This window comes from Coregonus clupeaformis, chromosome 36, assembly GCF_020615455.1.
Source record: "Coregonus clupeaformis isolate EN_2021a chromosome 36, ASM2061545v1, whole genome shotgun sequence".
Lineage (NCBI taxonomy): Eukaryota > Metazoa > Chordata > Actinopteri > Salmoniformes > Salmonidae > Coregonus > Coregonus clupeaformis.
The window spans coordinates 4,479-148,657 of NC_059227.1; the positions used below are offsets into that span (position 1 = coordinate 4,479).

At 40.1% G+C, this 144,179-nt stretch overlaps 1 protein-coding gene across 1 annotated transcript; it reads left to right on the plus strand.

Annotated features, from left to right (window-relative positions):
* Positions 1 to 38,407: 38,407 nt before the first annotated feature.
* Positions 38,408 to 111,488, plus strand: LOC121552102 (piggyBac transposable element-derived protein 4-like). Its single transcript, XM_045211166.1, has 3 exons — positions 38,408 to 38,755; positions 38,923 to 39,809; positions 111,483 to 111,488. Exons 1-3 carry the CDS (start codon positions 38,428 to 38,430, stop codon positions 111,486 to 111,488), a joined length of 1,221 nt encoding a protein of 406 aa, XP_045067101.1. The 5' UTR covers positions 38,408 to 38,427.
* Positions 111,489 to 144,179: the final 32,691 nt, after the last annotated feature.

Here is a 144,179-nt window from a genome sequence, read left to right on the forward strand (position 1 = left end):
TAAGCTGAGTTCCATGAACATTGTCCAAAATCATGTTTTAGGCCAAATCCACAATGCGACCAGTTCAGCATATGACAGGAGACACTGTTTGAGTGTAACAAACGTGAAACATTTTTTGTAGCCATTTCGCATGAAAACAGGGTCCAAAATCATGGGTTTTCGTTCAGCACTGGAAGGACAGGCGCGCTCTACAATAGGCAAGGGTTTTCAAGTCTGCAAGTACGTTTTAAGCTGAGTTCCATGAACATTGTCCAAAATCATGTTTTAGGCCAAATCCACAATGCGACCAGTTCAGCATATGACAGAGACACTGTTTGAGTGTAACAAACGTGAAACAATTATTTTAGCCATTTCGCATGAAAACAGGGTCCAAAATCATGGGTTTTCATTCAGCACTGGAAGTACAGGCGCGCTGTACAATAGGCAATGGTTTTCACGTCTGCAAGTACGTTTTAAGCTGAGTTCCATGAGCATTGTCCAAAATCATGTTTTAGGCCAAATCCACAATGCGACCAGTTCAGCATATGACAGGAGACACTGTTTGAGTGTAACAAACGTGAATCAATTCTTTTAGCCATTTCGCATGAAAACAGGGTCCAAAATCATGGGTTTTTGTTCAGCACTGGAAGTACAGGCGCGATCTACAATATGCAAGGGATTTCAAGTCTGCATGTACGTTTTAAGCTGAGTTCCATGAACATTGTCCAAAATCATGTTTTAACCCAAATCCAAAATGCGACCAGTTCAGCATATGACAGGAGACACTGTTTGAGTGTAACAAACGTGAAACATTTTTTGTAGCCATTTCGCATGAAAACAGGGTCCAAAATCATGGGTTTTCGTTCAGCACTGGATGTACAGGCGCACTCTACAATAGGCAAGGGTTTTCAAGTCTGCAAGTACGTTTTAAGCTGAGTTCCATGAACATTGTCCAAAATCATGTTTTAACCCAAATCCACAATGCGACCAGTTCAGCATATGACAGGAGACACTGTTTGAGTGTAACAAACGTGAATCAATTCTTTTAGCCATTTCGCATGAAAACAGGGTCCAAAATCATGGGTTTTCGTTCAGCACTGGAAGGACAGGCGCGCTCTACAATAGGCAAGGGTTTTCAAGTCTGCAAGTACGTTTTAAGCTGAGTTCCATGAACATTGTCCATAATCATGTTTTAGGCCAAATCCACAATGCGACCAGTTCAGCATATGACAGGAGACACTGTTTGAGTGTAACAAACGTGAAACATTTTTTGTAGCCATTTCGCATGAAAACAGGGTCCAAAATCATGGGTTTTCGTTCAGCACTGGAAGTACAGGCGCGCTCTACAATAGGCAAGGGTTTTCAAGTCTGCAAGTACGTTTTAAGCTGAGTTCCATGAACATTGTCCAAAATCATGTTTTAACCCAAATCCATAATGCGACCAGTTCAGCATATGACAGGAGACACTGTTTGAGTGTAACAAACGTGAATAAATTCTTTTAGCCATTTCGCATGAAAACAGGGTCCAAAATCATGGGTTTTCGTTCAGCACTGGAAGGACAGGCGCGCTCTACAATAGGCAAGGGTTTTCAAGTCTGCAAGTACGTTTTAAGCTGAGTTCCATGAACATTGTCCAAAATCATGTTTTAGGCCAAATCCACAATGCGACCAGTTCAGCATATGACAGGAGACACTGTTTGAGTGTAACAAACGTGAAAAAAAATTTGTAGCCATTTCGCATGAAAACAGGGTCCAAAATCATGGTTTTTCGTTCAGCACTGGAAGTACAGGCGCGCTCTACAATAGGCAAGGGTTTTCAAGTCTGCAAGTACGTTTTAAGCTGAGTTCCATGAACATTGTCCAAAATCATGTTTTAACCCAAATCCACAATGCGACCAGTTCAGCATATGACAGGAGACACTGTTTGAGTGTAACAAACGTGAATCAATTCTTTTAGCCATTTCGCATGAAAACAGGGTCCAAAATCATGGGTTTTCGTTCAGCACTGGAAGAACAGGCTCGCTGTACAATAGGCAATGGTTTTCAAGTCTGCAAGTATGTTTTAAGCTGAGTTCCATGAGCATTGTCCAAAATCATGTTTTAGGCCAAATCCACAATGCGACCAGTTCAGCATATGACAGGAGACACTGTTTGAGTGTAACAAACGTGAAACATTTCTTTTAGCCATTTCGCATGAAAACATGGTCCATAATCATGGGTTTTCGTTCAGCACTGGAAGGACAGGCGCGCTCTACAATAGGCAAGGGTTTTCAAGTCTGCAAGTACGTTTTAAGCTGAGTTCCATGAACATTGTCCAAAATCATGTTTTAGGCCAAATCCACAATGCGACCAGTTCAGCATATGACAGGAGACACTGTTTGAGTGTAATAAACGTGAAACATTTCTTTTAGCCATTTCGTATGAAAACAGGGTCCAAAATCATGGGTTTTCGTTCAGCACTGGAATGACAGGCGCGCTCTACAATAGGCAAGGGTTTTCAAGTCTGCAAGTACGTTTTAAGCTGAGTTCCATGAACATTGTCCAAAATCATGTTTTAGGCCAAATCCACAATGCGACCAGTTCAGCATATGACAGGAGACACTGTTTGAGTGTAACAAACGTGAAACATTTCTGTTAGCCATTTCGCATGAAAACAGGGTACAAAATCAGGGGTTTTCCTTCTGCACTGGAAGGACAGGCGCGCTGTACAATAGGCAATGGTTTTCAAGTCTGCAAGTACGTTTTAAGCTGAGTTCCATGAACATTGTCCAAAATCATGTTTAGGCCAAATCCGCAATGCGACCAGTTCAGCATATGACAGGAGACACTGTTTGAGTGTTACAAACGTGAAACAATTCTTTTAGCCATTTCGCATAAAAACAGGGTCCAAAATCATGGGGTTTTTTCAGCACTGTAAGTACAGGCGCGCGCTACAATAGGCAAGGGTTTCAAGTCTGCAAGTACGTTTAATTTTTTTTTAATGTGATTTTTTTAAAAGCTTTTTTCAATTAATATTGTCTAAAATCATGTTTTAGGCAAAATCCACAATGCAACTAGTTCGGCATATGAAGGGATACAAAGTTCTTTATAACAAACGAGAAAAATATTTATTGTACATTTTGCATGAAAAGGGTCTAAAATATTTTTTTTAACGTTCAGCACTAGAATGACATATGTCATATACAACATACAATGGTTTTCAAATGTGATTTTAAAAAAATCTTTTTTCAATGAATATTTTCTAAAATCATGTTTTAGGCAAAATCCACAATGCAACTAGTTCGGCATATGAAGGGATACAAAGTTCTATATAACAAACAAGAAAAATATTTATTATACATTTTGCATGAAAAGGGTCTAAAATATTTTTTGAAGGACATATGTAGAATTGAACATACAAGGGTTTTCAAATGTAATTTAAAAAAAATGTTTTCCATTAACATTTTCTAAAATCATGTTTTAGGCAAAATCCACAATGCAACTAGTTCGGCATATGAAGGGATACAAAGTTCTTTATAACAAAAGAGAAAAATATTTATTATACATTTTGCATGAAAAGGGTCTAAAATATTTTTTTAACGTTCAGCACTAGAAGGACATGTGTAGAATACAACATACAAGAGTTTTCAAATGTGATTTTTTTAGATGCTTTTTTCAATGAATATTTTCTAAAATCATGTTTTAGGCAAAATCCACAATGCAACTAGTTCGGCATATGAAGGGATACAACGTTTTTTGATAAAAAACGAGAAAAATATTTTTTATACATTTTGCATGAAAAGGGTCTAAAATATTTTTTTAACGTTCAGCACTAGAAGGACATATGTAGAATACAACATACAAGGGTTTTCAAATGTGATTTAAAAAAAAAATGTTTTCCATTATCATTTTCTAAAATCATGTTTTAGGCAAAATCCACAATGCAACTAGTTCGGCATATGAAGGGATACAAAGTTCTTTATAACAAAAGAGAAAAATATTTTTTATACATTTTGCATGAAAAGGGTCTAAAATATTTTTTCAAATGTGATTTTTTAAAAAGCTTTTTTCAATGAATATTGTCTAAAATCATGTTTTAGGCAAAATCCACAATGCAACTAGTTCGGCATTAGAAGGGATACAAAGTTCTTTATAACAAACAAGAAAAATATTTTTTATACATTTTGCATGAAAAGGGTCTAAAATATATTTTTTTAATGTGATTTTTTTAAAAGCTTTTTTCAATGAATATTGTCTAAAATCATGTTTTAGGCAAAATCCACAATGCAACTAGTTCGGCATATGAAGGGATACAAAGTTTTTTTTATAAAAAATGAGAAAAATATTTTTTATACATTTTTCATGAAAAGGATCTAAAATATTTTTTTAACATTCAGCACTAGAAGGACATATGTCATATACAACATACAATGGTTTTCAAATGTGATTTTTTTTAAAGCTTTTTTCAATGAATATTTTCTAAAATCATGTTTTAGGCAAAATCCACAATGCAACTAGTTCGGCATATGAAGGGATACAAAGTTCTTTATAACAAACAATATTTTTTTTTTTATACATTTTGCATGAAAAGGGTCTAAAATATTTTTTTTACTTTCAGCACTAGAAGGACATATGTAGAATACAACATACAAGAGTTTTCAAATGTGATTAAAAAAAAACTTTTTTCAATGAATATTGTCTAAAATCATGTTTTAGGCTAAATCCACAATGCAACTAGTTCGGCATATGAAGGGATACAAAGTTTTTATATAAAAAATGAGAAAAATATTTTTTATACATTTTTCATGAAAAGGGTCTAAAATATTTTTTTAACTTTCAGCACTAGAAGGACATATGTAAAATACAACATTCAAGAGTTTTCAAATGTGATTAAAAAACAACTTTTTTCAATGAATATTGTCTAAAATCATGTTTTAGGCTAAATCCACAATGCAACTAGTTCGGCATATGAAGGGATACAAAGTTTTTTTATAAAAAATGAGAAAAATATTTTTTATACATTTTTCATGAAAAGGGTCTAAAATATTTTTTTTACTTTCAGCACTAGAAGGACATATGTAGAATACAACATACAAGAGTTTTCAAATGTGATTAAAAAAAAAGCTTTTTTCAATGAATATTTTCTAAAATCATGTTTTAGGCAAAATCCACAATGCAACTAGTTCGGCATATGAAGGGATACAAAGTTCTATATAACAAACAAGAAAAATATTTATTATACATTTTGCATGAAAAGGGTCTAAAATATTTTTTGAACGTTCAGCACTAGAAGGACATATGTAGAATTCAACATAAAAGGGTTTTCAAATGTGATTTAAAAAAAATGTTTTCCATTAACATTTTCTAAAATCATGTTTTAGGCAAAATCCACAATGCAACTAGTTCAGCATATGAAGGGATACAAAGTTCTTTATAACAAACAAGAAAAAAATGTTTTATACATTTTGCATGAAAAGGGTCTTTAAAATATTTTTTTAACTTTCAGCACTAGAAGGACATATGTAGAATACAACATACAAGAGTTTTCAAATGTGATTAAAAAACAACTTTTTTCAATGAATATTGTCTAAAATCATGTTTTAGGCAAAAATCCACAATGCAACTAGTTCGGCATATGAAGGGATACAACGTTTTTTTGATAAAAAACGAGAAAAATATTTTTATACATTTTGCATGAAAAGGGTCTAAAATATTTTTTTAACGTTCAGCACTAGAAGGACATATGTAGAATACAACATACAAGGGTTTTCAAATGTGATTAAAAAAAAAAATGTTTCCATTAACATTTTCTAAAATCATGTTTTAGGCAAAATCCACAATGCAACTAGTTCGGCATATGAAGGGATACAAAGTTCTTTATAACAAAAGAGAAAAATATTTTTTATACATTTTGCATGAAAAGGGTCTAAAATATTTTTTGAACGTTCAGCACTAGAAGGACATATGTAGAATTCAACATACAAGGGTTTTCAAATGTGATTTAAAAAAAAATGTTTTCCATTAACATTTTCTAAAATCATGTTTTAGGCAAAATCCACAATGCAACTAGTTCAGCATATGAAGGGATACAAAGTTCTTTATAACAAACAAGAAAAAAATGTTTTATACATTTTGCATGAAAAGGGTCTTTAAAATATTTTTTTAACTTTCAGCACTAGAAGGACATATGTAGAATACAACATACAAGAGTTTTCAAATGTGATTAAAAACCAACTTTTTTCAATGAATATTGTCTAAAATCATGTTTTAGGCTAAATCCACAATGCAACTAGTTCGGCATATGAAGGGATACAAAGTTCTTTATAACAAACAAGAAAAATATTTTTTATACATTTTGCATGAAAAGGGTCTAAAATATTTTTTTAACGTTCAGCACTAGAAGGACATATGTAGAATTCAACATACAAGGGTTTTCAAATGTGATTTAAAAAAAAATGTTTTCCATTAACATTTTCTAAAATCATGTTATGGGCAAAATCCACAATGCAACTAGTTCAGCATATGAAGGGATACAAAGTTCTTTATAACAAACAAGAAAAAAATGTTTTATACATTTTGCATGAAAAGGGTCTTTAAAATATTTTTTTAACTTTCAGCACTAGAAGGACATATGTAGAATACAACATACAAGAGTTTTCAAATGTGATTAAAAAACAACTTTTTTCAATGAATATTGTCTAAAATCATGTTTTAGGCAAAATCCACAATGCAACTAGTTCGGCATATGAAGGGGATACAACGTTTTTTGATAAAAACAAGAAAAATATTTTTATACATTTTGCATGAAAAGGGTCTAAAATATTTTTTTAACGTTCAGCACTAGAAGGACATATGTAGAATACAACATACAAGGGTTTTCAAATGTGATTAAAAAAAAAATGTTTCCATTAACATTTTCTAAAATCATGTTTTAGGCAAAATCCACAATGCAACTAGTTCGGCATATGAAGGGATACAAAGTTCTTTTATAACAAAAGAGAAAAATATTTTTTATACATTTTGCATGAAAAGGGTCTAAAATATTTTTGAACGTTCAGCACTAGAAGGACATATGTAGAATTCAACATACAAGGGTTTTCAAATGTGATTTAAAAAAATGTTTTCCATTAACATTTTCCAAAATCATGTTTTAGGCAAAATCCACAATGCAACTAGTTCAGCATATGAAGGGATACAAAGTTCTTTATAACAAACAAGAAACAAATGTTTTATACATTTTGCATGAAAAGGGTCTTTAAAATATTTTTTTAACTTTCAGCACTAGAAGGACATATGTAGAATACAACATACAAGAGTTTTCAAATGTGATTAAAAACCAACTTTTTTCAATGAATATTGTCTAAAATCATGTTTTAGGCTAAATCCACAATGCAACTAGTTCGGCATATGAAGGGATACAAAGTTCTTTATAACAAACAAGAAAAATATTTTTTATACATTTTGCATGAAAAAGGGTCTAAAATATTTTTTTAACGTTCAGCACTAGAAGGACATATGTAGAATACAACATACAAGAGTTTTCAAATGTGATTTTTTTAAAAAGCTTTTTTCAATGAATCTTTTCTAAAATCATGTTTTAGGCAAAATCCACAATGCAACTAGTTCGGCATATGAAGGGATACAACGTTTTTTGATAAAAAACGAGAAAAATATTTTTTATACATTTTGCATGAAAAGGGTCTAAAATATTTTTTTAACGTTCAGCACTAGAAGGACATATGTAGAATACAACATACAAGGGTTTTCAAATGTGATTTAAAAAAAAAATGTTTTCCATTATCATTTTCTAAAATCATGTTTTAGGCAAAATCCACAATGCAACTAGTTCGGCATATGAAGGGATACAACGTTTTTTGATAAAAAACGAGAAAAATATTTTTAATACATTTTGCATGAAAAGGGTCTAAAATATTTTTTTAACGTTCAGCACTAGAAGGACATATGTAGAATACAACATACAAGGGTTTTCAAATGTGATTTAAAAAAAAAACGTTTCCATTAACATTTTCTAAAATCATGTTTTAGGCAAAATCCACAATGCAACTAGTTCGGCATATGAAGTTATACAAAGTTCTTTATAACAAACGAGAAAAATATTTTTTATACATTTTGTGTGAAAAGGGTCTAAAATATTTTTTTTACGTTCAGCATTAGAAGGACATATGTAGAATTCAACATACAAGGGTTTTCAAATGTCATTTTAAAAAAAGGTTTTTCCATTAACATTTTCTAAAATCATGTTTTAGGCAAAATCCACAATGCAACTAGTTCGGCACATGAAGGGATACAAAGTTCTTTATCACAAACAAGAAACATCTTTTTATACATTTTGCATGAAAAGGGTCTAAAATATTTTTTTGAATGTGATTTTTTTAAAAGCTTTTTTCAATGAATATTGTCTAAAATCATGTTTTAGGCAAAATCCACAATGCAACTAGTTCGGCAAATGAAGGGATACAAAGTTCTTTATAACAAACGAGAAATTTTTTTTTTATACATTTTGCATGAAAAGGGTCTAAAATATTTTTTTAAATGTGATTTTTTTTAAAGCTTTTTTCAATGAATATTTTCTAAAATCATGTTTTAGGCAAAATCCACAATGCAACTAGTTCGGCATATGAAGGGATACAACGTTTTTTGATAAAAAACGAGAAAAATATTTATTATACATTTTGCATGAAAAGGGTCTAAAATATTTTTTGAAGGACATATGTAGAATTGAACATACAAGGGTTTTCAAATGTAATTTAAAAAAAATTTTTTTTCCATTAACATTTTCTAAAATCATGTTTTAGGCAAAATCCACAATGCAACTAGTTCGGCATATGAAGGGATACAAAGTTCTTTATAACAAAAGAGAAAAATATTTATTATACATTTTGCATGAAAAGGGTCTAAAATATTTTTTTAACGTTCAGCACTAGAAGGACATATGTAGAATACAACATACAAGGGTTTTCAAATGTGATTTAAAAAAAAATGTTTTCCATTAACATTTTCTAAAATCATGTTTTAGGCAAAATCCACAATGCAACTAGTTCAGCATATGAAGGGATACAAAGTTCTTTATAACAAACAAGAAAAAAATGTTTTATACATTTTGCATGAAAAGGGTCTTTAAAATATTTTTTTAACTTTCAGCACTAGAAGGACATATGTAGAATACAACATACAAGAGTTTTCAAATGTGATTAAAAACCAACTTTTTTCAATGAATATTGTCTAAAATCATGTTTTAGGCAAAATCCACAATGCAACTAGTTCGGCATATGAAGGGATACAACGTTTTTTGATAAAAAACGAGAAAAATATTTTTTATACATTTTGCATGAAAAGGGTCTAAAATATTTTTTGAACGTTCAGCACTAGAAGGACATATGTAGAATTCAACATACAAGGGTTTTCAAATGTGATTTAAAAAAAAATGTTTTCCATTAACATTTTCTAAAATCATGTTTTAGGCAAAATCCACAATGCAACTAGTTCAGCATATGAAGGGATACAAAGTTCTTTATAACAAACAAGAAAAAAATGTTTTATACATTTTGCATGAAAAGGGTCTTTAAAATATTTTTTTAACTTTCAGCACTAGAAGGACATATGTAGAATACAACATACAAGAGTTTTCAAATGTGATTAAAAAACAACTTTTTTCAATGAATATTGTCTAAAATCATGTTTTAGGCAAAATCCACAATGCAACTAGTTCGGCATATGAAGGGATACAACGTTTTTTTGATAAAAAACGAGAAAATATTTTTTTATACATTTTGCATGAAAAGGGTCTAAAATATTTTTTAACGTTCAGCACTAGAAGGACATATGTAGAATACAACATACAAGGGTTTTCAAATGTGATTAAAAAAAAATGTTTCCATTAACATTTTCTAAAATCATGTTTTAGGCAAAATCCACAATGCAACTAGTTCGGCATATGAAGGGATACAAAGTTCTTTATAACAAAAGAGAAAAATATTTATTATACATTTTGCATGAAAAGGGTCTAAAATATTTTTTTAACGTTCAGCACAAGAAGGACATGTGTAGAATACAACATACAAGAGTTTTCAAATGTGATTTAAAAAAAATGTTTTCTATTAACATTTTCTAAAATCATGTTTTAGGCAAAATCCACAATGCAACTAGTTCAGCATATGAAGGGATACAAAGTTCTTTATAACAAACAAGAAAAAATGTTTTTATACATTTTGCATGAAAAGGGTCTTTAAAATATTTTTTTAACTTTCAGCACTAGAAGGACATATGTAGAATACAACATACAAGAGTTTTCAAATGTGATTAAAAACCAACTTTTTCAATGAATATTGTCTAAAATCATGTTTTAGGCTAAATCCACAATGCAACTAGTTCGGCATATGAAGGGATACAAAGTTCTTTATAACAAACAAGAAAAATATTTTTATACATTTTGCATGAAAAGGGTCTAAAATATTTTTTTAACGTTCAGCACTAGAAGGACATATGTAGAATACAACATACAAGAGTTTTCAAATGTGATTTTTTTAAAGCTTTTTTCAATGAATCTTTTCTAAAATCATGTTTTAGGCAAAATCCACAATGCAACTAGTTCGGCATATGAAGGGATACAACGTTTTTTGATAAAAAACGAGAAAAATATTTTTATACATTTTGCATGAAAAGGGTCTAAAATATTTTTTGAACGTTCAGCACTAGAAGGACATATGTAGAATTCAACATACAAGGGTTTTCAAATGTGATTTAAAAAAAAATGTTTTCCATTAACATTTTCTAAAATCATGTTTTAGGCAAAATCCACAATGCAACTAGTTCAGCATATGAAGGGATACAAAGTTCTTTATAACAAACAAGAAAAAAATGTTTTATACATTTTGCATGAAAAGGGTCTTTAAAATATTTTTTTAACTTTCAGCACTAGAAGGACATATGTAGAATACAACATACAAGAGTTTTCAAATGTGATTAAAAAACAACTTTTTTCAATGAATATTGTCTAAAATCATGTTTTAGGCAAAATCCACAATGCAACTAGTTCGGCATATGAAGGGATACAACGTTTTTTGATAAAAAACGAGAAAAATATTTTTTATACATTTTGCATGAAAAGGGTCTAAAATATTTTTTTAACGTTCAGCACTAGAAGGACATATGTAGAATACAACATACAAGGGTTTTCAAATGTGATTAAAAAAAAAAATGTTTCCATTAACATTTTCTAAAATCATGTTTTAGGCAAAATCCACAATGCAACTAGTTCGGCATATGAAGGGATACAAAGTTCTTTATAACAAAAGAGAAAAATATTTTTTATACATTTTGCATGAAAAGGGTCTAAAATATTTTTTTGAACGTTCAGCACTAGAAGGACATATGTAGAATTCAACATACAAGGGTTTTCAAATGTGATTTAAAAAAAAATGTTTTCCATTAACATTTTCTAAAATCATGTTTTAGGCAAAATCCACAATGCAACTAGTTCAGCATATGAAGGGATACAAAGTTCTTTATAACAAACAAGAAAAAAATGTTTTATACATTTTGCATGAAAAGGGTCTTTAAAATATTTTTTTAACTTTCAGCACTAGAAGGACATATGTAGAATACAACATACAAGAGTTTTCAAATGTGATTAAAAACCAACTTTTTTCAATGAATATTGTCTAAAATCATGTTTTAGGCAAAATCCACAATGCAACTAGTTCGGCATATGAAGGGATACAACGTTTTTTGATAAAAAACGAGAAAAATATTTTTATACATTTTGCATGAAAAGGGTCTAAAATATTTTTGAACGTTCAGCACTAGAAGGACATATGTAGAATTCAACATACAAGGGTTTTCAAATGTGATTTAAAAAAAAATGTTTTCCATTAAAATTTTCTAAAATCATGTTTTAGGCAAAATCCACAATGCAACTAGTTCAGCATATGAAGGGATACAAAGTTCTTTATAACAAACAAGAAAAAAATGTTTTATACATTTTGCATGAAAAGGGTCTTTAAAATATTTTTTTAACTTTCAGCACTAGAAGGACATATGTAGAATACAACATACAAGAGTTTTCAAATGTGATTAAAAAACAACTTTTTTCAATGAATATTGTCTAAAATCATGTTTTAGGCAAAATCCACAATGCAACTAGTTCGGCATATGAAGGGATACAACGTTTTTTGATAAAAAACGAGAAAAATATTTTTTATACATTTTGCATGAAAAGGGTCTAAAATATTTTTTTAACGTTCAGCACTAGAAGGACATATGTAGAATACAACATACAAGGGTTTTCAAATGTGATTAAAAAAAAAATGTTTCCATTAACATTTTCTAAAATCATGTTTTAGGCAAAATCCACAATGCAACTAGTTCGGGCATATGAAGGGATACAAAGTTCTTTATAACAAAAGAGAAAAATATTTTTTATACATTTTGCATGAAAAGGGTCTAAAATATTTTTTGAACGTTCAGCACTAGAAGGACATATGTAGAATTCAACATACAAGGGTTTTCAAATGTGATTTAAAAAAAAATGTTTTCCATTAACATTTTCTAAAATCATGTTTTAGGCAAAATCCACAATGCAACTAGTTCAGCATATGAAGGGATACAAAGTTCTTTATAACAAACAAGAAACAAATGTTTTATACATTTTGCATGAAAAGGGTCTTTAAAATATTTTTTTAACTTTCAGCACTAGAAGGACATATGTAGAATACAACATACAAGAGTTTTCAAATGTGATTAAAAACCAACTTTTTTCAATGAATATTGTCTAAAATCATGTTTTAGGCTAAATCCACAATGCAACTAGTTCGGCATATGAAGGGATACAAAGTTCTTTATAACAAACAAGAAAAATATTTTTTATACATTTTGCATGAAAAGGGTCTAAAATATTTTTTTAACGTTCAGCACTAGAAGGACATATGTAGAATACAACATACAAGAGTTTTCAAATGTGATTTTTTTAAAAGCTTTTTTCAATGAATCTTTTCTAAAATCATGTTTTAGGCAAAATCCACAATGCAACTAGTTCGGCATATGAAGGGATACAACGTTTTTTGATAAAAAACGAGAAAAATATTTTTTATACATTTTGCATGAAAAGGGTCTAAAATATTTTTTTAACGTTCAGCACTAGAAGGACATATGTAGAATACAACATACAAGGGTTTTCAAATGTGATTTAAAAAAAAATGTTTTCCATTATCATTTTCTAAAATCATGTTTTAGGCAAAATCCACAATGCAACTAGTTCGGCATATGAAGGGATACAACGTTTTTTGATAAAAAACGAGAAAAATATTTTTAATACATTTTGCATGAAAAGGGTCTAAAATATTTTTTAACGTTCAGCACTAGAAGGACATATGTAGAATACAACATACAAGGGTTTTCAAATGTGATTTAAAAAAAAAACGTTTCCATTAACATTTTCTAAAATCATGTTTTAGGCAAAATCCACAATGCAACTAGTTCGGCATATGAAGTTATACAAAGTTCTTTATAACAAACGAGAAAAATATTTTTTATACATTTTGTGTGAAAAGGGTCTAAAATATTTTTTTACGTTCAGCATTAGAAGGACATATGTAGAATTCAACATACAAGGGTTTTCAAATGTCATTTTAAAAAAAAAGGTTTTTTCCATTAACATTTTCTAAAATCATGTTTTAGGCAAAATCCACAATGCAACTAGTTCGGCACATGAAGGGATACAAAGTTCTTTATCACAAACAAGAAACATCTTTTTTATACATTTTGCATGAAAAGGGTCTAAAATATTTTTTTTGAATGTGATTTTTTTAAAAGCTTTTTTCAATGAATATTGTCTAAAATCATGTTTTAGGCAAAATCCACAATGCAACTAGTTCGGCAAATGAAGGGATACAAAGTTCTTTATAACAAACGAGAATTTCTTTTTTTATACATTTTGCATGAAAAGGGTCTAAAATATTTTTTTTAAATGTGATTTTTTTTAAAGCTTTTTTCAATGAATATTTTCTAAAATCATGTTTTAGGCAAAATCCACAATGCAACTAGTTCGGCATATGAAGGGATACAAAGTTCTTTATAACAAACAAGAAAAATATTTATTATACATTTTTGCATGAAAAGGGTCTAAAATATTTTTTTAACTTTCAGCACTAGAAGGACATATGTAGAATACAACATACAAGAGTTTTCAAATGTGATTAAAAAAAAACTTTTTTCCATGAATATTGTCTAAAATCATGTTTTAGGCAAAATCCACAATGCAACTAGTTCGGCATATGAAGGGATACAACGTTTTTTGATAAAAAACGAGAAAAATATTTTTTATACATTTTGCATGAAAAGGGTCTAAAATATTTTTTTAACGTTCAGCACTAGAAGGACATATGTAGAATACAACATACAAGGGTTTTCAAATGTGATTTAAAAAAAAAATTTTCCATTAACATTTTCTAAAATCATGTTTTAGGCAAAATCCACAATGCAACTAGTTCGGCATATGAAGGGATACAAAGTTCTTTATAACAAAAGAGAAAAATATTTATTATACATTTTGCATGAAAAGGGTCTAAAATATTTTTTGAACGTTCAGCACTAGAAGGACATATGTAGAATTCAACATACAAGGGTTTTCAAATGTGATTTAAAAAAAAATGTTTTCCATTAACATTTTCTAAAATCATGTTTTAGGCAAAATCCACAATGCAACTAGTTCAGCATATGAAGGGATACAAAGTTCTTTATAACAAACAAGAAAAAAATGTTTTATACATTTTGCATGAAAAGGGTCTTTAAAATATTTTTTTAACTTTCAGCACTAGAAGGACATATGTAGAATACAACATACAAGAGTTTTCAAATGTGATTAAAAACCAACTTTTTTCAATGAATATTGTCTAAAATCATGTTTTAGGCAAAATCCACAATGCAACTAGTTCGGCATATGAAGGGATACAACGTTTTTTGATAAAAAACGAGAAAAATATTTTTTATACATTTTGCATGAAAAGGGTCTAAAATATTTTTTGAACGTTCAGCACTAGAAGGACATATGTAGAATTCAACATACAAGGGTTTTCAAATGTGATTTAAAAAAATGTTTCCCATTAACATTTTCTAAAATCATGTTTTAGGCAAAATCCACAATGCAACTAGTTCAGCATATGAAGGGATACAAAGTTCTTTATAACAAACAAGAAAAAATTGTTTTATACATTTTGCATGAAAAGGGTCTTTAAAATATTTTTTAACTTTCAGCACTAGAAGGACATATGTAGAATACAACATACAAGAGTTTTCAAATGTGATTTAAAAAACAACTTTTTTCAATGAATATTGTCTAAAATCATGTTTTAGGCAAAATCCACAATGCAACTAGTTCGGCATATGAAGGGATACAACGCTTTTTTGATAAAAAACGAGAAAAATATTTTTTATACATTTTGCATGAAAAGGGTCTAAAATATTTTTTTAACGTTCAGCACTAGAAGGACATATGTAGAATACAACATACAAGGGTTTTCAAATGTGATTTAAAAAAAAATGTTTTTTTCCATTAACATTTTCTAAAATCATGTTTTAGGCAAAATCCACAATGCAACTAGTTCGGCATATGAAGGGATACAAAGTTCTTTATAACAAACGAGAAAAATATTTTTTATACATTTTGCATGAAAAGTGTCTAAAATATTTTTTGAACGTTCAGCACTAGAAGGACATATGTAGAATTCAACATACAAGGGTTTTCAAATGTGATTTAAAAAAAAATGTTTTCTATTAACATTTTCTAAAATCATGTTTTAGGCAAAATCCACAATGCAACTAGTTCAGCATATGAAGGGATACAAAGTTCTTTATAACAAACAAGAAAAAATGTTTTTATACATTTTGGATGAAAAGGGTCTAAAATATTTTTAACTTTCAGCACTAGAAGGACATATGTAGAATACAACATACAAGAGTTTTCAAATGTGATTAAAAACCAACTTTTTCAATGAATATTGTCTAAAATCATGTTTTAGGCTAAATCCACAATGCAACTAGTTCGGCATATGAAGGGATACAAAGTTCTTTATAACAAACAAGAAAAATATTTTTTATACATTTTGCATGAAAAGTGTCTAAAATATTTTTTTAACGTTCAGCACTAGAAGGACATATGTAGAATACAACATACAAGAATTTTCAAATGTGATTTTTTAAAAAGCTTTTTTTAATGAATGTTTTCTAAAATCATGTTTTAGGAAAAATCCACAATGCAACTAGTTCGGCATATGAAGGGATACAACGTTTTTTAAATAAAAAACGAGAAAAATATTTTTTATACATTTTGCATGAAAAGGGTCTAAAATAATTTTTTAACGTTCAGCACTAGAAGGACATATGTAGAATACAACATACAAGGGTTTTCAAATGTGATTTAAAAAAAAACCGTTTCCATTAACATTTTCTAAAATCATGTTTTAGGCAAAATCCACAATGCAACTAGTTCGGCATATGAAGTTATACAAAGTTCTTTATAACAAACGAGAAAAATATTTTTTATACATTTTGTGTGAAAAGGGTCTAAAATATTTTTTTTACGTTCAGCATTAGAAGGACATATGTAGAATTCAACATACAAGGGTTTTCAAATGTCATTTAAAAAAAAAGGTTTTTTCCATTAACATTTTCTAAAATCATGTTTTAGGCAAAATCCACAATGCAACTAGTTCGGCACATGAAGGGATACAAAGTTCTTTATCACAAACAAGAAACATCTTTTTTATACATTTTGCATGAAAAGGGTCTAAAATATTTTTTTTGAATGTGATTTTTTTAAAAGCTTTTTTCAATGAATATTGTCTAAAATCATGTTTTAGGCAAAATCCACAATGCAACTAGTTCGGCAAATGAAGGGATACAAAGTTCTTTATAACAAACGAGAATTTTTTTTTTTATACATTTTGCATGAAAAGGGTCTAAAATATTTTTTTAAATGTGATTTTTTTTAAAGCTTTTTTCAATGAATATTTTCTAAAATCATGTTTTAGGCAAAATCCACAATGCAACTAGTTCGGCATATGAAGGGATACAAAGTTCTTTATAACAAACAAGAAAAATATTTATTATACATTTTTGCATGAAAAGGGTCTAAAATATTTTTTTAACTTTCAGCACTAGAAGGACATATGTAGAATACAACATACAAGAGTTTTCAAATGTGATTAAAAAAAAACTTTTTTCCATGAATATTGTCTAAAATCATGTTTTAGGCAAAATCCACAATGCAACTAGTTCGGCATATGAAGGGATACAACGTTTTTTGATAAAAAACGAGAAAAATATTTTTTATACATTTTGCATGAAAAGGGTCTAAAATATTTTTTTAACGTTCAGCACTAGAAGGACATATGTAGAATACAACATACAAGGGTTTTCAAATGTGATTTAAAAAAAAATGTTTTCCATTAACATTTTCTAAAATCATGTTTTAGGCAAAATCCACAATGCAACTAGTTCAGCATATGAAGGGATACAAAGTTCTTTATAACAAAAGAGAAAAATATTTTTTATACATTTTGCATGAAAAGGGTCTAAAATATTTTTTTTACGTTCAGCACTAGAAGGACATATGTAGAATACAACATAGAAGAGTTTTCAAATGTGATTTTTTAAAAAGCTTTTTTAAATGAATATTTTCTAAAATCATGTTTTAGGCAAAATAAACAATGCAACTAGTTCGGCATATGAAGGGATACAAAGTTCTTTATAACAAACAAGAAACATATTTTTTATACATTTTGCATGAAAAGGGTCTAAAATATTTTTTGAACGTTCAGCACTAGAAGGACATATGTAGAATTCAACATACAAGGGTTTTCAAATGTGATTTAAAAAAAATGTTTTCCATTAACATTTTCTAAAATCATGTTTTAGGCAAAATCCACAATGCAACTAGTTCAGCATATGAAGGGATACAAAGTTCTTTATAACAAACAAGAAAAAAATGTTTTATACATTTTGCATGAAAAGGGTCTTTAAAATATTTTTAACTTTCAGCACTAGAAGGACATATGTAGAATACAACATACAAGAGTTTTCAAATGTGATTAAAAACCAACTTTTTTCAATGAATATTGTCTAAAATCATGTTTTAGGCTAAATCCACAATGCAACTAGTTCGGCATATGAAGGGATACAAAGTTCTTTATAACAAACAAGAAAAATATTTTTTATACATTTTGCATGAAAAGGATCTAAAATATTTTTTTAACGTTCAGCACTAGAAGGACATATGTAGAATACAACATAGAAGAGTTTTCAAATATGATTTTTTAAAAAGCTTTTTTAAATGAATATTTTCTAAAATCATGTTTTAGGCAAAATAAACAATGCAACTAGTTCGGCATATGAAGGGATACAAAGTTCTTTATAACAAACAAGAAACATATTTTTTATACATTTTGCATGAAAAGGGTCTAAAATATTTTTTGAACGTTCAGCACTAGAAGGACATATGTAGAATTCAACATACAAGGGTTTTCAAATGTGATTTTAAAAAAAATGTTTTCCATTAACATTTTCTAAAATCATGTTTTAGGCAAAATCCACAATGCAACTAGTTCAGCATATGAAGGGATACAAAGTTCTTTATAACAAACAAGAAAAAAATGTTTTATACATTTTGCATGAAAAGGGTCTTTAAAATATTTTTTTTAACTTTCAGCACTAGAAGGACATATGTAGAATACAACATACAAGAGTTTTCAAATGTGATTAAAAACCAACTTTTTTCAATGAATATTGTCTAAAATCATGTTTTAGGCAAAATCCACAATGCAACTAGTTCGGCATATGAAGGGATACAAAGTTCTTTATAACAAAAGAGAAAAATATTTATTATACATTTTGCATGAAAAGGGTCTAAAATATTTTTTTAACGTTCAGCACTAGAAGGACATGTGTAGAATACAACATACAAGAGTTTTCAAATGTGATTTTTTTAAAAGCTTTTTTCAATGAATCTTTTCTAAAATCATGTTTTAGGCAAAATCCACAATGCAACTAGTTCGGCATATGAAGGGATACAAAGTTCTTTATAACAAAAGAGAAAAATATTTTTTATACATTTTGCATGAAAAGGGTCTAAAATATTTTTTGAACGTTCAGCACTAGAAGGACATATGTAGAATTCAACATTAAAGGGTTTTCAAATGTGATTTTAATAAAAATGTTTTCCATTAACATTTTCTAAAATCATGTTTTAGGCAAAATCCACAATGCAACTAGTTCAGCATATGAAGGGATACAAAGTTCTTTATAACAAACAAGAAAAAAATGTTTTATACATTTTGCATGAAAAGGGTCTTTAAAATATTTTTTTAACTTTCAGCACTAGAAGGACATATGTAGAATACAACATACAAGAGTTTTCAAATGTGATTAAAAACCAACTTTTTTCAATGAATATTGTCTAAAATCATGTTTTAGGCTAAATCCACAATGCAACTAGTTCGGCATATGAAGGGATACAAAGTTCTTTATAACAAACAAGAAAAATATTTTTATACATTTTGCATGAAAAGGGTCTAAAATATTTTTTTAACGTTCAGCACTAGAAGGACATATGTAGAATACAACATACAAGAGTTTTCAAATGTGATTTTTTTAAAAAGCTTTTTTCAATGAATCTTTTCTAAAATCATGTTTTAGGCAAAATCCACAATGCAACTAGTTCGGCATATGAAGGGATACAACGTTTTTTTGATAAAAAACGAGAAAAATATTTTTTATACATTTTGCATGAAAAGGGTCTAAAATATTTTTTTAACGTTCAGCACTAGAAGGACATATGTAGAATACAACATACAAGGGTTTTCAAATGTGATTTAAAAAAAAAATGTTTTCCATTATCATTTTCTAAAATCATGTTTTAGGCAAAATCCACAATGCAACTAGTTCGGCATATGAAGGGATACAAAGTTCTTTATAACAAAAGAGGAAAATATTTTTTATACATTTTGCATGAAAAGGGTCTAAAATATTTTTTCAAATGTGATTTTTTTAAAAGCTTTTTTCAATGAATATTGTCTAAAATCATGTTTTAGGCAAAATCCACAATGCAACTAGTTCGGCATTAGAAGGGATACAAAGTTCTTTATAACAAACAAGAAAAATATTTTTTATACATTTTGCATGAAAAGGGTCTAAAATATATTTTTTTAATGTGATTTTTTTAAAAGCTTTTTTCAATGAATATTGTCTAAAATCATGTTTTAGGCTAAATCCACAATGCAACTAGTTCGGCATATGAAGGGATACAAAGTTTTTTTTATAAAAAATGAGAAAAATATTTTTTATACATTTTTCATGAAAAGGATCTAAAATATTTTTTTAACTTTCAGCACTAGAAGGACATATGTCATATACAACATACAATGGTTTTCAAATGTGATTTTTTTAAAAGCTTTTTTCAATGAATATTTTCTAAAATCATGTTTTAGGCAAAATCCACAATGCAACTAGTTCGGCATATGAAGGGATACAAAGTTCTTTATAACAAACAATATTTTTTTTTTTATACATTTTGCATGAAAAGGGTCTAAAATATTTTTTTAACTTTCAGCACTAGAAGGACATATGTAGAATACAACATACAAGAGTTTTCAAATGTGATTAAAAAACAACTTTTTTCAATGAATATTGTCTAAAATCATGTTTTAGGCAAAATCCACAATGCAACTAGTTCGGCATATGAAGGGATACAACGTTTTTTGATAAAAAACGAGAAAAATATTTTTAATACATTTTGCATGAAAAGGGTCTAAAATATTTTTTTAACGTTCAGCACTAGAAGGACATATGTAGAATACAACATACAAGGGTTTTCAAATGTGATTTAAAAAAAAAACGTTTCCATTAACATTTTCTAAAATCATGTTTTAGGCAAAATCCACAATGCAACTAGTTCGGCATATGAAGTTATACAAAGTTCTTTATAACAAACGAGAAAAATATTTTTTATACATTTTGTGTGAAAAGGGTCTAAAATATTTTTTTTACGTTCAGCATTAGAAGGACATATGTAGAATTCAACATACAAGGGTTTTCAAATGTCATTTTAAAAAAAAAGGTTTTTTCCATTAACATTTTCTAAAATCATGTTTTAGGCAAAATCCACAATGCAACTAGTTCGGCACATGAAGGGATACAAAGTTCTTTATCACAAACAAGAAACATCTTTTTTATACATTTTGCATGAAAAGGGTCTAAAATATTTTTTTTGAATGTGATTTTTTTAAAAGCTTTTTTCAATGAATATTGTCTAAAATCATGTTTTAGGCAAAATCCACAATGCAACTAGTTCGGCATATGAAGGGATACAAAGTTCTTTATAACAAACGAGAATTTTTTTTTTATACATTTTGCATGAAAAGGGTCAAATATATTTTTTTCTAATGTAATTTTTTTAAAAGCTTTTTTCCATGAATATTTTCTAAAATCATGTTTTAGGCAAAATCCACAATGCAACTAGTTCGGCATATGAAGGGATACAAAGTTCTTTATAACAAACAAGAAAAATATTTATTATACATTTTTGCATGAAAAGGGTCTAAAATATTTTTTTAACTTTCAGCACTAGAAGGACATATGTAGAATACAACATACAAGAGTTTTCAAATGTGATTAAAAAAAAACTTTTTTCCATGAATATTGTCTAAAATCATGTTTTAGGCAAAATCCACAATGCAACTAGTTCGGCATATGAAGGGATACAACGTTTTTTGATAAAAAACGAGAAAAATATTTTTTATACATTTTGCATGAAAAGGGTCTAAAATATTTTTTTAACGTTCAGCACTAGAAGGACATATGTAGAATACAACATACAAGGGTTTTCAAATGTGATTTAAAAAAAAATGTTTTCCATTAACATTTTCTAAAATCATGTTTTAGGCAAAATCCACAATGCAACTAGTTCAGCATATGAAGGGATACAAAGTTCTTTATAACAAAAGAGAAAAATATTTTTTATACATTTTGCATGAAAAGGGTCTAAAATATTTTTTTTACGTTCAGCACTAGAAGGACATATGTAGAATACAACATAGAAGAGTTTTCAAATGTGATTTTTTAAAAAGCTTTTTTAAATGAATATTTTCTAAAATCATGTTTTAGGCAAAATAAACAATGCAACTAGTTCGGCATATGAAGGGATACAAAGTTCTTTATAACAAACAAGAAACATATTTTTTATACATTTTGCATGAAAAGGGTCTAAAATATTTTTTTTTAATGTGATTTTTTAAAAAACTTTTTTCAATGAATATTGTCTAAAATCATGTTTTAGGCAAAATCCACAATGCAACTGGTTCGGCATATGAAGGGATACAATTTTTTTTATAAAAAACGTGAAACATATTTTTTATACATTTTGCATAAAAAGGGTCTAAATTATTTTTTTACGTCCAGCACTAGAAGGACATATGTAGAATACAACATACAATGGTTTTCAAATGTGATTTTTTAAAAAGCTTATTTCAATGAATATTTTCTAAAATCATGTTTTAGGCAAAATCCACAATGCAACTAGTTCGGCATATGAAGGGATACAAAGTTCTCTATAACAAACGAGAAAAATATTTTTTATACATTTTGCATGAAAAGGGTCTAAAATATTTTTTGAACGTTCAGCATTAGAAGGACATATGTAGAATTCAACATACAAGGGTTTTCAAATGTGATTTAAAAAAAAAAGGTTTTTTCCATTAACATTTTCTAAAATCATGTTTTAGGCAAAATCCACAATGCAACTAGTTCGGCATATGAAGGGATACAAAGTTCTTTATAACAAACAAGAACAATATTTTTTATACATTTTGCATGAAAAGTGTCTAAAATATTTTTTTCAAATGTGATTTTTTAAAAAGCTTTTTTCAATGAATATTGTCTAACATCATGTTTTAGGCAAAATCCACAATGCAACTAGTTCGGCATATGAAGGGATACAAAGTTCTTTATAACAAACAAGAAAAATATTTTTATACATTTTGCATGAAAAGTGTCTAAAATATTTTTTTCAAATGTGATTTTTTAAAAGCTTTTTTCAATGAATATTGTCTAACATCATGTTTTAGGCAAAATCCACAATGCAACTAGTTCGGCATATGAAGTGATACAAAGTTCTTTATAACAAACAAGAAAAATATTTTTTATACATTTTGCATGAAAAGTGTCTAAAATATTTTTTTCAAATGTGATTTTTTAAAATGCTTTTTTCAATGAATATTGTCTAACATCATGTTTTAGGCAAAATCCACAATGCAACTAGTTCGGCATATGAAGGGATACAAAGTTTTTTTTATAACAAAAGAGAAAAATATTTTTTATACATTTTGCATGAAAAGATGTCTAAAATATTTTTTCAAATGTTATTTTTTTAAAAGCTTTTTTCAATGAATATTGTCTAAAATCATGTTTTAGGCGAAATCCACAATGCAACTAGCTCGGCATATGAAGGGATACAAAGTTCTATATAACAAACAAGAAAAATATTTTTATACATTTTGCATGAAAAGGGTCAAAAATATTTTTTTAACGTTCAGCACTAGAAGGACATATGTAGAATAAAACATAGAAGAGTTTTCAAATGTGATTATTTAAAAAGCTTTTTTCAATGAATATTTTCTAAAATCATGTTTTAGGCAAAATCCACAATGCAACTAGTTCGGCATATGAAGTTATACAAAGTTCTTTATAACAAACGAGAAAATATTTTTTATACATTTTGTGTGAAAAGGGTCTAAAATATTTTTTTTACGTTCAGCATTAGAAGGACATATGTAGAATTCAACATACAAGGGTTTTCAAATGTCATTTAAAAAAAAAAGGTTTTTTCCATTAACATTTTCTAAAATCATGTTTTAGGCAAAATCCACAATGCAACTAGTTCGGCATATGAAGGGATACAAAGTTCTTTATAACAAACAAGAAAAATATTTTTTATACATTTTGCATGAAAAGTGTCTAAAATATTTTTTTCAAATGTGATTTTTTAAAAAGCTTTTTTCAATGAATATTGTCTAACATCATGTTTTAGGCAAAATCCACAATGCAACTAGTTCGGCATATGAAGGGATACAAAGTTCTTTATAACAAACAAGAAAAATATTTTTTATACATTTTGCATGAAAAGTGTCTAAAATATTTTTTTCAAATGTGATTTTTTAAAAAGCTTTTTTCAATGAATATTTTCTAAAATCATGTTTTAGGCAAAATAAACAATGCAACTAGTTCGGCATATGAAGGGATACAAAGTTCTCTATAACAAATGAGAAAAATATTTTTTATACATTTTGCATGAAAAGGGTCTAAAATATTTTTTGAACGTTCAGCACTAGAAGGACATATGTAGAATTCAACATACAAGGGTTTTCAAATGTGATTTAAAAAAAAATGTTTTCCATTAACATTTTCTAAAATCATGTTTTAGGCAAAATCCACAATGCAACTGGTTCGGCATATGAAGGGATACAATTTTTTTTATAAAAAACGTGAAACATATTTTTTATACATTTTGCATAAAAAGGGTCTAAATAATTTTTTTACGTTCAGCACTAGAAGGACATATGTAGAATACAACATACAATGGTTTTCAAATGTGATTTTTTAAAAAGCTTATTTCAATGAATATTTTCTAAAATCATGTTTTAGGCAAAATCCACAATGCAACTAGTTCGGCATATGAAGGGATACAAAGTTCTTTATAACAAACAAGAAAAATATTTTTATACATTTTGCATGAAAAGGGTCTAAAATATTTTTTTAACGTTCAGCACTAGAAGGACATATGTAGAATAAAACATAGAAGAGTTTTCAAATGTGATTATTTAAAAAGCTTTTTTCAATGAATATTTTCTAAAATCATGTTTTAGGCAAAATCCACAATGCAACTAGTTCGGCATATGAAGTTATACAAAGTTCTTTATAACAAACGAGAAAAATATTTTTTATACATTTTGTGTGAAAAGGGTCTAAAATATTTTTTTTACGTTCAGCATTAGAAGGACATATGTAGAATTCAACATACAAGGGTTTTCAAATGTGATTTAAAAAAAAAAGTTTTTTTCCATTAACATTTTCTAAAATCATGTTTTAGGCAAAATCCACAATGCAACTAGTTCGGCATATGAAGGGATACAAAGTTCTTTATAACAAACAAGAAAAATATTTTTTATACATTTTGCATGAAAAGTGTCTAAAATATTTTTTTTCAAATGTGATTTTTTCAAAAGCTTTTTTCAATGAATATTGTCTAACATCATGTTTTAGGCAAAATCCACAATGCAACTAGTTCGGCATATGAAGGGATACAAAGTTCTTTATAACAAACAAGAAAAATATTTTTTATACATTTTGCATGAAAAGTGTCTAAAATATTTTTTTAAAATTTGATTTTTTAAAAAGCTTTTTTCAATGAATATTGTCTAACATCATGTTTTAGGCAAAATCCACAATGCAACTAGTTCGGCATATGAAGGGATACAATGTTTTTTTTATAACAAAAGAGAAAAATATTTTTTTATACATTTTGCATGAAAAGGGTCAAAAATATTTTTTCAAATGTTATTTTTTTTAAAGCTTTTTTCAATGAATATTGTCTAAAATCATGTTTTAGGCAAAATCCACAATGCAACTGGTTCGGCATATGAAGGGATACAATTTTTTTTAATAAAAAACGTGAAACATATTTTTTATACATTTTGCATAAAAAGGGTCTAAATAATTTTTTTACGTTCAGCACTAGAAGGACATATGTAGAATACAACATACAATGGTTTTCAAATGTGATTTTTTAAAAAGCTTATTTCAATGAATATTTTCTAAAATCATGTTTTAGGCAAATCCACAATGCAACTAGTTCGGCATATGAAGGGATACAAAGTTCTCTATAACAAACGAGAAAAATATTTTTATACATTTTGCATGAAAAGGGTCTAAAAATATTTTTGAACGTTCAGCACTAGAAGGACATATGTAGAATTCAACATACAAGGGTTTTCAAATGTGATTTAAAAAAATGTTTTCCATTAACATTTTCTAAAATCATGTTTTAGGCAAAATCCACAATGCAACTGGTTCGGCATATGAAGGGATACAAAGTTCTTTATAACAAACAAGAAAAATATTTTTATACATTTTGCATGAAAAGGGTCAAAAATATTTTTTTTACGTTCAGCACTAGAAGGACATATGTAGAATAAAACATAGAAGAGTTTTCAAATGTGATTATTTAAAAGCTTTTTTTCAATGAATATTTTCTAAAATCATGTTTTAGGCAAAATCCACAATGCAACTAGTTCGGCATATGAAGTTATACAAAGTTCTTTATAACAAACGAGAAAAATATTTTTTATACATTTTGTGTGAAAAGGGTCTAAAATATTTTTTTTATGTTCAGCATTAGAAGGACATATGTAGAATTCAACATACAAGGGTTTTCAAATGTCATTTAAAAAAAAAAGGTTTTTTCCATTAACATTTTCTAAAATCATGTTTTAGGCAAAATCCACAATGCAACTAGTTCGGCATATGAAGGGATACAAAGTTCTTTATAACAAACAAGAAAAATATTTTTTATACATTTTGCATGAAAAGTGTCTAAAATTTTTTTTTAAAATGTGATTTTTTAAAAAGCTTTTTTCAATGAATAATGTCTAACATCATGTTTTAGGCAAAATCCACAATGCAACTAGTTCGGCATATGAAGGGATACAAAGTTCTTTATAACAAACAAGAAAAATATTTTTTATACATTTTGCATGAAAAGTGTCTAAAATATTTTTTTCAAATGTGATTTTTTAAAAAGCTTTTTTCAATGAATATTTTCTAAAATCATGTTTTAGGCAAAATAAACAATGCAACTAGTTCGGCATATGAAGGGATACAAAGTTCTCTATAACAAATGAGAAAAATATTTTTTATACATTTTGCATGAAAAGGGTCTAAAATATTTTTTGAACGTTCAGCACTAGAAGGACATATGTAGAATTCAACATACAAGGGTTTTCAAATGTGATTTTAAAAAAAATGTTTTCCATTAACATTTTCTAAAATCATGTTTTAGGCAAAATCCACAATGCAACTGGTTCGGCATATGAAGGGATACAATTTTTTTTATAAAAACGTGAAACATTTTTTTTATACATTTTGCATAAAAAGGGTCTAAATAATTTTTTTACGTTCAGCACTAGAAGGACATATGTAGAATACAACATACAATGGTTTTCAAATGTGATTTTTTAAAAAAGCTTATTTCAATGAATATTTTCTAAAATCATGTTTTAGGCAAAATCCACAATGCAACTAGTTCGGCATATGAAGGGATACAAAGTTCTCTATAACAAACGAAAAATATTTTTTATACATTTTGCATGAAAAGGGTCTAAAATATTTTTTGAACGTTCAGCACTAGAAGGACATATGTAGAATTCAACATACAAGGGTTTTCAAATGTGATTTAAAAAAAAATGTTTTCCATTAACATTTTCTAAAATCATGTTTTAGGCAAAATCCACAATGCAACTGGTTCGGCATATGAAGGGATACAAAGTTCTTTATAACAAACAAGAAAAATATTTTTATACATTTTGCATGAAAAGGGTCAAAAATATTTTTTTAACGTTCAGCACTAGAAGGACATATGTAGAATAAAACATAGAAGAGTTTTCAAATGTGATTATTTAAAAAGCTTTTTTCAATGAATATTTTCTAAAATCATGTTTTAGGCAAAATCCACAATGCAACTAGTTCGGCATATGAAGTTATACAAAGTTCTTTATAACAAACGAGAAAAATATTTATTATACATTTTGCATGAAAAGGGTCTAAAATATTTTTTGAAGGACATATGTAGAATTGAACATACAAGGGTTTTCAAATGTAATTTAAAAAAAAAATGTTTTTTTCCATTAACATTTTCTAAAATCATGTTTTAGGCAAAATCCACAATGCAACTAGTTCGGCATATGAAGGGATACAAAGTTCTTTATAACAAAAGAGAAAAATATTTATTATACATTTTGCATGAAAAGGGTCTAAAATATTTTTTTCAAATGTGATTTTTTAAAAAGCTTTTTTCAATGAATATTGTCTAACATCATGTTTTAGGCAAAATCCACAATGCAACTAGTTCGGCATATGAAGGGATACAATGTTTTTTTTATAACAAAAGAGAAAAATATTTTTTATACATTTTGCATGAAAAGGGTCAAAAATATTTTTTCAAATGTTATTTTTTTAAAAGCTTTTTTCAATGAATATTGTCTAAAATCATGTTTTAGGCAAAATCCACAATGCAACTAGTTCGGCATATGAAGGGATACAATTTTTTTTTATAAAAAACGTGAAACATATTTTTTATACATTTTGCATAAAAAGGGTCTAAATTATTTTTTTACGTTCAGCACTAGAAGGACATATGTAGAATACAACATACAATGGTTTTCAAATGTGATTTTTTAAAAAGCTTATTTCAATGAATATTTTCTAAAATCATGTTTTAGGCAAAATCCACAATGCAACTAGTTCGGCATATGAAGGGATACAAAGTTCTCTATAACAAACGAGAAAAATATTTTTTATACATTTTGCATGAAAAGGGTCTAAAATATTTTTTGAACGTTCAGCACTAGAAGGACATATGTAGAATTCAACATACAAGGGTTTTCAAATGTGATTTAAAAAAAAATGTTTTCCATTAACATTTTCTAAAATCATGTTTTAGGCAAAATCCACAATGCAACTGGTTCGGCATATGAAGGGATACAAAGTTCTTTATAACAAACAAGAAAAATATTTTTATACATTTTGCATGAAAAGGGTCAAAAATATTTTTTTAACGTTCAGCACTAGAAGGACATATGTAGAATAAAACATAGAATAGTTTTCAAATGTTATTATTTAAAAGCTTTTTTCAATGAATATTTTCTAAAATCATGTTTTAGGCAAAATCCACAATGCAACTAGTTCGGCATATGAAGTTATACAAAGTTCTTTATAACAAACGAGAAAAATATTTTTTATACATTTTGTGTGAAAAGGGTCTAAAATATTTTTTTTACGTTCAGCATTAGAAGGACATATGTAGAATTCAACATACAAGGGTTTTCAAATGTCATTTAAAAAAAAAGGTTTTTTCCATTAACATTTTCTAAAATCATGTTTTAGGCAAAATCCACAATGCAACTAGTTCGGCATATGAAGGGATACAAAGTTCTTTATAACAAACAAGAAAAATATTTTTATACATTTTGCATGAAAAGTGTCTAAAATATTTTTTCAAATCTGATTTTTTAAAAAGCTTTTTTCAATGAATATTGTCTAACATCATGTTTTAGGCAAAATCCACAATGCAACTAGTTCGGCACATGAAGGGATACAAAGTTCTTTATAACAAACAAGAAAAATATTTTTTATACATTTTGCATGAAAAGTGTCTAAAATATTTTTTTCAAATGTGATTTTTTTTAAAGCTTTTTTCAATGAATATTGTCTAACATCATGTTTTAGGCAAAATCCACAATGCAACTAGCTCGGCATTAGAAGGGATACAAAGTTCTTTATCACAAACAAGAAACATCTTTTTTATACATTTTGCATGAAAAGGGTCTAAAATATTTTTTTTTAATGTGATTTTTTTAAAAGCTTTTTTCAATTCATATTGTCTAAAATCATGTTTTAGGCAAAATCCACAATGCAACTAGTTCGGCAAATGAAGGGATACAAAGTTCTTTATAACAAACAAGAAAAATATTTTTATACATTTTGCATGAAAAGTGTCTAAAATATTTTTTTCAAATGTGATTTTTTAAAAAGCTTTTTTCAATGAATATTGTCTAACATCATGTTTTAGGCAAAATCCACAATGCAACTAGTTCGGCATATGAAGGGATACAATGTTTTTTTATAACAAAAGAGAAAAATATTTTTTATACATTTTGCATGAAAAGGGTCAAAATATTTTTTCAAATGTTATTTTTTTAAAAGCTTTTTTCAATGAATATTGTCTAAAATCATGTTTTAGGCAAAATCCACAATGCAACTAGTTCGGCATATGAAGGGATACAATTTTTTTAATAAAAACGTGAAACATATTTTTTATACATTTTGCATAAAAAGGGTCTAAATTATTTTTTTACGTTCAGCACTAGAAGGACATATGTAGAATACAACATACAATGGTTTTCAAATGTGATTTTTAAAAAGCTTATTTCAATGAATATTTTCTAAAATCATGTTTTAGGCAAAATCCACAATGCAACTAGTTCGGCATATGAAGGGATACAAAGTTCTCTATAACAAACGAGAAAAATATTTTTTATACATTTTGCATGAAAAGGGTCTAAAATATTTTTTGAACGTTCAGCACTAGAAGGACATATGTAGAATTCAACATACAAGGGTTTTCAAATGTGATTTAAAAAAAAAAGTTTTTTCCATTAACATTTTCTAAAATCATGTTTTAGGCAAAATCCACAATGCAACTAGTTCGGCATATGAAGGGATACAAAGTTCTTTATAACAAACAAGAAAAATATTTTTTATACATTTTGCATGAAAAGTGTCTAAAATATTTTTTTTCTAATGTGATTTTTTAAAAAGCTTTTTTCAATGAATATTGTCTAACATCATGTTTTAGGCAAAATCCACAATGCAACTAGTTCGGCAAATGAAGGGATACAAAGTTCTTTATAACAAACAAGAAAAATATTTTTATACATTTTGCATGAAAAGTGTCTAAAATATTTTTTTCAAATGTGATTTTTTAAAAAGCTTTTTTCAATGAATATTGTCTAACATCATGTTTTAGGCAAAATCCACAATGCAACTAGTTCGGCATATGAAGGGATACAATGTTTTTTTTATAACAAAAGAGAAAAATATTTTTTATACATTTTGCATGAAAAGGGTCAAAAATATTTTTTCAAATGTTATTTTTTTAAAGCTTTTTTCAATGAATATTGTCTAAAATCATGTTTTAGGCAAAATCCACAATGCAACTAGTTCGGCATATGAAGGGATACAATTTTTTTAATAAAAACGTGAAACATATTTTTTTTACATTTTGCATAAAAAGGGTCTAAATTATTTTTTTACGTTCAGCACTAGAAGGACATATGTAGAATACAACATACAATGGTTTTCAAATGTGATTTTTTAAAAAGCTTATTTCAATGAATATTTTCTAAAATCATGTTTTAGGCAAAATCCACAATGCAACTAGTTCGGCATATGAAGGGATACAAAGTTCTCTATAACAAACGAGAAAAATATTTTTTATACATTTTGCATGAAAAGGGTCTAAAATATTTTTTGAACGTTCAGCACTAGAAGGACATATGTAGAATTCAACATACAAGGGTTTTCAAATGTGATTTTAAAAAAAATGTTTTCCATTAACATTTTCTAAAATCATGTTTTAGGCAAAATCCACAATGCAACTGGTTCGGCATATGAAGGGATACAAAGTTCTTTATAACAAACAAGAAAAATATTTTTATACATTTTGCATGAAAAGGGTCAAAAATATTTTTTTAACGTTCAGCACTAGAAGGACATATGTAGAATAAAACATAGAATAGTTTTCAAATGTTATTATTTAAAAAGCTTTTTTCAATGAATATTTTCTAAAATCATGTTTTAGGCAAAATCCACAATGCAACTAGTTCGGCATATGAAGTTATACAAAGTTCTTTATAACAAACGAGAAAAATATTTTTTATACATTTTGTGTGAAAAGGGTCTAAAATATTTTTTTTACGTTCAGCATTAGAAGGACATATGTAGAATTCAACATACAAGGGTTTTCAAATGTCATTTAAAAAAAAAGGTTTTTTCCATTAACATTTTCTAAAATCATGTTTTAGGCAAAATCCACAATGCAACTAGTTCGGCATATGAAGGGATACAAAGTTCTTTATAACAAACAAGAAAAATATTTTTTATACATTTTGCATGAAAAGTGTCTAAAATATTTTTTTCAAATCTGATTTTTTAAAAAGCTTTTTTCAATGAATATTGTCTAACATCATGTTTTAGGCAAAATCCACAATGCAACTAGTTCGGCACATGAAGGGATACAAAGTTCTTTATAACAAACAAGAAAAATATTTTTTATACATTTTGCATGAAAAGTGTCTAAAATATTTTTTTCAAATGTGATTTTTTTTAAAGCTTTTTTCAATGAATATTGTCTAACATCATGTTTTAGGCAAAATCCACAATGCAACTAGCTCGGCATTAGAAGGGATACAAAGTTCTTTATCACAAACAAGAAACATCTTTTTTATACATTTTGCATGAAAAGGGTCTAAAATAAAAAAATTTTATGTGATTTTTTTAAAAGCTTTTTTCAATTCATATTGTCTAAAATCATGTTTTAGGCAAAATCCACAATGCAACTAGTTCGGCAAATGAAGGGATACAAAGTTCTTTATAACAAACGAGAAAAATATTTTTTATACATTTTGCATGAAAAGGGTCTAAAATATATTTTTTAAATGTGATTTTTTAAAAAGCTTTTTTCAATGAATATAGTCTAAAATCATGTTTTAGGCAAAATCCACAATGCAACTGGTTCGGCATATGAAGGGATACAATTTTTTTTATAAAAAACGTGAAACATATTTTTTATACATTTTGCATAAAAAGGGTCTAAATAATTTTTTTACGTTCAGCACTAGAAGGACATATGTAGAATACAACATACAATGGTTTTCAAATGTGATTTTTTAAAAAGCTTATTTCAATGAATATTTTCTAAAATCATGTTTTAGGCAAAATCCACAATGCAACTAGTTCGGCATATGAAGGGATACAAAGTTCTCTATAACAAACGAGAAAAATATTTTTTATACATTTTGCATGAAAAGTGTCTAAAATATTTTTTTCAAATGTGATTTTTTAAAAAGCTTTTTTCAATGAATATTGTCTAACATCATGTTTTAGGCAAAATCCACAATGCAACTAGTTCGGCATATGAAGGGATACAATGTTTTTTTTATAACAAAAGAGAAAAATATTTTTTATACATTTTGCATGAAAAGGGTCAAAAATATTTTTTCAAATGTTATTTTTTTAAAAGCTTTTTTCAATGAATATTGTCTAAAATCATGTTTTAGGCAAAATCCACAATGCAACTAGTTCGGCATATGAAGGGATACAATTTTTTTTAATAAAAAACGTGAAACATATTTTTTATACATTTTGCATAAAAAGGGTCTAAATTATTTTTTTACGTTCAGCACTAGAAGGACATATGTAGAATACAACATACAATGGTTTTCAAATGTGATTTTTTAAAAAGCTTATTTCAATGAATATTTTCTAAAATCATGTTTTAGGCAAAATCCACAATGCAACTAGTTCGGCATATGAAGGGATACAAAGTTCTCTATAACAAACGAAAAAATATTTTTATACATTTTGCATGAAAAGGGTCTAAAATATTTTTGAACGTTCAGCACTAGAAGGACATATGTAGAATTCAACATACAAGGGTTTTTCAAATGTGATTTTAAAAAAATGTTTTCCATTAACATTTTCTAAAATCATGTTTTAGGCAAAATCCACAATGCAACTGGTTCGGCATATGAAGGGATACAAAGTTCTTTATAACAAACAAGAAAAATATTTTTATACATTTTGCATGAAAAGGGTCAAAAATATTTTTTTAACGTTCAGCACTAGAAGGACATATGTAGAATAAAACATAGAATAGTTTTCAAATGTTATTATTTAAAAAGCTTTTTTCAATGAATATTTTCTAAAATCATGTTTTAGGCAAAATCCACAATGCAACTAGTTCGGCATATGAAGTTATACAAAGTTCTTTATAACAAACGAGAAAAATATTTATTATACATTTTGCATGAAAAGGGTCTAAAATATTTTTTGAAGGACATATGTAGAATTGAACATACAAGGGTTTTCAAATGTAATTTTTAAAAAAAATGTTTTTTTCCATTAACATTTTCTAAAATCATGTTTTAGGCAAAATCCACAATGCAACTAGTTCGGCATATGAAGGGATACAAAGTTCTTTATAACAAAAGAGAAAAATATTTATTATACATTTTGCATGAAAAGGGTCTAAAATATTTTTTTCAAATCTGATTTTTTAAAAAGCTTTTTTCAATGAATATTGTCTAACATCATGTTTTAGGCAAAATCCACAATGCAACTAGTTCGGCACATGAAGGGATACAAAGTTCTTTATAACAAACAAGAAAAATATTTTTTATACATTTTGCATGAAAAGTGTCTAAAATATTTTTTCAAATGTGATTTTTTTAAAAGCTTTTTTCAATGAATATTGTCTAACATCATGTTTTAGGCAAAATCCACAATGCAACTAGCTCGGCATTAGAAGGGATACAAAGTTCTTTATCACAAACAAGAAACATCTTTTTTATACATTTTGCATGAAAAGGGTCTAAAATAAAAAAATTTATGTGATTTTTTTAAAAGCTTTTTTCAATTCATATTGTCTAAAATCATGTTTTAGGCAAAATCCACAATGCAACTAGTTCGGCAAATGAAGGGATACAAAGTTCTTTATAACAAACGAGAAAAATATTTTTTATACATTTTGCATGAAAAGGGTCTAAAATATATTTTTTAAATGTGATTTTTTAAAAAGCTTTTTTCAATGAATATAGTCTAAAATCATGTTTTAGGCAAAATCCACAATGCAACTGGTTCGGCATATGAAGGGATACAATTTTTTTTTATAAAAAAACGTGAAACATATTTTTTATACATTTTGCATAAAAAGGGTCTAAATAATTTTTTTACGTTCAGCACTAGAAGGACATATGTAGAATACAACATACAATGGTTTTCAAATGTGATTTTTTAAAAAGCTTATTTCAATGAATATTTTCTAAAATCATGTTTTAGGCAAAATCCACAATGCAACTAGTTCGGCATATGAAGGGATACAAAGTTCTCTATAACAAACGAGAAAAATATTTTTTATACATTTTGCATGAAAAGGGTCTAAAATATTTTTGAACGTTCAGCACTAGAAGGACATATGTAGAATTCAACATACAAGGGTTTTCAAATGTGATTTAAAAAAAAATGTTTTCCATTAACATTTTCTAAAATCATGTTTTAGGCAAAATCCACAATGCAACTGGTTCGGCATATGAAGGGATACAAAGTTCTTTATAACAAACAAGAAAAATATTTTTTATACATTTTGCATGAAAAGGGTCTAAAATATTTTTTGAACGTTCAGCACTAGAAGGACATATGTAGAATAAAACATAGAAGAGTTTTCAAATGTGATTATTTAAAAAGCTTTTATCAATGAATATTGTCTAACATCATGTTTTAGGCAAAATCCACAATGCAACTAGTTCGGCATATGAAGGGATACAAAGTTTTTTTTATGAAAAACGAGATTTTTTTTTTTTTATATATTTTGCATGAAAAGGGTCTAAAATATTTTTTTTAAATGTGATTTTTTTAAAAGCTTTTTTCAATGAATATTGTCTAAAATCATGTTTTAGGCAAAATCCACAATGCAACTAGTTCGGCATATGAAGGGATACAAAGTTTTTTTTATAAAAAACGAGATTTTTTTTTTTTATACATTTTGCATGAAAAGGGTCTAAAATATTTTTTTCAAATGTGATTGTTTTAACCCTCCCGTTGTCCTGTCCGGGTCAAAAAGACCCAGGCTACGTGTTAGAGTGAGTGGCTGTATATCCCGTCCCGCTGTCCTGTCCGGGTCAAAAAGACCCAGGCTACGTGTCAGTGCCTTCGTGTTAGAGTGAGTGGCTGTATATCCCGTCCCGCTGTCCTTTCTTGTCCGGGGTCAAAAAGACCCAGGCTACGTGTTAGAGCCTAGGTGTTAGAGCGAGTTGCTCTATGTCTCCACCTGCTGTCCTGGCTGGGGTCAAAACGACCCAGGCTACGTGTTAGAGTGTTAGAGCGAGTGTGTGCTGTGAACGGGACCCTTGCAAATCAAATCAAATCAACTTTTATTGGTCACATTGTAGGTCCAGACATTACAGTGAAATGTTTACTTTCTAAAGAATCTGGTGATTTCCTTGTAATATTGTAGGTGTGTGTCACTACTCGAGGACAATGCTGGAAACCCAAGATGTCCATTTCCTCAACAAGTGAATACATGTCATCTGGTCTTCGGCTTGCTGACAATTGTACATCTCCGCACGTGTTTCATTCTGACAGTCTGTCAACTTGTATACTTGCGGTACAATATTTTGGGTTTTCGTGAAATCACAAGGTATGCGTAGACTCGAACGGATCCCCATCATGGCGTGTTGTTTGGGGGTAACAGAAAAGCCTTGAAATATCCAGGCGACTTTCTTCATCAGAAGTGTCTGTTCCTCATCTGAGAGATCTGTCATGTGGACATCGCTACACACGGAAGAGATATCGCATGGCATTTGCCGATATGTCCGATATGTCAACAAATGGTCTCGGACGTGGCTGTGACGAACGTCCATGTCCCACATGTCGTAGTACAAAGCACAAGTACAAGACTCGCTGTCGTCGAAACCGGTCAACATTGCACAGGGACACCATCCCACAGCTTCACGGTGTATCTTCTGCAAATGGTCCCGGTGTGTCACCATGATGTGTGACACTGCACCGTGGTAAAACCACAAGAGCAGAGCCTGTCCTACGACCCGAACAAGCCACAGCTCATACCTCAACAGACTATATTTGGGTTTGACAAATAGTCTTACCTCCAGTTTGTTGTTGGGCATGACCGAGAGGCTTTTCACCGTGTACCCGAGAAGTATGGGTATGTTCTTCACTACTCAATTGAACGCAAAATAGATGTCGTTGAAGTTGATGGTGCTCAGATTCAGTCGAGTCGACCCTCCGATGCCCAGACCGATCACGGTGCCGACGACGGTGGTGGTATTGTCGGTAGTAGTTACGTGACTGGAGTCCGACGTGTGTATGTCAAACACTGCAGTGATGCAGCAAGAATCGCCCTTGACGTTTTCTGTGTTCTGGAAAGTCGACATAGCTTCGATCGATGTGGTTTGTCTGTGAGACACGAACCTGTTATATTGTGGATTCAATGACCACTCCCATAAAAATAATTAATTATATTATATTCATTTATTTTTTGGTTAATGTTTTGTCAAATTATATCTTTGTGATTAGTATTAAAACATGACATTTTGTAATAGTAGTTGTTATTTGTTGTAAACATAGATCATGGTTTCATGGCTACATACAAGCAATCGTGGTGTCTACGTAGACAGACATCAAGTTATTAGATTCAAAAACCTATTCTGTGCTGCCCATGTTCTATTCCTTCGACACACATCGTCGCTATTCTGACATGTCGGCAATCATGAGTTTGCATTTCACGCCATTCCTTGAGTGCGATACAGCTAGTCCAGAAAGTGTCTCTGTGGATTTGGGAGAAAATAACCCTCCCGTTGTCCTGTCCGGGTCAAAAAATAAATAAAGACCCAGGCTACGTGTCAGAGTGAGTGGCTGTATAACCCCTAGCATTGTCCAGTCCAGTCCTGTCCTGGCTGGGGTCAAAACGACCCAGGCTACGTGTTAGAGCAAGTGGCTGTATAACCCCTAGCGTTGTCCTGTCCGGGTCAAAAAGACCCAGGCTACGTGTCAGAGCCTAGGTGTTAGAGCTAGTGGCTGTATATCCCCTCCCGCTGTCCTGACCGGGTCAAAAAGACCCAGGCTACGTGTCAGAGCCTAGGTGTTAGAGCTAGTGGCTGTATATCCCCTCCCGCTGTCCTGACCGGGTCAAAAAGACCCAGGCTACGTGTTAGAGCCTAGGTGTTAGAGGTAGTGGCTGTATATCCCCTCCTGCTGTCCTGACCGGGTCAAAAAGACCCAGGCTACACGTTAGAGGCATAAGCTCTGAGCCAGAGGTACTAGGTAAGCCGTAAACAAACACCAACACCAAGAACAAGTACTACTACTACTACTACTACTACTACTACTACTACTACTACTACTACTACTACTACTACTACTACTACTACTACTACTACTACTACTACTACTACTACTACTACTACTACTAATATTGCCTCCATGGCATGTCCGGACACGTGCCGAAGAGAGAGGTCTTGGGGACTTCCCCAGCCTGGGTGCCGAAGCTATTATGAGTGCTGTGCGATTCACGGCCAAACAGGTCCTAGAACAGATATTTTCCAATGACTCTGACTGCGACGAGGAAGCGGACGAGGAAGCGTCCGAAGAAGAAGACGGGGAGGAATACAACCCAGAGGATGAGGAGACCACAGAGGACGACGACGACGACGAAAATACGGAGCCCGAGGCGACGGGGACGGCGACGGCGATGACGACCACCGCCACTACGCCGCCGACGACGGCCACGAAGACCACGAAGACCGCGACCGCGGCGGCGGCGGCCGCTGGAAAGCGATGGACTCCACAGACCTGCGAGCCTACGTAGGGCTGCTCATCCTAGCCGGCGTGTACAGGTCCCGAGGCGAAGCGGCCTCTAGTCTCTGGGACGCCGAGAGCGGAAGGACCATTTTCCGCGCAACCATGCCGCTCAAAGTCTTTCACGCTTACTCGAGACTCCTTCGCTTCGACGACCGCCAGACCAGAGCCGAGAGACGCGCAGCAGGCGGCGGTGACAAACTTGCGGCCGTGAGAGAGGTCTGGGACAAGTGGGTCGAGAGGCTGCCGCTCCTCTACAACCCCGGGCCCGACGTGACGGTGGACGAGCAACTGGTCCATTTCAGAGGTGTGCCGGGGCCAACAACACCGTACAAGAGCACAACAACAACACTGAACACAACACGCTAAAGCTAATCTCCTCTCTCTCTCTCTCTCTCTCTCTCTCTCTCTCTCTCTCTCTCTCTCTCTCTCTCTCTCTCTCTCTCTCTCTCTCTCTCTCTCTCTCGCCTCCAGGCCGATGTCCTTTCCGCCAGTATATCCCAAGCAAGCCGGCCAAATACGGCATCAAGACCTGGGTGGCCTGCGACTCCAAATCCAGCTACGCCTGGAAGATGCAGGTCTACACCGGCAAGGCCACATGCGGAGGCCCCGAGAAGAACCAGGGGATGAGGGTCGTGCTCGATTTGACGCAGGGACTCAGGGGTCACAACGTCACCTGCGACAATTTCTTCACCTCATACGAGCTCGCGCGCCAGCTCCTGACCAGGAACGTCACCCTGGTCGGCACAGTCAGAAAGAACAAGCCAGAGCTCCCGCAGGCGCTGCTCGCCTCAAAGGACAGGCTCCTCTTCTCCTCCAAGTTCGCCTTCACGCCCACCACCGCTCTAGTGTCCTACCTGCCAAAGAAAAACAAGAACGTCTTACTCCTGAGCACGCTGCACACCGAGGCTCACGTTAGCCGTCGCCAGGACAAGAAGCCGGCCATCGTCCTAGACTACAACAGCAACAAGGGAGGTGTGGACAACCTAGACAAGGTGATTGGAACCTACAGCTGCAGGAGGATGACCGCGCGCTGGCCCCTGGTCATCTTCCACAACATCCTTGACGTGTCCTCTTACAACGCTTTTGTCATATGGCGAGAGCTCAACCCCACTTGGATGCCTGGTAAGCGAAACAAGAGGAGGGTGTTCCTCGAGCAGCTGGGAAAGGCACTAGTGACTCCGTTCATACAAAGAAGGGCCTGTCTCCCTCGCACCGAAGCCTCTGCGGCGCTCGTCAAAGCTGTTCAGAGGGCTACGTATCGTGATCAGCCCCGGCGGGATCACGCCCCCGCAGCACCGGACCACGCACCGGCCCAAGTACCCAACCCCGCAAAACCCAGTAAGAGGAAGAGGTGTCAGGTCTGCCCCACAAAGAAGGACTGTAAAACACACACGGTGTGCACCAGGTGTAACAAATACATCTGCAAAGGCTGTTCGCACGCATACTGTCCCACATGTTCCAATTGGGCCTTTAGTGAGAGGGGGACAGTTCGACCCGGAGGGCACGGCGTGTGTACAGAATACCAGGACAACGGGAGGGTTAAAAGCTACGTATTGCACCTTTTAGTTGCCTGAAGTCTAGCTTCAATGTTTGTGTGTGTATATACAACCATCTGGCATCATCCACTTCCTTTGGACTATAGTAGCACAGTAAAATGCTTTTCAAAGGAGGGGAAAAATAAACGAGTGATAATATAGGACGAATAGTAACAAGAATTGTGTTCAGAAAAATAATTGACACTATTAGTTGTGTGTAATAGCCTTGCATGCGGTCAAGAAAAAAAAATGCATGCCAACTGACTTTGAAAGTCCAATGTTGCAGTGCTGCTGAGAGACTCATGCAGAGGCCAAAACTTTACAGTGGAGCAGGAGGACATCTTGTGGTTCAACTCGGGTACTGCCCATGTGTGCGCACATCATGGGGAGTCCCTTTTAGTATTAGCTCTTTAGCCCAGCGTTTCCCAAACGCGGTCCTGGGGTCCCCAAGGGGTGCGCGTTTTGCCCTAGCACTCCACAGCTGATTCTAATACTCCCAGCTTGATGATGAGTTGATTATTTGAAACAGCTGTGTAGTTCTAGGGCAAAAACTCCCAAAACGTGGCCCGAGTTTGGGAAACCCTGCTTTAGGCTAATACTAGCCTATTAGGATGACTTGGTTCTATCGCTTTAATGCCAACCGCTGAACTCTGGTTTTCACTAATTACTTGTCCCAGGTGACCATTATGAATCTAATAGCAAAACAAATGTTTCTAAATTGCTCTTTGAATGTAACATGCCACAGTCTGTCAATTACACTGTAGAAATTACATTTCCATCTTTCTTATCCCCTGTGTCGTCATTGAAGACATGTCACAATCATTGACGGAAAAAGTCCATGTATTCCTCAGATAATTACAACATAAATGTCCTGTAATTGTTCCATGTATACACGCACCTCTACATTACCCACCATGTATGTTGTTCACTAACACGACTAAAAGCTACGTATTGCACCTTTTAGTTGCCTGAAGTCTAGCTTCAATGTTTGTGTGTGTATATACAACCATCTGGCATTATCCACTTCCTTTGGACTATAGTAGCACAGTAAAATGCTTTACAAAGGAGGGGGAAAAGAAACGAGTGATAATATAGTACGAATAGTAACAAGAATTGTGTTCAGAAAAATAATTGACACTATTAGTTGTGTGTAATAGCCTTGCATGCAGTCAAGAAAAAACATTGCATGCCAACTGACTTTGAAAGTCCAATGTTACAGTGCTGCTGAGAGACTCATGCAGAGGCCAAAACTTTACAGTGGAGCACGGAGGACATCTTGTGGTTCAACTCGGGTACTGCCCATGTGTGAACACATCATGGGGAGTCCCTTTTAGTATTAGCTCTTTAGCCCAGCGTTTCCCAAACGCGGTCCTGGGATCCCCAAGGGGTGCGCGTTTTGCCATAGCACTCCACAGCTGATTCTAATACTCCCAGCTTGATGATGAGTTGATTATTTGAATCAGCTGTGTAGTGCTAGGGCAAAAACTCCCAAAACGTGGCCCGAGTTTGGGAAACCCTGCTTTAGGCTAATACTAGCCTATTAGGATGACTTGGTTCTATCGCTTTAATGCCAACCGCTGAACTCTGGTTTTCACTAATTACTTGTCCCAGGTGACCATTATGAATCTAATTGCAAAACAAATGTTTCTAAATTGCTCTTTGAATGTAATATGCTAAAGTCTGTCAATTACACTGTGGAAATCACATTTCCATCTTTCTTATCCCCTGTGTCGTCATTGAAGGCATGTCACAATCATTGATGGAAAAAGTCCATGTATTCCTCAGATAATTACAACATAGATGTCCTGTAATTGTTCCATGTATACACGCACCTCTACATTACCCACCATGTATGTTGTTCACTAACACGACTAAAAGCTACGTATTGCACCTTTTAGTTGCCTGAAGTCTAGCTTCAATGTTTGTGTGTGTATATACAACCATCTGGCATTATCCACTTCCTTTGGACTATAGTAGCACAGTAAAATGCTTTACAAAGGAGGGGAAAAATAAACGAGTGATAATATAGGACGAATAGTAACAAGAATTGTGTTCAGAAAAATAATTGACACTATTAGTTGTGTGTAATAGCCTTGCATGCGGTCAAGAAAAAAAAAATGCATGCCAACTGACTTTGAAAGTCCAATGTTGCAGTGCTGCTGAGAGACTCATGCAGAGGCCAAAACTTTACAGTGGAGCACGGAGGACATCTTGTGGTTCAACTCGGGTACTGCCCATGTGTGAACACATCATGGGGAGTCCCTTTTAGTATTAGCTCTTTAGCCCACCGTTTCCCAAACGCGGTCCTGGGATCCCCAAGGGGTGCGCGTTTTGCCCTAGCACTCCACAGCTGATTCTAATACTCCCAGCTTGATGATGAGTTGATTATTTGAAACAGCTGTGTAGTGCTAGGGCAAAAACTCCCAAAACGTGACCCGAGTTTGGGAAACCCTGCTTTAGGCTAATACTAGCCTATTAGGATGACTTGGTTCTATCGCTTTAATGCCAACCGCTGAACTCTGGTTTTCACTAATTACTTGTCCCAGGTGACCATTATGAATCTAATTGCAAAACAAATGTTTCTAAATTGCTCTTTGAATGTAATATGCTAAAGTCTGTCAATTACACTGTGGAAATCACATTTCCATCTTTCTTATCCCCTGTGTCGTCATTGAAGACATGTCACAATCATTGACGGAAAAAGTCCATGTATTTCTCAGATAATTACAACATAGATGTCCTGTAATTGTTCCATGTATACACGCACCTCTACATTACCCACCATGTATGTTGTTCACTAACACATTTAAAAGCTACGTATTGCACCTTTTAGTTGCCTGAAGTCTAGCTTCAATGTTTGTGTGTGTATATACAACCATCTGGCATCATCCACTTCCTTTGGACTATAGTAGCACAGTAAAAATGCTTTACAAAGGAGGGGGAAAAAGAAACGAGTGATAATATAGGCCGAATAGTAAGAAGAATTTTGTTCAGAAAAATAATTGACACTATTAGTTGTGTGTAATAGCCTTGCATGCAGTCAAGAAAAAACATTGCATGCCAACTGACTTTGAAAGTCCCATGTTGCAGTGCTGCTGAGAGACTCATGCAGAGGCCAAAACTTTACAGTGGAGCACGGAGGACATCTTGAGGTTCAACTCGGGTACTGCCCATGTGTGAACACATCATGGGGAGTCCCTTTTAGTATTAGCTCTTTAGCCCACCGTTTCCCAAACGCGGTCCTGGGATCCCCAAGGGGTGCGCGTTTTGCCCTAGCACTCCACAGCTGATTCTAATACTCCCAGCTTGATGATGAGTTGATTATTTGAAACAGCTGTGTAGTGCTAGGGCAAAAACTCCCAAAACGTGACCCGAGTTTGGGAAACCCTGCTTTAGGCTAATACTAGCCTATTAGGATGACTTGGTTCTATCGCTTTAATGCCAACCGCTGAACTCTGGTTTTCACTAATTACTTGTCCCAGGTGACCATTATGAATCTAATTGCAAAACAAATGTTTCTAAATTGCTATTTGAATGTAACATGCTACAGTCTGTCAATTACACTGTGGAAATCACATTTCCATCTTTCTTATCCCCTGTGTCGTCATTGAAGACATGTCACAATCATTGACGGAAAAAGTCCATGTATTTCTCAGATAATTACAACATAGATGTCCTGTAATTGTTCCATGTATACACGCACCTCTACATTACCCACCATGTATGTTGTTCACTAACACATTTAAAAGCTACGTATTGCACCTTTTAGTTGCCTGAAGTCTAGCTTCAATGTTTGTGTGTGTATATACAACCATCTGGCATCATCCACTTCCTTTGGACTATAGTAGCACAGTAAAATGCTTTACAAAGGAGGGGAAAAATAAACGAGTGATAATATAGGACGAATAGTAACAAGAATTGTGTTCAGAAAAATAATTGACACTATTAGTTGTGTGTAATAGCCTTGCATGTAGTCAAGAAAAAACATTGCATGCCAACTGACTTTGAAAGTCCAATGTTGCAGTGCTGCTGAGAGACTCATGCAGAGGCCAAAACTTTACAGTGGAGCACGGAGGACATCTTGAGGTTCAACTCGGGTACTGCCCATGTGTGAACACATCATGGGGAGTCCCTTTTAGTATTAGCTCTTTAGCCCAGCGTTTCCCAAACGCGGTCCTGGGGTCCCCAAGTGGTGCGCGTTTTGCCCTAGCACTCCACAGCTGATTCTAATACTCCCAGCTTGATGATGAGTTGATTATTTAAAACAGCTGTGTAGTGCTAGGGCAAAAACTCCCAAAACGTGGCCCGAGTTTGGGAAACCCTTCTTTAGGCTAATACTAGCCTATTAGGATGACTTGGTTCTATCGCTTTAATGCCAACCGCTGAACTCTGGTTTTCACTAATTACTTGTCCCAGGTGACCATTATGAATCTAATTGCAAAACAAATGTTTCTAAATTGCTATTTGAATGTAACATGCTACAGTCTGTCAATTACACTGTGGAAATCACATTTCCATCTTTCTTATCCCCTGTGTCGTCATTGAAGACATGTCACAATCATTGACGGAAAAAGTCCATGTATTCCTCAGATAATTACAACATAGATGTCCTGTAATTGTTCCATGTATACACGCACCTCTACATTACCCACCATGTATGTTGTTCACTAACACATTTAAAAGCTACGTATTGCACCTTTTAGTTGCCTGAAGTCTAGCTTCAATGTTTGTGTGTGTTTATACAACCATCTGGCATCATCCACTTCCTTTGGACTATAGTAGCACAGTAAAATGCTTTACAAAGGAGGGGAAAAATAAACGAGTGATAATATAGGACGAATAGTAACAAGAATTGTGTTCAGAAAAATAATTGACACTATTAGTTGTGTGTAATAGCCTTGCATGTAGTCAAGAAAAAACATTGCATGCCAACTGACTTTGAAAGTCCAATGTTGCAGTGCTGCTGAAAGACTCATGCAGAGGCCAAAACTTTACAGTGGAGCACGGAGGACATCTTGTGGTTCAACTCGGGTACTGCCCATGTGTGAACACATCATGGGGAGTCCCTTTTAGTATTAGCTCTTTAGCCCAGCGTTTCCCAAACGCGGTCCTGGGGTCCCCAAGTGGTGCGCGTTTTGCCCTAGCACTCCACAGCTGATTCTAATACTCCCAGCTTGATGATGAGTTGATTATTTGAATCAGCTGTGTAGTGCTAGGGCAAAAACTCCCAAAACGTGGCCCGAGTTTGGGAAACCCTTCTTTAGGCTAATACTAGCCTATTAGGATGACTTGGTTCTATCGCTTTAATGCCAACCGCTGAACTCTGGTTTTCACTAATTACTTGTCCCAGGTGACCATTATGAATCTAATTGCAAAACAAATGTTTCTAAATTGCTCTTTGAATGTAACATGCTACTGTCTGTCAATTACACTGTGGAAATCACATTTCCATCTTTCTTATCCCCTGTGTCGTCATTGAAGACATGTCACAATCATTGACGGAAAAAGTCCATGTATTCCTCAGATAATTACAACATAGATGTCCTGTAATTGTTCCATCAATACACGCACCTCTACATTACCCACCATGTATGTTGTTCACTAACACATTTAAAAGCTACGTATTGCACCTTTTAGTTGCCTGAAGTCTAGCTTCAATGTTTGTGTGTGTATATACAACCATCTGGCATTATCCACTTCCTTTGGACTATAGTAGCACAGTAAAATGCTTTACAAAGGAGGGGAAAAAGAAACGAGTGATAATATAGTACGAATAGTAACAAGAATTGTGTTCAGAAAAATAATTGACACTATTAGTTGTGTGTAATAGCCTTGCATGCAGTCAAGAAAAAACATTGCATGCCAACTGACTTTGAAAGTCCAATGTTGCAGTGCTGCTGAGAGACTCATGCAGAGGCCAAAACTTTACAGTGGAGCAGGAGGACATCTTCTGGTTCAACTCGGGTACTGCCCATGTGTGCGCACATCATGGGGAGTCCCTTTTAGTATTAGCTCTTTAGCCCAGCGTTTCCCAAACGCGGTCCTGGGGTCCCCAAGTGGTGCGCGTTTTGCCCTAGCACTCCACAGCTGATTCTAATACTCCCAGCTTGATGATGAGTTGATTATTTAAAACAGCTGTGTAGTGCTAGGGCAAAAACTCCCAAAACGTGGCCCGAGTTTGGGAAACCCTTCTTTAGGCTAATACTAGCCTATTAGGATGACTTGGTTCTATCGCTTTAATGCCAACCGCTGAACTCTGGTTTTCACTAATTACTTGTCCCAGGTGACCATTATGAATCTAATAGCAAAACAAATGTTTCTAAATTGCTCTTTGAATGTAACATGCTACAGTCTGTCAATTACACTGTGGAAATCACATTTCCATCTTATCCCCTGTGTCGTCATTGAAGACATGTCACAATCATTGATGGAAAAAGTCCATGTATTCCTCAGATAATTACAACATAGATGTCCTGTAATTGTTCCATGTATACACGCACCTCTACATTACCCACCATGTATGTTGTTCACTAAAACGTCTAAAAGCTACGTATTGCACCTTTTAGTTGCCTGAAGTCTAGCTTCAATGTTTGTGTGTGTATATACAACCATCTGGCATCATCCACTTCCTTTGGACTATAGTAGCTGTTACGATTTCGGCCGAGGCTGCTCCTCCTCCTTGTTCGGGCAGGCTTCGGCGGTCGTCGTCTCCGGAGTACTAGCTGCCACCGTTCGTTGTTTCTGTGTTTGTTTGGTTTGGTCTGTTTTGGTACACCTGTTTCTCATTTTGTCTTGATTATGTGTCCTTTAAGTTCTCGTTGTTTCTGTCTTGTGGTTGTGTGTAGTTGTTCCTTGTCAGCTGGTGCTTCCAGTCAGTTAGTGCTCTATTTTGTATTAGATAGAGAGTCCGCACTTGTTGTGCGTGTTCGCTGTGTTTTGCATGTATACGCTGTGTGCGTTATTTTTCTCGTGCCTCCGGCTCTGGTTGTAGCCGTTCATTTTGTGGACTTTACTAAAGTATTTTTGGACTAGCATCTGTGTCCTGCATCTGATTCCTACACCACACCTACGCCCGCTCAGATAGAACTACACACCACCCATGGAATCAGCAGGAGCAGCAGCAGCGACCGAGTCTTGGGAGGAGCGCGTCCAAGGACAGGACGAGCGGATAGCCCAAATCACCAACGCTCTGCAGGGAGTAATGAATACCCTGCATCGCCTGGAGACCAGTTGGGCACCCACGCCTCCTCCCACATTACCACCAGCACCGGTCAGTCCCTTTGTCCACGCTCCGGAACCCAGTGGGATTCGGCTCTCGCTCCCGAGGGCGTATGATGGTACCGCTGCCGGGTGTCAAGGTTTCCTCCTACAAGTTGAACTCTACCTCGCCACCTATGCGGAGTTCACGTCGGAGAACGTCTATTCTACCTCCGACAGGGGAGGAGGAGCGCCCAGGAGTTTGCACTGGAGTTCCGGACTCTAGCGGCAGACGCAGGGTGGAATGAGCGGGCCCTCATAGACCACTTCCGCTGCAGCCTAAGGGAGGACGTCCGTCGTGAGTTGGCCTGCAGGGACACCACCCTTACGTTTGACCAGTTGGTGGACATGGCCATTCGCCTAGACACCCTGCTGGCTACCCGCAGACGTCCTGAGTGGGGGTCGTCCATTCCACCCTCCAGCACCTCCGAGCCTAGTCCTATGGAGCTCGGGGTGCTGGCGCTAGAGAGGAGAGGAGAAGGAGCCCGAAAGGGACCACCCCCTGTACCAACTGTGGCCGTGGAGGACACACTGCGGCTAGGTGCTGGGGGGGTCTCCTAGGGGACGAGACGGCAGGCCACACACTGGGGAGTCCTTCCAGGTGAGTAGGCGCCCTACTTACCCAGAGCTCTCTGTTGTGCACCTAACCATACCTGTTTGTTTCCCACAGGTTGCACCTCGTTCCCAGCATAAGGCGCTAGTAGATTCAGGCGCATTCGGGAATTTTATAGATCGGAGATGTTGTGTAGAGTTAGGGATTCCCCTCCTTCCTGTCAACAATCCTTTTCCTGTTCATGCTCTAGATAGCCGTCCGTTGGGATCGGGGTTGATTAGGGAGGTCACAGCTCCACTTAGGATGGGGACGCAGGAGGGTCATGAGGAGACTATTCAGCTATATCTTATTGACTCTCCTGCGTATCCGGTGGTGCTGGGGCTTCCCTGGTTGATTACCCATAATCCCTCTATTTCGTGGCAACAGAGGGCTCTTAAGGAGTGGTCTGCCCAGTGTGTAGGGCGATGTCTGGGCGTTTCCGTAGGGGCGACCTCGGTGGAGAGTCCAAACCAAGTGCCCGCATTGCACATTTCCCCCGAGTATGAGGATTTAGCACTTGTGTTTAGTAAGGCGAAGGCGACGCAATTGCCACCACATAGACAGGGGGATTGTGCGATAGACCTCCAGGTAGGAGCTGCGCTTCCGCGGAGCCATGTGTATCCTTTGTCTCAAGAGGAGAAGAGAGCTATGGAGACTTACATAGCCAAGTCTCTGAGTCAGGGATACATACGGTCCTCCACTTCCCCTGCGTCCTCGAGTTTCTTTTTTGTGAAGAAAAAGGATGGAGGTTTTCGCCCGTGTATTGATTACCGCAGTCTCAATCAGATTACTGTGAAATACAGTTATCCACTCCCTCTGATTGCGACTATGACGGAGTCTTTACACGGGGCGCGGTTCTTCACAAAATTGGACCTCAGGAGCGCATACAACTTGGTGCGTATTAGGGAGGGAGACGAATGGAAGACAGCATTTAGTACCACCTCGGGTCATTACGAGTATCTCGTCATGCCATACGGGTTAATGAATGCTCCTTCAGTCTTCCAATCCTTCGTAGATGAGATCTTCCGGGATATGCAGGGGCAAGGGAGTGTGGTCGTGTACATTGACGACATTCTGGTGTATTCTTCTACCCGAGCCGAGCATGTAGCCCTGGTGCGCCGAGTGTTGAGGAGATTGTTGGAGCATGACCTATATGTCAAGGCAGAGAAATGTCTGTTTTTCCAGGAGTCTGTCTCCTTTTTGGGTTATCAGTTGTCTGCGTCAGGGGTGAAGATGGAGGTTGACCGTGTGTCGGCCGTGCGTAATTGGCAAACTCCAACCACTGTTAAAGAGGTGCAGCGGTTCTTGGGCTTTGCGAATTACTACAGGAGGTTTATCCGGGGTTTTGGACAGGTGGCAGCTCCCATAACGTCTCTTCTAAAGGGAGGTCCGGTGCGCTTGCAGTGGTCTGCTGAGGCTGATTGGGCTTTTGGGAGACTGAAGGACCTGTTTACCTCGGCGCCGGTGCTAGCGAATCCGGATCCCGCGCTACCATTCCAGGTCGAGGTAGACGCATCTGAAGCCGGTATCGGGGCCGTGCTCTCGCAACGGTCTGGCACGCCACCGAAACTCCGTCCCTGTGCTTTTTACTCTAAAAAGCTCAGTCCAGCGGAGCGAAATTATGACGTGGGGGACAGGGAGCTGCTAGCCGTGGTACAGGCCCTAAAGGTGTGGAGGCATTGGCTTGAGGGGGCTCAACACCCTTTCCTCATTTTGACTGACCACCGAAACCTGGAGTACATCCGGGCAGCTAGGAGACTGAACCCTCGCCAGGCTAGGTGGAACATGTTTCTGGCCCGGTTCGTTTTTAAGATCACGTACATCCCTGGGTCCCAGAACGGTAAGGCAGATGCCCTGTCCCGGTGGTATGACACGGAGGAGAGGTCCGTTGAGTCCACGCCCCTACTACCGCCGTCTTGCCTGGTGGCACCGGTGGTGTGGGAGGTCGATTCCGAAATCGAGCGGGCGTTGCGTACCGATCCTAGCCCTCCACAGTGTCCTGTGGGTCGGACGTACGTTCCGCTCGAGGTTCGGGATCGACTTATATATTGGGCTCACACGTCACCCTCCTCTGGACATCCAGGTATTGGCCGGACAGTGCACTGCCTTAGCACTAAATACTGGTGGCCAACGTTAGCCAGGGATGTGAGGGTTTATGTTTCCTCCTGCTCGGTGTGTGCCCAGTGTAAGGCACCCAGACACCTGCCCCGGGGTAAGCTACAACCCCTGCCCGTTCCACAACGACCCTGGTCTCACCTCTCGGTGGATTTTGTTACTGACCTTCCCCCCTCCCAGGGAAATACCACCATCCTGGTCTTTGTGGATCGGTTCTCGAAGGCCTGTCGTCTCCTTCCCATGCCGGGTCTCCCCACTGCCCTACACCGCTGAGGCACTATTCACTCACGTCTTCCGGCATTACGGGGTACCCGAGGATATAGTGTCTGATCGAGGCCCCCAGTTTACCTCTCGAGTCTGGAGAGCGTTAATGGAGCGCTTGGGGGTCTCGTGAGCCTTACCTCGGGGTACCACCCAGAGAGCAATGGGCAGGTTGAACGGGTAAACCAGGATGTGGGTAGGTTTCTGAGGTCGTATTGCCAGGGCCGGCCGGAGGAGTGGGCGAGGTATGTTCCCTGGGCCGAAATGGCCCAGAACTCCCTTCGCCACTCCTCCACCAGACTAACTCCTTTCCAATGTGTATTAGGGTACCAACCGGCTCTGGCACCTTGGCATCAGAGCCAAATGGAGGCCCCTGCGGTGGATGAGTGGGTGCGGCGCTCGGAGGAGACGTGGAACGCTGCTCACGTACATCTGCAGAGGGCCATCCGTCGACACAAGGCGAGCGCCGATCTCCACCGCAGTGAGGGACCGGTGTACGCACCGGGAGATCGAGTCTGGCTCTCGACCAGAAACCTGCCCCTCCGCCTGCCCTGCCAGAAGCTGGGTCGGCAGTTTGTGGGGCCTTTTAAAGTCCTGAGGAGGTTGAACGAGGTGTGTTACAGATTACAACTACCTATTGATTATAAGAATATTAACCCCTCGTTCCATGTGTCTCTCCTCAGGCCAATGGTAGCTGGTCCACTCCAGGACTGTGAGATAGCAGAGACTCCTCCGCCCCCGCTGGACATCGAGGGGGCTCCGGCTTACACAGTTCGGTCCATCCTGGATTCGAGATGTCGGATGGGGGGTCTCCAATATCTCGTGGAGTGGGAGGGGTACGGTCCGGAGGAGCGGTGCTGGGTGCTGAGGAGAGATATCTTAGACCCGTCCCTTCTGACTGAGTTCCATCGTGGTCATCCCACGCGCCCTGCTCCGCGTCCTCCTGGTCGTCCCCGAGGCCGGGGTCAGCGCACGGCTGGAGCTGCGCGTCAAGGGAGGGGGGGGTACTGTCACGGTTTCGGCCGAGGCTGCTCCTCCTCCTTGTTCGGGCAGGCTTCGGCGGTCGTCGTCTCCGGAGTACTAGCTGCCACCGTTCGTTGTTTCTGTGTTTGTTTGGTCTGTTTTGGTACACCTGTTTCTCATTTTGTCTTGATTATGTGTCCTTTAAGTTCTCGTTGTTTCTGTCTTGTGGTTGTGTGTAGTTGTTCCTTGTCAGCTGGTGCTTCCAGTCAGTTAGTGCTCTATTTTGTATTGGATAGAGAGTCCGCACTTGTTGTGCGTGTTCGCTGTGTTTTGCACTTATTACGCAGTGTGCGTTATTTTTCTCGTGCCTCCGGCTCTGGTTGTAGCCGTTCATTTTGTGGACTTTACTAAAGTATTTTTGGACTAGCATCTGTGTCCTGCATCTGATTCCTACACCACACCTACGCCCGCTCTGATAGTAGCACAGTAAAATGCTTTACAAATGAGGGGAAAAAGAAACGAGTAATAATATAGGCCGAATAGTAACAAGAATTGTGTTCAGAGGAATAATTGACACTATTAGTTGTGTGTAATAGCCTTGCATGCAGTCAAGAAAAAACCTTGCATGCCAACTGACTTTGAAAGTCCCATGTTGCAGTGCTGCTGAGAGACTCATGCAGAGGCCAAAACTTTACAGTGGAGCACGGAGGACATCATGTGGTTCAACTCGGGTACTGCCCATGTGTGCGCACATCATGGGGAGTCCTTTTTAGTATTAGCTCTGTAGCCAGGTTTCCCAAATGCGGTCCTGGGGTCCCCAAGGGGTGCGCGTTTTGCCCTAGCACTCCACAGCTGATTCTAATACTCCCAGCTTGATGATGAGTTGATTATTTGAAACAGCTGTGTAGTGCTAGGGCCAAAACTCCCAAAACGTGGCCCGAGTTTGGGAAACCCTGCTTTAGGCTAATACTAGCCTATTAGGATGACTTGGTTCTATCGCTTTAATGCCAACCGCTGAACTCTGGTTTTCACTAATTACTTGTCCCAGGTGACCATTATGAATCTAATAGCAAAACAAATGTTTCTAAATTGCTCTTTGAATGTAACATGCTACAGTCTGTCAATTACACTGTGGAAATCACATTTCCATCTTTCTTATCCCCAGTGTCGTCATTGAAGACATGTCACAATCATTGACGGAAAAAGTCCATGTATTCCTCAGATAATTACAACATAGATGTCCTGTAATTGGTCCATGTATACACGCACCTCTACATTACCCACCATGTATGTTGTTCACTAACACGTCTAAAAGCTACGTATTGCACCTTTTAGTTGCCTGAAGTCTAGCTTCAATGTTTGTGTGTGTGTATACAACCATCTGGCATCATCCACTTCCTTTGGACTATAGTAGCACAGTAAAATGCTTTACAAAGGAGGGGGAAAAGAAACGAGTGATAATATAGGCCGAATAGTAACAAGAATTGTGTTCAGATGAATAATTGACACTATTAGTTGTGTGTAATAGCCTTGCATGCAGTCAAGAAAAAACCTTGCATGCCAACTGACTTTGAAAGTCCCATGTTGCAGTGCTGCTGAGAGACTCATGTAGAGGCCAAATCTTTACAGTGGAGCACGGAGGACATCTTGTGGTTCAACTCGGGTACTGCCCATGTGTGCACATAATGGGGAGTCCCTTTTAGTATTAGCTCTTTAGCCCAGCGTTTCCCAAACGCGGTCCTGGGGTCTCCAAGGGGTGCGCGTTTTGCCCTAGCACTCCACAGTCTATTCTAATACTCCCAGCTTGATGATGAGTTGATTATTTGAATCAGCTGTGTAGTGCTAGGGCAAAAACTCCCCAAACGTGGCCTGAGTTTGGGAAACCCTGCTTTAGGCTAATACTAGCCTATTAGGATGACTTGGTTCTATCGCTTTAATGCCAACCGCTGAACTCTGGTTTTCACTAATTACTTGTCCCAGGTGACCATTATGAATCTAATAGCAAAACAAATGTTTCTAGATTAGTCTTTGAATGTAACATGCTACAGTCTGTCAATTACACTGTGGAAATCACATTTCCATCTTTCTTATCCCCTGTGTCGTCATTGAAGACATGTCACAATCATTGGCAGAAAAAGTCCATGTATTCCTCAGATAATTACAACATAGATGTCCTGTAATTGTTCCATGTATACACGCACCTCTACATTACCCACCATGTATGTTGTTCACTAACACGTCTAAAAGCTACGTATTGCACCTTTTAGTTGCCCGAAGTCTAGCTTCAATGTTTGTGTGTGTATATACAACCATCTGGCATCATCCACTTCCTTTGGACTATAGTAGCACAGTAAAATGCTTTACAAAGGAGGGGGAAAAGAAACGAGTGATAATATAGGCCGAATAGTAACAAGAATTGTGTTCAGATGAATAATTGACACTATTAGTTGTGTGTAATAGCCTTGCATGCAGTCAAGAAAAAACCTTGCATGCCAACTGACTTTGAAAGTCCCATGTTGCAGTGCTGCTGAGAGACTCATGCAGAGGCCAAAACTTTACAGTGGAGCACGGAGGACATCATGTGGTTCAACTCGGGTACTGCCCATGTGTGCGCACATCATGGGGAGTCCCTTTTAGTATTAGCTCTGTAGCCCAGGTTTCCCAAATGCGGTCCTGGGGTCCCCAAGGGGTGCGCGTTTTGCCCTAGCACTCCACAGCTGATTCTGATACTCCCAGCTTGATGATGAGTTGATTATTTGAAACAGCTGTGTAGTGCTAGGGCCAAAACTCCCAAAACGTGGCCCGAGTTTGGGAAACCCTGCTTTAGGCTAATACTAGCCTATTAGCATGACTTGGTTCTATCGCTTTAATGCCAACCGCTGAACTCTGGTTTTCACTAATTACTTGTCCCAGGTGACCATTATGAATCTAATAGCAAAACAAATGTTTCTAAATAGTTCTTTGAATGTAACATGCTACAGTCTGTCAATAACACTGTGGAAATTACATTTTCATCTTTCTTATCCCCTGTGTCGTCATTGAAGACATGTCACAATCATTGACGGAAAAAGTCCATGTATTCCTCAGATAATTACAACATAGATGTCCTGTAATTGTTCCATGTATACACGCACCTCTACATTACCCACCATATATGTTGTTCACTAACACGTCTAAAAGCTACGTATTGCACCTTTTAGTTGCCTGAAGTCTAGCTTCAATGTTTGTGTGTGTATATACAACCATCTGGCATCATCCACTTCCTTTGGACTATAGTAGCACAGTAAAATGCTTTACAAAGGAGGGGAAAAAGAAACGAGTGATAATATAGGCCGAATAGTAACAAGAATTGTGTTCAGATGAATAATTGACACTATTAGTTGTGTGTAATAGCCTTGCATGCAGTCATGAAAAAACATTGCATGCCAACTGACTTTGAAAGTCCCATGTTGCAGTGCTGCTGAGAGACTCATGCAGAGGCCAAAACTTTACAGTGGAGCACGGAGGACATCATGTGGTTCAACTCGGGTACTGCCCATGTGTGCGCACATCATGGGGAGTCCCTTTTAGTATTAGCTCTGTAGCCCAGGTTTCCCAAATGCGGTCCTGGGGTCCCCAAGGGGTGCGCGTTTTGCCCTAGCACTCCACAGCTGATTCTGATACTCCCAGCTTGATGATGAGTTGATTATTTGAAACAGCTGTGTAGTGCTAGGGCCAAAACTCCCAAAACGTGGCCCGAGTTTGGGAAACCCTGCTTTAGGCTAATACTAGCCTATTAGCATGACTTGGTTCTATCGCTTTAATGCCAACCGCTGAACTCTGGTTTTCACTAATTACTTGTCCCAGGTGACCATTATGAATCTAATAGCAAAACAAATGTTTCTAAATAGTTCTTTGAATGTAACATGCTACAGTCTGTCAATAACACTGTGGAAATTACATTTTCATCTTTCTTATCCCCTGTGTCGTCATTGAAGACATGTCACAATCATTGACGGAAAAAGTCCATGTATTCCTCAGATAATTACAACATAGATGTCCTGTAATTGTTCCATGTATACACGCACCTCTACATTACCCACCATATATGTTGTTCACTAACACGTCTAAAAGCTACGTATTGCACCTTTTAGTTGCCTGAAGTCTAGCTTCAATGTTTGTGTGTGTATATACAACCATCTGGCATCATCCACTTCCTTTGGACTATAGTAGCACAGTAAAATGCTTTACAAAGGAGGGGAAAAAGAAACGAGTGATAATATAGGCCGAATAGTAACAAGAATTGTGTTCAGATGAATAATTGACACTATTAGTTGTGTGTAATAGCCTTGCATGCAGTCAAGAAAAAACATTGCATGCCAACTGACTTTGAAAGTCCCATGTTGCAGTGCTGCTGACAGACTCATGCAGAGGCCAAAACTTTACAGTGGAGCACATCTTGAGGTTCAACTCGGGTACTGCCCATGTGTGCGCACATATTGGGGAGTCCCTTTTAGTATTAGCTCTTTAGACCAGCGTTTCCCAAACGCGGTCCTGGGGTCCCCAAGAATGCACGTTTTGCCCTAGCACTCCACAGCTGATTCTAATACTCCCAGCTTGATGATGAGTTGATTATTTGAATCAGCTGTGTAGTGCTCGGGCAAAAACTCCCAAAACGTGGCCGGAGTTTGGGAAAACCTGCTTTAGGCTAATACTAGCCTATTAGGATGACTTGCTTCTATCGCTTTAATGCCAACCGCTGAACTCTGGATTTCACTAATTACTTGTCCCAGGTGACCATTATGAATCTAATAGCAAAACAAATGTTTCTAAATTGTTCTTTGAATGTAACATGCTACAGTCTGTCAATAACACTGTGGAAATTACATTTCCATCTTTTTTATCCCCTGTGTCGTCATTGAAGACATGTCACAATCATTGACGGAAAAAGTCCATGTATTCCTCATATAATTACAACATAGATGTCCTGTAATTGTTCCATGTATACACGCACCTCTACATTACCCACCATATATGTTGTTCACTAACACGTCTAAAAGCTACGTATTGCACCTTTTAGTTGCCAAAAGTCTAGCTTCAATGTTTGTGTGTGTGTATACAACCATCTGGCATCATCCACTTCCTTTGGACTATAGTAGCACAGTAAAATGCTTTACAAAGGAGGGGAAAAAGAAACGAGTGATATTATAGGCTGAATAGTAACAAGAATTGTGTTCAGATGAATAATTGACACTATTAGTTGTGTGTAATAGCCTTGCATGCAGTCAAGAAAAAACATTGCATGCCAACTGACTTTGAAAGTCCCATGTTGCAGTGCTGCTGAGAGACTCATGCAGAGGCCAAAACGTTACAGTGGAGCACGGAGGACATCTTGTGGTTCAACTCGGGTACTGCCCATGTGTGCGCACATCATGGGGAGTCCCTTTTAGTATTAGCTTTGTAGCCCAGGTTTCCCAAATGCGGTCCTGGGGTCCCCAAGGGGTGCGCGTTTTGCCCTAGCACTCCACAGCTGATTCTAATACTCCCAGCTTGATGATGAGTTGATTATTTTAATCAGCTGTGTAGTGCTAGGGCAAAAACTCCCAAAACGTGGCCCGAGTTTGGGAAACCCTGCTTTAGGCTAATACTAGTCTATTAGGATGACTTGGTTCTATCGCTTTAATGCCAACCGCTGAACTCTGGTTTTCACTAATTACTTGTCCCAGGTGACCATTATGAATCTAATAGCAAAACAAATGTTTCTAAATTGCTCTTTGAATGTAACATGCTAAATTCTGTCAATTACACTGTGGAAATCACATTTCCATCTTTCTTATCCCCTGTGTCGTCATTGAAGACATGTCACAATCATTGACGGAAAAAGTCCATGTATTCCTCAGATAATTACAACATAGATGTCCTGTAATTGTTCCATGTATACACGCACCTCTACATTACCCACCATGTATGTTGTTCACTAACACATCTAAAAGCTACTGTGATGTCACGAGAGGCTGTGTCCTGGAGGGACGTTACATCCCCCTGAGGTGGCTGCAAACCCAGACAGCTATGGCTCCATCTGCTGGTATGGTCGGGAACTCCAACCCTCTATGGCCAATCTTCCCACGCAGCTGAAACCAATCAGGAGCTGATGAGCTGAAGGTTTGTTGAAGGGAAGAGACACGGTCTCCAACCTGGGCTCTCTGGAGGACAAGAGTGCTGCACGTCCACTTCCATGAGGAATATAAGGATTTGGAGATACTTACCTTTGGGAAATACTCACCTTTGGATATATGCACCTGTGGAAATACGTGTGGGACATTTGGAAGGACGTTTTGCTGGGTTGGCCACTAGCTGCAACGTGGAATACAGTAAGACTGGGGAAAAGTTATTTGAGCGAGGGAGAGTTATGATTTTGGATGTGGAAGAGACATCCCTGAACTGTTAACCCTTAAAGAGCCACCAGAGAACAGAATTGTGTTTACTTTCGTTAGTTTCCCAAGACCTTTAATAAAATCCTTGTTTTGGTTGAACCTGGTCTCCTTGCACTACTTGAGCAATCCCGCTGAAAGCTGTGTAGCCTCTCGTGACATCACAGATGGTGGAGAATACAGGCACGCTCAAGCGTTAATAGTGCATGTCAGAGGAGGATACCGAAGGTTTGATCACCCAGTTTTCCAAGTTGGCCGTAGGCTCCCCCGCCGACTGAAATGGAGGACATATTGAAAGCCCTTGTTGCTGGCCAGCAAGCCCAGATGCAAGCAAACGTGGCTCTCTTGGAGGAGCAAAAGAAAGCCAACCTTCTGAAGGCAGAGGAATTGCAGTTGCAGAGACAGAGGGTGGTCCAAAATACCCGCCCAATAAAGGCAAGTGACTTTATATCTAAGATGGGAGCTACCGATGACATTGAGGCATACCTGCATGCATTTGAGGCCACGGCCACTAGGGAAGCCTGGCCCAAGCAACAGTGGGTGGGTCTGTTAGCCCCCCTTTCTAACCGGGGAATCGCTGAATGCTGTCCGGGACCTGGGCCCTGACCAGGTTACTGACTATGATGCCCTGAAGTCTGAGATCCTCAGCAGATATGGACTCACAAAGTTTGGTATGGCCCAGCGCTTTCACAGCTGGACCTTCCAACCAGACCAACCTCCTCGGGCGCAGATGCATGAACTTGTCCGAATCGCAAGGAAATGGCTGGATCCGCAGAGGAATACAGCAGCGGCGGTGGTGGAGGCCGTTGTGGTGGATCGTTACCTCGCGCCCTGCCTTATGAGGCAAAAACGGTTCATCAGTCAACAGGCCTTGACCACGGCTGATCTGACCGTGGAAGCTGTGGAAAAGTACCAGGCCACAGCGGAGATGCTGAATGCTTCCCGAAAAGACCCCAGGAGTGCGGCCCCACCACAAATGGGAAGAACCCGTCCAAAGGACCCCAAGGTCTTGAACCCAGCCACGTCAGGACTTATCCCGGCTCCAGGGGGAGCCAGAAACCAGGCGGGTCCAAGAAGAGTACACCAGGATGGGGAACCTCGACAGTGTTACCGGTGTGGGGAGAGGGGACATATCTCCTGGCAGTGTGGGAAACCAGCCGATGAACCTATGCCCACTGCGGAGTCCTCCAGCTCAGCACCCACACATCGGTTTGCCTCGCTCTTGGGAGTCGTAGATGGCGGCCCAGATCGACCCCCCACCTGCCCGGTAACTGTGAATCACCATGATGTGGAGGCCTTACTGGATTCTGGTAGCCGGGCCACCCTGGTGCGTAAGGATTTGGTGGGCCCAACGTGTCTGACCCCGGGGAAAGTCCTCCCAGTTTCCTGTGTCCATGGGGACACCAGAGAATACCCCATTACTGAACTTACAATGACCAGCACACGGGGAACCATACACACGACGGCGGGGGTGGTTGATTCCCTCCCCGTCCCTGTCCTAATTGGACGAGACTGCCCAGCCTTTTACCCACTCTGGAGAGAGTCTCAGGAGAGGATAACCCGAGTACCTCGGAAACGGAGAGGCAAGACTCATCCTGGGAAGGCTCCGGTGCAATCCTCCGAGTTACTCACTCCCGCCCCGGGCTCTGATAGGGATGGCAGGTGCCCAGACCGACACAGAGACGGAGCTACAGAATCTGGACAAAGAACTGTCTGGTCTGAAGGGGACCGCTGAGAGGTATCGTTTGTTAAAGCAACAGTTAGACATGAAGACAGAAGAGTTAGATATCCTCCAGGCTAAACTCCAACAGAGCTCCTTCCATAAGCAACAGGAGGAGCTGGAGAGGCTGCGCAGGACCATCGAGGAGTGTGAGGAGACCCTGCGCAGTAGTAAGGAGGTCCAGAAGAAGGCAGAGGAGAAGTACAAGGTGTTGGAGAACAAGATGAAGAATGCGGAGGCAGAGAGAGAGAAGGAACTGAAAGCTGCTCAACAGAAGCTAAACTCTGCTAAAACCAAGGCTGATGCGTTCAGTAAGAAACTCAAGGAGAGACAACAGGAGGCTGAGTCCCTGGTCCTAGAGTTGGAGGAGTTGAAGAGAGAGCAGTCTGGCAAGCACCACGGCAATGCGGACGCCCTCTCCCGGCGTGATGCCTTCTTCGCTGCCTTTACCCCGACGAGGACGTCGGTCCCGAGGAGGGGGATGTGTGATGTCACGAGAGGCTGTGTCCTGGAGGGACGTTACATCCCCCTGAGGTGGCTGCAAACCCAGACAGCTATGGCTCCATCTGCTGGTATGGTCGGGAACTCCAACCCTCTATGGCCAATCTTCCCACGCAGCTGAAACCAATCAGGAGCTGATGAGCTGAAGGTTTGTTGAAGGGAAGAGACACGGTCTCCAACCTGGGCTCTCTGGAGGACAAGAGTGCTGCACGTCCACTTCCATGAGGAATATAAGGATTTGGAGATACTTACCTTTGGGAAATACTCACCTTTGGATATATGCACCTGTGGAAATACGTGTGGGACATTTGGAAGGACGTTTTGCTGGGTTGGCCACTAGCTGCAACGTGGAATACAGTAAGACTGGGGAAAAGTTATTTGAGCGAGGGAGAGTTATGATTTTGGATGTGGAAGAGACATCCCTGAACTGTTAACCCTTAAAGAGCCACCAGAGAACAGAATTGTGTTTACTTTCGTTAGTTTCCCAAGACCTTTAATAAAATCCTTGTTTTGGTTGAACCTGGTCTCCTTGCACTACTTGAGCAATCCCGCTGAAAGCTGTGTAGCCTCTCGTGACATCACACTACGTATTGCACCTTTTAGTTGCCAAAAGTCTAGCTTCAATGTTTTTGTGTGTATATACAACCATCTGGCATCATCCACTTCCTTTGGACTATAGTAGCACAGCAAAATGCTTTACAAAGGAGGGGAAAAAGAAACGAGTGATAATATAGGCCGAATAGTAACAAGAATTGTGTTCAGATGAGTAATTGACACTATTAGTTGTGTGTAATAGCCTTGCATGCAGTCAAGAAAAAACCTTGCATGCCAACTGACTTTGAAAGTCCAATGTTGCAGTGCTGCTGAGAGACTCATGCAGAGGCCAAATCTTTACAGTGGAGCACGGAGGACATCTTGTGGTTCAACTCAGTTACTACCCATGTGTGCGCACATCAAGGGGAGTCCCGTTTAGTATTAGCTCTTTAGCCCAGCGTTTCCCAAACGCGGTCCTGGGGTCTCCAAGGGGTGCGCGTTTTGCCCTAGCACTCCACAGCTGATTCTAATACTCCCAGCTTGATGATGAGTTGATTATTTGAATCAGCTGTGTAGTGCTCGGGCAAAAACTCCCAAAACGTGGCCCGAGTTTGGGAAACCCTGCTTTAGGCTAATACTAGCCTATTAGGATGACTTGGTTCTATCGCTTTAATGCCAACCGCTGAACTCTGGTTTTCACTAATTACTTGTCCCAGGTGACCATTATGAATCTAATAGCAAAACAAATGTTTCTAAATTGTTCTTTGAATGTAACATGCTACAGTCTGTCAATTACACTGTGGAAATTACATTTCCATCTTTCTTATCCCCTGTGTCGTCATTGAAGACATGTCACAATCATTGACGGAAAAAGTCCATGTATTCCTCAGATAATTACAACATAGATGTCCTGTAATTGGTCCATGTATACACGCACCTCTACATTACCCACCATGTATGTTGTTCACTAACACGTCTAAAAGCTACGTATTGCACCTTTTAGTTGCCTGAAGTCTAGCTTCAATGTTTGTGTGTGTATATACAACCATCTGGCATCATCCACTTCCTTTGGACTATAGTAGCACAGTAAAATGCTTTACAAAGGAGGGGAAAAAGAAACGAGTGATAATATAGGCCGAATAGTAACAAGAATTGTGTTCAGATGAATAATTGACACTATTAGTTGTGTGTAATAGCCTTGCATGCAGTCAAGAAAAAACATTGCATGCCAACTGACTTTGAAAGTCCCATGTTGCAGTGCTGCTGAGAGACTCATGCAGAGGCCAAAACTTTACAGTGGAGCACATCTTGAGGTTCAACTCGGGTACTGCCCCATGTGTGCGCACATCATGGGGAGTACCTTTTAGTATTAGCTCTTTAGCCCAGCGTTTCCCAAACGCGGTCCTGGGGTCCCCAAGGGGTGCACGTTTTGCCCTAGCACTCCACAGCTGATTCTAATACTCCCAGCTTGATGATGAGTTGATTATTTGAATCAGCTGTGTAGTGCTAGGGCAAAAACTCCCAAAACGTGGCCCGAGTTTGGGAAACCCTGCTTTAGGCTAATACTAGCCTATTAGGATGACTTGGTTCTATCGCTTTAATGCCAACCGCTGAACTCTGGTTTTCACTAATTACTTGTCCCAGGTGACCATTATGAATCTAATAGCAAAACAAATGTTTCTAAATTGTTCTTTGAATGTAACATGCTACAGTCTGTCAATTACACTGTGGAAATTACATTTCCATCTTTCTTATCCCCTGTGTCGTCATTGAAGACATGTCACAATCATTGACGGAAAAAGTCCATGTATTCCTCAGATAATTACAACATAGATGTCCTGTAATTGGTCCATGTATACACGCACCTCTACATTACCCACCATGTATGTTGTTCACTAACACGTCTAAAAGCTACGTATTGCACCTTTTAGTTGCCTGAAGTCTAGCTTCAATGTTTGTGTGTGTATATACAACCATCTGGCATCATCCACTTCCTTTGGACTATAGTAGCACAGCAAAATGCTTTACAAAGGAGGGGAAAAAGAAACGAGTGATAATATAGGCCGAATAGTAACAAGAATTGTGTTCAGATGAGTAATTGACACTATTAGTTGTGTGTAATAGCCTTGCATGCAGTCAAGAAAAAACATTGCATGCCAACTGACTTTGAAAGTCCCATGTTGCAGTGCTGCTGAGAGACTCATGCAGAGGCCAAAACTTTACAGTGGAGCACGGAGGACATCTTGTGGTTCAACTCGGGTACTACCCATGTGTGCGCACATCATGGGGAGTCCCTTTTAGTATTAGCTCTTTAGCCCAGCGTTTCCTAAACGCGGTCCTGGGGTCCCCAAGGGGTGCACGTTTTGCCCTAGCACTCCACAGCTGATTCTAATACTCCCAGCTTGATGATGAGTTGATTATTTTAATCAGCTGTGTAGTGCTAGGGCAAAAACTCCCAAAACGTGGCCCGAGTTTGGGAAACCCTGCTTTAGGCTAATACTAGCCTATTAGGATGACTTGGTTCTATCGCTTTAATGCCAACCGCTGAACTCTGGTTTTCACTAATTACTTGTCCCAGGTGACCATTATGAATCTAATAGCAAAACAAATGTTTCTAAATTGCTCTTTGAATGTAACATGCTACAGTCTGTCAATTACACTGTGGAAATCACATTTCCATCTTTCTTATCTCCTGTGTCGTCATTGAAGACATGTCACAATCATTGACGGAAAAAGTCCATGTATTCCTCAGATAATTACAAGATAGATTTCCTGTAATTGTTCCATGTATACACGCACCTCTACATTACCCACCATGTATGTTGTTCACTAACACGTCTAAAAGCTACGTATTGCACCTTTTACTTGCCAAAAGTCTAGCTTCAATGTTTGTGTGTGTATATACAACCATCTGGCATCATCCACTTCCTTTGGACTATAGTAGCACAGTAAAATGCTTTACAAAGGAGGGGAAAAAGAAACGAGTGATAATATAGGCCGAATTGTAACAAGAATTGTGTTCAGATGAATAATTGACACTATTAGTTTTGTGTAAAATCCTTGCATGCAGTCAAGAAAAAACATTGCATGCCAACTGACTTTGAAAGTCCCATGTTGCAGTGCTGCTGAGAGACTCATGTAGAGGCCAAAACTTTACAGTGGAGCACGGAGGACATCTTGTGGTTCAACTCGGGTACTGCCCATGTGTGCGCACATCATGGGGAGTCCCTTTTAGTATTAGCTCTGTAGCCCAGGTTTCCCAAACGCGGTACTGGGGTCCCCAAGGGGTGCGCGTTTTGCCCTAGTACTCCACAGCTGATTCTAATACTCCCAGCTTGATGATGAGTTGATTATTTTAATCAGCTGTGTAGTGCTAGGGCAAAAACTCCCAAAACGTGGCCCGAGTTTGGGAAACCCTGCTTTAGGCTAATACTAGTTTATTAGGATGACTTGGTTCTATCGCTTTAATGCCATCCGCTGAACTCTGGTTTTCACTAATTACTTGTCCCAGGTGACCATTATGAATCTAATAGCAAAACAAATGTTTCTAAATTGCTCTTTGAATGTAACATTCTAAATTCTGTCAATTACACTGTGGAAATCACATTTCCATCTTTCTTATCTCCTGTGTCGTCATTGAAGACATGTCACAATCATTGACGGAAAAAGTCCATGTATTCCTCAGATAATTACAACATAGATGTCCTGTAATTGTTCCATGTATACACGCACCTCTACATTACCCACCATGTATGTTGTTCACTAACACGTCTAAAAGCTACGTATTGCACCTTTTACTTGCCAAAAGTCTAGCTTCAATGTTTGTGTGTGTATATACAACCATCTGGCATCATCCACTTCCTTTGGACTATAGTAGCACAGTAAAATGCTTTACAAAGGAGGGGAAAAAGAAACGAGTGATAATATAGGCCGAATTGTAACAAGAATTGTGTTCAGATGAATAATTGACACTATTAGTTTTTTGTAAAATCCTTGCATGCAGTCAAGAAAAAACATTGCATGCCAACCGTGGTCCTCTGTAGCTCAGCTGGTAGAGCACGGCGCTTGTAACGCCAAGGTAGTGGGTTTGATCCCCGGGACCACCCATACACAAAAAATGTATGCACGCATGACTGTAAGTCGCTTTGGATAAAAGCGTCTGCTAAATGGCATATTATTATTTAACTGACTTTGAAAGTCCCATGTTGCAGTGCTGCTGAGAGACTCATGCAGAGGCCAAAACTTTACAGTGGAGCACGGAGGACATCTTGTGGTTCAACTCGGGTACTACCCATGTGTGCGCACATCATGGGGAGTCCCTTTTAGTATTAGCTTTTTAGCCCAGCGTTTCCCAAACGCGGTCCTGGGGTCCCCAAGGGGTGCGCGTTTTGCCCTAGCACTCCACAGCTGATTCTAATACTCCCAGCTTGATGATGAGTTGATTATTTGAATCAGCTGTGTAGTGCTCGGGCAAAAACTCCCAAAACGTGGCCCGAGTTTGGGAAAACCTGCTTTAGGCTAAAACTAGCCTATTAGGATGACTTGGTTCTATCGCTTTAATGCCAACTGCTGAACTCTGGTTTTCACTCATTACTTGTGCCAGGTGACCATTATGAATCTAATAGCAAAACAAATGTTTCTAAATTGCTCTTTGAATGTAACATGCTACAGTCTGTCAATTACACTGTGGAAATCACATTTCCATCTTTCTTATCTCCTGTGTCGTCATTGAAGACATGTCACAATCATTGACGGAAAAAGTCCATGTATTCCTCAGATAATTACAAGATAGATTTCCTGTAATTGTTCCATGTATACACGCACCTCTACATTACCCACCATGTATGTTGTTCACTAACACGTCTAAAAGCTACGTATTGCACCTTTTACTTGCCAAAAGTCTAGCTTCAATGTTTGTGTGTGTATATACAACCATCTGGCATCATCCACTTCCTTTGGACTATAGTAGCACAGTAAAATGCTTTACAAAGGAGGGGAAAAATAAACGAGTGATAATATAGGCCGAATAGTAACAAGAATTGTGTTCAGATGAATAATTGACACTATTAGTTTTGTGTAAAATCCTTGCATGCAGTCAAGAAAAAACATTGCATGCCAACTGACTTTGAAAGTCCCATGTTGCAGTGCTGCTGAGAGACTCATGCAGAGGCCAAAACTTTACAGTGGAGCACGGAGGACATCTTGTGGTTCAACTCGGGTACTACCCATGTGTGCGCACATCATGGGGAGTCCCTTTTAGTATTAGCTCTTTAGCCCAGCGTTTCCTAAACGCGGTCCTGGGGTCCCCAAGGGGTGCACGTTTTGCCCTAGCACTCCACAGCTGATTCTAATACTCCCAGCTTGATGATGAGTTGATTATTTGAATCAGCTGTGTAGTGCTAGGGCAAAAACTCCCAAAACGTGGCCCGAGTTTGGGAAACCCTGCTTTAGGCTAAAACTAGCCTATTAGGATGACTTGGTTCTATCGCTTTAATGCCAACTGCTGAACTCTGGTTTTCACTAATTACTTGTCCCAGGTGACCATTATGAATCTAATAGCAAAACAAATGTTTCTAAATTGCTCTTTGAATGTAACATGCTACTGTCTGTCAATTACACTGTGGAAATCACATTTCCATCTTTCTTATCCCCTGTGTCGTCATTGAAGACATGTCACAATCATTGACGGAAAAAGTCCATGTATTCCTCAGATAATTACAACATAGATGTCCTGTAATTGTTCCATGTATACACGCACCTCTACATTACCCACCATGTATGTTGTTCACTAACATGTCTAAAAGCTACGTATTGCACCTTTTAGTTGCCTGAAGTCTAGGTTCAATGTTTGTGTGTGTATATACAACCATCTGGCATCATCCACTTCCTTTGGACTATAGTAGCACAGTAAAATGCTTTACAAAGGAGGGGAAAAAGAAACGAGTGATATTATAGGCTGAATAGTAACAAGAATTGTGTTCAGATGAATAATTGACACTATTAGTTTTGTGTAATAGCCTTGCATGCAGTCAAGAAAAAACATTGCATGCCAACTGACTTTGAAAGTCCCATGTTGCAGTGCTGCTGAGAGACTCATGCAGAGGCCAAAACTTTACAGTGGAGCACGGAGGACATCTTGTGGTTCAACTCGGGTACTGCCCATGTGTGCGCACATCATGGGGAGTCCCTTTTAGTATTAGCTCTGTAGCCCAGGTTTCCCAAACGCGGTACTGGGGTCACCAAGGGGTGCGCGTTTTGCCCTAGTACTCCACAGCTGATTCTAATACTCCCAGCTTGATGATGAGTTGATTATTTGAATCAGCTGTGTAGTGCTAGGGCAAAAACTCCCAAAACGTGGCCCGAGTTTGGGAAACCCTGCTTTAGGCTAATACTAGTTTATTAGGATGACTTGGTTCTATCGCTTTAATGCCAACCGCTGAACTCTGGTTTTCACTAATTACTTGTCCCAGGTGACCATTATGAATCTAATAGCAAAACAAATGTTTCTAAATTGCTCTTTGAATGTAACATTCTAAATTCTGTCAATTACACTGTGGAAATCACATTTCCATCTTTCTTATCTCCTGTGTCGTCATTGAAGACATGTCACAATCATTGACGGAAAAAGTCCATGTATTCCTCAGATAATTACAAGATAGATGTCCTGTAATTGTTCCATGTATACACGCACCTCTACATTACCCACCATGTATGTTGTTCACTAACACGTCTAAAAGCTACGTATTGCACCTTTTAGTTGCCAAAAGTCTAGCTTCAATGTTTGTGTGTGTATATACAACCATCTGGCATCATCCACTTCCTTTGGACTATAGTAGCACAGTAAAATGCTTTACAAAGGAGGGGAAAAAGAAACGAGTGATAATATAGGCCGAATTGTAACAATAATTGTGTTCAGATGAATAATTGACACTATTAGTTTTGTGTAAAATCCTTGCATGCAGTCAAGAAAAAAAATTGCATGCCAACCGTGGTCCTCTGTAGCTCAGCTGGTAGAGCACGGCGCTTGTAACGCCAAGGTAGTGGGTTTGATCCCCGGGACCACCCATACACAAAAAATGTATGCACGCATGACTGTAAGTCGCTTTGGATAAAAGCGTCTGCTAAATGGCATATTATTATTTAACTGACTTTGAAAGTCCCATGTTGCAGTGCTGCTGAGAGACTCATGCAGAGGCCAAAACTTTACAGTGGAGCACGGAGGACATCTTGTGGTTCAACTCGGGTACTACCCATGTGTGCGCACATCATGGGGGAGTCCCTTTAGTATTAGCTTTTAGCCCAGCGTTTCCCAAACGCGGTCCTGGGGTCCCCAAGGGTGCGCGTTTTGCCCTAGCACTCCACAGCTGATTCTAATACTCCCAGCTTGATGATGAGTTGATTATTTGAATCAGCTGTGTAGTGCTCGGGCAAAAACTCCCAAAACGTGGCCCGAGTTTGGGAAAACCTGCTTTAGGCTAAAACTAGCCTATTAGGATGACTTGGTTCTATCGCTTTAATGCCAACTGCTGAACTCTGGTTTTCACTCATTACTTGTCCCAGGTGACCATTATGAATCTAATAGCAAAACAAATGTTTCTAAATTGCTCTTTGAATGTAACATGCTACAGTCTGTCAATTACACTGTGGAAATCACATTTCCATCTTTCTTATCCCCTGTGTCGTCATTGAAGACATGTCACAATCATTGACGGAAAAAGTCCATGTATTCCTCATATAATTACAACATAGATGTCCTGTAATTGTTCCATGTATACACGCACCTCTACATTACCCACCATGTATGTTGTTCACTAACACGTCTAAAAGCTACGTATTGCACCTTTTAGTTGCCTGAAGTCTAGCTTCAATGTTTGTGTGTATATACAACCATCTGGCATCATCCACTTCCTTTGGACTATAGTAGCACAGTACAATGCTTTACAAAGGAAGGGGAAAAGAAACGAGTGATAATATAGGCTGAATAGTAACAAGAATTGTGTTCAGATGAATAATTGACACTATTAGTTGTGTGTAATAGCCTTGCATGCAGTCAAGAAAAAACATTGCTTGCCACCTGACTTTGAAAGTCCCATGTTGCAGTGCTGCTGAGAGACTCATGCAGAGGCCAAAACGTTACAATGGAGCACGGAGGACATCTTGTGGTTCAACTCGGGTACTGCCCATGTGTGCGCACATCATGGGGAGTCCCTTTTAGTATTAGCTCTTTAGCCCAGCGTTTCCTAAACGCGGTCCTGGGGTCCCCAAGGGGTGCACGTTTTGCCCTAGCACTCCACAGCTGATTCTAATACTCCCAGCTTGATGATGAGTTGATTATTTGAATCAGCTGTGTAGTGCTAGGGCAAAAACTCCCAAAACGTGGCCCGAGTTTGGGAAACCCTGCTTTAGGCTAATACTAGTTTATTAGGATGACTTGGTTCTATCGCTTTAATGCCAACCGCTGAACTCTGGTTTTCACTAATTACTTGTCCCAGGTGACCATTATGAATCTAATAGCAAAACAAATGTTTCTAAATTGCTCTTTGAATGTAACATTCTAAATTCTGTCAATTACACTGTGGATATCACATTTCCATCTTTCTTATCTCCTGTGTCGTCATTGAAGACATGTCACAATCATTGACGGAAAAAGTCCATGTATTCCTCATATAATTACAACATAGATGTCCTGTAATTGTTCCATGTATACACGCACCTCTACATTACCCACCATGTATGTTGTTCACTAACACGTCTAAAAGCTACGTATTGCACCTTTTAGTTGCCTGAAGTCTAGCTTCAATGTTTGTGTGTATATACAACCATCTGGCATCATCCACTTCCTTTGGACTATAGTAGCACAGTACAATGCTTTACAAAGGAAGGGGAAAAGAAACGAGTGATAATATAGGCCGAATAGTAACAAGAATTGTGTTCAGATGAATAATTGACACTATTAGTTGTGTGTAATAGCCTTGCATGCAGTCAAGAAAAAACATTGCATGCCAACTGACTTTGAAAGTCCCATGTTGCAGTGCTGCTGAGAGACTCATGCAGAGGCCAAAACTTTACAGTGGAGCACGGAGGACATCTTGTGGTTCAACTCGGGTGCTACCCATGTGTGCGCACATCATGGGGAGTCCCTTTTAGTATTAGCTCTTTAGCCCAGCGTTTCCTAAACGCGGTCCTGGGGTCCCCAAGGGGTGCACGTTTTGCCCTAGCACTCCACAGCTGATTCTAATACTCCCAGCTTGATGATGAGTTGATTATTTGAATCAGCTGTGTAGTGCTAGGGCAAAAACTCCCAAAACGTGGCCCGAGTTTGGGAAACCCTGCTTTAGGCTAAAACTAGCCTATTAGGATGACTTGGTTCTATCGCTTTAATGCCAACTGCTGAACTCTGGTTTTCACTAATTACTTGTCCCAGGTGACCATTATGAATCTAATAGCAAAACAAATGTTTCTAAATTGCTCTTTGAATGTAACATGCTACTGTCTGTCAATTACACTGTGGAAATCACATTTCCATCTTTCTTATCCCCTGTGTCGTCATTGAAGACATGTCACAATCATTGACGGAAAAAGTCCATGTATTCCTCAGATAATTACAACATAGATGTCCTGTAATTGTTCCATGTATACACGCACCTCTACATTACCCACCATGTATGTTGTTCACTAACATGTCTAAAAGCTACGTATTGCACCTTTTAGTTGCCTGAAGTCTAGGTTCAATGTTTGTGTGTGTATATACAACCATCTGGCATCATCCACTTCCTTTGGACTATAGTAGCACAGTAAAATGCTTTACAAAGGAGGGGAAAAAGAAACGAGTGATATTATAGGCTGAATAGTAACAAGAATTGTGTTCAGATGAATAATTGACACTATTAGTTTTGTGTAATAGCCTTGCATGCAGTCAAGAAAAAACATTGCATGCCAACTGACTTTGAAAGTCCCATGTTGCAGTGCTGCTGAGAGACTCATGCAGAGGCCAAAACTTTACAGTGGAGCACGGAGGACATCTTGTGGTTCAACTCGGGTACTGCCCATGTGTGCGCACATCATGGGGGAGTCCCTTTTAGTATTAGCTCTGTAGCCCAGGTTTCCCAAACGCGGTACTGGGGTCCCCAAGGGGTGCGCGTTTTGCCCTAGTACTCCACAGCTGATTCTAATACTCCCAGCTTGATGATGAGTTGATTATTTTAATCAGCTGTGTAGTGCTAGGGGCAAAAACTCCCAAAACGTGGCCCGAGTTTGGGAAACCCTGCTTTAGGCTAATACTAGTTTATTAGGATGACTTGGTTCTATCGCTTTAATGCCAACCGCTGAACTCTGGTTTTCACTAATTACTTGTCCCAGGTGACCATTATGAATCTAATAGCAAAACAAATGTTTCTAAATTGCTCTTTGAATGTAACATTCTAAATTCTGTCAATTACACTGTGGATATCACATTTCCATCTTTCTTATCTCCTGTGTCGTCATTGAAGACATGTCACAATCATTGACGGAAAAAGTCCATGTATTCCTCAGATAATTACAAGATAGATGTCCTGTAATTGTTCCATGTATACACGCACCTCTACATTACCCACCATGTATGTTGTTCACTAACACGTCTAAAAGCTACGTATTGCACCTTTTAGTTGCCAAAAGTCTAGCTTCAATGTTTGTGTGTGTATATACAACCATCTGGCATCATCCACTTCCTTTGGACTATAGTAGCACAGTAAAATGCTTTACAAAGGAGGGGAAAAAGAAACGAGTGATAATATAGGCCGAATTGTAACAATAATTGTGTTCAGATGAATAATTGACACTATTAGTTTTGTGTAAAATCCTTGCATGCAGTCAAGAAAAAACATTGCATGCCAACCGTGGTCCTCTGTAGCTCAGCTGGTAGAGCACGGCGCTTGTAACGCCAAGGTAGTGGGTTTGATCCCCGGGACCACCCATACACAAAAAATGTATGCACGCATGACTGTAAGTCGCTTTGGATAAAAGCGTCTGCTAAATGGCATATTATTATTTAACTGACTTTGAAAGTCCCATGTTGCAGTGCTGCTGAGAGACTCATGCAGAGGCCAAAACTTTACAGTGGAGCACGGAGGACATCTTGTGGTTCAACTCGGGTACTACCCATGTGTGCGCACATCATGGGGAGTCCCTTTTAGTATTAGCTTTTTAGCCCAGCGTTTCCCAAACGCGGTCCTGGGGTCCCCAAGGGGTGCGCGTTTTGCCCTAGCACTCCACAGCTGATTCTAATACTCCCAGCTTGATGATGAGTTGATTATTTGAATCAGCTGTGTAGTGCTCGGGCAAAAACTCCCAAAACGTGGCCCGAGTTTGGGAAAACCTGCTTTAGGCTAAAACTAGCCTATTAGGATGACTTGGTTCTATCGCTTTAATGCCAACTGCTGAACTCTGGTTTTCACTCATTACTTGTCCCAGGTGACCATTATGAATCTAATAGCAAAACAAATGTTTCTAAATTGCTCTTTGAATGTAACATGCTACAGTCTGTCAATTACACTGTGGAAATCACATTTCCATCTTTCTTATCCCCTGTGTCGTCATTGAAGACATGTCACAATCATTGACGGAAAAAGTCCATGTATTCCTCATATAATTACAACATAGATGTCCTGTAATTGTTCCATGTATACACGCACCTCTACATTACCCACCATGTATGTTGTTCACCAGAGGTGTGGACTCGAGTCATGTGACTTGGACTCGAGTCAGACTCGAGTCATGAATTTGATGACTTCAGACTCGACTCGACAAAATGTACAAAGACTTGCAACTCGACTTGGACTTTAACATCAATGACTCGTGACTTGACTTGGACTTGCGCCTTATGACTCGAGAAGACTTGCTACGAGGACTTGTAATGACTTGCAAAGGCTTGCTAAGAGGACTTGAAATGACTCGAAACTAAAATGTAGGACTTTGGACTCGACTTGAGACTTGATGGCTTTGACTTTTGACTCGACTTGGGACTTGCCTCATCTTTGACTCGACTTGACTCGGGACTCGAGGGCAAAGACTTGAGACTTACTTGTGACTTGCATAACAATGACTTTGTCCCACCTCTGTTGTTCACTAACACGTCTAAAAGCTACGTATTGCACCTTTTAGTTGCCTGAAGTCTAGCTTCAATGTTTGTGTGTATATACAACCATCTGGCATCATCCACTTCCTTTGGACTATAGTAGCACAGTACAATGCTTTACAAAGGAAGGGGGAAAAGAAACGAGTGATAATATAGGCTGAATAGTAACAAGAATTGTGTTCAGATGAATAATTGACACTATTAGTTGTGTGTAATAGCCTTGCATGCAGTCAAGAAAAAACATTGCTTGCCACCTGACTTTGAAAGTCCCATGTTGCAGTGCTGCTGAGAGACTCATGCAGAGGCCAAAACGTTACAATGGAGCACGGAGGACATCTTGTGGTTCAACTCGGGTACTGCCCATGTGTGCGCACATCATGGGGGGAGTCCCTTTTAGTATTAGCTCTTTAGCCCAGCGTTTCCCAAATGCGGTCCTGGGGTCCCCCAAAGGGGTGCGCATTTTGCCCCTAGCACTCCACAGCTGATTCTAATACTCCCAGCTTGATGATGAGTTGATTATTTTAATCAGCTGTGTAGTGCTAGGGCAAAAACTCCCAAAACGTGGCCCGAGTTTGGGAAACCCTGCTTTAGGCTAATACTAGCCTATTAGGATGACTTGGTTCTATCGCTTTAATGCCAACCGCTGAACTCTGGTTTTCACTAATTACTTGTCCCAGGTGACCATTATGAATCTAATAGCAAAATAAATGTTTCTAAATTGCTCTTTGAATGTAACATGCTAAATTCTGTCAATTACACTGTGGAAATCACATTTCCATCTTTCTTATCCCCTGTGTCGTCATTGAAGACATGTCACAATCATTGACGGAAAAAGTCCATGTATTCCTCAGATAATTACAACATCGATGTCCTGTAATTGTTCCATGTATACACGCACCTCTACATTATCCACCATGTATGTTGTTCACTAACACGTCTAAAAGCTATGTATTGCGCCTTTTAGTTGCCTGAAGTCTAGCTTCAATGTTTGTGTGTGTATATACAACCATCTGGCATCATCCACTTCCTTTGGACTATAGTAGCACAGTAAAATGCTTTACAAAGGAGGGGGAAAAGAAACGAGTGATAATATAGGCCGAATAGTAACAAGAATTGTGTTCAGATGAATAATTGACACTATTAGTTGTGTGTAATAGCCTTGCATGCAGTCAAGAAAAACATTGCATGCCAACTGACTTTGAAAGTCCCATGTTGCAGTGCTGCTGAGAGACTCATGCAGAGGCCAAAACTTTACAGTGGAGCACATTTTGAGGTTCAACTCGGGTACTGCCCCATGTGTGCGCACATCATGGGGAGTACCTTTTAGTATTAGCTCTTTAGCCCAGCGTTTCCCAAACGCGGTCCTGGGAGTCCCCCAAGGGGTGCACGTTTTGCCCTAGCACTCCACAGCTGATTCTAATACTCCCAGCTTGATGATGAGTTGATTATTTGAATCAGCTGTGTAGTGCTAGGGCAAAAACTCCCAAAACGTGGCCCGAGTTTGGGAAACCCTGCTTTAGGCTAAAACTAGCCTATTAGGATGACTTGGTTCTATCGCTTTAATGCCAACTGCTGAACTCTGGTTTTCACTAATTACTTGTCCCAGGTGACCATTATGAATCTAATAGCAAAACAAATGTTTCTAAATTGCTCTTTGAATGTAACATGCTACAGTCTGTCAATTACACTGTGGAAATCACATTTCCATCTTTCTTATCCCCTGTGTCGTCATTGAAGACATGTCACAATCATTGACGGAAAAAGTCCATGTATTCCTCAGATAATTACAACATAGATGTCCTGTAATTGTTCCATGTATACACGCACCTCTACATTACCCACCATGTATGTTGTTCACTAACATGTCTAAAAGCTACGTATTGCACCTTTTAGTTGCCTGAAGTCTAGGTTCAATGTTTGTGTGTATATACAACCATCTGGCATCATCCACTTCCTTTGGACTATAGTAGCACAGTAAAATGCTTTACAAAGGAGGGGAAAAAGAAACGAGTGATAATATAGGCCGAATTGTAACAATAATTGTGTTCAGATGAATAATTGACACTATTAGTTGTGTGTAATAGCCTTGCATGCAGTCAAGAAAAAACATTGCATGCCACCTGACTTTGAAAGTCCCATGTTGCAGTGCTGCTGAGAGACTCATGCAGAGGCCAAAACTTTACAGAGGAGCACATCTTGAGGTTCAACTCGGGTACTGCCCCATGTGTGCGCACATCATGGGGAGTACCTTTTAGTATTAGCTCTTTAGCCCAGCGTTTCCCAAACGCGGTCCTGGGGTCCCCAAGGGGTGCACGTTTTGCCCTAGCACTCCACAGCTGATTCTAATACTCCCAGCTTGATGATGAGTTGATTATTTGAATCAGCTGTGTAGTGCTAGGGCAAAACTCCCAAAACGTGGCCCGAGTTTGGGAAACCCTGCTTTAGGCTAAAACTAGCCTATTAGGATGACTTGGTTCTATCGCTTTAATGCCAACTGCTGAACTCTGGTTTTCACTAATTACTTGTCCCAGGTGACCATTATGAATCTAATAGCAAAACAAATGTTTCTAAATTGCTCTTTGAATGTAACATGCTACAGTCTGTCAATTACACTGTGGAAATCACATTTCCATCTTTCTTATCCCCTGTGTCGTCATTGAAGACATGTCACAATCATTGACGGAAAAAGTCCATGTATTCCTCAGATAATTACAACATAGATGTCCTGTAATTGTTCCATGTATACACGCACCTCTACATTACCCACCATGTATGTTGTTCACTAACATGTCTAAAAGCTACGTATTGCACCTTTTAGTTGCCTGAAGTCTAGGTTCAATGTTTGTGTGTGTATATACAACCATCTGGCATCATCCACTTCCTTTGGACTATAGTAGCACAGTAAAATGCTTTACAAAGGAGGGGAAAAAGAAACGAGTGATAATATAGGCCGAATTGTAACAATAATTGTGTTCAGATGAATAATTGACACTATTAGTTGTGTGTAATAGCCTTGCATGCAGTCAAGAAAAAACATTGCATGCCACCTGACTTTGAAAGTCCCATGTTGCAGTGCTGCTGAGAGACTCATGCAGAGGCCAAAACGTTACAATGGAGCACGGAGGACATCTTGTGGTTCAACTCGGGTACTGCCCATGTGTGCGCACATCATGGGGAGTCCCTTTTAGTATTAGCTCTTTAGCCCAGCGTTTCCCAAATGCGGTCCTGGGGTCCCCAAGGGGTGCGCATTTTGCCCTAGCACTCCACAGCTGATTCTAATACTCCCAGCTTGATGATGAGTTGATTATTTTAATCAGCTGTGTAGTGCTAGGGCAAAAACTCCCAAAACGTGGCCCGAGTTTGGGAAACCCTGCTTTAGGCTAATACTAGCCTATTAGGATGACTTGGTTCTATCGCTTTAATGCCAACCGCTGAACTCTGGTTTTCACTAATTACTTGTCCCAGGTGACCATTATGAATCTAATAGCAAAATAAATGTTTCTAAATTGCTCTTTGAATGTAACATGCTAAATTCTGTCAATTACACTGTGGAAATCACATTTCCATCTTTCTTATCCCCTGTGTCGTCATTGAAGACATGTCACAATCATTGACGGAAAAAGTCCATGTATTCCTCAGATAATTACAACATAGATGTCCTGTAATTGTTCCATGTATACACGCACCTCTACATTATCCACCATGTATGTTGTTCACTAACACGTCTAAAAGCTATGTATTGCGCCTTTTAGTTGCCTGAAGTCTAGCTTCAATGTTTGTGTGTGTATATACAACCATCTGGCATCATCCACTTCCTTTGGACTATAGTAGCACAGTAAAATGCTTTACAAAGGAGGGGGAAAAGAAACAGTGATAATATAGGCCGAATAGTAACAAGAATTGTGTTCAGATGAATAATTGACACTATTAGTTGTGTGTAATAGCCTTGCATGCAGTCAAGAAAAAACATTGCATGCCAACTGACTTTGAAAGTCCCATGTTGCAGTGCTGCTGAGAGACTCATGCAGAGGCCAAAACTTTACAGTGGAGCACATCTTGAGGTTCAACTTCGGGTACTGCCCCATGTGTGCACATCATGGGGAGTACCTTTTAGTATTAGCTCTTTAGCCCAGCGTTTCCCAAACGCGGTCCTGGGGTCCCCAAGGGGTGCACGTTTTGCCCTAGCACTCCACAGCTGATTCTAATACTCCCAGCTTGATGATGAGTTGATTATTTGAATCAGCTGTGTAGTGCTAGGGCAAAAACTCCCAAAACGTGGCCCGAGTTTGGGAAACCCTGCTTTAGGCTAAAACTAGCCTATTAGGATGACTTGGTTCTATCGCTTTAATGCCAACTGCTGAACTCTGGTTTTCACTAATTACTTGTCCCAGGTGACCATTATGAATCTAATAGCAAAACAAATGTTTCTAAATTGCTCTTTGAATGTAACATGCTACAGTCTGTCAATTACACTGTGGAAATCACATTTCCATCTTTCTTATCCCCTGTGTCGTCATTGAAGACATGTCACAATCATTGACGGAAAAAGTCCATGTATTCCTCAGATAATTACAACATAGATGTCCTGTAATTGTTCCATGTATACACGCACCTCTACATTACCCACCATGTATGTTGTTCACTAACATGTCTAAAAGCTACGTATTGCACCTTTTAGTTGCCTGAAGTCTAGGTTCAATGTTTGTGTGTGTATATACAACCATCTGGCATCATCCACTTCCTTTGGACTATAGTAGCACAGTAAAATGCTTTACAAAGGAGGGGAAAAAGCGAGTGATAATATAGGCCGAATTGTAACAATAATTGTGTTCAGATGAATAATTGACACTATTAGTTGTGTGTAATAGCCTTGCATGCAGTCAAGAAAAAACATTGCATGCCAACTGACTTTGAAAGTCCCATGTTGCAGTGCTGCTGAGAGACTCATGCAGAGGCCAAAACGTTACAATGGAGCACGGAGGACATCTTGTGGTTCAACTCGGGTACTGCCCATGTGTGCGCACATCATGGGGAGTCCCTTTTAGTATTAGCTCTTTAGCCCAGCGTTTCCCAAATGCGGTCCTGGGGTCCCCAAGGGGTGCGCATTTTGCCCTAGCACTCCACAGCTGATTCTAATACTCCCAGCTTGATGATGAGTTGATTATTTTAATCAGCTGTGTAGTGCTAGGGCAAAAACTCCCAAAACGTGGCCCGAGTTTGGGAAACCCTGCTTTAGGCTAATACTAGCCTATTAGGATGACTTGGTTCTATCGCTTTAATGCCAACCGCTGAACTCTGGTTTTCACTAATTACTTGTCCCAGGTGACCATTATGAATCTAATAGCAAAATAAATGTTTCTAAATTGCTCTTTGAATGTAACATGCTAAATTCTGTCAATTACACTGTGGAAATCACATTTCCATCTTTCTTATCCCCTGTGTCGTCATTGAAGACATGTCACAATCATTGACGGAAAAAGTCCATGTATTCCTCAGATAATTACAACATAGATGTCCTGTAATTGTTCCATGTATACACGCACCTCTACATTATCCACCATGTATGTTGTTCACTAACACGTCTAAAAGCTATGTATTGCGCCTTTTAGTTGCCTGAAGTCTAGCTTCAATGTTTGTGTGTGTATATACAACAATCTGGCATCATCCACTTCCTTTGGACTATAGTAGCACAGTAAAATGCTTTACAAAGGAGGGGGAAAAGAAACGAGTGATAATATAGGCCGAATAGTAACAAGAATTGTGTTCAGATGAATAATTGACACTATTAGTTGTGTGTAATAGCCTTGCAAGCAGTCAAGAAAAAACATTGCATGCCAACTGACTTTGAAAGTCCCATGTTGCAGTGCTGCTGAGAGACTCATGCAGAGGCCAAAACTTTACAGTGGAGCACATCTTGAGGTTCAACTCGGGTACTGCCCCATGTGTGAGCACATCATGGGGAGTACCTTTTAGTATTAGCTCTTTAGCCCAGCGTTTCCCAAACGCGGTCCTGGGGTCCCCAAGGGGTGCACGTTTTGCCCTAGCACTCCACAGCTGATTCTAATACTCCCAGCTTGATGATGAGTTGATTATTTGAATCAGCTGTGTAGTGCTAGGGCAAAAACTCCCAAAACGTGGCCCGAGTTTGGGAAACCCTGCTTTAGGCTAAAACTAGCCTATTAGGATGACTTGGTTCTATCGCTTTAATGCCAACTGCTGAACTCTGGTTTTCACTAATTACTTGTCCCAGGTGACCATTATGAATCTAATAGCAAAACAAATGTTTCTAAATTGCTCTTTGAATGTAACATGCTACAGTCTGTCAATTACACTGTGGAAATCACATTTCCATCTTTCTTATCCCCTGTGTCGTCATTGAAGACATGTCACAATCATTGACAGAAAAAGTCCATCTAATTCCTCAGATAATTACAACATAGATGTCCTGTAATTGTTCCATGTATACACGCACCTCTACATTACCCACCATGTATGTTGTTCACTAACATGTCTAAAAGCTACGTATTGCACCTTTTAGTTGCCTGAAGTCTAGGTTCAATGTTTGTGTGTGTATATACAACCATCTGGCATCATCCACTTCCTTTGGACTATAGTAGCACAGTAAAATGCTTTACAAAGGAGGGGAAAAATAAACGAGTGATATTATAGGCTGAATAGTAACAAGAATTGTGTTCAGATGAATAATTGACACTATTAGTTTTGTGTAATAGCCTTGCATGCAGTCAAGAAAAAACATTGCATGCCAACTGACTTTGAAAGTCCCATGTTGCAGTGCTGCTGAGAGACTCATGCAGAGGCCAAAACTTTACAGTGGAGCATGGAGGACATCTTGTGGTTCAACTCGGGTACTGCCCATGTGTGCGCACATCATGGGGAGTCCCTTTTAGTATTAGCTCTGTAGCCCAGGTTTCCCAAACGCGGTACTGGGATCCCCAAGGGGTGCGCGTTTTGCCCTAGTACTCCACAGCTGATTCTAATACTCCCAGCTTGATGATGAGTTGATTATTTTAATCAGCTGTGTAGTGCTAGGGCAAAAACTCCCAAAACGTGGCCCGAGTTTGGGAAACCCTGCTTTAGGCTAATACTAGTTTATTAGGATGACTTGGTTCTATCGCTTTAATGCCAACCGCTGAACTCTGGTTTTCACTAATTACTTGTCCCAGGTGACCATTATGAATCTAATAGCAAAACAAATGTTTCTAAATTGCTCTTTGAATGTAACATGCTACAGTCTGTCAATTACACTGTGGAAATCACATTTCCATCTTTCTTATCCCCTGTGTCGTCATTGAAGACATGTCACAATCATTGACAGAAAAAGTCCATCTAATTCCTCAGATAATTACAACATAGATGTCCTGTAATTGTTCCATGTATACACGCACCTCTACATTACCCACCATGTATGTTGTTCACTAACATGTCTAAAAGCTACGTATTGCACCTTTTAGTTGCCTGAAGTCTAGGTTCAATGTTTGTGTGTGTATATACAACCATCTGGCATCATCCACTTCCTTTGGACTATAGTAGCACAGTAAAATGCTTTACAAAGGAGGGGAAAAAGAAACGAGTGATAATATAGGCCGAATTGTAACAATAATTGTGTTCAGATGAATAATTGACACTATTAGTTTTGTGTAAAATCCTTGCATGCAGTCAAGAAAAAACATTGCAAGCCAACCGTGGTCCTCTGTAGCTCAGCTGGTAGAGCACGGCGCTTGTAACGCCAAAGTAGTGGGTTTGATCCCCGGGACCACCCATACACAAAAAATGTATGCACGCATGACTGTAAGTCGCTTTGGATAAAAGCGTCTGCTAAATGGCATATTATTATTTAACTGACTTTGAAAGTCCCATGTTGCAGTGCTGCTGAGAGACTCATGCAGAGGCCAAAACTTTACAGTGGAGCACGGAGGACATCTTGTGGTTCAACTCGGGTACTGCCCATGTGTGCGCACATCATGGGGAGTCCCTTTTAGTATTAGCTTTGTAGCCCAGCGTTTCCCAAATGCGGTCCTGGGGTCCCCAAGGGGTGCGCATTTTGCCCTAGCACTCCACAGCTGATTCTAATACTCCCAGCTTGATGATGAGTTGATTATTTTAATCAGCTGTGTAGTGCTAGGGCAAAAACTCCCAAAACGTGGCCCGAGTTTGGGAAACCATGCTTTAGGCTAATACTAGCCTATTAGGATGACTTGGTTCTATCGCTTTAATGCCAACCGCTGAACTCTGGTTTTCACTAATTACTTGTCCCAGGTGACCATTATGAATCTAATAGCAAAATAAATGTTTCTAAATTGCTCTTTGAATGTAACATGCTAAATTCTGTCAATTACACTGTGGAAATCACATTTCCATCTTTCTTATCCCCTGTGTCGTCATTGAAGACATGTCACAATCATTGACGGAAAAAGTCCATGTATTCCTCAGATAATTACAACATAGATGTCCTGTAATTGTTCCATGTATACACGCACCTCTACATTACCCACCATGTATGTTGTTCACTAACACGTCTGAAAGCTACGTATTGCACCTTTTAGTTGCCTGAAGTCTAGCTTCAATGTTTGTGTGTGTATATACAACCATCTGGCATCATCCACTTCCTTTGGACTATAGTAGCACAGTAAAATGCTTTACAAAGGAGGGGAAAAAGAAACGAGTGATAATATAGGCCGAATAGTAACAAGAATTGTGTTCAGATTAATAATTGACACTATTAGTTGTGTGTAATAGCCTTGCATGCAGTCAAGAAAAAACATTGCATGCCAACTGACTTTGAAAGTCCCATGTTGCAGTGCTGCTGAGAGACTCATGCAGAGGCCAAAACTTTACAGTGGAGCACATCTTGAGGTTCAACTCGGGTACTGCCCCATGTGTGCGCACATCATGGGGAGTACCTTTTAGTATTAGCTCTTTAGCCCAGCGTTTCCCAAACGCGGTCCTGGGGTCCCCAAGGGGTGCGCATTTTGCCCTAGCACTCCACAGCTGATTCTAATACTCCCAGCTTGATGATGAGTTGATTATTTTAATCAGCTGTGTAGTGCTAGGGCAAAAACTCCCAAAACGTGGCCCGAGTTTGGGAAACCATGCTTTAGGCTAATACTAGCCTATTAGGATGACTTGGTTCTATCGCTTTAATGCCAACCGCTGAACTCTGGTTTTCACTAATTACTTGTCCCAGGTGACCATTATGAATCTAATAGCAAAATAAATGTTTCTAAATTGCTCTTTGAATGTAACATGCTAAATTCTGTCAATTACACTGTGGAAATCACATTTCCATCTTTCTTATCCCCTGTGTCGTCATTGAAGACATGTCACAATCATTGACGGAAAAAGTCCATGTATTCCTCAGATAATTACAACATAGATGTCCTGTAATTGTTCCATGTATACACGCACCTCTACATTACCCACCATGTATGTTGTTCACTAACACGTCTGAAAGCTACGTATTGCACCTTTTAGTTGCCTGAAGTCTAGCTTCAATGTTTGTGTGTGTATATACAACCATCTGGCATCATCCACTTCCTTTGGACTATAGTAGCACAGTAAAATGCTTTACAAAGGAGGGGAAAAAGAAACGAGTGATAATATAGGCCGAATAGTAACAAGAATTGTGTTCAGATGAATAATTGACACTATTAGTTGTGTGTAATAGCCTTGCATGCAGTCAAGAAAAAACATTGCATGCCAACTGACTTTGAAAGTCCCATGTTGCAGTGCTGCTGAGAGACTCATGCAGAGGCCAAAACTTTACAGTGGAGCACGGAGGACATCTTGTGGTTCAACTCGGGTACTGCCCATGTGTGCGCACATCATGGGGAGTCCCTTTTAGTATTAGCTCTTTAGCCCAGCGTTTCCCAAACGCGGTCCTGGGGTCCCCAAGAATGCGCGTTTTGCCCTAGCACTCCACAGCTGATTCTAATACTCCCAGCTTGATGATGAGTTGATTATTTGAATCAGCTGTGTAGTGCTAGGGCAAAAACTCCCAAAACGCGGCCCGAGTTTGGGAAACCCTGCTTTAGGCTAATACTAGCCTATTAGGATGACTTGGTTCTATCGCTTTAATGCCAACCGCTGAACTCTGGTTTTCACTAATTACTTGTCCCAGGTGACCATTATGAATCTAATAGCAAAACAAATGTTTCAAAATTGGTCTTTGAATGTAACATGCTACAGTCTGTCAATTACACTGTGGAAATCACATTTCCATCTTTCTTATCCCCTGTGTCGTCATTGAAGACATGTCACAATCATTGACGGAAAAAGTCCATGTATTCCTCAGATAATTACAACATAGATGTCCTGTAATTGGTCCATGTATACACGCACCTCTACATTACCCACCATGTATGTTGTTCACTAACACGTCTAAAAGCTACGTATTGCACCTTTTAGTTGCCTGAAGTCTATCTTCAATGTTTGTGTGTGTATATACAACCATCTGGCATCATCCACTTCCTTTGGACTATAGTAGCACAGTAAAATGCTTTACAAAGGAGGGGAAAAAGAAACGAGTGATAATATAGGCCGAATAGTAACAAGAATTGTGTTCAGATGAATAATTGACACTATTAGTTGTGTGTAAAAGCCTTGCATGCAGTCAAGAAAAAACATTGCATGCCAACTGACTCGTTGGCATGCCATGTTGCAGTGCTGCTGAGAGACTCATCCAGAGGCCAAAACTTTACAGTGGAGCACGGAGGACATCATGTGGTTCAACTCGGGTACTGCCCATGTGTGCACACATAATGGGGAGTCCCTTTTAGTATTAGCTCTTTAGCCCAGCGTTTCCCAAACGCGGTCCTGGGGTCCCCAAGGGGTGCACGTTTTGCCCTAGCACTCCACAGCTGATTCTAATACTCCCAGCTTGATGATGAGTTGATTATTTGAATCAGCTGTGTAGTGCTAGGGCAAAAACTCCCAATATAATAATAATAATATAATATGCCATTTAGCAGACGCTTTTATCCAAAGCGACTTACAGTCATGCGTGCATACATTTTTGTGTATGGGTGGTCCCGGGGATCGAACCCACTACCTTTGCGTTACAAGCGCCGTGCTCTACCAGCTGAGCTACAGAGGACCACGACTAGGGGTTTCTTTCTGGGATCAACATTTATTATACAGTACCTTGAAAAAGTATTCATCCCCCTTGGCGTTTTTCCTATTTTGTTGCATTACAACCTGTAATTTTAATAGATTTTTATTTGGATTTTATGTAATGGACATACACAAAATAGTCCAAATTGGTGAAGTGAAATGAAAAAAATTACGTGTTTAAAAAAATTCTAAAACATAAATTACGGAAAAGAAGTGCGTGCATCTATATTCACCCCCTTTGAATTTTAAGTGAAATACTCTGTCTGTAAACAATTGTTGGAAATATTACTTGTGTCATGCACAAAGTAGATGTCCTAACCGACTTGCCAAAACTATAGTTTGTTAAAAATAAATTTGTGGAGTTCTTGAAAAACAAGTTTTAATGACTCCAATCTAAGTGTATGTAAACTTCCGACTTCAACTGTATCTTCAACGGTTCTCTAGCCTCCCAGAAACTATGGTACAGTGGTCCCAGACCACATAGACAATTCCCAGAAATGCCTATAGACTTGCCGCTACATCCTATACATATAAAACAACACCCCATGCTCAATAACACCTCGTGCTATTACTAGTAGTCCCAGACTATGATGGCCGGTGGTGGACGGAACCCCTAGATAACATTATAGATCGAAAAACTCAGCTCATGCAGAACTGGTTGGGGTATTCATTCAGACGCGCACCTCTTTCACACCGGGGTTAGTCCCCTTTCAACTCTATTTCACTCAGTACTAATAATATCTCTTATTATTCAAAGTTGTGTTGTGGAAATAACCACCAGGGAATCAAAGTCAAAATTAAATGAATCAATCTTTATCATCAGCAAACTGGAGAGGTTCCAACAAACTTAATGCACCATAGTACATGTCGGTAGGGAGCTCTTCCGTGGCAGTCCCGTTAGTTCTCTTATACACTGCTTACAAAGACAAGTTATATTTGCATGATTTACGTTATTAATTATTCATCATTAGTTCATCATTAACGTTTGGTTCCTGCATGTGACCGACCAATACCTAACGAGGCTTCTTCTCTCCAAGCTGAGACCTTGAAACTAAGATACCCCTTTCAGTTCTCAAGGCAATGTTCTGAGCGTACTGCCAAATTGCTTATGCTGATAGTGAGGATTCAGTCACCTGCATGAACCCAGTCGAATTTGTTAATAGAAAAGCACAAACATAACATTTTCCCTCACAGGTGCTTCAACAAGGTACTGAGTAAAGGGTCTGAATACTTATGTAAATGTAATATTTCAATTTTTTCTATTTTGAATATTTATGCAGGTGTGCCTCGTTAAAAGTTAATTTGTGGAATATCTTTCCTTCTTAATGCGTTTGAGCCAATCAGTTGTGATGTGACAAGGTAGGGGTGGTATACAGAAGATAGCCCTACTTGGTAAAAGACCAAGTCCATATTATGGCAAGAACAGCTCAAATAAGCAAAGGGAAATGACAGTCCATCATTATTTTAAGACATGAAGATCAGTCAATCTGGAAAATGTCAAGAACTTTGAAAGTTTCTTCAAGTGCAGTCGCAAAAACCATCAAGCGCTATGATGAAACTGGCTCTCATGAGGACCGCCACAGGAAAGGAAGACCCAGAGTTACCTCTGCTGCAGAGGATATGTTCATTAGAGTTACCAGCCTCAGAAATTGCAGCCCAAATAAGTTCAAGTAAAAGACACATCTCAACATCAACTGTTCAGAGGAGACTGCGTGAATCAGGCCTTCATGGTGGAATTGCTGCAAAGAAACCACTTCTAAAGGACACCAATAAGGAGAAGAGACGTGCTTGGGCCAAGAAACACGAGCAATGGACATTAGAAATCTGTCCTTTGGTCTGATGAGTCCAAATTTGAGATTTTTGGTTCCAACTGCCATGTCTTTGTGAGATGCAGAGTAGGTGAATGGATGATCTCCGCATGTGTGGTTTCCACCATGAAGCATGGAGGAGGAGGTGTGAATGTGTGGGGGTGCTGGTGACACTGTCTGTGATTTATTTTGAATTCAAGGCACACTTAACCAGCATGGCTTCCAAAGCATTCTTCAGCAATACGCCATCCCATCTGGTTTGCGCTTAGTTGGACTATCATTTGTTTTTCAACAGGACAATGACAAAACACACCTCCAGGCTGTGTAAGGGCTATTTGACCAAGAAGGAGAATGATGGAGTACTGCATCAGATGACCTGTCCTCCACAATTACCTGACCTCAACCCAATTGAGATGGTTTGGGATGAGTTGGACCGCAGAGTGAAGGAAAAGCAGCCAACAAGTGCTCAGCATATGTGGGAACTCCTTCAAGACAGTTGGAAAAGCATTCCAGGTGAAGCTGGTTGAGAGAATGCCAAAAATGTGCAAAGGAGTCATCAAAGCAAAGGGTGGCTACTTTGAAGAATCTAAAATATAAAACATTTAGATTTGTTCAACCCTTTTTTGGTTACTACATGATTCCATATGTGTTATTTCATAGTTTTGATGTCTTCACTATTATTGTGTAGAAAATAGTTAAAATAAAGAAAAACTCTGGAATGAGTAGGTGTGTCTAAACTTATATACACTGCTCAAAAAAATAAAGGGAACACTTAAACAACACAATGTAACTCCAAGTCAATCACACTTCTGTGAAATCAAACTGTCCACTTAGGAAGCAACACTGATTGACAATAAATTTCACATGCTGTGGTGCAAATGGAATAGACAACAGGTGGAAATTATAGGCAATTAGCAAGACACCCCCAATAAAGGACTGGTTTTGCAGGTGGTGACCACAGACCACTTCTCAGTTCCTATGCTTCCTGGCTGATGTTTTGGTCACTTTTGAATGCTGGCGGTGCTTTCACTCTAGTGGTAGCATGAGACGGAGTCTACAACCCACACAAGTGGCTCAGGTAGTGCAGCTCATCCAGGATGGCACATCAATGCGAGCTGTGGCAAGAAGGTTTGCTGTGTCTGTCAGCGTAGTGTCCAGAGCATGGAGGCGCTACCAGGAGACAGGCCAGTACATCAGGAGACGTGGAGGAGGCCGTAGGAGGGCAACAACCCAGCAGCAGGACTGCTACCTCCGCCTTTGTGCATTTGTGCGAATAAACCATAATTTGCAAATAAATTCATTAAAAATCCTACAATGTGATTTTCTGGATTTTTTTTCCTCAATTTGTCTGTCATAGTTGACGTGTACCTATGATGAACATTACAGGCCTCTTTCATATTTTTAAGTGGGAGAACTTGCACAATTGGTGGCTGACTAAATACTTTTTTCCCCCACTGTATATGTAGTACTGATCTCCATATATGTATATATTCTTAAATCCCATTCCTTACTAGTTTTGTGTGTATTGGGTATATGCTGTGAGATTGTTAGATATTACTTGTTAGATGTTACTGCACTGTCGGAGCTAGAAGCACAAGCATTTCGCTACACCCGCTATAACATCTGCTAAACACGTGTATGTGACATATCAAATTTGATTTGATTTGATTATCTTTTGGTGTCTGTCAGATCCTTTGCACCGGTACCGGATAGTCACCAATGGTGAAGGTGCATAAAGATGTCGGAATTCAGATATGACGTCATTGTTTTACCACTATACACTGAGTTTTTAAACTAAGGCGTGCGATATAGTTCAATGTGCGAATAAATCAGCACAATAACTTTTTCATTTTTTCAAATTGCTGGTGTCTTGGAGCTAGAATTGGGATAATGTATACTGTGCTAATGACGACACAAAAAAAGAGTAAACGAGAGCAATATACAATACAGCGATCTTAGCAAACGAGGCAGTTGTGATAAGTGCATGGGGGCCGCCATCTTTATTCACCTCCGCTATTGATTCTTTGATTCTTTGAGTCTTTGAATTAATCAATGAAGGTGAATAGCAGCTGAAACAAGACTGTAAAGTATTACCAATGTATTAACATGCTGTAATCTTTGACTGGGTTGATTTATCCTAACACCTGAATAACTGGATCTTACAGTGCAACATGCAAAGTTCACAAAAATGGACCCTTTGTTTGCTTATTTCTCTATCTTTGTGGTGAGTGCAAGTATCTGCATTATGGTCTAGAGGTCAAAGGTCGCAGTGCAGATTTGAATGAAGTGATAACACGCACTTAAAGATGATCTGTTGATTTAGCAAGCGGGGACGAGATTGTAAGAGAGAAAGCGTGTGTGTGTGTTTGTGTCTACTGGGACTGATGAAAGATAAATCAAATAAAATCAAATCCAATTGTATTGGTCACATACACGGTTAGCAGATGTTACTGCGGGTGTAGCGAAATGCTTGGGTTTCTAGCTCCAACAGTGCAGTGCAGTAAAATCTAACAATTCAACAATACACATAATACATACAATCTAAAAGTAAAATAATGGAATTAAGAAATATATAAATATTAGGATAAGTAATGTCGGTGTGGCATAGACTAAAATACAGTAGAATAGAATACAGTATATACATATGAGATGAGTAAAGCAAAAATATGTAAACATTATTAAAGTGACTAGTGTTTCATTTTTAAAGTGGCCAGTGATAAGGAGAGCTCCTTGTGTTATATTTTGTATGCTTATTGTTTTGATGCTGTGAGGTAGTTCCCAGAAAAACCTCTGTCCCATGCCTGCTTTGAGGTAATCTTGTTCCACTAGTGCTTTTAAAATTTTTGGGTTCTCTGTCTTCCTAAAGCCATTTCCCCCAAAGAGATGTTACCATGGTTATTCTCATAGTGGACCTCTGATGTGGGAAAGGAAGATTTAAATTCACCTGCACACTGTAACAATGTACTCAAACAATACACACAGAATGCTGCATTGAAAAGTAATAAATATTACACCCCTTGATTTTTGTCACATTTTGTTGTGTTACAGCCTGAATATAAAATGGATGAAATTGAGATTTTGTATCACTGGCCTAGACACAATACCCCATAATGTCAAAGTGGAATAATGTTTGTAGAAATGTTTACAAATTAATAAAAAATGAAAAGCTGTTTTCGTATGGTGTATCAATACACCCTGTCACTACAAAGATACAGGCGTCCTTCCGAACTCTATTGTTGGAGAGGAAGGCAACTGCTCAGGGATTTCACCATGAGGCCAATGGTGGCTTTAAAACAGTTACAGAGTTTAATGGCTTTGATAGGAGAAAACTGAGGATTGATCAATAACATCGTAGTTACTCCACAAACTAACCTAAATGACAGAGTGAAAAGAAGGAAGCTTGTACACAACAAAAATATTCCAAAACATGCATCCTGTAGTCACTAAAGTAAATCTGCAAAAAATGTGGCAAAGAGATTAACTTTATATCCTAAATACAAAGCGTTTATTTTTGGGGCAAATCCAACACAACACATCACTGAGTGGTCCTCTGTAACGCCAGGGTAGTGGGTTCGATCCCCGGGACCACCCATACGTAAAAATGTATGCACACATGACTGTAAGTCGCTTTGGATAAAAGCGTCTGCTAAATGGCATATTATCTTATACCACTCTTCATATTTTGAAGCATGGTAGTTGCATTTTGTTATGGGTATGCTTGTCATCGGCAAGGACTAGGGAGTTTTTTAGGATAAAAATAAATGGAATAGAGCTAAGCACAGGCAAAATCCTGAAGGAAACTCTGCTTTCCAACAGACACTGGGACATAAATTCACCTTTCAGCAGGAAAATAACCTAAAACACAAGGCAAAATATACACTGGAGTTGCTTAACAAGACGACATTGAATGTTCTTGAGTAGTGTAGCTATAGTTTTAGCCTAAATCGCTTGAAAATCTATGGCAAGACTTGAAAATGGAAGTGATCAACATCCAACTTTTTAAAAGGAATAATGTGCAAATATTGTACAATCCAAGTGTGCAACGCTCTTAGAGACTTACCCAGAAAGACTCACAGCTGTAATTGCTGCCAGAGGTGATTCTAACATGTATTGACTCAAAGGTGTGAATACTTATGTAAATGACATATTTCTGTATTTAAATTTCAATACATGTCCAACATTTTCTAAAAACATATTTTCACTTTGTCGTTGTGGGGTATTGTGTGTAGATGGCTGAGAAAAATCAATGTAATCAATTTTGAATTCAGACTGTAACACAACAAAATGTGGAATAAGTAAAGCGGTATCAATACTTTCTGAAGGCGCTGTATGTCTTCATCTGGTTTAACTGTTCCACTCCAATTTGACCCCTGTGTAGAGTTCCAAGGCATGGGAATGCACAGAATGCATTTCATAGTTTTGACCATCTTCTTCCATTTCCTGTTGCCTCAACAGTGACATAATTTGTCCTACGTCTACAAATCTGATTTCTTATATGTACAGTATGAATGTAACTTTTCATTCAATTTCCTTAGAAGCCTTCTGTGACATCTGACGGACCAATGCGATTCAGAGAGAGGGTCATACTCCCTCTCTCTCTCCACCCTCCCAAACCCAATTCAGCCCAGTCCATCCATATGGACTCCTTCTGTTCAGCCCTCAAATCACAACCTTTATACCAACAGATGCTTCCAAACTCGTCATCTCTCTGAGTGGCTATTGAGACTTTACTTTCTGACCCACATGCTAAGGAGTTCAATTTATTAGATACACTGGGCAGAAGAGAGCGTCCAGAATGCCCATACCTAATCAAAATAATGTCATTTTTTCCTTGTTGTTCTGAAATCCCATCGGCAGTGCAGTAAGGAGCTCAGCGTCTAAAGAGGCTTTGGTGTGTTTGGGGGAAAGATGGGCCATATTACAGGGGAACAGAAGCTTGCTTGATTAATGGGCAGGATAATCACCTCATCAAATCACTCTCACTTATTAAATCTTGTTTAATATCGTAATGAGGGCCTCCTGAGCTGCTTTGGTATATTCCCCCTCTCTCTCTCCCTTTCTCTCTCTCACTCTTTTCTCTCTCCCCCTCCTTCTTTTGCTCCGAGTGTTTCCAATGCCAAACTGTTAGGCTTGAAGCAAGCTATTCACTCTAATTCTTACTGTCCCTCTCTCTCTCTTTCTCTATCTCTCTCTGTAATTCTGTAATTCTCTTTCCAGCACTCTCAATTGTTCCCTCTCTTGCTGTTTTGTCTGTCCCAAGCTCTTTCTCTCTTGTTTCTTTCTCTCGCCTTCTCCATAATTTTGTTTATAGAACAAGAGCAATTGGAAAAGAGGAAGAAAATAGAAAAAAGAGTGCCTCCTGTTCCGTCAATATTTTTGTTGTTGCCTCTCTCTCCCATGAATTTTGAGCACCCTGATTTAAGATAGGATAGGTAGTGTAAGGGTTACATTTACTGTATCTCAGTCATAGTAAGTAAAATGTTCCTCTATCAGCAAAGTCAGTAATAGTATGGGGAGAAAAGTCAAGTGTGAGTGTAAGTTCACGAGGTTCACGGGCTAAGGACATGGACACCTCTGTAGTGTAGGGGTTAGGGACATGGACTGCTCTGTAGTGTAGGGGTTAGGGACATGGACTAGGGACCAGGCACATTTTGGGCTCATCTTTTTCTGTGCATCCAGATGCTTTATTCATCAATCATCTCAATTTATAGATGGTTGGCAAACAACATACCACTATTCATCAATTTATAAACCAGTCGGATCCAGCTTGAGGAGTGATAGAAGTTGACTAGGGTTTGGCTTACCAGGGTTTAAAAAAACACTTCAAACTGTGAGGTAATATTTATCCTGTCTCCTTACAGGTGATTTGTATCTCCAGTATCACAATGTTCCCTATTTAACTCTGATCCTCCACAGTGTGAGTGTAACAGTGTTGCTTCCGTCCCTCTCCTCGCCCCTACCTGGGCTTGAACCAGGGACCCTCTGCACACATCAACAACACCGATTGAAACGCTACTAGTGCACACCGCTAACTAGCTAGCCATTTCACACCGGTTACATGAGTGACTGTATGTGTGTGTGCGTGACCTTCACACGACCTCCAGAGAGGCTTCCAGACGATCTCCCTCTGAAAAGAACAACATGCCATTGTCTTATTTACAGCCGTTCATGTGTCACAGAGCCATCTTGGTGGCACACACCGCACCATACGCTTCTTCGAAGGAAGGAAGGGAAAATATCTCCCAACAGTTCTCTCCACCCCTCCCTCCCTCCTACCTTACTCCCTCCTCTCTCTCCCCCTCTTCCACATTTTGAATTATAGGTGTCCCTGTATAGCCATCCCCCGAGTTTGCCACTGTCGCCGCAGGCAACAACTGACCCAAGGTGACCAGTCAGGGACAGGGAGAGAGGTTAGCCTGCATCTTCTCTTCTCCGAGTGCCTCCCATTTTTCTGCCTTTATTGTTGGGGAGCAGCTGTTGCGTACCTGGCCCCATGTGCAGCATGTAGGCTGGCTATCTTGGCAGCCAGGCTCCCTAGGCTTTAGATACCAGAGTGAATCAATTCTTAAAGATGACTTGCGTGTCACATGGGGAGGGAGTCAGGACTTAGGGGCTCTGGCTCTGGAATGGCCTTTGATGAAGGGGAGGGAGAAAAAAAAAGTGCATGTCATTGTTTTGCCAAGGAGTACCCTTGGCAGGGAGGAGGGCATTGTTTTATTGAGATGACTTGTTGGGTTGGGTTTTCAGCTAGCAGAGGCTGTGGATGTGTGTATAGTAGCTGTGTCTGTAGCTGGCTCATTGGTCCTTCATAAACACAAAATCCCCCTTAAAGAGTAATGTCTGTTTTCAGCTCCATCCTTTTTCTGTTACATTTTGTTATTATTAACAGTGCCTTGCAAAAGTATTCATCCCCCTTGCCATTTTTCCTATTTTGTTGCATTACAACCTGTAATTTAAATATATTTTTATTTGGATTTCATGTAATGGACATACACAAAATAGTCCAAATTGGTGAAGTGAAATGAAAAAAATTATACAAAATAAATAATGGAAAAGTGGTGCGTGCACATGTATCTGGTGCAATCAATTATCTTCAGAAGTCACATAATTAGTTAATTAACGTCCACCTTTGTGCAATCTAAGTGTCACATGATCTGTCACATGATCTCAGTATATATACACCTGTTCTGAAAGGCCCCAGAGTCTGCAACCCCACTAAGCAAGGGGCACCACCAGGCAAGCAGCACCATGAAGACCAAGGAGCTCTCCAAACAGGTCAGGGACAAAGTTGTGGAGAAGTACAGATCAGGGTTGGGTTATAAAAAAATATCAGAAACTTTGAACATCCCACGGAGAACCATTAAATCCATTATTAAAAAATTGAAAGAATATGGCACCACAACAAACCTGCCAAGAGAGGGCCGCCCACCAAAACTCATGGACCAGGCAAGGAGGGCATTAATCAGAGAGGCAACAAAGAGACCAAAGATAACCTGAAGGAGCTGCAAAGCTCTACAGCGGAGATTGGAGTATCTCTCCATAAGACCACTTTAAGCCCTACACTCCACAGAGCTGGGTTTTACGGAAGAGTGGCCAGAAAAAAGCCATTGCTTAAAGAAAAAAATAAGCAAACACGTTTGGTGTTCACCAAAAGGCATGTGGGAGACTCCCCAAACATATGGAAGAAGGTACTCTGGTCAGATGAGATTATAATGGAGCTTTTTGGCCATCAAGGAAAACGCTATGTCTGGCGCAAACCCAACACCGCTCATCACCCCGAGAACACCATCAGTGAAGCATGGTGGTGGCAGCATCATGCTGTGGGGATGTTTTTCATCGGCAACTGGTCAGAATTGAAGGAATGATGGTGCTAAATACAGGGAAATTCTTGAGGGAAACCTGTTTTAGTCTTCCAGAGATTTGAGACTGGGATGGAGGTTCACCTTCCAGCAGGACAATGACCATAAGCATACTGCTAAAGCAACACTCGAGTGGTTTAAGGGGAAACATTTAAATGTCTTGGAATGGCCTAGTCAAAGCACAGACCTCAATCCAATTGAGAATCTGTGGTATGACTTAAAGATTGCTGTACACCAGCGGAACCCATCCAACTTGAAGTAGCTGGAGCAGTTTTGCCATGAAGAATGGGCTAAAATCCCAGTGGCTAGATGTGCCAAGCTTATAGAGACATACCCCAAGAGCGTGGCTCTACAAAGTATTGACTTTGGGGGGGTGAATAGTTATGCACGCTCAAGTTTTCTGTTTTTTTTGTCTTATTTCTAGTTTTTTTTCACAAAAAATAATATTTTGCATCTTCAAAGTGGTAGGCATGTTGTGTAAATCAAATGATACAAACCCCAAAAAAATCTATTTTAATTCCAGGTTGTAAGGCAACAAACTAAAAAAAATACCAAGGGGGTTGAATACTTTCGCAAGCCAATGTAACCCTTATTTTACAGTGGAATGTGTGAGTGGCTGATGATTCACACCATGTCAGCGTGTAGAGGTGGGCAAAATTATTTGGAATTGTTTTAAGAAGGTCATACCAAGGATAACTTTGCTTTGATTTGGAATTTTAAGACCCCTTGAAGTATCAAAAAAGTATCTAAAAAAATGATTTGATGAAAAGAAAATGTGAGCCTGAATAACAGATTCACTACATGGAACAACAGATAGTGCCAAAGAAAAATCTAAATGTTTGTTCTGAAGTGTCTATCCTATATCTGAGAGATATAAGAAATATCAGGAGACATTTTTTAATATATATTTTTGTACATGTATTTAAACCCTTATTTGCGTCAATAAACAGTCTCCATAAATACTTCCATAAATTTTTTAGACTGGTACCGCGGGACCTTGGGCCTGTACCGGCCTGTGGGCGTCCTAGAGAAAAGCAGTCTCACATTTACACAGAGGGGTCATAATAGTTTGTAGCCCAAACTGTTCGGATGCTACAGACAGAAGTTGGCAGATCGGCTGACTTCAGACGAGTCCCAAGACGCTTGTGGGGGACATAGAGCAAAACGGAGAACACCATCGTATTCATGAGAGTTTAGGTTCAACTTTAGGTTTTTTTAAGGAGGAGTAGGGGGCAGCAGGCTCATCCCAGCGTCTTTTTTGGAGAGCCCCGTGTCCGTCGGTCCAGTTTCCATTTCATGACAAATGAAATTCCTCGGGTCCTGCCAGAAACAATGTGTTGTTTGGCTGCTTGGCCCACCCTGACTGGGTTGTAGGGGAGCTCGCCTTGCCGGGACCGGTATCCAACCCCTGCAGCTGTCCTGGTTGTCACGCCTTGTCTTAAGCTCAGGGCTAGATCCCCCGGATCAGAGTGCCGGGGGTTGGTGGGGCTCCGGGGAGCATGGGGGCCGTCCGAGAGGTGATTCTCTGTACTCAACGGCGTCTGAAAAACTGCCCCAGACACAAAGGGAGTTGAATGTGTTAAGACCCCTCAGAAAATAACAGAGTGGACCTGGAACCTTGACATGATGTCACAGAACCCAGTTTAGATTCCTTAGTCCTGCAGTCTGATTGACAGGATTTACGTTACACTGCTGTTTGATACACAACTTCAATACAATGTCAAATGTTTTATTTTACCTTCCTTTTAACATGGCGACCCATTGAGACCAAGGTCTCTTTTGCAAGGGAGCCATGCATCTTACAATTACACAAAAAATTACACATAGGAAATACGCCAGGAAAAAAAAACGCAAAGAGAATACAAAACAAATATTGTTGATAACAGGTGGTAAAGTTAATACAGTGCTAATATTTCATGAATAACCCTCTGTGTGCTGTATCTGTTTTGAAGGAGGATAAAAAGACAATGCATCTTTCTCTCTCTTCCTGTCTCTCTCTCTCTCTATTTCTCTATCTTCCTGTCTCTCTCTCTCTTGCTGTCTCTCTCTCTCTTCCTGTCTCTCTCTCTCTTCCTGTCTCTCTCTCTCTCTTCCTATCTCTCTCTCTGTCTCTCTCTCTTCCTGTCTCTCTCTCTCTTCCTGTCTCTCTCTCTCTTCCTGTCTTTCTCTCTTCCTGTCTCTTTCTTCCTGTCTCTCTCTCTCTTCCTGTCTCTCTCTCTCGTCCTGTCTCTCTCTCTCTTCCTGTCTCTTTCTCTCTTCCTGTATCTCTCTCTGTCTCTCTTCCTCTATATATCTATCTTCCTCTCTCTCTCTCTTCCTGTCTCTCTCTCTTCCTGTATCTCTCTCTCTTCCTGTCTCTCTCTCTCTTCCTGTCTCTCTCTCTCTTCCTGTCTTTCTCTCTTCCTGTCTCTTTCTTCCTGTCTCTCTCTCTCTTCCTGTCTCTCTCTCTCGTCCTGTCTCTCTCTCTCTTCCTGTCTCTTTCTCTCTTCCTGTATCTCTCTCTGTCTCTCTTCCTCTATATCTCTCTCTTCCTCTCTCTCTCTCTTCCTGTCTCTCTCTCTTCCTGTATCTCTCTCTCTTCCTGTATCTCTCTCTCTTCCTGTCTCTCTCGCTCTTCCTGTCTCTCTCTCTCTCTCTCTCTCTCTCTCTCTATCTCTCTCTCTCTCTCTCACTGAGTTTATCCTATATGTCTCAGAGATTAGACTTTGCTCAAACACCTCCCGTTCATCTAAGTAATTAAAACGTTAGAATTACCAAGGATTATGAACTGCTTTAGATTCAATCCAGCTCTCCATGGATGGCCATGTCGATTCAGAGATCTGGGATAGGCAAAGGATGCCAATAATGGCACCAAAAGACTGGATAGGAGTGTGTGCATGTGTGTTTTTGGAGGATAATCCAGCCTTGCCCTAAGTGCCATCTGCGTTGGTCTCTCTCTCTCTTTCTCTCTCTCTCTTTCTCTCTCTCTCTCTCTGTGTAGCTGGCTCGTCTCTTCCTGGTACCTCTCTTGCCCAGGTTCATAGATGAAAATACTCATGACATTATGTAGAGAGACACTGACGACAGAGAAAATACTCCTCAAGGTGTGCTGGGAGGCCCAGGGGCAAACACCTGTTACAGGGTCTGTCATGACACTCACACAGACACACACACGTATGTATGAGTGTGTTCATGGTACATGCATGCTTGCATGCATCCTTGTGTGTCTCAGCCCTAGTTGACACACTGACAGTTCCACACAGAACAAGCGAGGACCCTGCTTTCCAACAATGACTGCATTGTGATGCAACTCCTCTTGGCATGTTACAGAGTTACTTCTTCCTCTCTTTCCCTCTCTTTCTTTTTTTCTCTCTCTCTCACTCTCTCTCTATTTACCTGTCTCACTCTCTCACTCTTTCTTTCTGTGTCTCATTCATCCTGGGTAACGGGCCCATTTTCCTCATCTGTCTCAATTTGGAGCAGTGGGAAAGGAGTATGAGGGGATCAGGGGAGTGCGGGAAGAGTAACGGAGGCACAGAAGGTCGAGCAGTCCTTTGTTCTGCCTTTCCCAGGCTCCTCTTCTGAGCCTCCGAGGCTCCAGTCCGTCGGGGACCGTACAGCGACAGAACCCCGGCAAGAATCAGAGAAAGGACACTGATCTGTCCAACTGGAATCTGTCTCCAGAAACACACACAGAGGAGGGGGGACAGAGAGAAAGAAGAGAGAGAGAGAGTGGGTAAGGAAAATATGAAGGGGAGAGAGGGACATAACAAATAGTGTGGGATATATAAAGGACAGGCAAGAGGGAGAGGAGGAGAGTGTGTGAAAGAAAGTAATTATGTAACATATTAGGAATGTGGTAAAGCATTCATTGAAATTTGCACAATCTACCATTTGGTCCAACCACACACATACACAGATACATACCTTGACTACCACCAGGTGTACTACATGTTGCAATGACATGCAGTCAGGATAGGCAGGGTAGGTAGTGCTTACCCTGTGATAATCTAATAAAGAAAGCTGTTATTACATGTTTTCTCAATGATTCTGGTGGTTTTTATGCTCGAAATATGCTGTGGAGTATTATGTAATGATAATGCAGGATTTCTTTGTTTTTGCTCAATCTGATTGGGTGGGCCTGGCAGGGCCTGGCTCCCCAGTGGGTGGGCCTGTGTCCACACAGGCCCACTCAAGTGTAGCTACTTACATCAGAAGAATAAGATCGAAATGCATATTCCCATTAAACTTATTGTGATCATATGGTTGGCATACAGATGCAGCATGTACGTTTTGATGTGAAGAAATATCATTGACAGGGATGATGGCCTAATTTATAATAAGGTAGGCCTAATTTGGTGTTTAGGGAATATAAAAATATAATGTTTTCTTTGAGCCACTGTAGGCATAGGCAATTGTTAGGCCAACATTTGGATGATGCGTTGTAGGCTGAACAAAAATATCAATGCAATATTTAAAGTGTTGGTCCCGTGTTTCAGGAGCTGGGGTGCTGTCACTAATAAAGCCCTTTTGTGGGGGAAAAAACTAATTCTGATTTGCTGGGCCTGGCTGCCAAGTGGGTGGGCCTATGCCCTCCCAGGTCCACCCATGGCTGCACCCCAGCCCAGTCATGTGAAATCCATAGATTAGGGCCTAATTCATTTATTTCAATTGACTGATTTCTTTATATGAACTGCAACTCAGTAAAATCTTTGAAATTGTTGCATGTCGCGTTAATTTTTTTGTTCAGTGACGGTGTAGGCTGTCATTGTAAATAAGAATTTGTTCTTAACTGACTTGCCTAGTTAAATAAAGGTAAAATCAAAAAAATATGAAAGTATATCATACAATAGAATACATGTCGGTACCAACTATCATTGAGAAATGATGACATCAAAAAAAATGTGCTCTCCAGTACCTAAAAAAATAGCACTACACCGATGGTGCTTACCCAGGCACCGACCTCAACGCACGTCACTGACATGTTGTCAGTCCAGCAGTATAGTTAGTTATGACGATGACCTGGCTCAATGAATGCAGCACACATTCTGACCACTAGATGTCCCCGTACCTAAAGGCCTTCCTTAACAAGACACATTTCTGTCTATTTTGCAATCAATTTATCCCACAGCAATCTGTCTATAGACTCAACCCATCTATGTCAATGATACAATCTCCAGACTACTCTAGTTACTTATATATATATATATATATATATATATATATATATATATATATTCTGTGACGTCACGAGAGGCTACACAGCTTTCAGCGGGATTGCTCAAGTAGTGCAAGGAGACAAGGTTCAAACAAAACAAGGATTTTATTATAGGTCTTGGGAAATTAACGAAAATATAACAAAATTCTGTTCTCTTGTGGCTCTTTAAGGGTTAACAGTTCAGGGATGTCTCTTCCACATCCAAAGTCATAATTCTCACTCGCTCAGATAACTTTTCCCCAGCCTTACTGTAGTCCACATTGCAGCTAGTGGCCAACCCAGCAAAAAGTCCTTCCAAATGTCTCTCACGTATTTCCACAGGTGCATATATCCAAAGGTGAGTATTTCCCAAAGGTAAGTATCTCCAAATCCTTATATTCCTCATGGAAGTGGACGTGCAGCACTCTTGTCCTCCAGAGAGCCCCGGTTGGAGACTGTGTCTCTTCCCTTCCCAAACCTTCCGCTCATCAGCTCCTCATTTGTTTCAGCTGCGTGGGAAGATTGGCCATAGAGGGGTGGAGTTCCCGACCATACCAGCAGATGGAGCCATAGCTGTCTGGGTTTGCAGCCACCTCAGGGGGGATGTAACGTCCCTCCAGGACACAGCCTCTCGTGACATCACACATCCCCCTCCTCGGGACCGACGTCCTCGTCGGGGTAAAGGCAGCGAAGAAGGCATCACGCCGGGAGAGGGCGTCCGCATTGCCGTGGTGCTTGCCAGCCCTGTGGACAACAGAAAAGTTAAACGGTTGCAAGCTCAAAACCATCTGGTTACTCTACTGTTTGATTCCTTGTTCTTGGCCATCCACTGCAGAGGGGCGTGATCAGATACCACCATGAAACGTCGGCCCAGGAGATAGAACCGAAGGGGACTCCAGGGCCCAGACTACAGCCAGACATTCTTTCTCCACCGTTGAATAGTTCTTCTCTCTTGGAAGTAACTTTCTGCTTAGGTAGAGAATGGGATGTTCTTCACCGTCATGTGCCTGGGTGAGGACAGCACCCAGACCCACCTCCGAAGCATCCGCTTGGACAATGAATTCCTTCTTGAAGTCTGGTGCCACCAGGATCGGACTGGAGCAGAGTGCTCGCTTCAGGTTGAGGAAAGCCGCCTCCGCCGCAGGGTTCCACTTCACCATTCGTGAGTGGCGTTTGGTCGTCAGCTCCGTCAACGGTGCAGCTATGGTAGCAAAATCTGCAATAAAGCGTCTATAGTAGCCAGCGAGGCCCAAAAATGACCTTACTTGCTTCTTGGTGATGGGCTGCGGCCAGTCCTGTATGGCCCGCAGTTTGGCTTCCTGTGGTTTGACCAACCCCCGCCCAATGGTGTACCCCAGGTAGTTTGTCTCACTGAAGGCCAGCTTGCACTTCTTTGGGTTTGCCGTGAGCCCTGCTTCCCTGAGCGAATCCAGCACCGCTTGTACCCGGGGTATGTGGCTGGCCCAATCCGGACTTTGTATAACAACATCATCCAAATAAGCCGCTGCGTACCTCTTGTGGGGCGCAAGGACTCGATCCATCAGGCGTTGGAACGTGGCAGGTGCCCCGTGGAGACCAAACGGAAGTCGGGTATACTGGTAGAGCCCCTCCCGGGGTGGCAAAGGCTGTCTTCTCCTTAGACGCCGGGGTCAGGGGCACCTGCCAGTAGCCTTTTGTGAGATCAAGAGTGGTTAGGAAACGAGCATGCCCCAAGGAGTCTATTAAATCATCGACACGAGGCATTGGGTATGCATCAAATTCAGACACTTCATTCAACTTTCGATAGTCATTACAAAATCGTACTGAACCGTCTGGCTTGGGAACTAGTACGATGGGACTTGCCCAGGCACTGTGGGACTCTTCGATTACTCCCAACTCCCGCATCTTCCTTACCTCCTTCTGTATAACCACTTTACGAGCCTCTGGCACGCGGTACGGGCGCTGGTTTACCGTTCGGCCAGGCATGGTGCGGATCTCATGTTGGACCACCTCTGTGTGACCGGGAAGGGAGGAGAAGACATCCTGGTTCTGCTCCACGAGTTCCAGGGCCATCTGTCGTTGATGTGGGGACAGATTTGGACCCAGCTGAACCTCTTCTCGCGCCGGTTCCTTGGTCTCTGTGGGGGGTAGACAGCTGAACAGCGCCTCTCTGGCGTGCCACTTCTTTAAAAGGTTAACATGATAAATCTGCTCAGTTTTTCTTTTATCTGGTTGCCTCACCTTGTAGTTTACTTCTCCCATGCGTTCAATGACCTCATATGGTCCTTGCCAGGTTGCCAGGAATTTACACTCAACGGTTGGCACCAGGACCAGCACTCTGTCCCCCGGCTTAAACTCCCTGGGTTGAGCAGATCTGTTGTAGGAGGCTTGCTGTTGCCGCTGACTGGCCTCCAGGTGTTCCCGCATCATGGGATAGATGGCCTTCATTCTCTCCCTCATAGCCCGACATGGTCGATCAGTGTCCGCTGTTGGCATGGCTGCTCCTCCCAGGCCTCCTTGGCGATGTCGAGCAGTCCTCTGGGTCTGTAGGAAAGCAAGAGCTCAAAGGGTGAAAAACCAGTAGAAGACTGAGGTACCTCTCTCACCGCAAATAATATGTAGGGTAACAGCTGATCCCAGTTGCGCCCATCTTCCCCTACCGCTTTCCGCAGCATGGATTTTAGTGTTTTGTTAAAACGTTCGACTAGGCCATCTGTCTGGGGGTGGTAGACCGAGGTTCTCAGCTGTTTGATTTTCAGTAAAGCACAGAGTTCTTTCATCACCCTGGACATGAATGGAGTCCCTTGGTCCGTCAATATCTCTTTTGGGATTCCCAGACTAGTTGAGAGACGGAACAGCTCCTTGGCGATTTGTCTGGATGTAGCCTTCCTCAGCGGAATGGCCTCCGGGTACCGGGATGCATAGTCCAGAATGACCAGAATGTATTGATGTCCCCTGGAACTTTTCGGTAAGGGCCCGACTATGTCTAATCCAATCCTCTCAAAAGGAGTTTCGATAATGGGCAAGGGAATGAGCGGGTTTCTATATGTGGGCTTTGGCGCAACCTGCTGACACTCAGGGCAACTACGGCAGTAGTTCTCTATCTCTTTGTGTACTCCTGGCCAAAAGAAACGTTGCATGATTCTTTCCTTAGTCTTCTCTACCCCCAAGTGGGCCCCTAGCGGGTGTGTGTGTGCTAGGTTGAGTACTGTGGCCCGATAGGGCTGTGGCACGAGGAGCTGTTCATGCACTTCATCATTTTTCTTGACTATCTGATATACTAACCCCGGTTTACTGCGAAATGGGGGTAAGTAGGGTTTGTCTTATCACCTAACACTACACCTTCTAATACCTGCACATTTCTTAAGGCATTTGCAAGAGTAGGATCTTGTAATTGAGCCGTACCATACTGGCCTGTGAGAGGGGGAAGCTCTTGGGTGCCTGGGACGTCTTCTTCACTGGAGAACGGAGCACTTTCCTGGGCTGCGTTCTCTTCTCCCGTATCCGGACCAGTCTCGGTGTCGGTCTGGGCACCTGCCATCCCTATCAGAGCCCGGGCGGGAGTGAGTAACTCGGAGGATTGTACCGGAGCCTTCCCAGGATGAGTCTTGCCTCTCCGTTTCCGAGGTACTCGGGTTATCCTCTCCTGAGACTCTCTCCAGAGTGGGTAAAAGGCTGGGCAGTTTCGTCCAATTAGGACAGGGACGGGGAGGGAATCAACCACCCCCGCCGTCGTGTGTATGGTTCCCCGTGTGCTGGTCATTGTAAGTTCAGTAATGGGGTATTCTCTGGTGTCCCCATGGACACAGGAAACTGGGAGGACTTTCCCCGGGTCAGACACATTGGGCCCACCAAATCCTTACGCACCAGGGTGGCCCGGCTACCAGAATCCAGTAAGGCCTCCACATCATGGTGATTCACAGTTACCGGGCAGGTGGGGGGTCGATCTGGGCCGCCATCTACGACTCCCAAGAGCGAGGCAAAACGGTGTGTGGGTGCTGAGCTGGAGGACTCCGCAGTGGGCATAGGTTCCTCGGCTGGTTTCCCACACTGCCAGGAGATATGTCCCATCTCCCCACACCGGTAACACTGTCGAGTTTCCCCCTCCTGGTGTACTCTTCTTGGACCCGCCTGGTTTCTGGCTCCCCCTGGAGCCGGGATAAGTCCTGACGTGGCTGGGTTCGAGACCTTGGGGGTCCTTTGGACGGGTTCTTCCCATTTGTGGTGGGGCCGCACTCCTGGGGTCTTTTCGGGAAGCATTCAGCATCTCCGCTGTGGCCTGGTACTTTTCCACAGCTTCCACGGTCCGATCAGCCGTGGTCAAGGCCTGTTGACTGATGAACCGTTTTGCCTCATAAGGCAGGGCGCGTAGGTAACGATCCACCACAACGGCCTCCACCACCGCCGCTGCTGTATTCCTCTGCGGATCCAGCCATTTCCTTGCGATTCGGACAAGTTCATGCATCTGCGCCCGAGGAGGTTGGTCTGGTTGGAAGGTCCAGCTGTGAAAGCGCTGGGCCATACCAAACTTTGTGAGTCCATATCTGCTGAGGATCTCAGACTTCAGGGCATCATAGTCAGTAACCTGGTCAGGGCCCAGGTCCCGGACAGCATTCAGCGATTCCCCGGTTAGAAAGGGGGCTAACAGACCAACCCACTGTTGCTTGGGCCAGGCTTCCCTAGTGGCCGTGGCCTCAAATGCATGCAGGTATGCCTCAATGTCATCGGTAGCTCCCATCTTAGATATAAAGTCACTTGCCTTTATTGGGCGGGTATTTTGGACCACCCTCTGTCTCTGCAACTGCAATTCCTCTGCCTTCAGAAGGTTGGCTTTCTTTTGCTCCTCCAAGAGAGCCACGTTTGCTTGCATCTGGGCTTGCTGGCCAGCAACAAGGGCTTTCAATATGTCCTCCATTTCAGTCGGGCGGGGAGCCTACGGCCAACTTGGAAAACTGGGTGATCAAACCTTCGGTATCCTCCTCTGACATGCACTATTAACGCTTGAGCGTGCCCGTGTTCTCCACCATCTGTGACATCACGAGAGGCTACACAGCTTTCAGCGGGATTGCTCAAGTAGTGCAAGGAGACAAGGTTCAAACAAAACAAGGATTTTATTATAGGTCTTGGGAAATTAACGAAAATATAACAAAATTCTGTTCTCTTGTGGCTCTTTAAGGGTTAACAGTTCAGGGATGTCTCTTCCACATCCAAAGTCATAATTCTCACTCGCTCAGATAACTTTTCCCCAGCCTTACTGTAGTCCACGTTGCAGCTAGTGGCCAACCCAGCAAAAAGTCCTTCCAAATGTCTCTCACGTATTTCCACAGGTGCATATATCCAAAGGTGAGTATTTCCCAAAGGTAAGTATCTCCAAATCCTTATATTCCTCATGGAAGTGGACGTGCAGCACTCTTGTCCTCCAGAGAGCCCCGGTTGGAGACTGTGTCTCTTCCCTTCCCAAACCTTCCGCTCATCAGCTCCTCATTTGTTTCAGCTGCGTGGGAAGATTGGCCATAGAGGGGTGGAGTTCCCGACCATACCAGCAGATGGAGCCATAGCTGTCTGGGTTTGCAGCCACCTCAGGGGATGTAACGTCCCTCCAGGACACAGCCTCTCGTGACATCACAATATATATATATATATATATATATATATATATATATATATATATATATATATATACATATATGTGTTTGTGTTTTTAAATTAAATGAATAACACATTACACTTTCTGAAAGTTGACATTACAGTATATCATCAAAAGGGACAGTTTGCATTGGTTAAATGGCAAATGTTATTGAGTGAAAACTCTAATTCAATGTTATTGCATAAACTGTGAACTTGAGTGCAAAAACATGTATACTTGAGGAAGAGGGACATGGAGGACCTTGGTGTTTGTGTAAAAGTTTTGTGTGCAGGAGCAGAGGTAGTGTTCTTTCAACATTGGGAAACGTTTGCTGCTCTGAGATAGTGGGCCATTGATTCAAGGCTGGGAGTAATGCTGTATCTCTTCTGCTGGGAAGAGCAGAGACGAGAGCCAATGTTTGCGTGACACAGAGACACGCAGGTCCTAGAACAAACATGGAAATCCGACGACAATGACCTCTGAACTCACTGAAGCTACTAATGTGACCCAACCAACTTCCTCACCAGGCCAGGGGCAGAGGGAATCTTGATAGTAAGTACACACACACACAACACAGTCTTGTACAGCTAACCTTGTGGGGACACACAATTCAGTCCCATTCAAAATCCTATTTTCCCTAACCCCTAACACTAAACCTAACCCTAACCTGTACTCTTACCCTTACCCTAACCCTTAACCCTAACATTAACTCAAAAACCTAACCTTAACCCTAACCCTAAACCTAACCCTAGCTCCTAACCCTACACATAACCCTAGCTCCTAACCCTAAAACTAACCCTAGCTCCTAACCATAACCCTAAACCCCCTAGAAATAGCATTTGACCTTGTGGGACTAACAAAATGTCCCCAGTTGGTCAAATTTTTGTTTGTTTACTATTCTTGTGGGGATGTCTGGTTCCATCAAGAACAGTTAAACATGTCCACACACACACACACACACACACACACACACACACACACACACACACACACACACACACACACACACACACACACACAGATAATGACCAGAGAGTGAAGCACATATGTGTGTGTGTGTATGTGTCCATCTGTGTGTGTGTGTGTGTTGTGTGTGTGTTGTGTGTGTGTGTGTGTGTGTGAGTCTTCCGATGTAGAGACAGATGGTATTTGATTACAGAGCAGACGATTCTTGTTGTACAAATATGCTGCCTCAGTCCTACCTAAGGAGCCGTAGCTCCCGGTTAAGGCTCCAAAGAGAGAGAGAGGGCTCTATTTTGGTGTGGCTCTAAGGAGGCGCAAGTGTCAAATGCACGTTAGTTTGCAATTTCGTCATGTATAAACTGGTGCACTGGAATTTTCCAGCCCTAACGCCAGGTTTGTCAATTTACCTGTCTAACATCAGCTTGCTTGCGCTGAGGTGGGAGGGGTGGCAATATTTGAGGTATGTCTTTAAGAACAAGCGCAAAAGTGACAATTTCATGCATAGCTAATAGTACGTTTTAAGACCCACAAAAAGCAGGTCTTAATGGTAACACAGTTGATAATGGCATGGATTTTGAGAACAAAAGTGTAGCCTATTTAGCCATGATGCACAGTGCCCATGGAAGAGAGATGTGCCTTCTGTGCTGGTGAATTTCGTATTTAGAAACATTAAAAAAACATTGGTTTCCCCCCTTTTGGTTTAATTTGATTAAACCAAGCATAGCCTACCCTCCCATTAATCAAGTATCGCATAGGTGCGTCTGTGGTGTCCGAGACAACGATGCTGATATGCTGTGTAGACAAGGAATCCGCTGACACTGTACTTTGATTATAAAGTCTGGAGAACAACAAACCCAATCTCAAATATGATTATTCTCCCCGTCCTTTGTTTAAACATGGTATTTATATCCTATGTAACATAAGATGGGTGGTTTTAGATAGACCAATCCCTGGCCTTTACACATCCGAATATCCTCTGTCTTAGGGGGCCCCTATAGTAATACTTTCCAGATGTTTCCGCAAGCAGAGCCAAGTTCTGGAATGTTCAGATACTACATATTTCCCCCCTTCGAGACTAATTAAGTCTCGAAAAACAAAAATAATAGGATTATGACAAATCTTGTGTAACTTTAACAATAAAACAAAATGTATGTAGTGTGAACACATTTTTATGAAGTGTAAACAAATCGTTATGGAGTGTAAGAGAGAAAAACCTGTCTGGCAGCTTTCTTTCCAAATATCCATCAATCAATCAAGATAGTAAAATTCTCTCACGGCCCCTCTGCCCCAGGCGACCACCTAAGTACTCCAGATCAATTTATAAATCTTTATCAATGCATTTTAAGCTATGATGCAATTGAATACACATGAAAGCCTCAGAAAACAAAGTACAATCAAACTTGTCCACATTCAGGCTGGTCGACCCATCGGACCCTCCTGTAGATTCTCTCTGTCCCTGCCTAGACCCAATATCCCTAAGCATCCACGAAAAAAACAAAAACATCTGAGGTCCCCACATGTACCCAACAACAGAAAACCTCATTCTTCAAAAAATTTATACAGAAAGAATATGAGACAAGTTATGTATTACACATGCAAATATGTATATAATCATTGCAGACACTGAAATGTAGTCCACTATACTGCATCTCCTCAGCAGTATCAACTTTCAATGCAACTTTGATGATGGAATCTGAACATTTCCACTCCTTCCTGGTTCAATTTCCTCCAGTCCATTCATATTGTCCATGTTTGAGTATTTGAATCCCACTCTACACATTCCCATATACTTTTGGAAGAAAAGAAAACACCAACCAGTATCTTTTGCAAAACAACACATGCAAATTAAAACATAAATATCAAAAATAATATAAAAATGATATATAATATGAATCACATTCCATTTCCCCCCTTTGAGTCATTAGAAAATACTAAATATCACAATAATATGTAAAGAAATGTGAAAAATTATCGCACAATCAGATATTCAAAATTTCCTAGAGTTACTTCAACCCTAGTTTTCATAACATTTTAGTCTGAATCTTTTCCCAATTTTTTCAAATTCCATTTCACTGATTTATCCACAAAACTCTTTCCCACTATCTGAGGATATTTCGATCGGGAAATCCCCACCTGCTTATGACTTCTTTACACAAAATTTTGGCAACCCACTTAGCTTCTCTTCGCTTGGTTGCACATGCCTATTTTCTACCAATACCTGTAGCAATTTAATTGAGTCTTTATGACACCTTTCCTTATTCTGTGAGCAGATAATTATATCATCCACATACTGAATGACAGTGTTTTGCATTATCTGATCTATCCCTATCAAATCTTCTTCTGGAAAATCATTTACTACTTTATTCACTGCTCTCAAATCATGAACCATACGATAAGTCTCATCAGGTTTCTTCAAAGGCAACAAATGCTTGTTACTCTGAGGATTTTTTTATTTTTCTTCAAAACACTTGCTTTCAAAAGTCCTTCAATTTGTGGTTCAATCCCTTGGATTGCTTCATCTTTCAATGGATACTGATTCTTCCAAGGAGGTCTGGCTCCTGGTCGAAGTTCAACTTTCACCCGTTGGGCTGATTTCACAAGTCCAATATCGGTACTGTGTTGAGACCACAAACCTTCTGGAACTTGTTGCAACATCTCCTCTTTCATAGGGTCTGAATCCATCTTCGCACTGCAAATAGATTAATGCGTCATCCGTACAGCTTGTGGCTGTCCTTGTCCTTGAGCCGAAATCATGATTTTGAGAAATCGCTGATCTTCACTCCTCCAAATCGCCAAATTCTCTTTCATTGGTACGAAAACAGCTTTCTCTGCTTCTGTCATCATTTCTCCTATATGCTTCTGCTCATAGTCTTCAGAAACAAACAAGGTCACATGTGGCACACTCTTCTCAATCTCAAATTATTTATCCAGATAATTGTCTGTGTTTATCTTCGTAGCTGCTCCTTGTGGTCCTAAAATTATGCAACATGAGCTGAGTTGAACTTTCTTTGGTTGATGACTCAACCATTTCTCTGAGTTCGATTGGGCAGCATTCTTGAAATACTTGAGCATACAATGAAATGGATATTCTGGAAGCCTCGCATCTGGCATGTTTGCCACAAAGAATTTGTCCCATATCTTAGCCTGCTTCAAAAAATCTGCACTGAGATTTCCAATCCAAAATACTGAAGAAGAGTCAATCTCTGTCGTCATCAACAATTGGTAAACCTTTTCTTTTGGCACTTCTACCAGACAGCCGTCTGGCGTACATTTTATTGTACAATTCAATCTACACAATGCATCTCTTCCCAACAATGCAATAGGTTTATGTTCCGATACCAGTATGGGTATTGTAATTTTCAGATTTTTATAGCAGAGCTCAATTGGTTCTGTAAGAGGAATCAGCTGTTTCACTCCCTCAAATCCGATTGTCCGAATCAGTCGATTGGACATAGGGAGATATGTAGCATCTTCAGGCCGAACACAGGTGAAAGCAGTTCCACTATCCGCCATCACTTCCAATGGTCGATTGTTTACTTTCACCTCAATTGTTGGATCTTTTTCCGGTCCTGATGCTACCAGCTGACACCCCCCTTTCGGATCCTCTGGGCACCTCTAGAATCCTTGCTCCGGGCCCCTCTAAGGGTTCATCGGTCCTCCAAATGATCTTGACTGGCCCCTGTATCTTCCTCTGAAATTTCCTCCTGGCCCATTACACTCACGGGCAAAGTGACCAACCTGTCCACAATTATAACACACTTCTGAAGATTGCTGGAAGTATGGCTTAAATCTTCCTCCTCTTCCTTTTCCTAAGCCTTCTCGTCCTCTTCCTCTTCAATTCTGTGTCTGTCCATAAACTGGCTGTGGATATGAAACAACTGGTACCGCTAGTGGTGGCTGGTACAATTGCGGTTGGACCTGGTTTGGTTGAAGCTGTGACAGTGATTGTTGATTTGGTGAACACTGATTCTGTATAACCAAAGCCTGTTTCTTCTCCGTCTTCTTATTCTCCACCAGTTGTATTTGATTTAGTTTTCTGAGAGTTTATTGGTCCTGTTCTTTCTGGTTGTGTTCCTTTTTCCTGTATAGATCCACTTGATGGGCTATATGATCTGTATAGACACCTTTTGCCATGCTTCCAAGTCCAACCACCTCTGCCAGTTTGCTCCTTACTGGTGAGGGCAGCCCCATCTGCAGTTTAGCTCGCAAAATTGACTGCTCTATTTGACTCACATCTGGATCATTTCTGGTAATATTTCTCCACACTTGATGAACTCTTGACACATAGGCTCTCGAATTTTGGCAGCTTCTCAAGTATATCTGACATATCGGTATTCTGCTAAAGTTTATACTCCAGGTTCTGTCCTCGAATTATCACTGGCATCATCTTCTTACTTGTGTTCCCTTTTCTTGGCCTCAATATGTATTTCCTCTCCAATTTTTGAGATTCTTTTTTCAGCAGTTTCTCCTTCTGTATCTTCAGCTTCTTGAGTTGTTTTTCCAGTTCTCTTACTTCTTCTAAATTATTCGCCTTATCCAAGCATGATATGCATCGGTCTATATCTCTTTCTATTTCTTCTGTGCTAGTCATTGTAGAATAAAATCCTCTTGAACATGAAGCACCTTTAATCTCCAAATCTTTATCGCTGTCTTCATCTTGACTTCCATCAGAGCTCGGATCTCTTGTATCCTTCTCCTTCCAACTTTCATCACCCCTTCTTTCCGCTCTAGCCAACCTCCGTCTGATCACAGGGTCATATCCACCCATGATCTCTTAAGAATCACTCTGATCATCATCATCATCATCTTCTTCAAATTCCATCCTCCTGAACATCACTCTACCCTTAGTTTCCAGACATGTCGTTTTCTTCTTACTTTTGGAGTTTGGATTCATCTTCACGGTTGTTTCTGCTTGTCCTCTCTCTATTATTCGTTCATCTTCATCTCTGATGCAATAATCACCCTCCTGAATGATCATTGGAAGCTGAGGATAGACGTCCTTAAACTCTACTTCTTCCTCGTAAGGTGGGGGTCTTTTTGTTGAATCCTTATGTGAGAAAGGTGTATTGACTTCTGCCTTTAGTTTTTCTGTTACCTTCGCCTCTTTTGCCATTTTCCCTATAGCTCTGTCTCTTTTATCTTTTGTATCTTTTATCAGTTTTTGTCCCTTTTTTGTTTTCAAACAACTTAAGAACACCCTGCTCTCTTTGTCTCTTTTCTTTACGTTGTTCCCCTTTTTTCCCCTTCTTTTGATTTGCCTTATAAATCGACACAAGCACTTTCATTATCTTGATGACGTCTGGGTTAAGAATCCCTTCCACTGGCCATGGTTGTTCAATGATAACCTTGCAATACCATTAACTAGAGGATTACTATTTTGTACTACATCAACAGGAGTAATTACTTTCATAGTTTTGATGTCCTTTTTCCCCATTGTAACCACTCTTTTATATTCCTTTATTGTGAAATATTTTATTATTATTATTATTTTAAATAATAAATTTGTAAACCCAAAAAACTTTAAGCTATGTAGCTTATCATTCCCTCCTATTTTTTTTATTATTTTTTTTTATTTAAATTAAATAATTAAATAAATAATTAATTAATTAATTAATTAATTAATTAATCAACATATCTGTTTATTATTATGATTATTGTTATTATTATGATTATTAATAATTTATTCATTTATTAATTAATTTTTATTTTATTTAATTTTACCAAATTATTGATTAGTGGCAATCTTACCACATCCGATCAGGAAAAGTAAAGGAAACTAGTCAACTTCAGAGCAATCCAAAAAAAGAAAGACCTGTAATCCAGCAACACTACAGCACCCACAAACCAATTGCTTAATAAGCACCCAATTACCTTAATTTTACAGAATAATGTCAGTGCTGGATTTCCCGCACAACTCTAATCAAAACAACTCATACACAAAAACCCTAATGTGCAATTCTCAATTACATCAATTGATCAGTCTGTTGCCAAGTCCCTGTAAAATTGTCACAACATGAAATATTCTATGCATACACAATGTATCTATTATATCCTGTAAGGGAAAGTAGGTTTTGTGGATAGAACAGTACTGGCCTTAATTGGACTGGATCCAGAGCAGCACACGCTGTCGCGTGACGCACTTGTCAGCACCTCCTCTCTCTCTCTGTCTCCTCCTTCTCGTCTCACACATCACAGGAGAACAAAAGAAACAGACAACAATTCAGTCTTTTATGCATACCTATGTTCACATTCGCGCTAAGAAATAAGCAAGCAGCTTAACTCAGGAATATTATAAATAGCGCAATAACATTTTATTTTTTAAATTTATTTAATTATTATTATTTTTTTAATCCGTCAACATATCTTCTCATTTATAAATTCAATGTATCTCAATCAAATAGTTTGATAGGTAAGCAACAGCCACTTATCAAACAGAATTGTTTATCCGTGTGTATTCAAAATCTCCCCCTTTCTTCTCTGTCTGCAGCACTAAGTCTGCGTGTCTGTGTAACTCTAAACTCATAAAATCCCACGCATGCGCAGCTCATTCACCAGTGCGATTTCATGGTGAGAGGAGCTCCCGCAAGCAACTCTCTCCAAACAGCAGACAGTAGACAGACCAGCTGTCCCTCTGTTTTTTCAAACACAGACAAACAGTAACACTGAACAAAACGCACAAACCAACACAAAACATAGAACACAAATCCTACTTAGAAGTTTCTTATCTTCACTTATTCTAATCTGCAGATTTATAGTTATTTTCTTATCCATTACAAATCATCTCTATGCAATCATAACTCCCTCCCGGGGGGCTCATAGTTTTTAACAATGTCCTTAAAAACGTTCTCTGAAATTGAGACTCATAAGGTTTTAACCGTAACTAACATATTTCCTTACAAAAAACTAAAACCCCTGTTCTCAACCAAAACATATATGTATATATATCTCTAACATAAATCTTATCATAGCATGAGTCGACACACAGCTGGAACACAGCAGAGACCCACTCTCTTTCTCTCACACACACATGAAAAGAATGCATCCATTCATACGGTCCTTAAAAGCATGCTTACGTCGCTCCTATTTCCTTTATATTCCTTCCTAAATTTCTGCTACCTTGAGTTGCAGATATTCAATGAGAGGCTACATCGAACATATACTTCGTCAACTATATTCCGAGAGTCAACCTAGTGAATTGACAGGATTTGTGGCCCATCTTAATGATCGCCTCGTTTGAGGGCTTCCGTAGATCAGCGACGTCCTAATTAGTATACATTTTTCCTTAGTTCCTTATTCTATGCCTTCATTCTATTCATTTTCCCTTTAATTTTATTCAAGACAAATATCCCTGTGCCCAGTGTTATCAATTCCTATAGACACTCCCCCCTGTTTGCGTTGTTTTCAACGCAAACAAAGGTAGAAATTTAGAATGGAAACCTATCACACAGCAAACAGCACGGCACACACAGGTCCGTCACGGTGCATTCCCCCAACGCACACACACAGCCACACGAACTGACCAGCACCCAAAGCTGTGAGAAAGCTCACCTTATCTGCCAGCGTCTTGAGCGGGAGTGACTTCGTAGCCCATGAATGGAACGCTGAAGAGACACAACACGTCCCAAAAATCCTCGTCGCCATTAAATGTGGTGTCCGAGACAACGATGCTGATATGCTGTGTAGACAAGGAATCCGCTGACACTGTACTTTGATTATAAAGGTTTATTACATCAAAGATTACGGCATCAATTTACAGACTTCTGCAGAGTCTGAGAACAACAAACCCAATCTCAAATATGATTATTCTCCCAATCCCTTGTTCAAACATGGTATTTATATCCTATGTAACATAAGATGGGTGGTTTTAGATAGACCAATCCCTGGCCTTTACACATCCGAATCTCCTCTGTCTTAGGAGGCCCCTATAGTAATACTTTCCAGATGTTTCCGCAAGCAGAGCCAAGTTCTGGAATGTTCAGATACTACACGTCTTTTTATCCTGACCATTAGCCAAGTAGTTTATGAATAAAGGAGTTATAAATGGTCTACTGAGAGTGCTTTGACATATTTTGGAGGTTTCTGCCCTCATGATTTTTCATTATTCACAATTCACATACCTGCATACTTCATTTTGCTTGTTCAAGTAAGCTATCCCTCCCCATCGTCCAGTTACCAAAGACACGCCATATCAACGGCAGTTTTTTGGAGAATCTGCCTTGCAAATAGGCAACGATACAAATAGATGTGCAAATGTTATGCGTAAAGACATTTAGGCCTATGTGTGCACACAGTGCCATGGAACGAGAGAAGCAATATATGATATCATGCTTCTGACCCCATCCTATTTACAGATTGCTTGATTTCCGTTTCATATCAAGCCCTCCACTACCCTTACCCTAGGCCTACGCTACTAAGGCTGGTTCAACAGCAATGCGTCTTGTTCATCCTGACCTTGCAAAGTATCCTATCCATAAAAGGTGTTTAAAGGGGAACTGCACCCGCTGATTTTGTCTCGTTTTTTGGCTTGCTCCCCAAGAAATACTGGCGGCCATGGCAAAAGCCAAACGTGAGTTGGTTGGGGGTGTGGTTTGATTTGTGTGTTTCTTGCGTGTGTCCTTGCCATTACCAAGACAAACCCATCTGTCAGAACCTTGCCCGCTGCTGTTTCCCCCCACTCAATCGCAACAAACAAACCTCCTGCGGGTTGAGTTCAATAACTACAGGAAGATGTATGGTGAGATACTGGAGGAAGCTTTGAATAGGTCAGTAGCCTACAGAGTAATATGAGAAGAATGCAATTGCTGAATTTATATAGATATTCTAAACTAAGTGTTTTAATAACTTTCAAATGTAGTAACAGGTCCATGTAGAATAACCAACCCTTTACATAATACCATAGATGCAGTGTTCTGCTAACATAACAATATGCACCTTTCATCTTTTATTGTCATTCCCGTCCGATACAGATACTGTTGCCTATGAACATTTTATCTACTGGTAATGACGCCACCTTGGCAAAGATGTCAGAGTGGTCATACCTTCCTGTGTGGTGTCCCGTATACAATAGGAATTCCCTGATCCTGGTGCAGAATACACAGGGTTTCTCCCTCCCCATGGTGACGTATACCATTCAATTCAGTAATAAAAAAAGACGATACAAGTAAAAGTTGTGTCTAGTAAAATGTTTACACGTGCCAGGTCTCTCTTCATTCAGAGACATCAGTATCAAGCCCCTCTGTCAGTCTGGACTTCATCACATCATCATGCAAGTCTCCATGTGCTGTCTCCATACATGTTTCTCTGAACACATATACTGCATTTGGAAAGCATTTCGACCCCTTGAATTCTTCCACATTTTATTATGTTACAGACATATTCTAAATTGATTAAATATTTTTTTCCCTCATCAAGCTACACACAATACACCATAATGACAACGTTTTTGCAAATATATATAAAAAAAAAACATAAGTATTCATACCCTTTGAAATTGAGCTCAGGTGCATCATGTTTCCATTGATAATCCTTGAGATGTTTCTACAACTTGACTGGAGTCCACCTGTGGTAAATTCAATTGATTGGACATGATTTGGAAAGGCACACACCTGTCTATATAAGGTCCCACAGTTGACAGTTCATGTCAGAGCAAAAACCAAGCCAATGAGGTCGAAGGAATTGTCCATAGAGCTCCGAGACAGGATTGTGTCGAGGCACAGACCTGGGGAAGTGTACCAAAAGATTTCTGCAGCATTGAAGGTCCCCAAGAACACAGTGGCCTCCACCATTCTTAAATGGATGAAGTTTGGAACCACCAAGAATCTTCCTAGAGCTGGCCACCCGGCCAAATTGAGCAATCGGGGGAGAAGGGCCTTGGTCAGGGAGGTGACCAAGAACCCAATGGTTCCTCTGTGGAGATGGGAGAACCTTCCAGAAGGACAACCATCTCTGCAGCACTCTACCAATCAGGCCTTTATGGTATAGTGGCCAGACGGAAGACACTCCTCAGTAAAAGGCAAATCACAGCCTGCTTGGAGTTTGCCAAAACGCACCTAAATGACTCTCAGACCATGAGGAATAAGATTATCTGGTCTGATGAAACCGAGATTGAAGCATGGTGGTGGCAGCATCATGCTGTGGGGATGTTTTTCAGCGGCAGGGACTGGGAGACTAGTCAGGATCGAGGCAAAGATGAACGGAGGAAAGTACAGAGAGATCCTTGATGAAAACCTGCTCCAAAGCACTCAGGACCTCAGACTGGGGTGAAGGTTCACCTTCCAACAGGACAACAACCCTAAGCACACAGCCAAGACAACGCAGTAGTGGTTTCGGGACAAGTCTCTGAATGTCCTTGAGTGGTGCAGTCAGAGCTCGGACTTCAACCCGATCGAACATCTCTGGAGAGACCTGAAAATAGTTGTGCTGCGACTCTCCCCATCCAACCTGACAGAGCTAGAGAGGATCTGCAAAGAAGAATGGGAGAAACTCCCCAAACACAGGTGTGCCAAGCTTGTAGCGTCATACCCCAAAAGACTTGAGGCTGTAATCGCTGCCAAATGTGCTTCAACAAAGTACTGAGTAAAGGGTCTGAATACGTATGTAAATTGATATTTCAGGTTTTTTTTCATACATTTGCAATAATTTCTAAAAACCTGTCTTTGCCTCATCATTATGGGGTAGTTTGTGTAGATTGATGAGAAAAGAACATGATGTAATCCATTTTTATAATGAGGCTGTAACGTAACAAAATGTGGAAAAAGTGAAGTGGTCTGAATAATTTCCAAATACACTGTATACACGTAGTCATTGTTCTATTACTCAATTGCATTTAGGATAGACAAACAAACAGGTACTATGATACACAGGTACACATGAATGCACACACGCACACACACACACACACACACACACACACACACACACACACACACACACACACACACACACACACACACACACACACACATTCAACCTGATCGCTGCATATTACTTCAGATATCATAAAATGTGAAGTGAAATAGAATAGTGAACACAGCAATCAGGCTCGTTCCATCAGGCTAGGTTATGCCCTGGACAAATAAGCAACAAATAATGTCAGTTTACATAAATTATGTTTCACAATTCGGTTATCAAATGTATCAAAGTAATGAAGTGGGTTACCTTCTATATTTGTACAAATGATGAGCCTGTGAAAGCTGTTGCCACTGACAGTTGAAAGTTGCTGGTCGGATACTTGCCAACATGTGGCTGACTGTTCCATTAATTGGAATGCTCACAGCGAGGGCATGTCTGCATTATGCTGATGAGGGCCCGCCCAGTTGCTGGTCTTCTCTATGCTGCATGTTCGGCTGCAAACTGGGCATCTCTCGAATAACTGCAGCAGGCAATCTTATGAGGTGGTGTTGACTCATTATCTGAAGCGTTAACGTTAGGTAGTTAGTAGCTACTGTACTCTACAGAGAAATGTAGCTAGCTTGTTGCTACCTGGATAGTTAACTAGACAATAGCTGGAACGACCTAGCGAACAGACGCGAACTGGCTGAATCGATTCAGTGGCTAGCTTTGCACTTAACTGGCTAACAGTAGCTACTAAGGGTAAGTTATAACCTACATTTGTGTTTTGTTTTTACATACTGGTAACCAGAGTCGTTCAAGGGAATTCGGGACATGAGTGACTAGTTAACGTTAGCTTGGCTCTCTCTGTGTGTTCGTGCCATGGGAGGAGTTTTTTTTTTTTCGTTGGCAGAAAGCAATGGCTAGCTAGTATGCTAACTATTCTAGCTAACTAATTGGCTGAATAAGTTGACGACCAACTCACTCAAACTGTCAAAACTAACCCAAAACTTTACACAACGTTAGACACGGACACGAATGATCTGCTTGGCGTGTTAACACACTGGTGGTTTGTTGTAACTGAGTATTGGTGCTAAACCGTGTTATTGGAGCCTGGCATGCTAGTTGGCTATGGCGTCATAGGATTCAGTGCCCTGGACGGTTTTCACTGAAGAATACTGTACCAAGTTAGCTTCCTGAATAAACTAAGTTAGTCTATTCCTAGAAAACATTGAACCGCTGTAGTTTACAACAATTATAATTTCTAAAGTGGAAGTTTGGAGAGTTATATTTGAGTGTTTCAGTGAAATGTAAGTGAGGGAGGCCCCGCTCTCTCGCTTTCCCAGATGTTTAGTTCATTTCATTCCGATCTCCTTTGCATTATTGTAGCCATTTTCTGTAGCCTGTCAACTATGCGTATGTCTATCCCTGTTCTCTCCTCTCCGCACAGGCTATACAAACGCCTCACACCGCGTGGCTGTTGCCACTCTAACCTGGTGGTCCCTGCACACACGACCCACGTGGAGTTCCAGGTATCCGGCAGCCTCTGGAACTGCCGTCCTGCGGCCAAAAAGGCAGAGTTAATCTCAGCCTATGCTACCCTCGACTTCTTGGCGCTGACGGAAACATGGATTGCCACAGAAAACACTGCCACTCCTACTGCTCTCTCCTCGTCTGACCATGTGTTCTCGCATACCCGAGAGCATCTGGTCAGCGGGGTGGTGGCACAGGAATCCTCATCTCTCCCAAGTGGACATTCTCTCTTTCTCCCCTGACCCATCTGTCTATCTCCTCATTTGAATTCTATGCTGTCACAGTCACTAGCCCATTCAAGCTTAACATCCTTATCATTTATCGCCCTCCAGGTTCCCTTGGAGAGTTCATCAATGAGCTTGACGCCTTGATGAGTTCTTTTCCTGAGGATGGCTCACCCCTCACAGTTCTGGGTGACTTTAACCTCCCTACGCCTACCTTTGACTCATTTCTCTCTGCCTCCTTCTTTCCACTCCTCTCCTCTTTTGACCTCACCCTCTCACCGTCCCCCCATACTCACAAGGCAGGCAATACGCTTGACCTCATCTTTACTAGATGCTGTTCTTCTACTAATCTCACTGCAACTCCCCTCCATGTCTCCAACCACTACTTTGTATCCTATTCTCTCTCACTCTCCTCCAACACTACTCACTCTGCCCCTACTCAGATGTTAATGCGCGGTCGCAACATCCGCTCTCTCTCTCCCGCTACTCTCTCCTCTTCCATCCTATCATCTCTTCCCTCTGCTCAATCCTTCTCCCTCCAATCTCCTGATTCTGCCTCCTCAACCCTCATCTCCTCCCTTTCTGCATCCTTTGACTCTCTATGTCCCCTATCCTCCCGGCCGGTTCGGTCCTCCCCTCCTTCTCCGTGGCTTGACGACTCATTGCGAGCTCACAGAACAGGGCTCCGGGCAGCCGAGCGGAAATGGAGGAAAACTAGACTCCTGCGGACCTGGTATCTTTTCACTCCCTCCTCTCTACATTTTCTTCCTCTGTTTCTGCTGCTAAAGCAACTTTCTACCACTCTAAATTCCAAGCATCTGCCTCTAACCATAGGATGCTCTTTGCCACCTTCTCCTCCCTGCTGAATCCTCCTCCCCCTCCCCCCCCTCCCTCCTCCCTCTCTGTGGATGACTTCGTCAACCATTTTGAAAAGAAGGTTGACGACATCCGATCCTCGTTTGTTATGTCAAATGACACCGCTGGTCCTGCTCACACTGCCCTACCCTATGCTTTGTCTTCTTTCTCCCCTCTCTCTCCAGATGAAATCTTGCGACTTGTGACGGCCGGCCACCCAACAACCTGCCCGCTTGACCCTATCCCCTCCTCTCTTCTCCAGACCATTTCCGGAGACCTTCTCCCTTACCTCACCTCGCTCATCAACTCATCCTTGACCACTGGCTATGTCCCTTCCGTCTTCAAGAGAGCGAGAGTTGCACCCCTTCTCAAAAAACCTACACTCGATCCCTCCGATGTCAACAACTACAGACCAGTATCCCTTCTTTCTTTTCTCTCCAAAACTCTTGAGCGTGCCGTCTTTAGCCAAGTCTCCTGCTATCTCTCTCAGAATGACCTTCTTGATCCAAACCAGTCAGATTTCAAGACTGGTCATTCAACTGAGACTGCTCTTCTCTGTGTCATGGAGGCTCTCCGCACTCTTAAAGCTAACTCTCTCTCCTCTGCTCTCGTCCTTCTAGACCTATCTGCTGCCTTTGATACTGTGAACCATCAGATCCTCCTCTCCACCCTCTCCGAGTTGGGCATCTCCGGCGCGGCTCACTCTTGGATTGCATCCTACCTGACAGGTCGCTCCTACCAGGTGGCATGGCGAGAATCTGTCTCCGCACCACGTGCTCTCACCACTGGTGTCCCCCAGGGCTCAGTTCTAGGCCCTCTCCTATTCTCGCTATACACCAAGTCACTTGGCTCTGTCATATCCTCACATGGCCTCTCCTATCATTGCTACGCAGACGACACACAACTAATCTTCTCCTTTCCCCCTTCTGATAACCAGGTGGCGAATCGCATCTCTGCATGTCTGGCAGACATATCAGTGTGGATGACGGATCACCACCTCAAGCTGAACCTCGGCAAGACGGAGCTGCTCTTCCTCCCGGGGAAGGACTGCCCGTTCCATGATCTCGCCATCACGGTTGACAACTCCGTTGTGTCCTCCTCCCAGAGTGCAAAGAGCATTGGCGTGACCCTGGACAACACCCTGTCGTTCTCCGCTAACATCAAGGCGGTGACCCGATCCTGTAGGTTCATGCTCTACAACATTCGCAGAGTACGACCATGCCTTACACAGGAAGCGGCACAGATCCTAATCCAGGCACTTGTCATCTCCCGTCTGGATTACTGCAACTCGCTGATGGCTGGGCTCCCTGCCTGTGCCATTAAACCCCTACAACTCATCCAGAACACCGCAGCCCGTCTGGTGTTCAACCTTCCCAAGTTCTCTCACATCACCCCGCTCCTCCGCACACTCCACTGGCTTCCAGTTGAAGCACGCATCTGCTACAAGACCATGGTGCTTGCCTACGGAGCTGTGAGGGGAACGGCACCTCCGTACCTTCAGGCTCTGATCAGTCCCTCCACCCAAACGAGGGCATTGCGTTCATCCACCTCTGGCCTGCTGGCCCCCCTACCTCTGCGGAAGCACAGTTCCCGCTCAGCCCAGTCAAAACTGTTCGCTGCTCTGGCACCCCAATGGTGGAACAAGCTCCCTTATGACGCCAGGACAGCGGAGTCACTCACCACCTTCCGGAGACACTTGAAACCCCACCTCTTTAAGGAATACCTGGGATAGGATAAAGTAATCATTCTACCCCCCAAAAAAAAAAAAAATAACACATTGTAAAGTGGTTGTCCCACTGGCTATCATAAGGTGAATGCACCAATTTGTAAGTCCCTCTGGATAAGAGCGTCTGCTAAATGACAAAAATGTAAAAATGTAAAATGACTGGGGTAGGGCCTGTGACAGGGTGATATAATAGACAGCCAAGTGGTAAATAGCATTTTGTTCTAAAGAAAGGACAAAACCTTTTGCTAATGCACTTCACAACCAAAATTACTCTACTAGTATAACGACACAGGATGAGACCCAGATGCAGACACAGGAGGCAGATGGTTAGAGTCTCTGATATTCATTAATAGACAAGGGGCAGGCAAGAGGCAGGTCGAGGACAGGCAGAAGTTCGTAAACCAGGTCAGAGTCAGATAGGTACAGGACGGCAGGCGGGCTCGGGGTCAGGGCAGGCAGAAATGGTCGGAATCGGGAGGACTAGAAAACAGGGACTGGAAAAACAGGAGCACGGAAAAAATGCTGGAAGGCTTGACGAGACAAGAAGAACTAGCAACAGACAAACAGAAAACACTGGTATAAATACACAGTTGATAATGAGGACAAATGGGAGACACCTGGTGGGGGGTGGAGACAAGCACAAGACATGTGAAACAGATCAGGGTGTGACAGTACCCCCAGGTAGGACGTCACCTGGCGTCCTACCTGGGTGCATACCTGGTTGACCGGGGTGCTGGCGGTGAAAGTCAGCGATGAGGGCCGGGTCCAGGATGTCCTTAGCGGGGACCCAGCACCTCTCCTCCGGGCCATAAACCTCCCAGTCAACCAGGTACTGGAAACCCCAGCCCAAGGTCGAACACTCAGGAGGCGTCGCAACGTGTACGCTGGATGGCCGTCAATGAGACGGGGAGAGGGGGTGGGCCTGGAAACAGGAGACAAAGGGCTGTGAGACAAAGGTTTAATCTTAGACACATGAAAAGTGGGATGTATATGGAGGATGCGGGGCAACAGAAGATGGACAGCAGTGGGACTAAGGGATTTTAGAGATGGGAAAAGGGCCAATAAAGTGGGGGAAAAGTTTACAGGATTCCACTATGAGGGGCAGATCCCGAGTAGAGAGCCATACCCTCTGCCCGAGACGATAGTGGGGAGGTGGTCTTAAGAAGAGCGGACCGGGCTCTCATCCAGGTATGCCGACAGCGAAGGACGAACATCTGGGCTAACGGGATGCTGACCTCTTCCTCTTGCTCTGGGAAGAGCGGAGGCTGGTAACCCAGGGAACACTTGAAAGGCGAGAGCCCAGTGGCCGAGCAGGGTAGGGTGTTCCGTGCGTACTACACCCACATGAGTTGCTGGCTCCAGGTGGTGGGGTTGGCCGAGACAAGGCACAGAAGAGTCGTCTCCAAGTCCTAATCGGCACGCTCTGACTGGCCATTGGACTGAGGGTGAAACACGGAGGACAGGCTGGCCAACGACCCAATGAGATTACAGAACGCCTTCCAGAATTGGGACGAGAACTGAGGACCACGATCGGAGACCATGTTGACCGGAAGTCCATGGATTCGGAAGACGTGCTGCACCATGAGCTGGGCCGTCTTCTTGGCTGAAGGTAACTTAGGGAGAGGAATGAAATGGGTGGCTTTAGAAAACCTATCCACCACTGTAAGGAGGGTGGTGTTGCCATCAGACGGAGGTGACCAGTGACAAATTCCAGGGATATATGGGACCGGGGCGATGAGGTATAGGGAGTGGTTGAAGGAGGCCAGCCGGAGCTTGCCACTGAGTCTTGTTCTGAGCCCACACAGTGCAGGCGGCGACGAATGTGGAGAAGTCAGAAACCATAGTGGGCCACCAAAAACGATTGTCGGATGAAAGCCAAGATCTGGTGGGAGTGGGATGACAAATCCCTGAAAACATTGCAGTTGCACTCTAGAGGTGGGTTGGGGCCAATCCACCACCGCTCTCACCTTGTCGGGATCCATCTGAACATTCCCTTCAGCGATGACATATCCCAGAAAAGAGATAGTGGAGCGATGGAATTCACACTTCTCTGCTTTCACAAACAACTGGTTCTCCAGGAGGTGCTGGAGGACTTGGCGGACATGGAGGACATGCTTTTGATCAGAACGGGAGAAAACAAGGACGTCATCGAGGTAGACAAACACAAAAACGATTCAACATGTCACAGAGCACAACGTTGACCAGGGCCTGGAACACTGCGGGAGCATTGGTGAGTCCAAATGGCATGACCAGGTTCCCGTAGTGCCTGTTAGCCATGTTGAAGGCTGTCTTCCACTCGTCTCCGTCCCGTTTCCAAGCTAGGTGGTAGGAGTTCCGAAGGTCCAACTTAGAAAAGATAGTATCCCCCTGGAGAGGTTCAAAAGCTGAGGAGAGGAGTGGTAGAGGGTAACAATTCTTAATAGTGATGTCATTGAGGCCCCGGTAGTCGATACATGGACACAGGGTATTGTCATTCTTTTCCACAAATAAACAACCTGCGCTGGCAGGGGAGGAAGAAGGATGAATGCTCCCAGCAGCCAGAGAGTCCTCAATGTACTCCTCCATGGCCTTGGTCTCAGTGCCAGACAGGGAATATAGCCACCCATGAGGCGGTGTGGTGCCTGGGAGGAGGTCAATAGGGCAATTGTAGGGACGATGCGGAGGAAGGGTGGTGGTGCGAGCCTTGCTGAAAACCTCCAGGAGGTCTTGGTACTCCGCGGGAATGGCAGAGAAATCCGAGGCTTTTCCAGAGCCCGAAGGAGGACATCCCGGGGCAGGCTGCGCCGCCTAAAGGCAATGTAAGTGACAGAATGGGCCCAACCCAGGATAGAACCAGTGGTCCAGTCAATCAGGGGGTTGTGCCTCTGGAGCCATGAAAATCCCAAAACAACAGGAACATTGGGAGATTCAATAAGTAGAAGCGATATGAACTCACTGTGATTGACCCGACACTCGCAGGTTAATGGGAACCGTGCTGTCAGTGACCCTGCCAATGGAGCGTCCGTCCAGTGCTCTGGCGTCCATGGGAACGGAGAGGAGTTGAGTGGAGATACCCAGCTCAGATACTAGAGTAGCATCCATTAAGCTCTCGTTGGCCCCAGAGTCAATGAGCACCCGGAGAGATTTAGACCGGTCACCCCACAGCAGGATAACATGGAAAGGGATACGAGTAATAGGAGTTAGAGGACTCCCAGAATGGCCTACCAGCATACTCGTACCTACTGATGAGACTGTTTTTTTTACTATACAGGTGGATATGTAATGCCCTGTAGCACCACAATACAGGCAACTGTTGGAGCTCAGCCTGCGTAATCGTTCCTTAGGCGACAATCTAGCGCTGCCCAGTTGCATAGGCTCTGGAGTAAACGAGTCGCCCGTCCCCGATGATTCCCGATGGGGCTCGGGTGTCTTCGGATCCTATTGGGGATGCGGGCGTCGGGGACTTACGGAGTTCTTCGGAGGCGAGAAAGCAGCCGTGGGCGAGAGAGTGTGGACGAGAACAAACCTCTCCCTCCTGCATTCCCGTACGCACCCATCGGTCCTTATGGTTAAGGCTATGAGGGAGTCGAGGTCCAAGGGTAACTCCCAAGCTGTGAGCTCGTCTTTAATCTCCTACGATAATCCATGAAGGAAGACGTCGAACCGGGACTCTCGGCAGCCAACGTCCGAAAGTCTACCGTGTAGTCTGCCACACTACTGGAGTCTTGACGAAGTAGAAGTAGCTTTTGGGCCGACCTCCCAGACACCGGAGAATCGAACACCTTCCTCACCTCCGCCACAAAATCCTCCAGACGAAGGCAAATGGCAGATTGTTGCACCCAGAGAGGTGTAGCCCAGGTGAGCGCCCTTCCAGACATCAGCGTTATGAGATACTCTATCTTCGAACGATCCAAAGGAAACGAAGAGGGCTGCAACTCAAAGATGAGGGAGCGCTGGGAAAAAAACGCCCGGCAGGTTCCAGGATCCCCAGCATAGCGCTCCGGAGGAGGTAAGCGGGGTTCTCGGGAAGCATGGGTAGGCTGGACAAAATCACCACTGGTAAGGGGATTACTGAGGGTCTGGGAGGTCTCCGTTGTGGCATTCTGCCTGATAGATAGTCCACGGGATTGCTCCAGTAATGATTTGAAACCCTGGTCTTGGCGTTCCCCCAAAGTATGGAATCCTTCCATAAGGTTCTGGAGTAGCTCCTCATGTCTTCCAATGGTGTCTCAATGCAGGGAGACAGTGTTGCAGAGCTGGTCCGAGTCTGCTGGGTCAGTCATGGCTAGTTTGTACTATATCAACACAGGATGAGACCCAGATGCAGACACAGGAGGCAGATGGTTTGAGTCTCTGATATTTATTAATAGACAAGGGGCAGGCAAGAGGCAGGTCGAGGACATGCAGAAGTTCGTAAACCAGGTCCGAGTCTCATAGGTAGAGGCTCGAGGTCAGGGCAGGCAGAATGGTATGGCAGGCGGGCTCAGGGTCAGGGCAGGCAGAAATGGTCGGAAACGGGAGGACTACAAAACAGGGACCGGAAAAACAGGAGCACGGAAAAAACGCTGGTAGGCTTGACGAGACAAGACGAACTGGCAACAGACAAACAGAAAACACTGGTATAAATACACAGGGGATAATGGGGACAAATAGGAGACACCTGGTGGGGGGTGGAGACAAGTACAAGACAGGTGAAACAGATCACGGTGTGACAACTAGTTGTACATGCTTGGCTGGGGAATTAGCCTAATATTTTATCAAGCCGGGTATTTTTTAATACAACTTTCACTTTTCACATAACACATATTACCTGTAATGGTTGATGAAACTGTCTGTGTCTTCAGGGCAGTAACTCGGGTCACTATCAGAGGCCTCATGATGGAGGGAGGGAGACTCTGACAAGAACGAACGAGGTGTCACAAGGGTACTTGTGTCGGATTACACACTTTTATTCTGAGGTGTTGCCTGACAAGCTGTGAAAATAGCAAGTGAACAGAAAATGAAATTGTTTTGGATCTCACTAAACCATTGCAATCACATTGCTGGACATGTTATGATACTCACCTTTGCTCCTTCTAGAAGGTTCCGGCATCCGTTCATGAGCAGAAGATCAGTCTGGCACCTAACTGTGCACTTTATCTAACAGAAAAACAGGGTCAATTATTGTAATCATCCCTCAATTATAAACATAGCTTGAGAAATAACGTAATCTTATTTGGAAGCTAATTCTATGCTTTACAGATGTAGACTGACAGGCTCCAGCTTCAATTAGATTCAGGCCTGTGACGCTGTTACACTATGCAACACACTGTGGCATATTTTGCTATGGCCCTGGGTTGGTTTGAGTTTGTTGCTTCTAGTTACTACACTGTTGCAGTCAGACATGAGTTAGCTAGTACCACTATAGCTGCATCCAATATTTATTTGTGCCCTAGACATGGGTTGGACCTCGGAGGATAATGTGACTGTTTCGTCTAAATTACACTAACTTAGAGTGGCAGGGGCGGCAGGTAGCTTAGTGGGTAAGAGCGTTGTGCCAGTAACCGAAAAGTCGCTGGGTCTAATCCCCGAGCTGACTAGGTGAAAAATCTGCCGATGTGCCCTTAAGCAAGGCACTTAACCCTAATTGCTTCTGTAAGTCGCTCTGGATAAGAGCGTCTGCTAAATGACTAAAATGTAAAATGTAAATACGATGACATTGCTAAACTCAGTAAATAATTAGTAGGAAACAACTTTGCCATAGTATGATGTCGCCAAATTTACTTTTGAGAGATGGCAATGTTGCCATTACTGATACTAGTAATGTTAGTCAAAAATAGCTAACTAGCTAAAATACGGTGGTCTCCGCAATCTTAGTGTGCTGGCTAAAGTTATACTGCATCTAAAGTCAATCTGGTGACATCACAATCATTACAATGGGTTTTCTTACTAATTATTCAGTATGCTCACCACTGGGGACCAACAAACTCCAGCCACCTTCGGCAGGGCATGCAAACCATAGTTGTTGGCTGTGCATCCTGCTGGAAACATAGATTTCATGGTCAATCCGTATAGGGATTTACAGTTGGTTGGGGGCCCATTCAATGAAGGGAAGCGGAGTGGGCGGAGGGGCGATTTCGCTTGTTAAAAAGGGGCATGATTTTTTAAAAATCGCATCAATTTTTTTTCTGTTTGTTTTTATTAGTTTTATTAGTTTTTTTGCATGATATTCCCCCTTTTCTCCCCAATTTCGTGGTATCCAATTGATAGTAGTTACAGTCCCTGTCCCATCGCTGCAACCCCCGTACGGACACGGGAGAGGCGAAGGTCGAGAGTCGTGCGTCCTCCGAAACACAACCCAACCAAGCCGCACTGCTTCTTGACACGCTTAACCCGGAAGCCAGCCGCACCAATGCGTCGGAGGAAACACCTTGCACTTGGCGACCGAGTTAGCGTGCACTGCGCCCGGCCCGCCACAGGGGTCGATATAGCACGATGGGACAAGGACATCCCTGCCGTCCAAACCCTCCCCTACCCTGGACGACGCTGGGCCAATTGTGCGCCGCCCCATGGGTCTCCCGGTCGCGGCCGGCTACGACAGAGCCTGGAAAGGGGGCATGATTTGTTGATATACTGTTAATACTTTTAATCCAAACCCAACCTTCATTTACTTGCTGTGAAACACGGAGGTTCCAAACTCCGTTTTAGACAAGACTGACTTCATGAACAAAATTATCCTATTTACAATTTGTAGTAATTTTGACACTAGAATACATGTTTCTGACACATATCGATGCCAGATAGGCCATTTTCAAAGGGATTAGTTGGCTTTTAGGGGCATTTGCTCTTTAAATGATTTGTGCGTCAGAGTTCGTTGAATTGAAAATATACTGCACATCCTAAAACATACACACATATGCCAAAAAAAATAAAAATACTGTCATACATTTTGCTTTTTCAAGTATCCATCTCATCTCCAAAGAGAGCATCTCTTTCGGTTACCAAAGATGCACTCCTCCAAACGTATTTAAAATTGCTCAGTCCTATAATGCAGTATCAATGGTAGGCCTAGGCTATATTTTGCTTATTGAGAACGTGCCTCACACATATTGTACAATAGAATTTACAGGCGCCTAGTATTTTTTTATTTTAGGAGAACACACACACACACACCCCATGCCCACACATACAGTACACCCTTGCCACATCATCATGATGATGAGTTTTTCATCATATGATGCATTTGGATAATCATGATGTGGCAAGTTACAATTTGCTTTTTCAAAGTCATATATCTTGAAAACTTGATTGCTGACATGAAAAACATTTTGGGACCGTATCAACAGTGGACTAATGAAACAAATACCAAAAGATAGTTTTTGAGTGGATTATTCCATTAAGTTTCATACTTTATAAAAGCCAAGCAAATGACTTAGGATGTATTGCCAATTAGTGTTAAATATACTGCACAAAAATATAAACGCAACATGCAACAATTTTAAGGATTTTACTGAGTTACAGTTCATATAAGGAAATCAGTCAATTGAAATAAATTAATTAGGTCCTAATCTTTGGATTTTGCATGACTGGGCAGGGGTGCAGCCATGGGTGGGTCTGGGAGGGCATAGGCCCACCCACATGGGAGCCAGGCCCACCCACTGGGGAGCCAGGTCCAGCCAATGAAAATGAGTTTTTTCCCACAAAAGGGCTTCATTACAGACATAAAATACTCCTCAGTTTCATCAGCTGTCCCGGTGGCTAGTCTCAGACGATCCCGCAGGTGAAGAAGCTGGATGTGGAGGTCCAGGGCTGGAGTGGTTACACGTAGTCTGCAGTTGTGAGGCCGGTTGGACGTACTGCCAAATTCTCTAAAACAATGTTGGAGGCGGCTTATGGTAGAGGAATTAACATTAAATTATCTGGCAACAACTCTGGTGGACATTCCTGCAGTCAGCATGCCAATTGCACACTCCCTCAAAACTTCAGACATCTGTGGCATTGTGTTGTGTGACAAAACTGCACATTTTAGAGTGGCCTTTTATTGTCCCCAGCATAAGGTGCACTTGTGTAATGATCATGCTGTTTAATCAGCTTCTTGATAAACCACACCTGTCAGGTGGATGGATTATCTTGGCAAAGGAGAAATGCTCACTAACAGGGATATAAACAAATGTGTGCACAAAATTTGAGATAAAAATACAGTACCAGTCAAAAGTTTGGACACACCTACTAATTCAAGGCTTTTCTTTATTTTTACTATTTTCTACATTGTAGACTAATAGTGAAGACATCAACACTATGACATAAAACATGGAATCATGTAGTAACCAAAAAAGTGTTAAACAAATCAAAATATATGTTATATTTGAGATTCTTCAAATTAGCCACCCTTTGCCTTGATGACAGCTTTGCACACGCTTGGCATTCTCTCAACCAGCTTCACCTAGAATGCTTTTCCAACCATCTTGAAGGAGTTCCCACATATGCTGAGCACTTGTAGGCTGCTTTTCTGCCAAGCCGCACTGCTTCTTGACACACTGCTCGCTTAAACCGGAAGCCAGCCGCAGCAAAGTGTCAGAGGAAACACCATACAACTGGCGACCGAAGACAGCGTACATGCTCCTGCTAGAGCACGATGGGACAAGGACATCCCGGCTAGCCAAACCCTTCCCTAACGACGCTGGGCCAATTGTGCGCCGCCTCATGGGTTTCCCAGTTGCGACACAGTCTGGGATCAAACCCAGGTCTGTAGTGATGCCTCTAGCACTGCGATGCAGTGCCTTAGACCGCTGCGCCACTCGGGAGGCTATGAATTCTATTTCTATGATTGAAATGACACCCTATGTATTCTAGAGCAACCGAAGGCGGGCACAACACAAAAACCTAAGATGATGTGAAAAACCAGCTCTTACAGTCTCACGTCAGAATTAGATGTTTACCCACAAATGTACAATTTCTAAGTTGTTCCAAACGTCAAATTTCGAAGTGTTTAAGGTTAAGGTTAGGCATTAACTCAGAATGGTTAAGGTAAGGGTTAAGGTTTGGGATAGGACTAAAACAAAAACAACTTTCTATCGCTGGATTCAAACTTCAACCTTCAGAATCAGAGGCATATGCTTATGCAAATCCACCATCCCTGTCCACCGTAGCAAAACCGAAACCTAATTGTAGGCAACAGTGCTCACTGTTGCCCCTAGTGGATGGTTTCCACGCCATCTGCCGACGTCCTCAGACATGGATGGATATCGAATACTGACATGAATCACGGGTGACCTGGCTGGATGTGAAATAAGGTCCAAGCTACAACATATGTGACCGACCGACTCTTATGTAGCAAAATTTGAAATTGTGTTTTTTACATTGGATAAAAGTAGAGACAATGGGAAAGTTATTCTGAACCCCTGAGGGGCCCCATCATCTGTGGATCTGTTGAGGCGGTATGCAAATTGGGGTGGGTCTAGGGTTTCTGGGATAATGGTGTTGATGTGAGCCATGACCAGCCTTTCAAAGCACTTCATGGCTACAGACGTGAGTGCTACGGGTCGGAAGTCATTTAGGCAGGTTACCTTAGTGTTCTTGGGCACAGGGACTATGGTGGTATGCTTGAAACATGTTGGTATTACAGACTAAGTCAGGGAGAGGTTGAAAATGTCAGTGAAGACGCTTGCTAGTTGGTCAGTGCATGCTCGGAGTACACATCCTGGTAATCCGTCTGGCCCTTCGGCCTTGTGAATGTTGACCTGTTTAAAGGTCTTACTCACATCGGCTACGGATAACGTGATCAGACAGTCGTCCGGAACAGCTGATGCTCTCATGGATGTATCAGTGTTACTTCAGTGTTAATTTAGCTCGTCTGGTAGACTCGTGTCACTGGGCAGCTCACGGCTGTGCTTCCTTTTCTAGTCTGTTATAGTTTACAAGCCCTGCCACATCCGACGAGCATCGGAGCTGGTGTAGTACGATTCGATCTTAGTCCTGTATTGACGCTTTGCCTGTTTGATGGTTTGTCGGAGGGCATAGCGGGATTTCTTATAAGCTTCCGGGTTAGAGTCCCGCTCCTTGAATGCGGCAGCTCTACCCTTTATCTCAATGTGGATGTTGCCTGTAATCCATGGCTTCTGGTTGGAATATGTACAGTCACTGTGGGGACGACGTCATCGATGCACTTATTAATCAAGCCAGTGACTGATGTGGTGTACTCCACAATGCCATCGGAAGAATCCCGGAACATATTCCAGTCTGTGCTAGCAAAACAGTCATGTAGGTTAGCATCTGCTTCATCTGACCACTTTTGTTTTGACTGAGTCACTGGTGCTTCCTGCTTTAGTTTTTGCTTGTAAGCAGGAATCAGGAGGATATAATTATGGTTAGATTTGCCAAATGGAGGGCGAGGGAGAGCTTTGTACGCATCTCTGTGTGTGGAGCAAAGGTGGTCTAGAGTTTTTTTTCCCCCTCTGGTTGCACATTTAACATGCTGGTAGAAATTAGGTAAAACGGATTTAAGTTTCCCTGCATTAAAGTCCCCGGCCACTAGGAGCACCGCCTCTGGATGAGCATTTTCCTGTTTGCTTATGGCCGTATACAGTTGATAGAGTGCGGTCTTAGTGCCAGCATCGGTTTGTGGTGGTAAATAGACAGCTATGAAGAATATTGATGAAAACTCTCTTGGTAGAGAGTGTGGTCTACAGCTTTTCATGAGATACTCTTCCTCAGGCAAGCAAAACCTTGAGACTACCTTAGATATCATGCACCATCTGTTGTTTACAAATATACATAGACCGCCACCCCTTGTCATACCAGAGGCTGCTGTTCTATCCTGCCGATACAGTGTACAGTCGTGGTCAAAACTTTTGAGAATGACACAAATATTAATTTTCACAAAGTCTGCTGCCTCAGTTTTTATTTACATTTACATTTTACATTTTAGTCATTTAGCAGACGCTCTTATCCAGAGCGACTTACAGTTAGTGAGTACATACATCATTTTTTTTTATACTGGCCCCCCATGGGAATCGAACCCACAACCCAATGATGGCAATTTGCATATACTCCAGAATGTTATGAAGAGTGATCAGATGAATTGCAATTAATTACAAAGTCCCTCTTTGCCATGAAAATTTACTTAATCCCCCAAAAACATTTCCACTGCATTTCAGCCCTGCCACAAAAGGACCAACTGACATCATGTCAGTGATTCTCTCGTTAACACAGGTGAGAGTGTAGACGAGGACAAGGCTGGAGATCACTCTGTCATGCTGATTGAGTTAGAATAACAAACTGGAATCTTTAAAAGGAGGGTGGTGCTTGAAATCATTGTTCTTCCTCTGTTGGTTACCTGCAAGGAAACACGTGCCGTCATCATTGCTTTGCACAAAAAGGGCTTCACGGGCAAGGATATTGCTGCTAGTAAGATTGCACCTAAATCAACCATTTATCGGATCATCAAGAACTTCAAGGAGAGAGGTTAAATTGTTGTGAAGAAGGCTTCAGGGCGCCAAAGAAAGTCCAGCAAGCGCCAGGACCGTCTCCTAAAGTTGATTCAGCTGCGGGATCGGGGCACCACCAGTGTAGAACTTGCTCAGGAATGGCAGCAGACAGGTGTGAGTGCATCTGCACGCACAGTGAGGTGAATACTTTTGGAGGATGGCCTGGTGTCAAGAAGGGCAGTGAGGAAGCCACTTCTCTCCAGGAAAAACATCAGGGACAGACTGATATTCTGCAAAAGGTACAGGGATTGGACTGCTGAGGACTGGGGTAAAGTCATTTTCTGATGAATCCCCTTTCCGATTGTTTGGGGCATCCGGATAAAAGCTTGTCCGGAGAAGACAAGGTGAGCGCTACCATCAGTACTGTGTGATGCCAACAGTAAAGCATCCTGAGACCATTCATGTGTGGGGTTTCTTCTCAGCCAAGGGAGTGGGCTCACTCACAATTTTGCCTAAGAACACAGCCATGAATAAAGAATGGTACCAACACATCCTCAGAGAGCAACTTCTCCCAACCATCCAAGAACAGTTTGGTGACGAACATTGGCTTTTCCAGCATGATGGAGTGCCTTGCCATAAGGAAACATTGATAACTAAGTGGCTCTGGGGAAAAAACATCGACATTTTGGGTCCATGGCCAGGAAACTCCCCAGACCTTAATCCCATTGAGAACTTGTAGTCAATCCTCAAGAGGCGGGTGGACAAACAAAAACCCACAAATTCTGACACACTCCAAGAATTGATTATGCAAGAATGGGCTGCCATCAGTCAGGATGTGGCCCAGAAGGTAATTGACAGCATGCCAGGGCAGAATGCAGAGGTCTTGAAAAAGAAGGGTCAACACTGCAAATATTGACTCTTTGCATAAACTTAATGCAATTGTCAATAAAAGCCTTTGAGACTTATGGAATGCTTGTAATTATACTTCAGTATACCATAGTAACATCTGACAAAAATATCTAAAAACACTGAAGCAGCATACTTTGTGAAGACCAATACTTGTGTCATTCTCAAAACTTTTGACCACGACTGTGTAACCCGCCAGCTATATGTTATTCATGAATTCGTTCATCCACGACTCGATGAAACATAAGATAATAACGTTCGTGCCTGTAGTTTGTCCACTTTATTATCAAGCAATTTGTTAGTTGGCCAAAAGTTAGCCATTCGTCGCCGGCTCCTTACCAAGCACCCCGATCTCCTTCAGTGATATATCCTTTTCTTTCTACTGCAAATGACGAGGATGAGGGCCCTGTCGGGTGTCTGGAGCAAATCCATCTCGTCTGACTCATAGAAGAAAAAATAAATGTTCTTTTCAAGGTGAGTAAGTAAGTTATAAACAATGCGAAAAAACACACAAAATAGCACGGTTGGTTAAGAGTCCATAAAACAGCAGCCATCCCCTCCTGCGCCATCTTCACGTATTCAACGGGTGTTGAGCGTTCGTAAATTAGTCAGTTATTCTGCGCATTTGCACACTCAGATGAGAGTGCTCTGAAATTGGAGTAGTTAGCCATAGCGAATTTACCATCTACGTCTATCGACAGTTGTCGCAGTGACATCATAAACATTCTATTGAAAGAGTTACTTGCATAGTGGAGTCTTTTGTTTAGAGATGTACAGTGGGGGGAAAAAGTATTTAGTCAGCCAACAATTGTGCAAGTTCTCCCACTTAAAAAGATAAGAGAGGCCTGTAATTTTCATCATAGGTACACGTCAACTATGACCGACTAAATGAGAAAAAAAATCCAGAAAATCACATTTTAGGATTTTTAATGAATTTATTTGCAAATTATGGTGGAAAATAAGTATTTGGTCAATAACAAAAGTTTCTCAATACTTTGTTATATACCCTTTGTTGGCAATGACACAGGTCAAACGTTTTCTGTAAGTCTTCACAAGGTTTTCACACACTGTTGCTGGTATTTTGGCCCATTCCTCCATGCAGATCTCCTCTAGAGCAGTGATGTTTTGGGGCTGTCGCTGGGCAACACAGACTTTCAACTCCCTCCAAAGATTTTCTATGGGGTTGAGATCTGGAGACTGGCTAGGCACTCCAGGACCTTGAAATGCTACTTACGAAGCCACTCCTTCGTTGCCCGGGCGGTGTGTTTGGAATCATTGTCATGCTGAAAGACCCAGCCACGTTTCATCTTCAATGCCCTTGCTGATGGAAGGAGGTTTTCACTCAAAATCTCACGATACATGGCCCCATTCATTCTTTCCTTTACACGGATCAGTCGTCCTGGTCCCTTAACAGAAAAACAGCCCCAAAGCATGATGTTTCCACCCCCATGCTTCACAGTAGGTATGGTGTTCTTTGGATGCAACCCAGCATTCTTTGTCCTCCAAACATGACGAGTTGAGTTTTTACCAAAAAGTTATATTTTGGTTTCATCTGACCATATGACATTCTCCCAATCCTCTTCTGGATCATCCAAATGCACTCTAGCAAACTTCAGACGGGCCTGGACATGTACTGGCTTAAGCAGGGGGACACGTCTGGCACTGCAGGATTTGAGTCCCTGGCGGCGTAGTGTGTTACTGATGGTAGGCTTTGTTACTTTGGTCCCAGCTCTCTGCAGGTCATTCACTAGGTCCCCCCGTGTGGTTCTGGGATTTTTGCTCACCGTTCTTGTGATCATTTTGACCCCACGGGGTGAGATCTTGCGTGGAGCCCCAGATCGAGGGAGATTATCAGTGGTCTTGTATGTCTTCCATTTCCTAATAATTGCTCCCACAGTTGATTTCTTCAAACCAAGCTGCTTACCTATTGCAGATTCAGTCTTCCCAGCCTGGTGCAGGTCTACAATTTTGTTTCTGGTGTCCTTTGACAGCTCTTTGGTCTTGGCCATAGTGGAGTTTGGAGTGTGACTGTTTGAGGTTGTGGACAGGTGTCTTTTATGCTGATAACAAGTTCAAACAGGTGCCATTAATACAGTAACGAGTGGAGGACAGAGGAGCCTCTTAAAGAAGAAGTTACAGGTCTGTGAGAGCCAGAAATATTGCTTGTTTGTAGGTGACCAAATACTTATTTTCCACCATAATTTGCAAATAAATTCATAAAAAATCCTTCAATGTGATTTTCTGGATTTTCTTTTCTCAATTTGTCTGTCATAGTTGACGTGTACCTATGATGAAAATTACAGGCCTCTCTCATCTTTTTAAGTGGGAGAAGTTGCACAATTGGTGGCTGACTAAATACTTTTTTCCCCCACTGTACATATTTTTTCTCTAATGCCTGTCTCCCTGCCTCTGCGTGTGTGAGTCTGCATGTCCGTGTAGTGTCGAGACAACGATACTGATCTGCTGTGATGAAAATAAATCAGCTGATACTGTCCTTGATTATAATGGTTTATTACATCAAAGATAACAGTATCAATTTACAGACTCCTGCAGGCATCTGGAGAACAACTCACCCAATCTCTAATATGGTATTTCTCCCCCTCCTTTGTTCCAACCATGGTATTTATAATAGGTAACATAACATGGGTGGTTTTTCATAGACCAATCCCTGGCCTACACATAACAGACTCTCCTCTGTTTCAGGGGGCCCCTATAGTAATGTTTTCCAGATGTTTCCGCAAGCAGAATATGCAAACCTCAGCCAAAGTCATAGAATCTTCAGATACTACATATTTCCCCCCTTCGAGACTAATTAAGTCTCGAAAACAAAAAGAATAGGATTATGACAAATAACAATTTTTCTTATTGAGTAACTTTAGCAATAAACCAAAATTTATGGAGAGTAAATAAATGTATATGAAATATGAACAAATCTTTATGGAGTGTAAGAGCGAAAAACCTGTCTGGCAGCTTTCTTTCCAAATATCCATCAATCAATCAAGACAGTAAAATTCTCTCACGGCCCCTCTGCCCCAGGCGACCACCTAAGTACTCCAGATCAATTTATAAATCTTTATCAATGCATTTTAAACTATGATGCAATTGATTACACATGAAAGCCTCAGAAAACAAAATACAATAAAAAATGTCCACATTCAGGCTGGTCGACCCATCGGACCCTCCTGTGGATTCTCTCTGTCCCTGCCTAGACCCAATATCCCTAAGCATCCACGAAAAAAACAAAAACATCTGAGGTCCCCACATGTACCCAACAACAGAAAACATCATTCTTCAAAAATTAATACAGAAAGAATATGACACAAATTATATATATTACACATGCAAATATGTATATAAATCATTGCAGACACTGCATCTCCTCACTACACTGCATCTCCTCAGCAGTGTCGACTTTCAATGCAACGTCGATGATGGAATCTGAACATTTCCACACCTTCCTTGTTCCACTTCCTCCAGTCCATTCATATTGTCCATGTTTGAGTATTTGAATCCACTCTACACATTCCCCCATATGCTTCTGGAAGAAAAGAAAAGACCAACCAGTATCTTTTTCAAAAAAAACACATGCAAATTAAAACATCAGTGTCAACAATAATATAAAAATGATATAGAAAATGATATAGAAAATGATATATAAAATGAATCACATTCCATTTCCCCCCTCTGATTCATAAGAAAATACTAAATATCACAATAATATGTAAAGACATGTGAACCCTAGTTTTCATATTTTTTTTATTTTTTTTTCTGACTTTTCCCCAATTTTTTCAAAAACCATTTCACTGATTTATCCACAAAACTCTTTCCCACTAATTTGAGGATATTAAATCGGGAAGTCCCCACCTGCTTATAACTTCTTTACACGAGAACTTTGCAACCGACTGAGCATATTTTTGCTTAGTTGGACATATTAGGACCTCTTGGTGTAGGAATGTAACCAAGAAAAACAGTCACACCCCTGCGAACATTATTTTTCAGACAGATTGTCCACCTGCCTATGACATAGTCAACCTGTTCAAGCAAATATGGTTCGCAAAAACCATACTCCTTTGTGATCTTTCTCCTAACCTCCCCCCTTGCAACATTAGGTAACCCATGTGCCTCCTAAATCATCAGACCTAATAGGTCTAGGGGCGCTACTATCAACCCCTCATGGTTTCTCCAAAGACAACAAAGGATTGTTACTCTGAGGATGTTTTATTGTCCTTAAAACACCTGCTTTCGAAAGACCTTCAATTTGTGGTTCAATCCCTTGGATTGCTTCATCTTTCAATGGATACTGATTCTTCCAAGGAGGTCTGGCTCCTGGTCGAAGTTCAACTTTCACCGGTTGGGCTGATCTCACAAGTCCAATATCGGTACTGTGTTGAGACCACAAACATTCTGGAACTTGTTGCAACATCTCCTCTTTCATAGGGTCTGAATCCATCTTCGCACTGCAAATAGATTCATGTGTCATCCGTACAGTTTATGGCTCTCCTTGTCCTTGAGCCGAAATCATGATTTTGAGAAATCGCTGATCTTCACTCCTCCAAATCCCCAAATTCTCTTTAATCGGTACAAAAACAGCTTTCTCTGCTTCAGTCATCATTTCTCCTATTTGCTTCTGCTCAAAGCCTTCAGAAACCAACAAGGTCACATGTGGCACACTCTTCTCAATCTCAAATTCTTTATCCAGATAATCGTCTGTGTTTATCTTCATAGCTGCTCCTTGTGGTCCTAAAATTATGCAACATGAGCTGAGTTGAACTTTCTTTGGTTGATGACTCAACCATTCCTCTCAGTTCGATTGGGAAGCATTCTTGAAATACTTGAGCGTACAATGAAATGGATATTCAGGTTGCCTCGCATCTGGCATATTTGCCACAATGAATTTCTCCCATATCTTAGCCTGCTTCAAAAAATCTTCACTGAGATTTCCAATCCAGAATACTGAAGAAGAATCCATCTCTGTCGTCATCAACAATTGGTAAACCTTTTCCTTTTGCACTTCTACCAGACAGCCGTCTGGTGTACATTTTATTGTACAGTTCAATTTACACAATGCATCTCTTCCCAACAATGCAATAGGTGTATGTTCTGATACCATTATGGGTATTGTAATTTTCTGATTTTCATAGCAGAGCTCAATTGGTTCCGTAAGAGGAATCAGCTGTTTCACTCCCTCAAATCCAATTGTCCTAATTAGTTGATTGGACATAGGGAGAAGTGTAGCATCTTCAGGCCGAACACAGGTAAAAGCAGCTCCGCTATCCGCCATCACTTCCAATGGTCGTTTGTTTACTTTCACCTCAATTGTTGGATATTTTTCCGGTCCTGATGCTACCAGCTGACACCCCCCTTTCGGATCTTCTGGGCACCCCTAGAATCCTTGCTCCGGGCTCCTATAAGGGTTCACCGGTCCTCCAGATGATCTTGACTGGCCCCTGTATCTTCCTCTGAAATTTCCTCTGGTGTTTCCTCCTTGCCCATTACACTCACGAGCAAAGTGACCAACCTGTCCACAATTATAACACATTTCTGAAGATTGCTGGAAGTATGGCTTAAATCTTCCTCCTCTTCCTCTTTCTAAGCCTTCTCGTCCTCTTCCTCTCCAATTCTGTGTCTGTCCAGAAACTGGCTGTGGATATGAAACAACTGGTACCGCTATTGGTGGCTGGTACAATTGCATTTGACCTGGTTCAGTTGAAGCTGTGGCAGTGATTGTTGATTTGGTGCACACTGATTCTGCATAAACAAAGCTTGTTTCTTCTCCTTCTTATTCTCCACCAGTTGTATTTGATTGAGTTTTCTGAGAGTTTCTTGGTCCTGTTCTTTCTGGTTGTGTTCCTTTTTCCTGTATAGATCCACTTGATGGGCTATATGATCTGTATAGACACCTTTTGTCATGCTTCCAAGTCCAACCACCTCTGCCAGTTTGCTCCTTACTGGTGAGGGCAGTCCTATCTGCAGTTTCGTTCTCAAAATTGACTGCTCAATTTGACTCACATCTGGATCATTTCCGGTAATATTTCTCCACACTTGATGAACTCTTGACACATAGGCTCTCTGATTTTTTTGTTGTCCTAGTGGGTCAATCAGAATGTTGTCAGGATACACATTTGTTGGAAACATATCTTTCAGTGCTCTCCACAGCCGATTTCTACTTGCAGCCAACAATTCAGGATCATTCACCGCAGTCCCCAAATATCGATTAAGTCCAGCTCTCTGAAAAATGTCTTCCATACCTGGAATCCCAAGGAGATTAGCAAAAAGTCTCTTAATGTCTCCTATGGCAGACTGTGTTCCCACCGTAATTTCTTCCAATTTTGAAATCCAAGGATATGCTCCATCTTGAAGAGTAGGCAGCTTCTCAAGTATATCTGACATATCGGTATTCTGCAAAGGCTTATACTCCAGGTTCTGTCCTCGAATTATCACTGGCATCATCTTCTTACTTGTGCTCCCTTGTCTTGTAGGATAAAATCCTCTTGAACATGAAGCACCTTTAATCTCCAAATCTTCATCGCTGTCTCCATCTTCATTTTCATCAGAGATCGAATCTCTTGTATTCTTCTTCTTCCAACTTCCATCACCCCTTCTTTCCACTCTGGCCAACCTCCGTCTGATCACAGGGTCATATCCACCCATGATCTCTTCTGAATCACTCTGATCATCATCATCATCATCATCTTCAAGTTCCATCCTCCTGAACCTCACTCCACCCGTAGTTTCCAGACATCTCGTTTTCTTCTTACTTTTGGAGTTTGGATTCATCTTTATGGTCATTTCTGCTTGTCCTCTCTCTATTATTCGTTCATCTTCATCTCTGATGCAATAATCACCCTCCTGAATGATCACTGGAAGCTGAGGATAGACGTCCTTAAACTCTTTTTGTTGTTCTGCTTGTCCTTTTTCCCCATTGTAACAACTATTTTATATTCCTTTATTGTGAATTATTTTATTATTATTAATATTTTAAACCAATTAATTTGTAAACCAAAAAATACTTTAGACTACGTAGCTTATGTTTCCCTCCTTTTTTGTGTGGTTATTAATTAATATATTTTTAAATTTATTTTTAATTTATTATTTTATTATTTTATTTTATTTTACCAAATTATTGATTAGTGGCAATCTTACCACATCCGATCAGGAAAAGTAAAGGAAAGTAGTCAACTTCAGAGCAATCCAAAAAAGAAAAACGTTTAATCCAGCAACACTACAGCACTCACAAACCAATTGCTTAATAATCACCCAATTACCTTAATTTTACAGAATAATGTCAGTGCTGGATTTCCAACACAACTCTAATCAAACCAACCCATGCACAAAAACTCCAATGTGCAATTCTTAATTACATCAATTGCTCAATCTGTTGCCAAGTCCCTGTTAAATTGTCACAACATGAAATATGCTAGGCACACACAATATCCTGTATGGGAAAGTAAGTTTTGTGAACAGAGCAGTACTGGCCTTGATTGGACTGGATCCGGGGCAGCATACACTGTCGCGTGACGCACTGGTCAGCACCTCCTCTCTCTCTCTATCTCCTTCTTCTCGTCTCTCACATCACAGAAGAACAAAAGGAACAGAAAGAATTTAGTCTTTTATGCACTCACTGGGTTATTTCAACCATACAATACCCTTTTAGACATACCTATGTTCACATTCGCTCTAAGAAATAAGCAACCAGCTTAACTCAGGAATATTATAAATAGCCCAATAACATTTTATTTTACTTATTTATTTAATTATTTATTTTTTAATCCGTCAACATATCTCTCATTTATAAATTCAATAGATCTCAAGCAAATAGTTTCATAGTTAAGCAACAGCCATTTATCAAACAGAATACTTTATTCGTGTGTAAGTCTCCCTCTCCTTTTTTTTCAGCTCTAAGTCTGCATCTCCTTGCAGCTCAGTGCAGGCAGGGGAGTGGCATATTTGCTCTATGTAACTCTAAACTCATAAAATCCCACGCATGCGCAGCTCATTCACCAGAGCGATTTCAAAGCGAAAGGAGCTCCCAAGCAGCTCTCTCCAAGCTAAACAACAGAAAGCAGACAGACCAGCTGTCCCTCCGTTATTTCCAACCCAGACAAACAGTAACACTTAACAAAACTCACAAACCAACACAGAACATAGAACACAAATCCTACTTCGAAGTTTCTTAACTTCACTTATCCTAATCTGCAGATTTATAGTTATTTTCTTATCCATTACAAATCATATCTATACAATTATAATCTCCTCCCTAGGTGCTCATAGTCTTTTAACAATTATTAAACGTTCTCTTTTATTAGAGACTCATACAAGGTTTTAACCTTAACTTCCTATATTTCCTTACAAAAAACTAAAACCCCTGTTCTCAACCAAAACATATATATGTATATATCTCTAACATAAATCTTATCATAACATGAGTCGACACACAGCTGAAACACAAGAGAGATGTCTTTATTTTTGCGCAAACACACACACTCTCTTTCCTCAAACACACACATGAAAATAATTCAACAATCAACAAGAATGCATTCATTCATACGATACTCTAAAGCATGCTACCGTCGCTCCTTATTTCTCATCGTTCCTTCCTAAATGTCTGCTACCTCGAGTTGCAGATATTCAATGAGAGGTTACTTCGAACATATACCTCGTCAACTATATGTCGAGGGGTAACTTACAATGGAATATATCTACCACAAACTCCAGTTCCCAGAACTGACCTTAAAATCAACCTAGTGAGTTTCAGGATTTTCGGCCCATCTTAACGATCGCCTCTTTGAGGGCTTCCTTAAATCTGCGACGTCCTAATTAGTATACATTTTTCCTTAGTTCCTTATTCTATTCCTTCATTCTATTCCTTTTCCCTTTAATTTTATTCAAGCCAAATATCCCTGTGCCCAGTGTTATCAATTCCTATAGACACTCCCCCCTGTTTGCGTTGTTCCCAACGCAAACAAATTTAGAATTTTAGAACGGATTCTCATCACACAGCAAATAACAGCAAAGTGCACACACAAGTCCTTTGACGGTGCATTCCTTCAACGCACACACACACACGCACACGAACCGACCAGTGCCCAAAGTGGTGAGAAAACTCACCCTTATCTGCCGGACTCTGGAGCGAGTCAGCTCGGAGCCCATGATGCAACGCTGAGAAAAGACGCAACACGGCCCAAATCCTCGTTGCCATTAATGTAGTGTCGAGAAAACGATGCTGATTTGCTGTGATGACAAGAAATACGCTGATACTATCCTTGATTATAATGGTTTATTACATCAAAGATAACAATATCAATTTACAGACTCCTGCAGACATCTGGAGAACAACTGACCCAATCTCTAATATGTTATTTCTCCCCCTCCTTTGTTCCAACCATGGTATTTATAATATGTAACATAATATGGGTGGTTTTTCATAGACCATTCCCTGGCCTTCATATAACAGACTCTCCTCTGTTTTAGGGGGCCCCTATAGTAATGTTTTCCAGATGTTTCCGACAAACAGAATATGCAAACCTCAGCCAAAGTCATAGAATCTTCAGATACTACATCCATAAGACAGCAGAAGGCTGTGTTCAATGTTGGAAATCATGATCTGTGTGTCGATTACTGCATTTAGCCCGAGGCAGCATCTGTAGTCGTCTGTGATGCCTGTGGACGGCAGCAGCGGTGAAAGGGCAAGAGAGAGGCCTCAGCTCAGCTTCCCAACCAATCCACTAGTATCCCCTAGAGTCTAATGGCCCGGGGCTGGGTTTCTACTATGCTATCATATGTAATCGTTTTAAGATCGTAATACCAAAGATTATTTATCTACCTGTAGGTATAAAACAATAAATGTAAAAAAATCATTTGATGAAACATTACATTTGGTGGGGTAAGCTGGGCCAAAGGGGTAAGTTGAGCCACCCTTGTTTCTAGGAAACCATACACAAAATGATTCATTTTACCAAATATGTAGGAAGAGGTCATCTTTTAATGGAGCCTGTGTCAAATTAATTTATTGCATCTAAAAGTAGATAATTTTCAGATTGTTCTATACAGTGGGGGAAAAAAGTATTTAGTCAGCCACTAATTGTGCAAGTTCTCCCACTTAAAAAGATGAGAGAGGCCTGTAATTTTCATCATAGGTACACGTCAACTATGACAGACAAATTGAGAAAAAATTATCCAGAAAATCACATTGTAGGATTTTTTATGAATTTATTTGCAAATTATGGTGGAAAAAAAGTATTTGGTCACCTACAAACAAGCAAGATTTCTGGCTCTCACAGACCTGTAACTTCTTCTTTAAGAGGCTCCTCTGTCCTCCACTTGTTACCTGTATTAATGGCACCTGTTTGAACTTGTTATCAGTATAAAAGAGACCTGTCCACAACCTCAATCTGTCACACTCCAAACTCCACTATGGCCAAGACCAAAGAGCTGTCAAAGGACACCAGAAACAAAATTGTAGACCTGCACCAGGCTGGGAAGACTGAATCTGCAATAGGTAAACAGCTTGGTTTGAAGAAATCAACTGTGGGAGCAATTATTAGGAAATGGAAGACATACAAGACCACTGATAATCTCCCTCGATCTGGGGCTCCACGCAAGATCTCACCCCGTGGGGTCAAAAGTATCACAAGAACGGTGAGCAAAAATCCCAGAACCACACGGGGGGACCTAGTGAATGACCTGCAGAGAGCTGGGACCAAAGTAAAAAAGCCTACCATCAGTAACACACTACGCCGCCAGGGACTCAAATCCTGCAGTGCCAGACGTGTCCCCCTGCTTAAGCCAGTACATGTCCAGGCCCGTCTGAAGTTTGCTGTGCATTTGTATGATCCAGAAGAGGATTGGGAGAATGTCATATGGTTAGATGAAACCAAAATATAACTTTTTGGTAAAAACTCAACTCGTCGTGTTTGGAGGACAAAAAATGCTGAGTTGCATCCAAAGAACACCATACCTACTGTGAAGCATGGGGGTGGAAACATCATGCTTTGGGGCTGTTTTTCTGCAAAGGGACCAGGACGACTGATCCGTGTAAAGGAAAGAATGAATGGGGCCATGTATCGTGAGATTTTGAGTGAAAACCTCCTTCCATCAGCAAGGGCATTGAAGATGAAACGTGGCTGGGTCTTTCAGCATGACAATGATCCCAAACACACCGCCCGGGCAACGAAGGAGTGGCTTCGTAAGAAGCATTTCAAGGTCCTGGAGTGCCTAGCCAGTCTCCAGATCTCAACCCCATAGAAAATCTTTGGAGGGAGTTGAAAGTCCGTGTTGCCCAGCGACAGCCCCAAAACATCACTGCTCTAGAGGAGATCTGCACGGAGGAATGGGCCAAAATGCCAGCAACAGTGTGTGAAAACTTTGTGAAGACTTACAGAAAACGTTTGACCTGTGTCATTGCCAACAAAGGGTATATAACAAAGTATTGAGAAACTTTTGTTATTGACCAAATACTTATTTTCCACCATAATTTGCAAATAAATAAATTAAAAATCCTACAATGTGATTTTCTGGATCTTTTTAAGTGGGAGAACTTGCACAATTGGTGGTTGACTAAATACTTTTTTTCCCCACTGTACATCAGTCGGGATTTAAGCTTCAATATGAGATCCTAAACCTAGCATGAAAGTGCATCCTTGTAGCTGTGTAGAATAATATAGTCAAAATGTTTGCCTTGGGGTAAGTTGAGCCAATGGCCATGGGGTAAATTAAGCCAATGGTTG

Coding starts and splice junctions, on each gene's coding strand:
- LOC121552102 (XM_045211166.1), top strand. CDS start 38,428: ATGGACTCCACAGACCTGCGAGCCTACGTAGGGCTGCTCATCCTAGCC. Junction 38,756..38,922: donor GCAACTGGTCCATTTCAGAG/GTGTGCCGGGGC, acceptor TCTCGCCTCCAG/GCCGATGTCCTTTCCGCCAG.